This window comes from Tachypleus tridentatus, chromosome 7 (genome assembly GCF_004210375.1).
Source record: "Tachypleus tridentatus isolate NWPU-2018 chromosome 7, ASM421037v1, whole genome shotgun sequence".
Lineage (NCBI taxonomy): Eukaryota > Metazoa > Arthropoda > Merostomata > Xiphosura > Limulidae > Tachypleus > Tachypleus tridentatus.
Window position 1 is genome coordinate 177,219,045 of NC_134831.1, and position 144,179 is coordinate 177,363,223.

At 35.8% G+C, this 144,179-nt stretch overlaps 1 protein-coding gene across 1 annotated transcript; it reads right to left on the reverse strand.

Moving 5' to 3' along the window:
- Positions 1–38,439: 38,439 nt before the first annotated feature.
- On the reverse strand, positions 38,440–113,780 carry LOC143257353 (prolactin-releasing peptide receptor-like). Its single transcript, XM_076515896.1, has 2 exons — positions 113,605–113,780; positions 38,440–41,891 (listed from the first exon to the last, which is right to left on the reverse strand). Exon 2 carries the CDS (start codon positions 41,786–41,788, stop codon positions 40,541–40,543), a length of 1,248 nt encoding a protein of 415 aa, XP_076372011.1. The 5' UTR covers positions 41,789–41,891; positions 113,605–113,780; the 3' UTR covers positions 38,440–40,540.
- Between the last annotated feature and the right edge of the window lie 30,399 nt (positions 113,781–144,179).

The following is a 144,179-nucleotide window of genomic DNA, read 5'->3' on the forward strand; positions in this document are numbered from 1 at the left end:
TTAAACATTTTATTTAGGCGGGGGAGACAATTTTCACAAAATTAGAACGAATTGAAATCATTATTTTGTGCATAAGGTAGAAGAACCACAGATGAATGAACTCGGTTTAATTTATGAAACGATCACAACTTTATGTGGATGGGCATGTCCAGACCTGTCATAAGAATATTTCTTTATACCCAGATTCAGGCTTAAGATACAAAGAATTATTTTCTTCTTTTATTTTCGAACGCAAATAAGGCCAGACCTGACTTCAAGCAACTAAATATTTCTGATAAAATTGTGCCTGAAAACGTTTAAGCCAGTCTCTAATAAGAAGTTAATTTTTCAGTAGCAATAATGTTAATACAATATTAGGCTTAATCTAGCTCCACATAAGTGAAGAAAAAAAGTGAAATACACGCTTGTGTGCCTTCAGTTATTTTTCTGGTTGTTTATTATGATTTTTGCTCATAGCTACTAACGGTTATCTTGTGAAGTGATAGGCTCAAATGAGGGGGTAGACAGAGAACAGCCTTCTCAGGCTACAGATAACCACTAAACTCTGCCTCGTGCACGTGTGCTCAGATTTTCATAGTTTCGAGGAATAGTTATCACTTAACTCTACAAGTTGTAGATAAAGTGGTAAAAGCAACATTAATTTATTTAACGTTTATATACTAGTTTTAATTTATTTTAGAGCTGAATTAACGTGAATAAAAGTAAACAACTAATTTGTTTGTAATTAAATACAAAACTGCACAATGAGTCATCTGTGCTGTGTCCAACACGTGGATCGAAACTCAAATTGTTAGGGTTATAAGATTGCAACTTACGGCTAAGCCGCTAGAGAGCGTAAACAGTTAAAGGTTTGTTTTGTTTCAGAACAAAAGCCAGATTAGTCTATTTGCTGTATCCACCATGGGGGAACAAACCCAGGATTTTAGTATCGTAAATAACTGAACTTACCACTGTCCCTGATCTAAAAAGTTATAAGAATTTAAATTTTTGAGGTATTTGTAAAATAATCAATGGCAAATAAAACAACAACAACAGATATATAAGTAAAAAAACTCAGTTTTTGATGGAGGAAATAAAAAATTGTTTAATAAAAATTATTAACGATTATATACGTAAGTTTTATTTTATTCTAGTGGCTGTATTTTTAAATTAATATTATAATGTCTGTTACGATTAATTATTTTTGTTGTGTTATTAATATTCTGTAAAATAAAAGTATTTTCTTATTTGATGTTCGTTTTTGTTACTTATTGTTTGATTCAATACGATAAGCTAACTGCTTTCGAAGTCCAGACATTATAGGCTCGCAACATTAAGATTATTTACTTTTGCTTTCGTAGCGCCATCTCTGAACTGAGTGTGAAGTCAACATAGTGTTTTTGTATTTAAATAAATAGAATTATCAGTTTTAAAACACTGGTTTTGTGTAATTTGTGTTTAGATTTAATTAACATGGATGACTGCAGTTCATTAAATGTTTTTAAATCGACTTAACTTTATTTTTAGTGTTCATTTAGCAAAGGGATTATCTTAGAAATTAAATATTTTGTTTTTCTAATGACGATTCTTCTTGGTCTAGAAAGTTTTTTTAATAAACAAAATTCATGTCTCTGGTTGAAAGTCGTGATGGCAGAATTAGAACAATTAATTTTTGTAAGTTATTGCTTTTCCTTTTTAGTTTGACTGATTTAAAGTCTAGAATAATATTTTATTGTTATTTAAGAGGATTGTGGATTGTATGAATTTGCTCCTAAAGGTAGCGTGACAGTATATTATTTATTAATTTTTAAAAAATAAACATAGAAGAATATTTATGAATATAATACAATAACCAATAGTCAACATGAACATAATGTTTATAATTAAAATTATTAATTATGTGAGCTAAGTGTTAATTATCTGATATTAGTTTCTCAAATTTAATTCATTCTTCGCTGTGGTTTGGTTTGAATTTCGCGCGAAGCTACACTAGGACTATCTGCGATAACCGTTCCTAATTTAGCAGTGTAACACCAGAGGGAAGACAGCTAGTCATCACCACCCACCACCAACTCTTGGGCTACTCTTTTAACAACGAATAATAGGATTGACCGTCACATTATGACGCCCCCACGGCTGAAAGGGCGATCATGTTTGGTGTGACGGGGATTCGAACCTGCGACTGTCGGATTACGAGTCAAGTACCTTAAGTAATTGAAATATATCAAAAACCAAAACGTATAGCAACATTGTTCTATATTATCCTTTAGTATATCAAACAAGGTACACTTATTTTTCAAAACTGGCGAATAAAAACCTCAAACATTTATTAAAAATAGACAGTTTTAAATGAAATATAGTTTAGTGATACAAAATTACAACTACACTACTCGAATAATAATTATTAATGTTCAGAAAAACAACAAAACAAGTGTAATATCAGAGTCCCTAACTTTATGTTTTTATAGAAACAACAAAACTACAAATAGGGCCAACCGCTTGGAATAATGCAACTCCTACCTAATTAAAACAATTTAAACCAATAAAAGACAAAATTAAAGAAATACTCTTATCAACAATAATTTAATTCTTTTTTTTTCTTCTGATATGAGTATCGACAAACCGTTAATCAAACTGTCTCGCCAGTAGACACAAAACTTTCCAAGCAACAGGGAACAAGATCGTAACTAAGTTAAATGTTTGTACATCTGGTAACACTGATCCATGATTGATTTCTAGGGTGTCAGATTTCCATTAAAAACTGATTATGTTAATTGTGTGAAATAATTCCGTAGTCACGAGATCGTGTTAAATTGTGTTCAGAAAAAAATATATTTAAGATACAAGCATGTATCAAATGAGTAGATCCTAAAAACATGCCTGTAACTATAATGTTGGCCAAAAGAGGGAGTTAGTTTCTCATCTCTAAAACGGTATTCAGTCACAATGGATTGTTTGGAAGTATTTTGAGAAATTATTTCAATCCCTCACTTCAAGTCTATTTGTCAACATGTCGAGTTCTGTTTGTTTTTTTTGTTTTTTTTTTGGGGGGGAGATTCTATGTTTGTTTCTAAAGCTCACTTCAAGCCTATTTGTCAGCATGTCGAGTTCTGTTTGTTTGTTTGTTTGTTTTTTTGGGGAGATTCTATGTTTGTTTCTAAAGCTCACTTAAGACTTGTTGGAGTAAAGATTGAAGTAGAAATGGATCAGTAACGTGAATTATCAAGTTAGTACTTAGTATCCATATTTTATTTCCCTAAACTTAATAATAAACGACAAGGCACAAGAAAAGGCTAATTTTATCGTGTTTCGTTAACCGTTTCCATTAGCTATCTCGTCTGTCAAAAACACGTTTGGGTTTCGTTAGCTATATCATGTCTGTCACACAAATTTTTGAGATTTAAACGGCTGTCATGATTATTGCAGAAAACGTTACTAGGAATATTTTAGTTTACAGAAGAGATCACTTTGGAGTTAAAATGTCGTCAACCTGATGTCATTTAGTCAAACCAATTGGAAAAAGTCTCAGTTCATGAGATGCTGGCCCGGCATGGTCAAGCGTGTTAAGACTCGTAATTTGAGGGTCGCGGGTTCGCATCCCCGTTGCGCCAAACATGCTCGCCCTTTCAGCCGTGGGGGCGTTATAATTTGACGGTCAATCCCACTATTCGTTGGTAAAAGAATAGCCCCAGCGTTGGCGGTGGGTGGTGATGACTAGCTGCCTTCCCTGTAGTCTTACACTGCTAAATTAGGGACGACTAGCACAGATAGCTTTCGAGTAGCTTTGTGCGAAATTCAAAAAACAAAACAATTATGAGATGCTAAATAACCGAATTTTTTTGTAAAGGATTGTTGGTATTTTTCTACAGTTGAAAAACAAGAATAACAAAACGTCATTTTATTCTAATTTTTTAATTAGTTTCGTAATTATTAATATTTAATAATCATTCAGAAACTGCTTTACTTTCTTATTCCTTTTATTCCGGTTAACAATATTGAGATACAGATTTAAAAACCAACAAATCTTACAATTAGCGCCTCCTATAGAAAATATATAGTTTTATTACGAACACTAACTTAACTATGAAAGTTCAAGTTAATTAATTCAAACTTTTTTTGTATTCACACCTCTTTATTACTGAGCTCAAATATCGATTGTAATTTGTTCACATATAACTTGAAGCGATCTATTAAGCCTAATTAGGGAAACATAGAGATGGTTTGCGACGACGTAAGCCCAGCAATTACAACTTATTTTCAGTAGATACGAAAAAATGAATATCGAACTTACTGTGTGATTAGTAATAGTTGCCGGTAGCACAAAGGTCAATTAATCAACAAGGAATTCTCTCTAAATACCAAGAAACATCACAAGATTAGCTTTGTATGAGACATTAATTACAGAAAGTAAAGGACAGTACAATATATAATCTCAACAATACTGTGCACGCATAATAACAATAGAATCCTAACAATACTGTGTATATGTCAGAACAATACAACTTCAAGAATACTGTGTACACGTTACAACAATACAACCTCAACAATATTGTGTACCTGTTATAACAATACAACCTCAACAATACAGTGTACATGTTATAACAATACAACCTCAACAATACAGTGTACATGTTATAACAATACAACTTCAAGAATGCAGTGTGCATGCTATAACAATACGACCTCAACAATATACTGTGTATATGTCAGAACAATACAACCTCAACAATATTGTGTACACGTTATAACAATATAACCTCAACAATACAGTGTACATGTTATAACAATACAACCTCAACAATACAGTGTACATGTTATAACAATACAACTTCAAGAATGCAGTGTACATGCTATAACAATACGACCTCAACAATACTGTGTACGTGTTATAACAATACAACCTCAACAATACTGTGTATATGTCAGAACAATACAATTTTAAAAATACAGTGTACATGTTATAACAATACGACCTCAACAATACTGTGTACGTGTTATAACAATACAACCTCAACAATACTGTGTATATATCAGAACAATACAACCTCAACAATACCGTGTACATGTTATAACAATACAACTTCAAGAATACAGTGTACATACTATAACAATACGACCTCAACAATACTGTGTACGTGTTATAACAATACAACCTCAACAATACTGTGTATATGTCAGCACAATACAACTTCAAGAATACAGTGTACATGTTATAACAATACAACTTCAACAACACTGTGTATATGTCAGAACAATGTAGCCTGAATAATGTTTTATACTTGTCAGAACAATACAATCATAAAACAGCTCGTATTTGTCAGAACAGTACAACCTTAGCAACATGTTATACATATCATGTTAATACAGACTGTAGATGTAGACAACAAAAACTCAACGTGATTTCGAGGAATCCACTTGAAACTGGTAATTTGTAATGAACATAATAAATACTATACTATCCGTATCTCTGCAATGTATTAAACAGTGAACTTGTGGTTTTACGTAACCGACATCCTGTGAAACGTTACTGGTTTGTCATAAACTATCGACCATGGAATATCGTCACCTACACTTGCATCTACAGCCCTCCCCCCTTTACAATAATGACGCATATATACAGCGTTGAATAAATTATATTGAAATACGTAAATCTGCAAATCACGTAACAACAACAGTTGTGAAAAGCAGAGTGTACCATAATTACATTTTCACATTATTTGCAGTTTTGTAGGCAATTGTGGCAGTGATAGTTGATCGCTTTGTATTTAAAAAAGAAATGTGAATCAACTTCAGACACCAGGACCATCTATAGTAAGATCTGCAACGAGTCATATCCCAGAAAATAAAACAAAATATTTTGTTTGAAGTTAAGCATAAAGCTACACAATGGGCTATGTGTGCTTTGCCAACTGTGAGTACCGAAACCCAAATTTCTAGCGGTGTAAGTCTGCAGACATACCTTTGTGCCAATAGAGGGAGCAAAATAAAATATGTTTACAAAACCGACAGGGTTTATTTTTTAATTAACAGTACTGATCTAGATTCTTAATTGTAGCTTTAGCCCCCCACACACATAATTTTCGTATGACGAAAAAAAAGCGAGACATACTGACTGAAAAGATAGAGTATTGAAAGGATGGTGACATATGTAGAATACGAGTAGTTTTAGCTACTTAGATGCTCTGAAACGACGTAAACTAATTTGGAAATTTTAACTGTTATTTTGACGATAAACCAGGTTCGACATCTAATGAGACGACTCTCCAACTGCTGCTATAAACAGCTGACGAGCTTGAATTACTTTATGTTTTATCACCGTCATTGAAATTGTAAATTTTCCACACATATATCGTAACTACGTACTGATAGATGCTATTTATGTGTCTGTCTAAAACGAACTTCCTCTTCACACGATCGCTTATAACAAGGAAGTGTCTTGTTTAGTTAAGCCTAAAGCTGTACAACTGGCCATTTATGCTCTGCCAACTGTGTGTATCTAAACTCGGATCTTAGTTTTTGAGCTGTGAGGCTTACTACTGAGGAGATATCTCGTATTTATTTTTTAACGGTCAGTTTCCATTAGTTCATTTCCACAACGTATTATATTTCTTCCTGCCAAAACAAAAATATTGTAAAGGAAAGGTTAACAGGCAGATTAAAATGAACGAGGGCTCATAAAGGAACATCTCCCTCTGACTTTGGTACGAACTTGGCTACGGTAAAAATTACGCCTATTGTGTGATCGGTATCTACACATAGCTTTCACTAATTTTGAAATGATAGACTAGATGGGGAACACTAAGTCTACAGCACCCGCCGCCAATTCTTGGACTACTATTGTCTAATGAAATACAGGTATTTGATCGTTAACTTTTATAACGCAGCTATGACCCCGCTCTACAGCTAGAACGAGACACGAATCTTTAATTATCGGATCACAACTCTAGAAACCCAAGTACTAGACTACGTCTGGACCAACAGTATGTACCTAAACTTTAATAATGATCACGGCATGGCCAAGCGTGTTAAGGCGTGCGACTCGTAATCTGAGGGTCGCGGGTTCGCATCCCCGTCGCGCCAAACATGCTTGCCATTTCGGCCGTGGGGGCGTTATAATGTGACGGTCAATCCCACTAATCGTTGGTAAAAGAGTATCCCAAGAGTTGGCGGTGGGTGGTGATGACTAGCTGCCTTCCCTGTAGTCTTACACTGCTAAATTAGGGACGGCTAGCACAGATAGCCCTCGTGTAGCTTTGTACTAAATTCAAAAACAAACAAACAATAATAATGATCAAATAAGATGTAGCTTAATGTTCAGAGAGGGCGTTTTATTCACAGCAACGTCACAACAACAACAAAAATTACACTTCACAAAAAATAATTCAAAATATTTCTATTTTATTATTATATAAATATCCTCCAAGATGTTTTGAAAAAACAAACAACAAATTTATTTAATGGAATTATAACATCGATACGAAACGTGTATATGAAAAATGTCAGTCGTTTCTAAAATCATTTTGAGAGCCAATAAAAGCAAGATAGAAAAAGTCAATATTGTTTTTAATTAAACTAAGGCATTCGTTCTTTAGGCCTACCATCTGTTTGAAAAGCATTAAATTTCCTGTTATCTTTAAGCCTTAATTAAAAGCAAAATCAAAATAAAAAACGCAGCTGGTACCCAATAACTGAGATTGTATTCCGACCATCCCAACCAATAAACACATTCATACAGTTTCATTCAACATTACATGTCTTCCGATTGGTAGCTTTGAAACGTGATTTGACGTAGCTTAGTGGTTGTAGTAACTGGATGATGATATCCATGGTTATTGGTTCGTGTTCCTCTTAATCCCATACCTTTATTCAAGTTTGCAAACTGAAACGATAATTCATATGTAGCTGGTAACATTTCTCATCCAGCACAGTATTCTTTGCCTGTCCATTACAGGACAATTGATACTTATGTTTTTATCAATCTCAGCATTAGTTGACACCATGGAGATTGAAAATAAACTAGCAAAAAAGATTCTTAGTGACAAAATGACAAGACAAGTACCATTTCTATACATTACAGAAGCAAGAAATGTTTAACTAAATATGGAATGTATATGAAAGCCAACCGTTAATAGTATGAAATGTACAACTATACATGTAAAACAACCGTTAATAGTATGAAATGTACAACTATACATGTAAAACAACCGTTAATAGTATGAAATGTACAACTATACATGTAAAACAACTCTTAATAGTATGAAATGTACAACTATACATGTAAAACAACTGTTAATAGTATGAAATGTACAACTATACATGTAAAACAACTGTTAATAGTATGAAATGTACAACTATACATGTAAAACAACCGTTAATAGTATGTAATGTACAACTATATATCTAAACCAACCGTTAATAGTATGAAATGTACAACTCTATATCTAAACCAACCGTTAATAGTATGAAATGTACAACTCTATATCTAAACCAACCGTTAATAGTATGAAATGTACAACTCTATATCTAAACCAACCGTTAATAGTATGAAATGTAGAACTATACATGTAAACTAACCGTTAAAACTATGAAATGTTTAACTGAATGTAAAACACCCTCTGTGTTCTCCTTATTTTCATTCAACACAAACAACGAGACGCCGAAATTGAAAGTGAGATTTGCTACGGGGAAAAACCATAGAAATATTTACTGAAAAAGAGATTGAAGTCAAAGAATTTTCTAGTTTATTACGCTTGACAAAAAACGAATGAAAGATGACCGTCAGTGTTCCATGTATTGAAGTTGAGGATTTGCTTGTGAGGAAATTCGATTGCTGAATAGCACGTTTTCGTGTGGCCTGCGCTAAATAACTCATGGTTGACGTAGAAAACACTACAAGGATATGACTAGGAAAGAGACAACCTGTTCAATATGGCACCAAGAAGAAATATTTTCGGCTGCTTTAAAAAATATATTAATATATTAAAAACTACTAGCATAAGAATGTTACTTTATCAAGTAATTTAAAAACTTCTGATATGTCTGATGAAACTGATGTTGAGAAATATACTCACAGTAACATTTACAATTTGTTTAGTCAAGTTTGTTAAGACACTCAGATACAAACATCTAGATTGTGGTTAGTCGAGTTTGTTGGCAAAAATTCTCAAATAGAAAAATTTTCAGTTCAGCTAGAGTGCTAGACAATATTGTTGTTGAAAACTCTTAGAAAAATTTAGAACTTTGCCAGAGTTGATTAGTGAAAACCCAGGAACAGAAACTTAGTTATTCAAGTTTGTTTAGTTGGTCAAGATGATTATATATTCAGGTCTTAACAGGAAATGACGATTATCTAACAGAATATACTCAGGTCTTAACAGGAAATGACGATTATCTGACAGAATATACTCAGGTCTTTACAGGAAATGACGATTATCTAACAGAATATACTCAGGTCTTCTACAGATGTAGAAGTAGACATCTTGCTCTTTCAGCTGAGGAGGCGTTATAAAGTTACGGTCAATCCCACTATTCGCTGGTAAAAGAGTAGCTCAAGAGTTGGCGGTGGGTGTTGATGACTAGCTGCCTTCCCTCTAGTCTTACACTGCTAAATTAGGAACGGACATGCGCAGTTAATTCCTTTGTGTAACTAGGCTGGAATGTTCTAAACAAAAACAAAGCATTATTTACATATCTGGAATGTTCTAAACAAAAGCAAAGCATCATTTACATATGTGGAATGTTCCAAACAAAAACAAAGCATCATTTACATATGTGGAATGTTCTAAACAAAAACAAAGCATCATTTACATATCTGCCTTTGTCGATGGAAAGATAAATTTATCGATAACACAAGTTGAAATAACGCTTAATTGGTTTTCTCATTAAACAAGTAACGCTAAACTATCTAACCGGCTTAAAAACCGGAAGAACATTGAGTTTAAGAAAGTTATGATAATTCATAGCTGATTTGGCTCACACTGAAGACCAAACAAATATCTTGCTTCCGAGGCCTTCTTATTATTCTGAGTTCGAGAGCTGAGCTTCCATCCGACGCTGCGTTTATGTTTTGTTTTTTCCACCATCAAAGTTATTTTGACTGGCGAGTCCGAACGTATGTTGTAATAACGAACGTCTTTTCGTTTTTTCTCCACCATTAGTTAAAGAAACGTGGCTTAAATTGTATTTACACTGAACACATAACGATATACAGTTATAACAACACCAGCAGGCCTAATCTTACTATAAAGATTACACTTGTTTGTGTTAGTACCTAATACCCAGACTTGGCTATCTCGATTGCCGTATTTGTTTCTATGGTAACTGAAACTGTCCGGCAGTGTAAATGAGCTACTTTGTGTTCTTTTGTTGTTGTTGTTGTTTTGCCCGTGAAGTAGAAAACAAAATGTCCACTTCATTTATAGACTTTTCGCTCTGAATTTAAAGACACGAGTACTTCATCAGATATATGAGTAAATTACTACCTTCCACTAAGCAGGATACAATTAGCAGCTAATGAGGTCATTAGAGATTTAATAACAAACGAACTAAATGAGGGAAAACATTAGTATTAGTAATAAAAATCAGACTCGATTATAAATGTTTCTTTTCACATCGCAATTTCTAATAACAGATATGTCGAAACGCAGTTTCATCTGGTGTCTCGCGCGATTCTAATCACTCATAACACGTCTGTCCACTCTTGACGTCTCAAAATGTAACCATCAAATGTTTGTTACTACGTATCAAATAGCGTTTGCTTTACTTATTGTATAAATGTTTATTTTTGTACCATAATGTTCAAATCACTCCCGAGTTCTTATACTGAACGAAACTTCTCTATATCACAGACCTGATTCAGACGAAAATTAGATTTAAACTGTTATATTTTTACCCGTTACTGATTCGATCGTAGTATAAAAGACAAGTGTAGGGAAGACATTTCAAAATAAAAGGAAGAAAAATTTCTCGTATTAACGTAATCGTTACGGTTAACTTTTTGTTGTTTTTTTAAGAACTTAAACACAATATGCAGTCTGTCTTTTAACAATTTGTGATCACTCTAGGACCAACTGTTTAATTAATCGTTTTAACCTCAGGATTTGAGAAACGCAGTTTAACATGTTATTGGTGATTCTTAAACATTTAATTATGTTCATTGTTTAACATTCACAGACTTGTAATGTGTTCATGGTTTAACATTCACAGAATTGTAATCTGTTCATGATTTAACATCCACAGACTTGTAATGTGTTCATGATTTAACATTCACAGACTTGTAATGTGTTCATGGTTTAACATTCACAGACTTGTAATGTTGTTTATGGTTTAACATTCACAGACTTGTAATGTGTTCATGGTTTAACATTCACAGACTTGTAATGTTGTTTATGGTTTAACATTCACAGAATTGTAATGTGTTCATGATTTAACATTCACAGACTTGTAATGTGTTCGTGATTTAACATTCACAGACTTGTAATGTGTTCATAATTTAACATTCACACACTTGTAATGTGTTCGTGATTTAACATTCACAGACTTGTAATGTGTTCGTGATTTAACATTCACAGACTTGTAATGTGTTCATAATTTAACATTCACACACTTGTAATGTGTTCGTGATTTAACATTCACACACTTGTAATGTGTTCGTGATTTAACATTCACAGACTTGTAATGTTGTTTATGGTTTAACATTCACAGACTTATAACATTCACACACTTGTAATGTGTTCGTGATTTAACATTCACACACTTGTAATGTGTTCATGATTTAATATTCACACACTTGTAACATGTTCATGGTTTAGGTACAGTTTTTCGTTACCTCATTTGACATTACTTCGTAGGTCAACTTTTTTCTTGAGGTGGCTCGCATGCTGTTTATAGCCCTCTATAGGTTTTATTCTAACTGTTAGTTATGAAAGATAAATATTTTTTCAGAGAGGTAGAAAGTACATCGAAGAATCTGCACATACGATCGAACTTTGACGTTATGTTGTGCCTGGACATTTTTCTTCTTCTTCAGGCCCGGCATGGCCTAGTCGTTAGGGGGCGCTCGACTAGTAATCGGAAGGTTGCATGTTTGAATCCCTGTCACACAAAACATGTTCGCCTTTTTAGCTGTAGGGGTATTATAATGTTAAGAACAATCCCACTATACATTGGTAACAGAGTAGCCCAAGAGTTGGCGGTGGGTGGTGATGACTATCTGCCTTCCCTCTAGTCTTACACTGCTAAATTAGGGAGAGCTAGCGCAGATAGCCCTCGAGTAGCTTTGCGCGAAATTAAAAGAAAAACAAAAACAATCTTCTTTCTCATAATGAAATGAAAACGACAAAGACGAATTTATTAAAATAATCTTTCTGTTATATAATATAAATGAAATACCTGTGTTTTGTCTAATAAATATTTTTACCAAACGCCAAGTGTGTGTTTGTTTTTCTTATGGGAAAGACACATCAGGCTACTTACTGTGTCTACCGAGGAGAACCGAACCGCTGATATTAGTATTGTAATAATCCATAGACTTATGGCTGTACCAGCGAGGGACCCAAACGCTAACTAAAAATACATTAATTTTTTTGGTTTTTTTGAAATTAATTACAAAGTTACACAGTGAGCTAACATTTCTCTGTCCATCCCTGGTATCGAAACCCGGTTTCTAGCAGTATAAGTCTGCAGACATACCGCTTGCCACTGGGAGGCGATATACGTTAAATAAGTTTCCGTCGAAAACCCATTTCTTTGATCATTTGTAGGAAGTTTATTTTAACTGAATTTCCCACACAGATATACACGATTCATTTGTTCACTACTGTTTTTAGTTTTGAACTGATAGGCTAATAAAACCGTAGTAGCTAGCACTCACTGCGAACTCTTGAACAACACTTGCGCAACCGAATAATAGATTTAACCTTGGCTCCTATGAAGTACTCTTGTCCCCAAAACCTGGAGGTCGTTTTTGTGACAAATTAATGTTAGGATTTACAGTCCGAACAAGCTATTCACTTGGCTACGACCGACCCATTACTGATAGGCATCCTAGTGTGAGACTGTTTTCCTCAAGTGCCAGAATAACAATAATGAATTAATTATATTAATGTAAATACTTTGCACGTGGAAGCGCTCTTACTGTGACGTGTAACAGAACAAATAATGAATTAGAGTGAGAGGAAATAATATTGTATTATCTTAGCCTTAGAGGGTTAAGATAGAATTGTTTAGATGAGAAACATAAATTATGCATGTGTGTGTGTTTTAGGACACAGAATTTTAATATTTATTATTTATATCACCGACTTGTTCTTTTTAATTATTCAGCCAATCATTCTCTTTAAATTAATAAAGCAGAATAAAAGAAGGACTTATTTAACCAAGCATGAATACAAGGTTAGAGCGCTCCACTCGTAATCTGAGGGTCGCTGGTTCGGATCTTCGTTACACTAATCATGCTTGCCCCTTGAGCGGTGGTATTATAAATTGTTGGTCAATCCACGATTCATCGGCAAAAGAGTAGTCCAAGAGTTGGCGGTGAGTGGTGGTGACTAGCTGCCTTTCTTCTAATTTTACTCTGCTAAGTTAGGGACGGCTAATGCAAATAACTCTCGCTTAGGTTTGCACGAAATTAGGAAACGAAAACAAATGACTGAGAGAAACTGAGTCCCTGATTTTAGGGCTGTAAATCCAAAGACGTTCCGCTGTCCCTGCAGATGACTTATAGTATTATTACACTATATGAATATTCTACGACGAAACAAATTTTGAAAACATAAAAGCTAAGTACATAAGGGATTATTTATCTCAGTTTCATGTCTATTGGGATTTCTCAAAGTTTATTCTAATAATCTTTTAACAGTCTGAAACTTAATGAAAAATTATATTATGAATAAAACAACAAATACTGGCTTCTAAAACTGAAAAAATATTGAATAAATATAATTAGTGAACAATTGTTTTGTTTAATTTCGCACAAAGCTACTCGAGGGCTATCTGTACTAGCCGTCCCTAATTTAGCAGTGTAAGACTAGAGGGAAGGCAGCTAGTCATCACCGACCATAGTCAAATCTTGGGCTACTCTTTTACCAACGAATAGTGGGATTGACCGTCACATTATAACGCCCCCACGGCTGGGAGGGCGAGCATGTTTGGCGCGATGGGGATGCGAACCCGCGACCCTCCGATTACGAGTTGCACGCCTTAACACGCTTGGCCATGCCGGCCCAATTAGTGAACAAAAAAGGATAACATGTTCCGCCTGCTGTATATAGTGTATAGTGTATATAGTGTATAGTGTATATAGTGTATATAGTGTCGACGCTCATCTAGGTAGCTAGAGTATACAACATCAATTTTCACCAAATTTTAAGGTATGAATTATTTTAAACAAACGGATAGTTTATATTTCGTGCTATACTAATCGAAGTATAGACAACAGTAACTAGCAATATATCTATCCACATTTTAGCAGCTTATATGCTTTCCATGTTCTGTTTTTACAATGATATATTGTAAACACGTCGTTTACATGTACACCTAAGACGATGAATAGATACAGAAAAATTGGATTAGAGTTAAGCAAAAAGATACACAATGGGCTATCTCTGATGTGATACCACGAGTACCGAAATCAGGTTTCAGCGTTATAAATTTACGGATTTCTTGCTGAGTCACCACGTGCTATAAAAATTCGTAAATTAAAGCCACGTTTTCAACATCACCACACACCATAGTCATGGTTCTTAAGTATTGTTACCTATCTATTGTTGGTAAATTAAAGCCACGTTTTCAACATCACCACACACCATAGTCGTGTTTCTTAAGTATTGTTACGTATCTATTGTTGGTAAATGAAAGCCACATTTTCAACATCACTACACATCATAGTCGTGTTTTTTAAGTATTGTAACGTATCTATTGTTGGTAAATTAAAGCCACATTTTCAACATCACTACACACATCATAGTCGTGTTTCTTAAGTATTGTTACGTATCTATTGTTGGTAAATTAAAGCCACATTTTCAACATCACTACACACATCATAGTCGTGTTTCTTAAGTATTGTTACGTATCTATTGTTGGTAAATTAAAGCCACATTTTCAACATCACTACACACATCATAGTCGTGTTTCTTAAGTATTGTTACGTATCTATTGTTGGTAAATTAAAGCCACATTTTCAACATCACTACACACATCATAGTCGTGTTTCTTAAGTATTGTTACGTATCTATTGTTGGTAAATTAAAGCCACATTTTCAACATCACTACACACATCATAGTCGTGTTTCTTAAGTATTGTTACGTATCTATTGTTGGTAAATTAAAGCCACATTTTCAACATCACTACACACATCATAGTCGTGTTTCTTAAGTATTGTTACGTATCTATTGTTGGTAAATTAAAGCCACATTTTCAACATCACTACACACATCATAGTCGTGTTTCTTAAGTATTGTTACGTATCTATTGTTGGTAAATTAAAGCCACATTTTCAACATCACTACACACATCATAGTCGTGTTTCTTAAGTATTGTTACGTATCTATTGTTGGTAAATTAAAGCCACATTTTCAACATCACTACACACATCATAGTCGTGTTTCTTAAGTATTGTTACGTATCTATTGTTGGTAAATTAAAGCCACGTTTTCAACATCACTACACACATCATAGTCGTGTTTCTTAAGTATTGTTACGTATCTATTGTTGGTAAATTAAAGCCACATTTTCAACATCACTACACACATCATAGTCGTGTTTCTTAAGTATTGTTACGTATCTATTGTTGGTAAATTAAAGCCACATTTTCAACATCACTACACACATCATAGTCGTGTTTCTTAAGTATTGTTACGTATCTATTGTTGGTAAATTAAAGCCACATTTTCAACATCACTACACACTTCATAGTCGTGTTTCTTAAGTATTGTTACGTATCTATTGTTGGTAAATTAAAGCCACATTTGCAACATCACTACACACATCATAGTCGTGTTTCTTAAGTATTGTTACGTATGTATCTATTGTTGGTAAATTAAAGCCACATTTTCAACATCCCTACACACATCATAGTCGTGTTTCTTAAGTATTGTTACGTATCTATTGTTGGTAAATTAAAGCCACATTTTCAACATCACTACACACATCATAGTCGTGTTTCTTAAGTATTGTTACGTATGTATCTATTGTTGGTAAATTAAAGCCACATTTTCAACATCCCTACACACATCATAGTCGTGTTTCTTAAGTATTGTTACGTATCTATTGTTGGTAAATTAAAGCCACATTTTCAACATCACTACACACATCATAGTCGTGTTTCTTAAGTATTGTTACGTATCTATTGTTGGTAAATTAAAGCCACATTTTCAACATCACTACACACCATAGACGTGTTTCTTAAGTATTGTTACGTATCTATTGTTGGTAAATTAAAGTCATATTTTCAACACCACCACACACATCATAGTCGTGTTTATTAAATATTATAACGTTTTTATCATTGGTAAATTGACGAGAAGTTTTTGACATCACTACACACCCTTGTCACGTTTATTACGTCGTGATACTAAACTTTTAATAAAAGAAATATTTTTCAAAAAAAATTTTCATTCCGTCCATAAATAAAACACAGTTTTCAATGGATCTAACTGGAAAAACATTTTTTTTGTGCTCTTTTCGAAAGACGTCGGCTTATGGAAGCTAAAAACAGTGGATAATCTAAATTTTTCTAGTTGAGATAACGTTTCTTGGTGAGGTGTAATTTAACTTTAAAATGCAATGTTTGAATTCCGTCTTCGTCTTCAGACGAGCATTATTGTCACACCAGCGGTTACATTCGAAAATACTTTCTCAAGTCATGAATTTACAGTTTATGACAATGGAGGCTTGGGGTGGTTCGACGTAAGTGTAGGATTACGTTATATCGTGGGGCGTTCTCTTTCTCTCCACCCTCAGAATTCCACGCATTTCAAAATGGACCCCAGAAGTCTTCAGCGTAACAGCCGAATATGACATGAGAACCTGTCTTCATATCTTGTTTTAAAGGGCCCTAAGCACTTGAAATTTGAAAAATTAAATTAGAAAACGAATGAAACGGATTATTTCACATACTTCCATTGCAATCTCCAACGAAAATAAATATTAAGTTTGCTCTTTGTTTCGCAGTTTTATATGCCTTAAGTTCTTTCGTAAGAGTTTGGGTCGGCTTTACGTCATGTTGTTTCTTTCATTTGAAAAATATTTTTTCATTCATCTATACTTTGGTATTCTAAACGAAACACTTGTCTGGAATTCACGTCATCAGCGCAAGAATGTAAAGTGTTCTGAAACGACACCGTTTTATTCCTCTTTGTTTGTTACAACAAAGTCGCCCTCCACTAGTACAGCGGTATGTCTCCGGATTTACAACGCTAAAATCAAGGGTTCGATTCCCCTCGGTGGGCTTATCAGATTGCCTGATGTGGCTTTGCTATAAGAAAACACACACAGACGCAACAAAGTTCTCAGACTCAAGTAAAAAATTCTAAAGCTCAGGTGTTTCGATTTGGAGAGGAGACAAATGTTAAAAACACTCGCTGTTTACTTTGTCACTCTATATTAAACAGAGAAAATGACTGTTACTTTTATGACGCGTAATAAGCTTTAGGCGCAGAGCGTATTTAACAGCATATTGGGGGCTTGAACTGGGCACTTTCGATTTGGGGACTTGACTACGAACTTTTCACTTGGAGTGACATGAGCTAGGGACCTTTAATTTGTGTGGACCTGAACTGGACCCGGCACGCTGGTCACTCGGCCACAACCTACTTAACGTGTTACATTCTTCTTTATCTCATTACGTGCCAGAAATCTTAGAAATTCATCACTAAGATCAAAACCTAGCGTACTTTTCCTTCGGGCCCGGCATGGACAAGCGTGTTAAGGCGTGCGACTCGTAATCTGAGAGTCGCGGGTTCGCATCCCCGTCGCGCCAAACACACTCGCCCTTTCAGCCGTGGGGGCGTTATAATGTGACGGTCAATCCCACTATTCGTTGGTAAAAGAGTAGCCCAAGAGTTGACTATGGTCGGTGATGACTAGCTGCCTTCCCTCTAGTCTTACATTGCTGAATTAGGGATGGCTAGCACAGATAGCCCTCGAGTAGCTTTGCGCGAAATTCAAAACAAACCACATCTCTTTTTGGATATATCGTTGCTTTGTCTTGAAATCCAGCATTTAAAAATTAAACTGTTTAAATTTTAAGCGTCTAGTAGACGGTATTAATATTATATACACCATGGCTTCAGAACAACCATTAGTTTTAGGACTATGTATCTCACATCACTCGTTTCATTTATAAAAAAGTGACAACTATGCAAAAATAATTATGCAGTGTTCTGTTTAGCTCCAATTTTAGCCAACTTTTCAATACGCCCTTTTGAATCCTAAAAGTGCTTCGTTTCTTTAGTTCTAATAATTACCTTACAATGGGCGTGCTCTGTCGTTACATCGCAATTGTAACACCGAAGAAAAATCAAACTTAAAACATAAAATTAGAAACGTTGCTTCAATATTCTATGACATTTCATTTAAAGTACTCGTACAAATAAGCAGCTTTACGTGTCTGGAATTCTTTAAATTTAAAGAAGTGTTTTACTCTACATAGTGGTATAAAAATACGTTCCATTTAAAATTATTAATAAACCAGTTTGGTCTGTTTTTTTTTAATTTCGCACCAATCTACACAAGAGCTATCTGTGCTAGCTGTACCTAATTTAGTATTTTAAGGCAGCTAGTCATCCTCACCCACCGCCAGCTCTTGGGCTACTCTTTTACCAACGAAAAGTGGGATTGACTCACATTATAATGTCCCCACGGCTGTTTGTTTGTTTTTGAATTTCGCGCAAACCTACATGAAGGCTATTTGTGCTAGCTAACCCTAATTTAGCAGTGTAAGATTAAAGGGAAGGCAGCTAGTCATCACCGACCATAGTCAACTCTTGGGCTACTCTTTTATCAACGAATAGTGGGATTGACCATTAAATTATAACACCCCCACGGTTGAAAAAACGAGCATGTTTGGTGCAACGGGGATTCGAACCCGCGACCCTCAGATTACGAGTCGAAAGCCTTAACCAACCTGGCCATGCCGGGCCCCCCACGGTTGAAAGGGCGAGCTTGTTTGGCATGACGGAGATTTGGGCCTTCAATCCTCAGATTGCGAGTCGACCACCCTAACCACCTGGCCATGCCGGAGCCTTACTATCTTTTCTTTTATTGGTTGTCATCCCCACCTCTAAAAAATTCCATAGGTTATTCGAGTATTCTCTGATGACTTTTTGAATAATGTTAACTTGAAAAGATATTTACTTTAAATGCGTTTCAATATTCTCAAATATATTTGATACGAGAAATTCCACACATTTTATATATTCTGTGTGTGTCAGTCTTAAGAGTACTTTACAGTTCCCATCGTCATCTGGCGTAAACTGAATGCAGAGGTTGAGAATGTTATACTGAAACTGTTTTGTAGTCTCACCTCGTCGTTACTGCACACATCGCCACGTCTGGTATCAAAGCTTAGTTTCCATTGTAAAAGCACACGGCTTCTCCCTGTAAGTTTACTATGATGACTCTTCTAATTTCCGAGAACGACATTTTCAAGGCACTCTTGTCAACAGTTACAGTCGCTGAGCTTCACCAGTACGTCTTCGTACGTTTCGCTCCCCCGCTGCAAGAGGTGCGTGACAGTTAAACGCATAAGTCGAGGAAACAATTTTTGCTCGTGCGACTATCTTCGCCCCCTATCCATATCGAAATTCTTCTTGACTATATTACACGCCGTCATGTTCACCTGAGTCACGTGGACGACTTTTGCAACTGACTTTGGATTCACAGATTTTAATATGTTGAAAGACACTACACTTTGCTTTCTAAAGCTAGAATACTGCTTGTTCCAGGTCCCTTTATGGGTGGTGCTGGTGTCCCAAGTTGATCCTTATTCTTTTGTTTCCCAGTATCAATAAATACCACAAAAACAAAGAAACTAAACAACAAAGCTGGCACCTGTACGTATCCCAGGTATTATATCATACATTTATTTCTCCATTCGACTATGAAATGTGATTATTTAGTAGCTAAGAAGGGTAATTTCCTATAAGAGTTTTTACTTGGGGTATGTTAGTAAACAAATGTTGTATATAAAAAGTAGTCTAGTTTTAAACAAGAATAGCACAATGATCAAGAGTTTCTACGCGGGTTATGTTAGTAAACAAACATTGTATATAAAAGGTAGTCCAGTTTTAAACTGGACTGGCACAATGGTCAAAAGTTTTTAGTAAAGGTATGTTAGTAAACAAATATTGTATATAAAAAGTACCCCAGTTTTAAACTAGATTGGTACAGTGATCGAGGGTTTCTACTAAAGGTATGTTTGTAAACAAATATTGTATATAAAAAGTAGCCTAGTTTTAAACTAGACTGGTACAGTGGTCATGAGTTTCTACTAGGGTTATGTTAGTAAACAAATATTGTATGTAAAAAGTAGCCCAGTTTTAAACTAGACGTGTACAGTGGTCATGGGTTTCTGCTAGGGGAATGTTAGCAAATAAAATAATAAAAGTGTGATAACCGTAGAGTTTTCTAAATGTGTAACTTTTTTCTTCAGGGGCTAACTAGAGATGAAAATTATTAAAACCACATTTTAAACAGACTTGTAAGAAGCTCACTTGTTTCTTTTAGGGATTTGTTGGAAAGTAAAGATTTTACATCACAACTAATGTAGTGTAATTTATTTCCAAGATTTGAAGTTTATAGTTCAAAAATATCCAAGTTGAATTATTCATTACTACCTACCTGTCTGTTATAATTAACTGAAAATCATGATATTTCACTCATATATATCTATTATTTAGTACTATCTATCTTGATGAGCATGTATTCTGTAATACCGTATCAAATCTCCGCACGAGACGTTCAGCCTATTTCTTTTTTTTATTTAAATGATCTTTGCTTTGTTAATCACAGCAAATAAATAATTTTTGATATAGTTTCTCTTGTTTTCTTTGTGTAATTATTTAATATTTGACCTTTGTTTTATCACTAAGACTACTATTTACTTTATTTTTACAATCATTTCTATCCAGCAGAACTAAGCCACTTCCTTCCACCAGTTTAATTATTACAGTATAGTTTTCTTGGCCTCAGGTGAGTTCAGATCTTCCTCATTGGAATTTAATCGTTTCTTATTTCCGTTACATTAATTAAAAGAAGTTAATATCGCAACCTTCATTTGTTCTAACATTTTGAAACGTTTGTTTGTTTTGAATCTTGCGCAAAGCTACTCGAGGGCTATCTGTGCTAGCCGTCCCTAATTCAGCAGTGTAAGACTAGAGGGAAGGCAGCTAGTCATCACCACCCACCGCCAACTCTTGGGCTACTCTTTTACCAACGAATAGTGGGATTGACCGTCACATTATAACGCTCTCACGGCTGAAAGGGCACGCATGTTTGGTGCGACTGGAATTCGAACCCCCGACCCTGAGATTACGAGTCGAACGCCTTAACACATTTGGCCATGCCGGGCCTCATCTTGAAACGATTCACTATTTTTTCCTAAACATTACAAGTCATTTGTAGACAAACCTTATATATTTTTTCTTTTAATATTTTTACTATAGTTTCTTTATCGTTTATCCAAACAAATGCACTTTTTTAGTTGTCTTAACAACTTTAAGTTGATTAAATAGCCTACAAACTAAGTTTCATTTTATTGGTACAGATTTGTTTGGGTTGTGTTTGAATTTCGCCCAAAGCTACAGGAGAGCTATCTGTTATAGCCGTCTTTAACTCAGCAGTGAAATATTAGAGAAAGGGCAGCTAATCAGATCTTGGGTTAGTATAGAATAGTAGGACTGATCGTTAAATATAACACCTCCACGGCTGAAAGGGGTGGGGATGTTTGGTGGGACGGAGATTCCAGCCCCCAAACTTCCGATTTGGAGTCGAGCGCCCCCTAACAATATGACCATTTTATCAGTTATGTTCGTTTTTTTTTTTGTTTTTCATAAAGCTACAGAAAATGGGCTATCCTTGCTCTGCCCACCGCAGGTCTCGAAACCCAAGATTTTTAGCATTAAGCTCTAATAAATACCATTATTCCGATAATTTAAAATAACCCAATAAAGCCCAGCTGAACTTAAGTTTCATCAGTTCTTCAGGATATACAATTAAACCATATGTATTTACTGGATGCATTAACCATTCCCAGCACAGGTGTTTAGATCACTTGAAATAAGTATTTAACGGCACAAAGAAATTACTTTTAAAGAACATTCATTTAAAAACAATAAATTTTCACAACATTATATATTTATATATTTATTTATGTAATCTTTGATTTTGAACACAAATTATACATTTTCTTGACGTACCAGACTGTCTGTTGTTCCCTCTTCTGACAACGTTAACATGTTTTGAGATCCAATACTTGAACACTGTACATAGACGTGAAAAACAAGGGGGTTTTAGGAACAATCCAGTGACCTTTACTCTCTGACCTTCTGCCCTATTAATTTACACTATAACATAACTTGTAACTGGGAATTGGGGTCCAAATGGTGATCACTTGGTTTGCGAAGGAATTCTTAGAATAAAGGTATCTTCACCTTTGACATGACCATTTGTAATTTTTGCTTCAACAACAGTAAAGACTTAATAACTAAAAATGTGACACACGGGGATCAAGATTTATCAACAACAACATTACAGGATGTGTCCCAACATCCTGGTTGTTCAAGATACTTCTGGAATTCAATTCCGTAATTTGCATCATCATCTGCATCTGGAACACTTTCAGTTGAGCTGTAAGTTCCTGTCCGGGAACCTTTTATAATAATTTTGTCATGGACAATGTAGCTTCGAGATGCAAGAATTTATACAGGAATTAATAATAATTAATAATTTCGACAATTATTATTGAACATATTTCCATTTAGCTCTCCCACTTCCTTAACTAAGTTACCAAATTTGTCTCGAATGGTGATCTAATTGTTGGATTCGAATCTTTCCATCACCAATATTAAGAAGTTTTGGACTCACGTAATCACTTTCATGTTTGTATGTAAGACCAGTTTTTATCTAGTAATTATAAGTACACAACTGTTGGATGACGTTCACGTACTGGAAATTCAAGTCTTTTCCAAACTGTTGTGTTTGTAGTTATTTATCATCCCAACTGTTCTATTCACCTCTGACATCATCATCATGTTCAATACCAAAGACCGCCCTATCTGACCTGCTAATGACGTATTTACATACTTAACTGGATTGTACCTAATAACCCCTACCTCTCCAGAATTTTCAATGCTGAATCGTGAATTTTGTTTCAAAGTGTACTACGTCCATCACCTGATTTTTTTCCTTCTCTGATGAAATGGATAGCCGTCAATGTCCATTTCTGTCTCTTTGAGGATGGCCACTAATGTATATTTACAAAATGGGATCTCCATTCGGATTTGATAGCTCTGAAGAAATGATATTATTTTGATTGGGCCAGATTTTTTCTTTAAGTCCAACGAGTATGTGTGCATGTGAATTTTTTTGTTTTTACAATTCAACAATGTACATTTCACATTGTTCCTCAAAGATTACATGCTTTGTTAAACACATTTAATTTAACAGGACGTGCTGTTAGATCATGGCAATTTTGAGATTACTTATTAGTTCTCTTGTGAGTTCCGTCTAGTTTGAGTTTGAAGTAAACGTTAGACATATTATAGCATCCATAACTTCTATCGCGACATCTGGAGTATCCTCTAAAAATGAAAGTAAAAATCACCAGCCGCCAAACATTTCCGTCTTCCCTCACATCATCTGTAATTTTGTGCCCTCGGTTTCTGCTGGTTATTTCTTACAAATAATTTCTCTCCGATTCAATTTTTGCATGCTTATTACTAGCAAATTGATGAAGGATCTTTAGCATCGAGAATAGTGTTAAACTCGTTTTGCCTAACCCATTAACCTGCATAGGTAGAAATATTTTGAATTAAATTATTTTGTTCGTCGTATTTCACTATGCGAGGATTCCTTTACCAAACCATGAAATTATAGCTATCTCCTCATTTCAAAAGTCGATATTGTAAACAATAACATTCTCTATTAGGGACAGATACTTCAATCTGTTATTCCTTCTGCACAGTCCTCTACACATTGTTACTGTCCCTTATTTCAAAACTGGGACAATAAACCGAATCTCCAGAGGTTTAAAAGAAATAAATAAAATCGGCACGAATGACAGATTTAAATTTTTCTATGCCTTATTTAAAATTCTCGACCCAAGTGTTTTAACATTTCTTAAACTAACTTTATATCAACTCCTTCTTTCGTCTGTGTTTAGCCAATTCTGAGGAGCTTCTCCACGAAACAGTTTTAAAGGGTGACTAGAGAGACTTATTGGGAAGAGATTGTAGTCAGTCAACATGTTTAAAAACTGCCGCTACACTTTCAGATGTTTGATTTAAAAAACAAACAAACATTTGGTACACTTCCAAATGTTTGGTTTAAAAAACAAACATTTAGTACACTTCCAAATGTTTGGTTGAAAATCAAACAAACATTTGGTACACTTTCAGATGTTTGATTTAAAAAACAAACAAACATTTGGTACACTTCCAGATGTTTGGTTGAAAATCAAACAAACATTTGGTACACTTCCAGATGTTTGGTTTATAAACAAACACAATGTTTAGCCGTGGCTGTAGCCTCATCACTCAAAAGTTGCGTCTGACAGTAATAAGATGATCACGTACAGACAGCTAAGATAAATATGATGTAAAGATGATATGGAAATATAAGTATTATCCCTCGGATTTCTTTACTAACTCATATAAAACAACAACAACTTTCTGGCTTTATTATCATAACCAGTTCTTCTCTTCCCTTTGTTCAGTGAGCAACTGATTCCCATATGATATTTATTGGAAGCAAACCTCACATCCCATGATTTGTAGTTACAACCATATCTTACTGCTGTCTGGTAAAAGAAATGTAAAACGTAAACACCTTTTACTAATTCCAGTAATTACCGAAACAACAGGAACATGTTTTTTCCAGTTTTCGAACTCACGCAATTACCTATCTATAAACCTGTTATTTTGTCAGTTCTTTAAAATGTTCCAACAGTTTTTGTTTCTACACACTAAATTTACAGAAACTTTATTCTAAAAACTAACAAACAAAAGAAACCACCAATTTGTGCAAATAACTAACAATAGGAGTTTTAGTTATTTAAATTTTCAAAGTAAAACATACATTCGCGTGCTAGAGCAGGTTTTTTTTAAGCTACCATTTTCTACTTTAATTCTATAAAATGCTCCTACACCTAGAAATACTGCGAAATTACTAGCGTATTTTTCCATTTACTTTTACTCAAATGTGAACTTTTGTCTGAAAGCATCTTCTAGAAAGGAGAAGTTAAATAATGTTTACATTGATCGATTCTCAGTTCTCTTACTGCTTGTTTTTCATCGCAAAGAAAATAAATAATACAAGAAAAGGGTAAACGATTTTACAGAGTGGCGCAGAAGTTAAACTCTCAAAATTCCAGTAATATAAATTGTACCCTTGAGCGGCATTATTCTGTTGTTGCTACGAATTAAACTAGTGTTCCAAAAAGTACCCTTTAGACATTTTTATAAGACACCGCCAGATGGCATATTTAGAAGTATAAAAATATTTTTATAGAACTGACTCTAATTAAAAGGTTCAAGACTAGCTGTGTTATTATTCGAGAAATGATATTACAGACGATTGTATACGCGTGCAAATGTTTTGTTATCTTAGCCCTAAAGGAACACAATTCACGACACGTGTTTCATTTGTCGATACTTACAGCTGACGTGTGGGCTAAATGAGTACAGCATAAACCTTCTGGCTGAACGAGGTTTAATGGTTAGAGTGATAGAACAGTAAAATCAGAGGATTCTTGGTTTGCGTCCCGTCACTTAAAAAACAACAAGAACTTTAACACGTGTCCTATATATACTTTACATGTGCTATAGCAGAAACGGCAAACTACGCTATTCGGCCAGACAAAAGTAGTCCAAGAGCTGGTGTTTGGTTCTGTAAACTCGCTGTCTTGTCTCTCAGTTTACCATTAAGGGCATCTGTTTGAAGACAGCCCTTTCGACAAGTTTTGTGCCAATAATTCTAAAAATAAACAAACGAATTAAGCTGATTCAATTAGAGGCACTTCTAATGTGAGATTGACTGTCATTTTTATAGCATGGACACGCTAAAATTGGAGAGTACGATAAGTGGCGTTACGAACTCCACGTGACGCAGATCTTTATGATAATAAATACAAGCAACGCTTATCCCGTTGCATATGTAATTCATACCCAACGAATGTCAGCCTGTCCTGTTATCTCTTCTCTGTACGGTGGCTGGTAACGCTAAAACTCAGGATTCGGACCTTTAATTAGACCGCATTACGTAGCCCATAGACATTTGACGAAAATAACTGTTTTCTAATTCGCACAGCGGTCTTTAAGCTGTGTTTCGATCACGAAGGATAGAATAATAATAATCCTGTCGTTCAGGTGTTTTCCTTTCATTCACTTTTATCTCTCAGGACTAAAAACGAAACAACAGACAGAAGGATAAAAAAGTTTACAGAGTGAGGTAGTTCTAAAAATTATCTTATTTTATATTCATGTGTTATTCTAAAGAGTGTTCAACCGTTTCGCTATGATGTGTCGCAAAGTACGATATAGTATCTGTTTGTGTGTGCAAGGTACAATATACTAAATACAATATATTATCTCTTCGCTGATAAACACGTGAGTTTTCCACCGCTAAAGCTATATGATTTCTTTGTAAAAATACTTAAGTCTGATTTTAATCCGCTGAAGTAAAATGATTTGTAGTGTTCAAAATCTATAAATGTTTCTAGCCGATATATGAAGTTCCTTATTAATAAACGTTAATCACAGTCAGAACTTTGAGGTTTATGGTATACCAACTGTGACAAACCAATAATACTGTCTATTGACGTGATGATTTGGTTAGTTTCAAAAATTTTAGCCGAGATTTTAGAAATTTCAACTAAACCAACAACACTGGTATTAAAATGAATACAAACATTGTTAATTCTTACACTACAGAATGTTCTAGATTCTTAGAGAATAGTCGGAAATTTCGCAATATACACTACATGACCAAGAGTATGTGGACACCTCTTCTAATTAGTGGGTTCGGCTATTTCAGTCACATAAATTGCTAACAGGTGCATACAATCAAGCATACAGCCATGCAATCTCCATAGACAAACATTGGTAGTAGAATGGGTCGTACTGAAGAGATCAGTGACTTTCAACGTGGCACTGTCATAGGATACCACCTTTCCAACAAGTCAGTTCGTCAAATTTGTGCTCTGCTAGAGCTGCCCTGGTCAACTGTAAGTGCTGTTATTGTGAACTGGAAACGTCTAGGCGTAACAACAGCTCAGCCACGAAGCGGTAGGCCATACAAGCTCACAGAATGGGACTGCCGATTGCTAAAGCGCGTAGCGCATAAAAATCGTCTGCCCACAATTACAACACTCACTACCGAGTTCCACGTTGCCTCTTGTGCTGACGTTACTTTCCAGGCCTAAGATCACGATGCGAAATGTCAAGCGTCGGCTGGAGTGGTGTAAGGCACACCGCCATTGGACTCTAGAGCAGTGGAAACGCGTTCTCTGGAGTGATGAATCACGCTTCACTATCTGGCAGTCTGACGGACGAATCTGGGTTTGGCGGATGTTTATCATGGTTTGGGCTAGGCTCTTTAGTTCCAGTGAAGGGAAATTTCAATGCTACAGCATACAATCACACTCTATAGAATTGTGTGCTTCCAACTTTGTGGCAACAGTTTAAGGAAGGCTCCTCTTTGTTTCAGCATGACAATGCCCCCGTATACTAAGCGACGTCCATAAAGACATGGCTTGCCGAGGTTGGCGTGGAAGAACTTGACTAGTCATCACAGAGCTCTGAACTCAAATTCAACCCCACCGAACACCTTTGGGGTGAATTGGAACGACAACTGCGAGCCAGACCTTCTCGCCCGACATCAGTGCCCGACCTCACTATTGCTCTTGTAACTGAATAGAAGCGAATCTCCACAGCCATGTTCCAAAATCTAGTGAAAAGCTTTCCCAGAAGAGCGGAGGCTGTTATACCAGCAAAGGGGCACCAACTTCATATTAATGCCCATGGTTTTGGAATGAGATGCTCAACAAGCACACGTGGGTTTGACGGTCACATACTTTTGGCCGTGTAGTGTATACTCTTAACTAAACAAACATTGATTTTAAGATAAATATATAATAATATATCCGTCAAATGTCATTAAAAGTTTTCAATAAAATTATCACTTTTATCTTTCAAGATGTAAACTTTCTCTTTCAAAACAAGAGTATTACAAATAAGCTACAGCTTATTAAATGCAACAAAATTTGTCCAACATTAAAAGACGTCTTTGAACAGAACTAAGAACTGTCTCGCATTTCTCACAAACTACTTTTTTCATCTCGGATTCCAAACATAAATAATTCACTTTTGTAAAAAAAAATCATTAATACCCTTGCAACAGGTAAAGGAATTAGGAGTTCTACAGAGTACCATGACCCACACTTTAGTTATCATGGGAATTGTTTGCACTAATATTGAATCGTTTTATATTATTAAACGGTCAACTGTTGAACTATTCAGATCTTATTAGGCATAGTTGATAGTTGCTATACAACATCCGGGAGTTTAATACCGTATTAGTTTAATGGTCAAGATATACAAGGTTTGTTTTGTTTTTTTGGCTAACTACGTCCTCGGTCAAATTTAACATTTTTGAAATTTTTATTTACAAGTCTTACTATCACGATTACTCATTGTTTGTTTTGAATTTCGCACAAAGCTACACGAGGGTTATCTGAACTAGCCGTCCCTAATTTAGCAACGTAAGACTAGAGAGAAGGCAGCTAGTCATTACCACCCACCGCCAACTCTTGGGATACTCTTTTGCCAACGAATAGTGGATTGACCGTTACATTATAACGCCCCCACGGCTGAAAGGAAGAGCATGTTTGGCGCGACGGGGATGCGAACCCGCGACCCTCGGATTACGAGTCGCACGTCTCAACACGCTTGGCCATGTCGGGCCTAAGACTAGAGAGAAGGCAGCTAGTCATTACCACCCATTGCCAACTCTTAGGCTACTTTTTACCCACGTATAGTAGGATTAATTGCGACTTTATAACGCCCCCACGGGTTGAAAAGCGAGTATGTATGGTGCGAAGAGGATTCAAACTCGCAACCTTCGGATCAAGAGTCGAGTGCCCTAACTGCTATTACTGAACTCTGTCAGGTCATCGCGTTTATATTTGATGTTTTAAAGAAGATTGTACTTTATTTATTATCGGTTTGCGTATTGATTAAAAAAAATAACTAAATTAATATTTGAACTTTGGGGGAGAGAGTAATAAACGAGACAACGCCAACAACAAGTCAGAAACCATTAAACAAAAATCAGCTTTTTTCTCCTTGTGTTGGGTTAAGTCTTTCAGCCTCGGTTGATTTTATCCACGGTTTTTTTGTGTTATTAACCAAGGACAAAGTCTCCAGAGAGCGTAGCGATCGCACAACGCACGATAATTTGACCAACACAGAGTCGTGACTGTTTTTCTCTCTATCAAGTACAGATACTGTATAATCGGCCTAGCTGGATGTTACAGAAATGAATCCATGATAATAGTTTATATATATACATACATTCTCTTATTACTCAGTAATTACATTCATTAATATTAATAGTTGAAATGTTTGATATCCTTAGTTTTATTACTTTATAAATTTTATTTTTTATCATAACACTTTTATTATAAAGCCTGTCATGCAGTGTTAGCTTGGTATATGCGTTTCGAATTATCCTAAATCATTTAAAATGGTCGAACCTCGTGAGATATTATTGGGTTTACGGCCGAAAATCTTGTTAACAGCGAAAGTAACTAACTAAAAAAAAAAACAGTGCGTTCCAATCGTTACAAAGAAGAAATGTAAGAAAAGTATATTTAGCTACAGTCATTACAGGCAATAGGTTCAGTTTTAGTTTCGTTCTAAACAGATAACTTGCGAAAATCAGTATTTACAGAACACTAGTATAAGAACACGTGATCTTGATTTCTGTTTCACGACGTGACTTTTAACTTCTAATAAGCCACTGCTCTTATAAACTTATAACGTTAGAATTCATGGTTTAACCCTCTTGAGGATATAAATAAAAAAACGAGCAATTGTAATAATTTTAGCAACCATTTTCAGGTGGTTTCAGTCCATAAAGTAGCAACCCTTTTCAGGTGGTTTCAGTCCATAAAGTAGTTATCAACCCATGATTATTGTGTCCAACGACAAAGAGTTCCTTGTGATTTCGCTCTTTTAAGTAAGACTAAAGTACAAAAGATGTTCGAAATAGTTTCTTGACTTCATGATTATGTAGATTTAATACGTTATATAATTAATTATACAGCTTTACAAAGTCGTTATAGTCTATGTCACCATGTCTGGTCAAGCTCTGTTTGACGACCATGCATCATCATAACAATAGCCCTGAAGCGTAATTACTTTGTTTGTGTGTCTCAGGCCTCCCAGTGGCACAGCGATATAAACCGGGTTTCGATATTCGTGATGAGCAGAACACAGATAGCCCATTGTGCAGCTGTGTGTTTAACTATAAAAAAAATGGTTTGTTTTGCTCAATAAGACCGGATGAAGGTGGCATTTTATGAAAGTTTAAGAATGAAACAGATGATTTTATAAACAATAATAAGCGTAATTAATGTTTTATTTCACGAGTGGTTGTGGAGAAACGACCTTGAATGAGCAGATGTTCGCTCTATTTTCTTAGTATTCTTTCTAATGCCATCAAAGTTTTCTGAATTGGGGTTTCTGTGTTAAGAGCAAATCATTACAATAGGACATCTGTTTTCTCTCCACTACGGGGATTCGAGTTTCGAATATACATGTTGTAAGTCTGAACCCATGGTGGGAAGTTTTCTGGACATGACATTAATCATGGGTTATTAAAACAATTTCGGCCCGGTATGGTCAGGTGATAGGGACATTCGACTCGTAATCTGACGATGGAGGGTTCGAATCCCCGTCACACCAAACATCTGACGGCGAAACCTGTTATTCGTTAGTAAAAGAGTAACCCAAGAGTTGGTGGTGGGTGGTGATGACTAACTGCCTCTCCACTGCTGAATTAGGGAAGGCTAGAACAGATAGTCCTTTTATAGCTTTGCGTGACATTAAAAAAAAACACACGAAACAAACAAACCTTCGTCTGTTTGTCTCTAATTTTGAACTGAAGAAAGCAGATTGCCAGCTACACCCACTTCCAACTCTTCTCAAAATGAGTAGCGCACCCGCACTGCTATTTTGTTACAACAAGACAAGAACAATAAACTCTCCCCTAAGCTACTAACCCTACGTGCTCCGTTTCTCAGACAGTATGGAAGAATACATGTTGCAAGTCAACCATCTATCGATTTTTCGCTCACTCAGATGCGTCAGTCAAACTGAAGCATTTTTTAAAAAATCATTTGTTTACAAGAAAACTGTAAAAAAACATAGAGAATTAAGTTAACTAAGTCTTTGGTTTCCTGGATATCATTGGAGGAAAAGCATGAGCTCGAGCCTTAGGTGAAGCGGTCCTCTTAGAGAGCTGCAATCTCATAGGAGAAATCAGACTCTGGAAAGGTTTACTGGAACTCTGTATAAAAAAAAAACAAATTTGATGACTAATTTCCGATAGAAGACGAGCTGGGAGATAGAGAGGCTAAAAAGGCATCTGTTAGATAAGAAGGTTGACGTTGGAGCGGAAAAGGTGGATCTGGAAAAAAGAAAAAGCGAAGCAAATGGAATTTTTCTTTTCTTGCTTTCTTTCTGTTTTGACGAATGTTTTGCCTTTTCCAGTTCCATGAGAGGCTACTTTATTGTAGCCGAAACGTTTCTGTCGAATATGTTGTTGATGGTAAAAATAGCTTTTGTTATTCAATTCATAAACAGAAGTGAGAGACAAAGAAGTCTTCTATCATAAATTGGAAAAAAAACAACAACCGGTGATTTCAAATTACATCATTGCTTATTTCCACCACTCGAAGTGGTAAGGGCAAAACGAGGGGCTGGAGAGAAAGGGCGTGATGTTATTAAAGATGACGAGGACATAGATCCAAGTTCTGTCACCAAACGGCACGTCGTTAGAGACGCGTTGCTAGACGGCCATTGCGTCGTATTTCAATAGTGTCGCCAGATGGCGCGTCGTTAGGCGGCCGTGAAGGATGGTTATGTCACAAAATAGAAAACGTGATACCTGATGACTCGACCATACATAAACAGCTGACAATCAGTCTATAACCGCTTTGAATTCAACATTCATGCGAATACTACATCTCACAGTTCTACTAGCGGACAACTGAATTGATATAATTATGAATCTGAATATATTTCTAAACTAATAATGTTGCAGGTCTATTTCCTACATAATTTTAAACTACATAAGTACTGTCACAGATAACTTATACCTTTGTACAAAATGGTCTCGCTATCGATTAGAGATGAAGGTCTCAATGAATAAGAGATAAACAGATACCAACAATTAAGAGGAATTTATTTCCTTCCGTACCCTCTATCTTCGGAAAAGACGGAAGTTCTGATTAACGGACGTTAATTTCATACAATTTATGTCGATTAACGCGAACTTATATACATAAATTATGTCATCATGTATATCTTAATGTTACAAACACACACTGGTTAAGATAAGCTTCCCGAGATCTCAAGAGATCCTCTAGCGTGAAGAAGACATAAGTTTTAAAACCTATTTACAATTCACGTATCTGAAATTACTTTCCTTCACAAATTCCATTTAGTAATATTATCTGTTATTTAGAAGTTATATTTGTTTTCGAATTTTGCGCAAAGCTGCACGAGGGCTGTCTGTGCTAGCCGTCCCTAATTTAGCAGTGTAAGGCTAGAGAGAAGGCAACTAGTCATCACCACCCACCGCCAACTCTTGGGCTACTCTTTTACCAATAAATAGTGGGACTGACCGTCACATTATAGCGCCCCCACGGCTGAAAGAGCGAGCATCTTCAGTGTGACGGGGATTAGATTACGAGTCAAGTGCCTTAACCACCTGGCCATGTGGTTATGTGGTCATATGGTTTTCACAAGGAAGACAGAGAATTTATCGTTAGAAGGTATGTGAGTAGAAGTGATAAAAATTATATCAAAGCCTACACTACTTACAGTTTCTATAAATTAATTAAACATTAGTTTTAGGAAAGATTTAATCAACTGATAATTAATTATGTTGTCATAGCGACCTAGAAATACGTTCTCTACTTTGTGACGTAATCATCCATCATGGCGGCAATGTATCGCGTCTCTAACGATACTTTATCTGGTGACAGAACATAGAACTACGATATTATCATCTTTGATGCCATCACCCCATGTAGCGGTATTCTTTAGACCGGATCGTGCTGTTCCTACTATTATCCGAATTGAAAAGCATTTCAAAACCTTTTACACCTGTGGACATGCTAACATTTATCAGCAAATGTAGTATGCTCCACCCTCCCTCCTTTCATTCACCTTTATCGAAAATACCTTCGGAGGAGAGAATGGAATGAGTTGAAGAATGTACTTCTAAGGATGTGTAGACATTTAATACAGACAGTACCATCATCATCATACTTTGTTATGATAAACAGGACAGCTATTCTGTGTGAACAGTTATAACAAGCTATAAAACTTTACACGTAAGACCCACTCTTAAAATATGGAATCATACTTAGTTATGATAAACAGGACAGCTATTCTGTGTGAACAGTTATAAAAAGTTATAAAACTTTACCCACTCTTCAATAGAGTATAATTAATTTCTTACTTTCAGCGAATGAAATCACTGTTAATAACAAACACCTGTAACCTTTTAAGGTCCACACAACAGGTTCTAGGTTTCCGAGTTTTATATTACATACAACTGCACCTCTGTCTTAAATGTTTACCCCTATAAAATCCAAAGAAAGGTCAAAGTTCGTCTGTGAGTGTCTTATATAAGAAAAATTCAGACCAGAATATGTGTTTGTAATGTCTGACTTAAACCCCTTAAAAAGAAGTGATGCCATAAATCTTTGGATTGTAAGTCCGTAGACTTACTGTTGTCCTATCGGGGAAGATACAACAACGATTTCAAAAATTTGCCAGTGATTCTGTAGTTCATCGTTTTATAAGTCTTTTGCTGTTGTTGTTTTTTATCTTAATAACTTATGGCAGCCACCACCGTCTTTCAATCCCTTAAATGACAAACACATTTAATTAGATGATTTCATGTAACTCTGATAGACGCAGAGAACAAAAAATTGAGTTAAACGACCATCGGGAGCTCTTGGCGCATTTCAGTATATAAGAAAACAGATAGCGATGATTTACAAAATTTTGATGCAATGTTTTCAACTCCCTCTTGTGGGAGAACTTCAATAATGGATAAATAAAACATTTTATGGCACATTTCAGTATTTAAGAAAACAGATAGCGATTACATACAACTGCACCTCTGCCTTAAATGTTTACCCCTATAAAATCCAAAGAAAGATCAACGTTCGTCTGTGGGTGTCTTATATAAAAGAAATTCAGACCAGAATATGTGTTTGTAATGTCTGACTTAAACCCCTTAAAAAGAAGTGATGCCCTAAATCAATACAATTCAAAAAGTTCTAACTATATTAGAGTGAAGGTATCATCCGTGTATTAGAGTAAACGTCCTTCAAGTTTCAAGATGCTAATTTTTGACATAAGGAGTAATGTGCGATTATAATAATTGAAAAAAAGGAAATAAAATGGAACATGTAGAAAGTCTAGCATCCCTATATGATAAACGTAGCAAACAATAAGCCCTAAAGGTAGTGGTAGCCACACACATTCAATACACGTTTTCCACCAATATACAACATTATCTAGCATCAGTAAAACACACATGTAGGTGAACACAGAACATCACAAAGCTGAGAACAGTTGCAATTTTTATAATTCAAGTTTCATAATTTTATCCAGTGTTTCGTGAATCTTGTAGCAAGGTGTTTCTTTTATAACCTCCACTGCTGCTAAGTCGTTGACGGTTATCTTACTTTTTAAGTTATTCTGTGTTTAGAAAACAAATCTTATGTTATTCAACAAAGTTACTATTTTTAATAACGTACTTCGAGCCGTTAGAATCAACTGAGATTTTCGAATGTCGTGACGTTGGGAAGTGCCTTATTTTACTGTTTTTAATCATTGTTTATACAAATATTCTATTTTTCACTTAAAAACTTCAGCACGTGTTTTTACATCGTTATTTGATAGTCAGGTTTCCATCGTTTGTTTTAACTAATCTAAACTAATACATTCGTCTTGTTTTCACCTTATTTACTGATAAATTATATTTTATTGTAACAAAATGTATTCGTCATTTAATAAAGTACTCGTCACGTATCAAAGTTCCAGTTGAGTATCAAACTATTTGTCACGTAACGTACCTTTCACCGTTTATAAAACTGCTCCTACGTTACTACACTTCTCATCACGTTCTTATCTACATGGGTGAAACTTCTGCACAAAGTAGAAGCTTGTAGAGTTGCATGAAATACAGTATTGGCAGAAAAAATCCTAATTTCTAAGAAAGCCTTTTTATCTTTTAAAACAGACCTTGGGTGTAACAATTCACGCTTCAGGAAACGAGCTTAATTATCTCCGTAATGAGTTTAATTCTCATAATGGATCTCCGAGAATCAGCTATCCTTCTTTTATCTTCCGCTCAGTTATTTGTCAACAAGTACTTAACAATTCCTTTGAAAATTCTTTCGTTGTATAAAACATTTCAACTCTCACACCACGTTAGTCTGGCTTTTCCGAACGTATTAATTTGTTGTTATTTGCGTTGAGTGATACGTGACTTATTGTTTAAAGTTTTCCCTCTTTGATTTATGGTTTACGTTTTGTCTTCTCTGTCAGGATTTATCCAACTAAAAAGTGTTCAATGGAGTTTGATAGTTTTAATTGTGGATGGAAATTGAAAATTACCTCACATGAATGTTCTAACCAAGGGTTTTTTTGAACCACTGGTTCATCATTACGTGGTCAGCTGTACTATAACCAACAGTTTCTGAGCCACTGGTTCATCACCACGTGGTCAGTTGTACAGTTTATGAACCACTTATCTTACCACTACGTCTCATAAAACAGCATATGTCTTTTGTTTTGTGACAGAAGTCGAAATGTACATAGTAAGAAAACTGGTAATGCGCCGTTTCAACGTCATGAAAACCTTTTTTTTTTTTTACAATTTTCTCAAAATCCACGGATTATTTGCGTTTAATTGTCCTTTTAAAAAAAATGACAGACTAAAGGTAAGGCTGATAGTCAATAACGCTAACTACCAAGTCTTGTCTGACAACCAATTACTATGACCTGAACATCACTAGCGCGTACATAGCACCAAACTATTGAGCTCGTTCGTGTATTTTTGCTACGACGGGAAGCAAACATCAGATCTGTGACTCACAGTACATGATCGCTAACCACAGTACACGCCTGGCTCAATGAAACATGCAACTTCAAACCTAGCTAAGTTTTGGGAAAATGAAAAATTTCAACCTGAATTCTGTCGCTAGACCAGAAATGACCAACGGAGAGCATAAGGCTATAAAAGAGTCCTCTGCCCTAAAGACTTTAACGGTTATTTGTAACGGCATTAAAATATCCACAGATGAAAATGCAACATAATGTTTATGCTGATACTCTTAGATCCACAGCACAGAACGCTAACCACTAGGTCACGCACGGCGAACTGTACATATTTATGTTTCATTTGAATGTGTTATTCATGACGTCATACTTCTACGAAATGCGCATGCCCCTTAACATAAGTTTTTCTTGCACTGCCTTGTGATGGGGCCATTAAACAAGCAATATAATTATTCACTTGGTCTCAATCAACTTCGAATCGTTAGGAGGCGCTCTATAATTACTGAATGACGTTACATGAACTACACGGTTAAAAATGTTATCTGATACACTGATTATAGAACGTATTGTTTTTAGAGAACAAAAAAAACAACTTTAAAGATATTAGGTTTAAAATAACCTTGATCAACTCAGTTTCTCGTTCCGAGTCGTCTCTCTGGGGCCTTTCATCTGGAAACCATTCGATTTAAATGTAAACGGAGTTAATTTTCATCTTGTGTAATTCCCAAGAATAACAGTAACCATTTCGCTTAGCAACAGGAGCAACGTTGCTATAGGCAACCACCGAATTTGCTAATAACAAGGCAACCACTGTAAGTGACATCTGGGAGATTTTCTTTGAAGTTCACGAATGTGTTTGCATGTAAGAAGATTATATTAGACTGTCCAATCTCGTATTTCATAGCTATTCAGAGGAAAATAAAGATATTTTCTACTTTTTGTGTGGATGCAAATTGTTATGAACCTCAGACGACAGACAGAAATCAGTGACACATTTCACCATTCTGCTAATTCTTCAGTCACATATCAACGAATATCGAAGTTTGTTTTATTAAAATGTGTTTTAGTATAGTAGTAAAAAATTGCTAACCCTTATCTAGATTTGTTTTTCACTCTTCCAACTGTAATATCTATCTTGGAGGGGAAGTGGGAATATTAAACTTTCTAACTAGGAGACAAAACATTGTTAACATTTCAAACAAATCCGTGATATTATTTCATGTTTATTTCAGCTCCAATATTTCAACAAGAGTGAACGTTTTATTGATTTTTTTAAAATTTTATTTTTCGTTTTGCAAACACCAAAGCTTGGGTTTACGGCTCTCCTTAACGTTTTCCTTCATTTATTATTATTATTATTTGTAATAATAAAACAGCAGAGCTAATATTTGATTTAATAATTCCATATCAGAGTTGGGCCCATCAGTGGCACAGCGGTATGTCTGCGGACTTATAACACTAGAAAACGGGTTTCGATAACAGCGGTTTGTGTTTGTTTGGAATTTCACGCAAAGCTACACACGAGAGCTATCTACGCTAGCCGTCCCTAATTTAGCGGTGCAAGACTAAAGGGAAGCAGGTAGTCATCACCACCCGCCGCCAACTCTTGAGCTATTCTTTGACCAACAAATAGCGAGCTTGACTGTCACATTATAACGCTCCCACGGTTGAGAGGGCGAGAATGTTTGGTGCGACTGGAATTCGAACCCGCGACCCTTACATTACGAGTCGAGCGCCTTAACCACGTGGCCATGCCGGACCAATACCCGAGTTGAGCAGAGCACAGATAACCCAATGTGTAGCTTTGTGTTTAACTACAAACAAACACATCCAGAGTTGCTGTTTCGTATAAAAATCAAACAAGAACGAAAACAATTGTTTGTTTTTTATATTTTATTGAAACCACACTACAGAAAATAAGGAGCGCAAGAACTGAAATAAAAAAGTTAAATAACCAGACTTTGGTTGAATATTTGTCAAGTGTTAAAAAAACGTATTGGCCTGGTTCAGAAAATACTTTGCTTAACATAAATAAATAAATAGAAATAAAAGAGTTTCTTAAGTTGTTATGACACACATTTATGTAAATATACGTATAGTCCCATCTAAAGGGTATTTCCACACATATTCTGTATATATATATATATAAGTTAAGCAAATTATAAGTTTTTACCAACTGTTATTACGAGTGAAAGCTATAAATACAACTGCTTTATCAGGGTAATATATTTTTACCACAATCACTAGCTACAATTACAAATAGCCACAGATTACACAGGAACATATTCATATCTGCTTCTAGCTACGAGGCGAAACAAAAACTTAAGGAATATTTAAGGACATTCTTCATTAAACATTGTGTCACCAGGCGTGCATTTATTTATCTTACCAATTTCACCGTTACCCGACTCTCCACTCTTTTAGAAAGATTGTGTAGCCCCCGTGTTTTAACCTCGTCTGACAGACAGTCAGAGAAGCAACACATCCACAGTCTTCCTGGCAATGGAGAGTGGGCGGTTATCATCATGATTACTAGATTATGGCCTTTCAAAGATTCAATTTCGTCTCAATATCCTAGTTAAGAGTGAAACTAAATCTTTCATCAAGTTACATTCGACGACGTTACGGTCTTAAAACTAAGATTTACTAGTTATTTAAGGTGGTCATACCCTCCTCATTGTCTCCAAACTAATACGTCGACTTCGAAATGGAAGTTGTATCTTTATCTTCAGTGTGGTCTTGAAACTATAAATATTATTCATGGGGTAATAAATGTGCTATTCCTCTTTGACCTTTCGACGTCACACGGAAGAGTAAATCCAGAAGTGTGTGGTCACGTCAACATCACAACCATGTTTACAATAAGTATATTTGATCTAAGAGTTGTTGTTTTTAATCTTTGAATTTTCGACCATGCGCTGGAGAGTTAATCCAGAAATTTGGTGTAGTCCACACCACAACCATCATTGCAGTAACCATATACTGAACAAAGAGTTTTTAACATAAAACGTGATTACACTAATATAGTGCTGATCTGACATGAATTTAATCGGCATATCATCGGTTTTGTTAAAGTTTATCAAGAAAAACAACAGTTTGATCTTAAAAAACAACAACACTGAATCTAAAAGAATCCAGTTCACAGGTGCTCTCTCCAATATATATATATATATAAGCTTTTAGCAATAATTCATATCAAACGCAAATTAGCTGCCAGAACAGTAGTCTGATCCGAAGAAAGACAGAACCTAGAAGGATCCAGTTCACAGATGTTCTTTCCAACATATACCAGTTTCTGGTAGTAATTCCGAGCACACACACATAAAATATGTCAGTAATTCACAATATCTTGTTTTCGCCAAAATGTTTATAGACAAAACAAGTTGAAATACTTTGACATTTACACTAAGAAATATAGACTGCTACCATAATATATTTCTACATAGCTTGGTAATACAAACAGCACAATGGATACAACAACAACAACAGTATTTAGTCAGAGCAACAGCCCCGTTGGGTTATTTGTTGTGTCCATCGCGAAAAATCTGACATCGTATCTTTGGATTGTAAGTCCGTAGACTTACTGTTGTCCTATCGGGGAAGATACAACAACGATTTCAAAAACTTGCCATTGATTCTGTAGTTCATAGTTTTATAAGTCTTTTGCTGTTGTTGTTTTTTATCTTAAGAACTTATGGCGGCCACCACCGTCTTTCAGTCCCTTAAATGATAAACACATTTAATTAGATGATTTCATGTAACTCTGATAGACGCAGAGAATAAAAAATTGAGTTAAACGACCATCGGGAGCTCTTGGCACATTTCAATATTTAAGAAATCAGATAGCGATGATTTACGAAATTTTGATGCAATGTTTTCAACTCCCTCTTGTGGAAGAACTACAATAATGGATAAATAAAACATTTTAAAACAATCCACAGTAAACAATTCATAAAAAAATGAATGTGTGAAATGGTTAAACAGCTTCATCTTCATTGTTAACAATCTGAAGTTTCACTTTGTCTGTTTCTGTTACGTACTTCACAGACATCACTTTCTCTGGCTGGCAGACTTCTCTTCTTAAAGAATTGGTCCGCGGTAGCAAGGATTCTTGAACCGTGTCATGACCGTTGCACGTTCGCTCGTTCTTTGCACTGTTGCCCTTTCTGGGAGTTGGCTGAACCTTGAAGCACGGCAGAACCATCTTGAACTCTTTTCGGAAGTTCTCATTTAGCCAAGCATAGAGAAAGGGGTTGTAACAAGTAGAGCTCATCGCTATTGAATGTGAAAGGACAAAGAAGAGAGTCAGGTATTCCCACGACAGTGCTGGGATGTGGAAGTCTACCACCAGGTTGTACACGTTCAGCGGAAGCCAGGAAACTCCAAAGATGACCACCATGGCTATCAACATCCGGTTGGTTTTTCTGGTTCTTTCCCGCTCCAACTCCTCTTTTCTCAGGGATTTGTTCCCTGGTTTGGTCCTGGCTCGATCCCGTAGCTTTGTGCAGACCTTCAAGTAACAAACACTAATTATGATAAAAGGAACCACGAACTGCAACACGGACGTGCACAGACCAAACACTCTTCTGCTTGTTTCATGGGGCCACTCTTCCTCGCAGTATGGACGCCCTCTTACAACGATTAAGCTTATGAAGATACCGTATGGCATAGTCAGCAAAGCTGCTATGATCCAGATGCAAACAACAATCATGAGACACCAGCTCACCTTCAGGCGAGGCTGAAATGGATAAATTATGACGAAAAATCGATCAATAGCGATGGACATTAGAGTAATGGCCGATATGTAGACACTGACGCCTTGAACGTAGGTCAGCAAGTGACAGAAGACGCTTCCAAAGATCCACTGGCGTAAAAATATATACAGAGGTGTGAAAGTCACTGCAAATGTACAGAGGAGAATATCAGAGAGTGCCAGGTTCGTGATGAAAATATTAGTCACTGTCTGCATGGATTTATTTCGAAACACGACGTAACAGACCAAAACATTACCGCATATGCCAGTGATGAAGATGATAACATAGAGGCAGTAAAAGAAAACCTGTACAGACGGGATGGACGTGACGTAATCATGGAAGGGAGTGGTTTGGAAAAAATTACTGTAATTTCCAAAAAGACTATTGTTTCCAAAGAGAGTAATGTTTTGGGCTTGAATTTCGGCTATTAAGTTGTCCATAATGGTTTCCTTTGATATAGAAACCGGCATGATGTAATACGAAAATATATCATTAAATGTCCGGCAGGTAACGCTTCACTAAAATCCTACAAATATCTTCAGATGAGTTCTAATCTCTTTCTCAAGTTGAAACCTACAAACATAACAACAAATATGTATTACATTTCTTTTCCAGTAATTCTTGGGTATCATGTAACTATGACTTGTGAAATTCATTTTGATAACAAACGTGTTTTTTTACGTTTTCTTTATCATTATAATTACGTTCAAGAAATAACTTCTACACTAACAAGTAGTATAATGATCACTATTCTTAATTGCATCATTAAATAATGCTTCTAAAGAAATTTTTAATTATAAATTACGAAAGTAGTAATTACAAGAGAATTGATAAAAAATAGATACTTAAATAATAATTGTAAAAAAACAAATACGATAGAAGGCAGAACTAGGAGCTGATATATGTTAGATTTTATCAGTTTTTAATCACCAGGATACACAAGAAGTGACTTTTCTGTTTTTAATCCACCAGGATACGCAATAAGTGACTTGTCAGATTTTAATCCATCAGAATACACAATAAGTGACTTGTCAGTTTTTGATCCACCAGAATACACAGTAAGGTAGTTGTCAGTTTTTGATTCACCAGGATACACAGTAAGTTAGTTCTCACTTTTTAATCCACCAGGATACACAAAAAGTGACTTTCTGTTTTTAATCCACCAGGATACAGAATAAGTGACTTGTCAGATTTTAATCCATCACAATACACAATAAATGACTTGTCAGGTTTTGATCCACCAGGATACACAGTAAGTTAGTTGCCAGTTTTTAATCCACCAGGATACACAGTAAATTACTTGTCAGTTTTTGATCCACCAGGATACACAGTAAGTTAGTTGTCAGTTTTTAATCCACCAGGATACTCAGTAAATTAGTTGTCAGTTTTTGATCCACCAGGATACACAGTAAGTTAGTTGTCAGTTTTTGATCCACCAGGATACACAGTAGGTTAGTTGTAAGTTTCTGATCCACCAGGATACACAGTAAGTTAGTTGGCAGTTTTTGATCCACCAGGATGCACAGTAAGTTAGTTGTTAGTTTTTGATCCACCAGGATACACAGTAAGTTAGTTGTTAGTTTTTAATCCACCAGGATACACAGTAAGTTAGATGTCAGTTTTTGATCCACCAGGATACACAGTAAGTTAGATGTCAGTTTTTAATCCACCAGGATACACAGTAAGTTAGTTGTCAGTTTTTAATCCACCAGGATACACAGTAAGTTAGTTGTCAGTTTTTAATCCACCAGGATACACAGTAAGTTAGTTGTCAGTTTTTAATCCATCAAAATACACAATAAGTGACTTGTCAGTTTTTGATCCACCAGGATACACAGTAAGTTAGATGTCAGTTTTTAATCCACCAGGATACACAGTAAGTTAGATGTCAGTTTTTAATCCACCAGGATACACAGTAAGTTAGTTGTCAGTTTTTAATCCATCAGAATACACAATAAGTGACTTGTCAGTTTTTGATCCACCAGGATACACAGTAAATTAGTTGTCAGTTTTTAATCCACCAGGATACACAGTAAATTACTTGTCAGTTTTTGATCCACCAGGATACACAGTAAGTTAGTTGTCAGTTTTTGATCCACCAGGATACACAGTAAGTTAGTTGTTAGTTTTTAATCCACCAGGATACACAGTAAGTTAGATGTCAGTTTTTGATCCACCAGGATACACAGTAAGTTAGATGTCAGTTTTTAATCCACCAGGATACACAGTAAGTTAGTTGTCAGTTTTTAATCCACCAGGATACACAGTAAGTTAGTTGTCAGTTTTTAATCCACCAGGATACACAGTAAGTTAGTTGTCAGTTTTTAATCCATCAAAATACACAATAAGTGACTTGTCAGTTTTTGATCCACCAGGATACACAGTAAGTTAGATGTCAGTTTTTAATCCACCAGGATACACAGTAAGTTAGATGTCAGTTTTTAATCCACCAGGATACACAGTAAGTTAGTTGTCAGTTTTTAATCCATCAGAATACACAATAAGTGACTTGTCAGTTTTTGATCCACCAGGATACACAGTAAATTAGTTGTCAGTTTTTAATCCACCAGGATACACAGTAAATTACTTGTCAGTTTTTGATCCACCAGGATACACAGTAAGTTAGTTGTCAGTTTTGATCCACCAGGATACACAGTAAGTTAGTTGTTAGTTTTAATCCACCAGGATACACAGTAAGTTAGATGTCAGTTTTGATCCACCAGGATACACAGTAAGTTAGATGTCAGTTTTTAATCCACCAGGATACACAGTAAGTTAGTTGTCAGTTTTTAATCCACCAGGATACACAGTAAGTTAGTTGTCAGTTTTTAATCCACCAGGATACACAGTAAGTTAGTTGTCAGTTTTTAATCCATCAAAATACACAATAAGTGACTTGTCAGTTTTTGATCCACCAGGATACACAGTAAGTTAGATGTCAGTTTTTAATCCACCAGGATACACAGTAAGTTAGATGTCAGTTTTTAATCCACCAGGATACACAGTAAGTTAGTTGTCAGTTTTTAATCCATCAGAATACACAATAAGTGACTTGTCAGTTTTTGATCCACCAGGATACACAGTAAGTTAGATGTCAGTTTTTAATCCACCAGGATACACAGTAAGTTAGATGTCAGTTTTTAATCCACCAGGATACACAGTAAGTTAGTTGTCAGTCTTTGATCCACCAGGATACACAGTAAGTTAGTTGTCAGTTTTGATCCACCAGGATACACAGTAAGTTAGTTGTCAGTTTTTAATCCACCAGGATACACAGTAAGTGACGTTAGCTATCAATCATTGAGATATCGCTACTGTAGAAACATTGTTCACAAATAGTTTAAAATTAAACTAAAACATTAAATTAAGTTAAAACATTAACTGAAAAGCGGTAGTAAAGTTTCTTGGCACGGAATTAAAGAAGATAAAAACAAAATATGTGTCCAGTGGTACAGCGGACTTACACCGCTAGAAGACAGGTTTCGATACGCGTGGATTCACTAACATTCACAAAACTTTTGACGTGTACGTGTGATGGTCCACGACTGTTACTACGGGGACAGAGATCTTTGTTTCGTCACATCATGTTGTTCTTTTATTACCTTAATTTAAAACATCGAATAAAATGTTCAAACTGTTAGGCTTAAGGGTAGCTTCATTCAGTAAGATATCGGAATGAAGGGTTACAATCTTTTATAACTTTGCTTTCGGTCTTATTCCTTCTTCTTTCTATTAAAATAAGCCCATTACGTGTTGTGGTTGGTTCAACATTACGACTTACACACTTTTTCCAGTGTAATGGACAGAACTGCCACCTACAAATCTAACATCGTAATTCACCTCACCCTCAAAGAAAGTAATAACGTTACCCAAGACCGGTATAAATAACCAGCTCTTCTTTCCTACAGCTTTCTTACAGCGTGAATACAAATTACCAAATTTCCAAATAACATTCGTCATTTTTCCTTCCTCGAGGTACGAGTTACCACGTGCTCTGCGAGTTCATCGATTTCCCTAACCTACGATGATAACACGATAACGGAACGTGTTGATTTTTTTGTTGTTGTTAGTGTGTTCGTCGTTTAGATAACTTAGACCCATGCTTCTGTTCTAGGTATAATTATAAAACTTAGCCATAGATTTTCCGAACGATGAATTTAAAATCAGAGGGAAAAACGATGAAGTTTGTGGTCAAATCAGTTATGTAAAATTAACTATGAAATGTTTTATGACCAGAAAGTTTCTCTTTGTTCGATTTTCTCTCATTATGTGGACGTTCTGTCTCGAAATCAAAATCTGTAAAACAAATACTTGTGGCCTACAGCCTCTGTCTAGATAAGCGTAAGGATCTTAAGGTTCATTTAAACAGCAAACTAATATACAAGTTGGTAGAATAAATAGTGTCTTGAATTATTAATTGTGTGGATAAAATGACAAAAAACTATTATTGTATATATCTACAAGTTTGTTTTTTTGTAATTTAGCACATGGCTACACATTGGGCTATCTGTGTATCGAAAGACTGGGTACTAACGTTGTAAGTCCGCATACATACCGTTGTGCCATGGGTACGGTTACAGTAAAATACCCTCACCTCAACCCAGTGATACGTTTATAACACTAAAAACAGGTTTCAATACCATTACGTTTTGTTTAATAAAAAACATTTGTTGTAATGTGAGGAAATCCACTATCATTTGATGATGGCCACACGAGTGTTCAAAACGTTGTGTTGTTAAAGAAATAAAATAATCCACTCAAAAATATCTGGACCTTTATTTAGAAACAACAGAGATAAACATAAAGTATACTACATCACAGTATAATACAGTAAAGTACATTATAATACAGTATATACACATTTGTCTTCTCCAAATAAACGTGGGGGGAGGGCTGTTGTTTCGAACAACTGTTCTTTTTAAGATTTGATATTTAAACGGTTAAATGAATATCTTGCCTCCTAAATGGCACAGTGATACATCTGTTGGCTTATACCACTAGAAACGGGGTTTCCATACTCTTAGTGGGCAAAACGCAGATAGCCCTTTGTGATATTTAAAAGCCGTTATTGTTTAATGTTCAAATAGACATAGTTTCTAAGGTTTCCCAGTTGTACGTAAGGAGTATTATTTTAACTATCAAATTATCCAGAAGGTCTTCCTGGATGACTGATATATTTCTTCTTTTACTATATCTATTATTTATACGCTTACTGTAAAAAAAAACACGGTGATCGAAACGTAGCCTAAAACCTTGAAGTGCGTTATAAAATTGGCATCAGGTGGCTCCAAAGACTAAAAGATCGTACGAGCACGCGCCTCTCGAGAGAGTATATGTTAACATAACATCTGAAAGGATGGGACAGTTCGTGAAGAATGTGATATAATCAGTAAACAAACTAACGCACAAACTGATTTCTTCATTTAAAAAAAAACAAAAGACGTTTACTAGGGCAAATGGAACTAATTCAACTTGATGTTGGAAGATAGTTAAACTTGAGCGTATAAATATTTAATGAACCGATTTAGTTGAGTGTATGAGTTATTGAAGAAACAGAGTTAGTTGAGCGTATGAGTTATTTGATGAACCGAGTTTGTTCATTTAATAACTCATATTTATACACTTAACTGAGTTAGTTTAGTGTATATGTTAACAATCTGATTAGTTTTTTCAACACAAAGCTGTACAGTGATATTTGATGTGTCGGTTCTCGATCCCCGTTGTAAGTTTTCTATCTTACTGTTGCATCAGTCTTCGACCCCAGTTACAATTTGTATAGCTTAATGCAGTCTGTCCTAGAACCCCTATAAATATATATGGTTGCAAAAATAAAGATTTTTTTCTTCAACAACCATAATTTTTTTTAATTTCAGATGGAGTTCGTAACCCTATCAACTATATAAGTATACTTTTCAGTACCTAACTATCAGGTCATCCCTTAAGTAATGTCCGATTTTACGTTCAGAAAAACAGAAATGATTTCAAACGCTTTTAATGTTAATCAATAATGTATGTTCTATTATTATTAATTACCTCCTGCCAACGATTCACAAGCTTCTGAATGCCACTTCTATAAAATTCGTGGGGTTATGGAGGAAAATAATGTAGAGAGGGTAGTTTTGACATCTTCATGTGTTCAAAGCTCTTTTCCATCAAGATAGTTCTGCAAACTTCGAAATAAATGATAATCAGATGAAGCAAAGTCTGGAAAATAAGGAGGACGTGGAAGTTTCCCCAGTCTAGCCCTTCAACCTTTGCAGATGTGATTCTTGCTGTATGGGGCCGTGCATTATCCTGATGTAACACAACACCTTTAAGATTGATTAAAGCAGGCCTCTTTTCTTTCAGTGCAACATTCAAACGCTCTAACTGTTGACAATAGAAATCTGATGTAATTGTTGCATTGAGTGGCAGCAACTCAAAGTGGATCACACCAAACACTTAACAAGACTTTCCTAGGATGGAGGTCCACATTGGGCTGTGCTTTAACCAGATTACCTGCACTGAGCCATTGTCTGCGGCGCTTAATATTTTTAGAAATTATCCATTTTTCATCTTAAATCACTAACCTGTCCAAAAAAGGTGAGTTACGTTCAAGAGAGAGCAGGGAAGTGCAAAAGTCTACTCTTGCTCCAAGATTGGCTTCTATCGAATCATGGGGACCCATTTTCTATGTTTCGATACCTTTCCAAGTTGTTGCAGATGACGGTGAACTGTTTAATGGGTTGAATTAAGCACAATCTTAATCAAGTGCAGCCAGCAGCAAGTCATCATTACACTCAACAGGACGACCTAAACGTGGCACATCACTTAAGCTGTAGTCACCTGATCTGAACTTCTGAAACCACCTTCAACATTTTATTTCATTGAGAGACTCAGCACCATAAACACCTGGAATGTTTCGTGTAGTTTCTGCTACACTATTGCCTTTTTTAAACTCATAAAGCATTATGTGCCTAATGTGCTTCTCAGACACATCCACCTTCATAAGGGTTTATTTGATTAATGATCTGAAACAGCGGAGTTGGGTTAGTTTCTTCTATTTGTCTGAACATTTTTATACACGTCCTACTACATATTTTAGTTATTAAAGCCTTCTACACAGACAGAAATGATGACGCACTTTCTGTATTAAATTTTCGGACATTACTTATGGGATGACCTGATACATAGAGTCACACAACAACTTCCCACTAAAATACCATTAATATACCAATTTGTGCTGCTAATAACTATTGTGTGCCATAAATGAAATAAAGACGTCACCTATTTCATCACCCGCCATTCTTTATCCTAATTGTTCAAACCGGAAAAACAAAGTTATATGCAAATAACAACGAAATTAATTCGCCGATATAATGGTTAAGATACCATTACCAATACAGATGTCGCTCGTATAATTTAATATCAATAATAGATGTTGCTCTGCGTTTGGTTTATAACGATGGCGTTCATATGTCGTATCTACTATACAGATTTTGCTCGTGCCATCCATTATCTATACATATGTCGCCCCCTATTAGTCTTTAATTATACAGGTGTCGCTCCTTGTCATCCGTTATCTATACACAGAGAGCTCAGAAAACCCAGTAACTAATTCTCCAATAGCGAGTTCAGATAATAATATGTTTGTCCTTTTTATTAATGGATTATTTTAATATTTATACGACTGTTTAGCTGACGAACTATGACTTAGGCAATTTCTTATTTTTTACCATTGACGACGACTAGATTTTAAATACATGAAACCTGGTTCAGTATGGATTCTACGACACTGGTTACTGTTATGTTTGTTTATCGTAGAATATTACAATACCGTATTACTGAGAAACGTAACAACGTTGTTAGAGAAAAATTGGTTTTGGGACAATAATCGCATAAGTCAATTAGTTGAAATACGTGAAGAAATTGAAAAGATAAAGATATTTGACTATTGACCTTGCTTTATTTTATCCGTGTTTTATTTAATTTCTATAAAGACCCATATTATATTATATCATACAATTACGATAACCTGTATCACTATTAACAGTCTTGCCTAAGAGCAGTTAAACCTATTATTTTAGTTCTTGTAATTAAATTTTACGTCTATCTTATGCTGATGGAAAATCTACGAAACACCATTAACGAAGGCTATAAAATTCAGCTGAGCTCTTTCCTGATGCTCGACATAAATATTTTACCTACCATTCGCAGTAAACAGAGAAATAAAAAACCAACAAAGAATTTATTTTGTTTAGTATCTCTGTTTCCGTGAAAAGGAATAAACTTAAACTAACCTTCACCCAAACTGATAAAAATTTGCTTCCTCGTAATAAAGGTTAGCTGTCAGCCATTGCCATAACACTGAGTTTTATCGTTGTTGGTTTTTTTGTCCTCGAAGAAACAAGTCTTGTTCGACCTTTGAAGTTTTCTCACAGCTACTCAAGATATATCTCCGCCAGCCGTCTCTAATTCTGAAGTGATAGACCAGAAGACATTTCAACACCATATACCGCCCCCTTCTGGACTATTATTTACCAAGGGATTCTGGGAGTGACTGTCATATTATAAAGTTCCTATAGCTAAAGACCACGGTAGTTGTCAGGTAATCGAAAAGGAATAGAATTATTATTAGTTTCAATGGGCACAACACTTAGCTTTTATTGGCTCTATAAGACAACATTCTATGGCACTCGATGGCTGTCTATTGATGCTCGCCCGGCACTCGACTCGTGATCCGAAGGTCGCGAGTTCGAATCCCCGTCGCACCAAACATGCTCACCCTTTCAGTCGTGAGGGCGTTATAATGTTATGGTCAATCCCTCTATTCGTTGGTAAAAGAGTAGCCCAAGAGTTGGCGGTAGGCGGTGATGACTTCCCTCTAGTCTTCCAATGCTAAATTAGGAACCGCTAGCGCAGATAATCCTCGTGTAGCTTTGCGTGAAAATGCAAAACAAACCATTGCTGGTCCGAGATGAATTTCAAGTAGTAGTAAAAACAGTATCTTATTCGTCCACTCTCAAGTTAGGCTGGTTAGGGATAATACGTCAGTTTTATGACACGATGCATCAAATGGTGAAAATTAAGATTAATGAGAGGTTTCGTGTGTTTAGGCAATTTCCACTAGAAAAAAAAAAGTGTTACCCAATGGGAAATGAAAAGAAATGAGCTTCAGAAGTTGTATTTGGTAACAAAAACAGGACTAATTGTGCCTTTGAATAACAGGATAAAAACAAATGAGCGAATGACAGCGCCCTCTGCGAGATAATCGGCTGTTAATTGCGACACACTGTAGCATCTTTTTAACTATTCAATTTCACTTCGGTGTTAGACTATTTCGCAGACCCCCGTTCAATAGGTCAGGATTAAGTTTACGGAATTACAATGCTAAAATTTGGGTTCGATTCCCCGCGCTAGACAAAGCAGATGTTCCCGTTGTGTGACTTTGAGTTAAAACAAGTAAATAATAAATTTCTCCGAAGGTTCGAGCATATACAATAACAAAAAATATACAAATGTGATTAGACAAACGTAATGACAATAATTAATTAAAAATATAAAATTTTAATAATAAAAAACAGAAAAAAAGACTCACGAGAGAGGCTTTATGAACTAAATTTTGTTTTCTTGGAAACTATTTGAAATTTTTAACTACCTATCTTAACAGTGTAGTTATTTGAAGCCTTAACTGCGAACAAAAACCAAAGTTAATATTCCTAAACCAGTATAAACGCACCACTTACTTCAAGACCTAACAGAAGGCAGAGACCAAATAAGATATCTTCAAAGATGATTTAACTCCCTTAAATACACCTGTTTCATATATAGTGGAACCCCTCTAATCAGGCCTGTTTGTCTCAGTCCCGAAGGTGGCTGCTTTAGAGGGGTTCCACTGTAATTACGCAAAGCTACACAAATCATACCCACACTCTCGCTAATTTATAAACAAAATGGTTTGTTTGTTTGTAATTAAGCACAAAGCTACACAAAGAGCTATCTGTGCTCTGCCCACAACGAGTATCGAAACTCAGTTCCTAGCGGTGTGAGTAACAGACATTCCACTATGCCACTTGGGGTCTAAACAAAATGGAAGCCAGCTAGTCAATGCTACCCACCATTAATTGTTGGGAAACTAGTGGGATTTGACTGTAACTCTTATTACGTACCCACAGCTCCAGTGTTTCGCTATTGGAGGTTAATAATGTTACGTAACCGATTATCACTATTGTAGCGCACTATGGATAGGGTGGCAATGAAGACTGGTGGTTAATAATCACCTGGTTAATGCGGTAAGTTGATATGTTTCTTTAAAAACTTTATTGTTGGCAGCTGGTATATTAAGGTTACCTTCAGAGAAACGAAATTAGCTATTATTGAGATATAAAACACTGAGGTCGTAATGAGTTGTCCATTGCTGCTGGCCCAGTGGCCATCCTAGACCTCAAGGTTTTTGTTACGTGTTTCGTTACTACAATACATAAATAAACAAAATTATTTTTGTAACGTGTTTCGTTACCACAATACACAAATAAACAAAAAATATTTTTGTAACGTGTTTCGTTACCACAATATATAAAAAACTAAAATTATTTTTGTTTCGTGATTCGTTATCACAAAAAAAAAGGTAACAATTTAATGTGCTTCACACTTTAAGAGATACGAGCTCTGGCATGGCCATGACGCCCGACTCATTATCTGAAGGTCGACGTATCCACGTCGCACCAAACATGCTCGATTTTTAGCCGTAGGGGCGTTATAATGTGACGGTTACTCCCGCTATTCGTTGGTAAAAGAGTAACCCAAGACCTGGAGATGGGCGGTGATGACTAGCTATCTTCAGTCTAGTCTTACACGGCTAAATTAGGGACGGATAGAGCAGATAGCCCTCGTTTAGCTTCGCAGTAAATTCCAAACAAACTAATAAAAATATTGATACGGTGAAATAGCGACAGTTAGACAATGACAGTCAAAGAACTGGTTAACTAGATGTCTTTATCACTTCAAATTTCAGTATGGCTGGCACTCTTACGCTATTTTGAGTGAGATCCAATAAACACAAACAAATGCATTCTTTTATAAAAGATAAAACTTTAGTTAGCTTAGTATCTAAAGCACTCAAAGGTATCTGACAGTCACGTTGTATCATACATTAGGGGGTAACAAAACATCCCGACCAGAAAATGTTTTCTTAAGGGGTTTAAAAATCCTTATACATCACTAAAGGCTAGTCTATAACAAATCACTTTGTCGCATAACAAACTCAGATATCCTGAAAGTATACGTTACGTAAACACGATAACCAACCAGTCTTTGTAAAGATTTCGCGCGTGCAATGCGTCAAACACTGCATGGTGACGACACACGGGCCTCAGGGGTAAGCGCCTCGTGTAGGCTTTACTTTATAAAAATCTAATAATGCTTGCTAATATCTCTGGTCTAGGTTCACCTACAGTTCTTTGGACTTGCCTTAACGCTTTGTCGAACTCGGGTTAGAATGAAATATTCAAAAAAGTTGGATAGCAGTGTTCAATCAATGAAGATTGCAGTTGAAAAAATTGTTATGTTGTTGATTAGAGCACTCGTCGTATTATATATGTCGCTCATAATCGACCCGTCTTTCAGACATTAAAATCTAAAGTATATTATGGACTGTTGTTTGTAACGGTGCATGAAGTGTCACAAATGTGCAGAAGGACGACAGTGTATAGGCGACAGATTCAAAAACGATATACTATAAACTTATTTCAGTTAGTTGTGTAAAATAATATTCCTGGTAGTTAGTGCGGTGAACTGCACTTCACATAGTCCAAGGTTCGCACCGCTATGTTGCTATAAAGTTTCAGTTGTGGTTATAAGAGTAGCAGTCAGTGATTGTTGACTGGTTATCTTAACCCTGATCAGTAACACAAAATAATGAATGTGTATAAGCTCCACTATGGACTGTTATTTGTGCTGTGCGTACCACGGATATCGAAACGCAGAGTCAGTGTTATCAACCTCCAGCCATTTCTTTATTGAGTAAATCAGATAATGCTATAATAAAACTTTTACGACAATAATTCAAGGTGTATAGCTAGTTAGTGCTACGCCTTTCTATTCGAAATTCGATTACTGCTTCCGGCAATTAAACAGTCATGTTACCTTCATCCTATAATATTCATTATATAATTGTGTCTAATAGACTCCAGACAAGGAAAGTGTATCATAATCCAGCCAGGAACAGAACGGTAATTAACTGTTCTACCAACCGAACAGTCCGTTACTATATGTTTTAAAAGACGAGACCATGAAGTTGATGTCATTCGTTAGGCCTCACCGTGTTTAAAATGTGTTATTCATCTACACAGATGATGAAAAGTATACTCTTCAAAACAAGAAACGCAAAAGAGATATTTTTTTTTATTTTAAAGAGAAATATATGTAATAACGTTACAAGCTCAGAGTATGTGATGCTACACGTGTTAAGGCACTGATTGTCAGACCAAAATAACAATAAAAGTTGTGCACACGCATTCGTGTCCAATAAATTTGTTTGAGAGATCTGCATGTTCTGCAAGTGCAACAGGTGCAAAATCCCTATAAAAGTGATGGGTTCTCGGTTTCCATTGCTCAGTGTTAAGCCACCGACACGCAATACAGTTACGCCAAGACTGGCTGAAGCACAACGCAACAACGCTATTGGTCGCTTGGAAGCAGGCGAATCTCGATCACATGTTGCCAGAGTTGTGAATGTCCACCCAAGCACCATCACAAGGCTATGGAATCGTCACCAACAACATGGATCAACTCGTGACCGTCCACGATCTGGCAGACCTCGTGTGACCACGCCCGCACAAGATCGCTACATCCGGTTACGTCACCTTCGGGATAGGACCACCACTGCGACGTCTCCTGCCTCAACCATATCAGGGCTGCGTAGGATTTCCGATCAGACCGTACGCAACCGTCTACGAGATGCAGGAATCCGACCTCGACGTCCAGTCAGAGGCGTCATCCTCACCCAGCAACATCGTCAAGCACGGCTGCAGCGGACTCGGGCATATCGGGTATGGCCTCATCGACGATGGAGACATGTTTAGTTCAGCGATGAATCACGTTTTATGCTTCGTAGGCAGGATGGAGGGACCCGTGTTTACCGTCGCCGAGGTGAACGTTTGGCAGCAAACTGTGTGCAGGAAGTTGACAGATATGGTGGTGGCAGCGTCATGATGTGGGCTGCCATCGCCTACAATGCCAGAACAGACCTTTTGCACATTCGAGGGAATCTTACGGCTCAACGACACGTCGACGAGATTCTTAGGCCTCATGTGCAACCCATGATGGTGAACGTCAACGACGTTTTTCAACATGACAACGCCCGTCCTCACACAGCCCGACTCACCACTGTCTTCTTGATACACCACAACATCAACGTTCTTCCCTGGCCCTCCAGATCACCAGATTTAAACCCCATCGAACATCTATGGGACGAGTTGGACCGACGTCTGCGACGGCGACAACCTCAACCGCAGACTCTACCTCAGCTTGCAGCAGCTTTGCAGGCTGAGTGAACAGCCATTCCATAGGATGTGATTCGTCATCTCATCGCTTTCATGGGCAGGAGATGCCAAGCAGTTATTGATGCTCACGGGGGGCATACTCGTTATTAACGTTGAGTGACGTTAAACTTCAACTAGTGAGCGTGGACTTCGCCTTTGCAGACTTTGGAAGTTCAGCAGTGAATGTGCAAAGTTTCACACATGTCATACAGAACTACCCGGAATAAACTTGTTAACAATTTGTCTCATATTTTGCCTTTTGCGTTTCTTTTTTTGAAGAGTATATATTTAACATGAATTAGTTACTGTTTTTGTCAGTTATCTTCACTTAGATGAACTACTTGCAAAATTATCTCTAATCCTATTACAAATATCATGGAAATTATTTATTACGTTAATACGTCTTTTATTCGACCCTTCGCGCCAAACATGCTCGCTCCTTTTGGCCGTGGGGGCGTTATAATGTGACGATGAATCCCACCATTCGTTGGTAAAAGAGTAGCCCAAGAGTTAGCGGTGGGTGGTGATGACTAGCTGCCTTCCCTCTAGTCCTACACTGCTAAATTAGGGACGGTTAGCACATATAGCCCTTGAGTAGCTTTGTGAATAAAACAAACTTTTATTCGAAGGTTAGTCTTAGCATTGGGCAGATGAGCTTTAACACATTCGAGTTCGCCAGATGTCAGCACAATATGTTTTTCTTGAACTTTATAACTTATTATTATTATTAATTAATACAACTTTATAAACCTGATCTTTGAGTTTATTAAAAATAAATAAAAATTAGATTATAATATGATAACTTCTAATAATTTCATGTGTCATTTTAAGCCTAATATCAAGAAAGATTAGCAAATTTAATATAAACATGTTAACACAAGATATTGCCTCTGTATAAATTGTCTTCTCAATAATACTCAAACTCCGAATTAAAATCAAAAGATCACAGTAGACATACATGTTAGACCCTGATGATATATCAGATAAAGCTGAATATTATGTGATTCCAAAGGAAATAACAGAAGTCGAAGATATTTCAAGTAAATCAGCAAAAATTGAGAAGAATTAGGAGAAGACATGAACGTAACAAACTAAAGACATCAATAATAAAGCAAAGACATGAACATAACAAACCAAAGACTTCAATAATAAAACAAAGACATTAACATAACAAACCAAAGACTTCAATAATAAAACAAAGACATGAGCATAACAAACCAAAGACATCAATAATAAAACAAAGACATTAACGTAACAAACCAAAAACACCAGAAATAAACCAGACATGAACGTAACAAACCAAAGACATCAACAATAAAACAAAGACATTAACATAACAAACCAAAGGCATCAATAATAAAACAAAGACATTAACGTAACAAACCAAAAAAACACCAGCAATAAACCAGACATGAACGTAACAAACCAAAGACATCAACAATAAAACAAAGACATTAACATAACAAACCAAAGGCATCAATAATAAAACAGACATGAACGTAACAAACCAAAAACACCAGCAATAAACCAGACATGAACGTAACAAACCAAAGACATCAACAATAAAACAAAGACATTAACATAACAAACCAAAGGCATCAATAATAAAACAAAGACATTAACGTAACAAACCAAAAACACCAGCAATAAACCAGACATGAACGTAACAAACCAAAGACATCAACAATAAAACAAAGACATTAACATAACAAACCAAAGGCATCAATAATAAAACAGACATGAACGTAACAAACCAAAAACACCAGCAATAAACCAGACATGAACGTAACAAAACAAATACATCAACAATAAAACAAAGACATTAACATAACAAACCAAAGACATCGATAATAAAACAAAAACATGAACGTAACAAAACAAAGACATCAATAATAAAACAAAGACATGAACATAACAAACCAAAGACATCAACAATGAAACAAAGACATGAACCGTAATATATCAAAGACATGAGCTTAACAAACCACACGAAAGCTATCTGCGCTAGCCGTCCCTAAGTTGACAGTTTAAGATTAGAGAGAAGGCAGCTAATTATCACCACCTACCGCCAGCTCTTAGGCTACTCTTTTTACCAATGAATAATGGTGACTGTCCATAACTTTATAACGCTCTCACGACTAATAGGGCGAGCTTGTTTGGTGTAAGGGGGATTCGAACCTGCGACCACATGGCCATCCATGTTGGGCCGACATAAATGTAACAAGTCAGAAACATTAACAGGGTTTGTACGGCATACAACTTATGAATAAACTACAAACCTACTAAACGAAACATGGAGTTGTTGTATTTAATGTTTATTACATAGCATGACTATACATAAAATATATACATTTTTTGTATGACGAACTACTTTGTCTTTTTGTATGACCGCCATCTTTCATTAATATATTGAAATGCTTTCTTAATCGAACTACTGATGAAGTAGTTAGTCGTTAAAATGGATATAGAACAGTGAATTTATAACATTATTGTACCAATAACCAATATATGTAAAATTGTACCAATATTGTACCAATAACCAATATATGTAAAATTGTACCAATACCCAATATATAAAATTGTACCAATATTGTACCAACAACCAATATATTTAAAATTGTTCCAATATTGTACCAACAACCAATATATGTAAAATTGTACCAATATTGTACCAATAACCAATATGTGCAAAATTGTACCAATAACCAATATATGCAAAATTGTACCAATAACCAATATTTGTAAAATTGTACCAATAACCAACATATGTAAAATTGTACCAATAACCAATATTTGTAAAATTGTACCAATAACCAATATATGTAAAGTTGTCTGTTGTTCTTTGTCCCATTTCATCATTTTTTTCAATCCAAGCACCATTTTTTTTTACTCTGTCATTAAATACTAATAAAAATGGCGGGCAGTAGTCTTCCACCTGTAAAGGAAATTATGTAATATTCCGTTCCTCTAGCGACTAGCTCGTTCATCGAGGTTGTGACGTATTTTAACTTTAGGTCTAATTATCTTAAAAAATGGTACCTGTACTGAGATAGTTGGAAAATATAATTGTTTAGCCAGTAGTTCTTTTCTTTCGCGCAGATTTTTAGTACTAGAGTATCGAAGAATGAATGAAGTTGTGGTAGTGACTGTTACGGCTATTTACACAGCAGGTAATCTTCAGGGCTAATTGTCGATTTCTAGGTGTCTCTTGGAATTGGTATTGAGATGTAATGGTATTTCGTTATTTATAAGTCACGTACAAGTTGAGAATTAATTTAATGGACTTCGTTGCGTGTTTCTTTATATTACTGAAATAATTTGCTTTACTGTTAATGTTATAAATTTCTTTTACTTTTGCATTCGTAAAGTACGAATCTGCAATTAATTATCCAATAAGAATATGAGGTTTCCATGTGAGCTAGCATGCATAAACGCACGGACTGACTGACACACATTATTCTTTTAATTACACAGATTATACTTGATTTATCCGACATTCTTATAAAAAAAAAAGTACATGGGGAATGTGTCTTTGTTGTTGTTGTTGTTTTCGCGGCTGCGGGACATAAACCAAAAATATTCGGAATGACGGGTGGGAAAAGAAACTACTGCACTACAGGGGGTCTTAGAAATAGATCTTCAATAAAATTACATTAACACAAATATTTCATTTTATTTAATATCAGTGGTCTTGTTTTTACTTTCTATCGGATTAACAATCCAATTCTATTTACATATTCAATAATACTGTGTGTTCTGAAAATGTAAAATCATCAACTGCAGTAAATCTAAGGTACGAAAAGGACACATTGAAACACTTGTAAATCTCACTTGACAACACTGCACTCCTGAAATTATCTAAGTCACATCTTCCTTCTATCTCTGTTCTACAGAAGATGATTTTGAAGATTTATGTGTTTATTTATTGATCAGTTATTCATTTATTCCATAACCAATTATCCACCTATTCATTATGGCTCATAAAACACGTAGATAAAGGTAGTGAACTTATAATTTCGACAGAAATACTTTTGTTTAAAAAAATGGGCTTTGATGCATACAAAAATTCTACCTCCAGTTGGCTCATCAGTAGAGGATGTAAAACACTAAAACTCGGGGTTCGATTCCCTGGGGTGAACACGCTACCTGAAACACCATATCAACACAAACCTTAATGTGGACAGACGTAAACTGCACAGCACATATCACGTATAACAAGAAGACTGAAATTCGAAGATAATCGAGTATTCGATGGACGTTTTGAGGTTCCTCTGAAGAGCCAACAACAACACAAGTACAGGTCAGTAATGTTCCACTAAAGAGCCAACAACAACACAAGTACAGGTCAGTAATGTTCCTCTCAAGAGCCAACAACAACACAAGTACAGGTCAGTAATGTTCCTCTGAAGAGCCAACAACAACAAAAGTACAAGGCCAGTAATGTTCCTCTGAAGAGCCAACAACAACACAAGTACACGGTCAGTAATGTTCCTCTGAAGAGCCAACAACAACACAAGTACACGGTCAGTAATGTTCCTCTGAAGAGCCAACAACAACACAAGTACAGGTCAGTAATGTTCCTCTGAAAAGCCAACAACAACACAAGTACACGGTCAGTAATGTTCCTCTGAAGAGCCAACAACAACACAAGTACACGGCCAGTAATGGAACGTTTTCTTTTCCGGTGGTTTTTTATTTAGCTCAACGTTGACATACGACATGGTTCTTGTATCCTACAAGTATTCGATATCTTTACACGAGCTCGTTTCGTCACGTGACATGTTGTACATGGAATCATAAGTTATATCCCTGTGTGGTTAAAGGCCTGTCAGTCAAGCTTGACAAATTTCTATCCAATGACACATCACTAGCAAGGGTACTTCTCATAAAAGCTCGTGACTTTATTACTTTGGAAGAAAGCGACACTTTGCCTGTTCTTCCCCTTCAAGAGTGTGTGCTTGTAATATAAAAGAAATAGCAAGCCTCACAATAAACATGTTGAGAGTCACTAAAGTGGGTTGAATGCTTGGAGTTTGTCATCAGGCAACGAGTGGACACAAATCGCTCTAGTTTGAATAACGTATCACATTAGTCTTTATATAAACGTTTTTAACTGAACCACTCTAGAAGCACGTATGTACACTTCGTCTCGAAACTAAAACACTTGGTAAAAAGACCATCTACCAATATCCGTATATCAATATTTTCCTTTCAGCGTGTAGGTGTTGACTTGTTCTGAGTTACTTAACCACAGTGTTACAATTTTGGTTGTTACGCACACCGACACTGTTGTCTTTCATCCAGTTTTCAATAACATGAGGTTGTAAGTTCCAGCACTCTAACAACTGAAGTCCTAGCAATATAACTACCAACATCCCCACTAAAGGTCTAACATTCTAACCACTACCATCTCCATTAACATTTTAACACTCTAATCACCACGAACTATACTAACACATTCTAACCACTACCATCACCATTAACATTTTAACACTCTAATCACCACGAACTATACTAACACATTCTAACCACTACCATCACCATTAACATTTTAACATTCTAACCACTACCATCTTCATTAACATTTTAACATTCTAACCACTACCATCTCCACTAAAGTTCCAACACTCTAACCACTACCATCTATACTAATACACTCTAACCACAACCATCTCCACTAACGTTTCAACATTCTAACCACCACCATCTCCAATAAAGTTCCAACATTCTAACCACCATGCAATGTTGCGATCACAATGTAAATATTCTAACATTTCGCTTCAGAAATAAAAGGTTCGTCTGCTTGTTTCAATGTAGAAGAAATTGTTTATTGCTAGGTTGAACAAAAAGCCATAAACACATATTTGACATATATATCAGATGCAGATGTATGTATATGCACATTAAAAGTACAAATACATGTACGTACACGTTAAATATATTTTGAGATTAAATACCTTCTCTAATCTCTGAGAAGCATTCGTTTGTTTTAGTCAAGAACGTGTAATGTTCTGCTTTTCATAAAACAGCTTTCGTTTAAGATTTACATTTTGTGTTTTCCTCAGCGAATTACGACTTCTCTTCGTAACACAGACCAACATATAGACGTACACATCACATGTACATAACACATGCCTGGGAACCAACGTGTTCTTATATAAACAGCTGAAACTTGATCGAACTGATTTGTACTTCGGGTTTCTTGATCACCTAAAATCACCGTCTTTATGTGTATGTATGTTTACTATGGCTCAGTGCAAGTAATTTAGTAGAACTCAAAACTGAACAAAAAATGTTGTGTAAACGATTTCCTTAAACCAGATATTATAACCTTAGTTTCTGATTTGTGTTCTTTTTTTGTAAGTTATCTATATAATAAAACTCGAAAAAATTACACGCATAAACAGCATGTTCTGCATACTCCACATGTTCAGTTTAAACATAACGTGTTTTGTTTTGTTTATCTAAATTAATAAATATTTTAGAAGACAAATTTGATATCAAGCTAGATTCGAACCAGAAACTCCGATTATAACTGGCAACTTGTGCAGTGCACTGGTTCTCACTTTATGATTGGTTAACCCCCATCGTAAGACATTAAACAAATTTTTAGCTCAAAAAGACGACAGTACTTCTATTAGGTTGTCCAGAAATAAATGTCGGAATTCTCACGATGACACTTAAGAAGCTGAATATTGAGTAACTTACCGTTGGTTGATTGATTTAATCCAATTTTTGTCGCTTAAAGGTGTCTTAATTGTCTGCTATTTCAACTCCAGTCAGAGTAAGTTTTGCAACCCACAAAGAAGGACTTTCGTTTGATTTTACTCTACGACTTCAAACTTGGACGAAAAGTTACCGAAACAAAAGGAACATCAACCAGGCATTTGGCCATGGATCTATCACTGAACGTAGAGTTCAGCGTTGGTTCCAAAGATTTCGCGACATGGAGATGAAAATTTGTTTGTTTTTGAATTTCGCGCAAAGCTACTCGAGGGCTATCTGCGCTAGCCGTCCCTAATTTAGCAGTGTGAGACTAGAGAGAAGGCAGCTAGTCATCACTACCTACCGCCAACTCTTAGGCTACTCTTTTACCAATGAATAGTGGGATTGACCGTCCCTAATTTAGCAGTGTGAGACTAGAGAGAAGGCAGCTAGTCATCACTACCTACCGCCAACTCTTAGGCTACTCTTTTACCAATGAATAGTGGGATTGACCGTCACATTATAACGCCCCCACGGCTAAAAGGGCGAGAATGTTTGGTGTGACGGGGATATGAACCGGCGTCCCTCAGATTACGAGTCGAGTGCCTTAACCCACCTGGCCATGCCGGACCCATCGTGGAAGGAAGCCATCCTTAGATGAAACCACATTAAGGGAAGCAGTTGAGACAGACCTTCGCACAACAGCACGTGAGCTTACAGAAAAGCTAGGCACTAGCAAATCAAGTATTGTCAATCACCTGAGTGCGATTGTTAAGACGAAAAAGTTGGATAAGTGGGTTCTGCATGAGCTGACTGAAGAACAACAAAATCGACGTTATAAGACCTGTCAAGGGTGACGCTCCAAAAATTGAAAGAAACTGAGAATCGAGGTTCTGCCTCATCCATCTTTATTTCCCAGGCCTTCCCCGACATATTTTTTTTCAAGCGCTTTGACAACTTTTCGAACAATAAACAGTTTCAAAACCAGACAGCTGCAAAAGAAGCTTTCAGGGAGTTCATTGACCACAGAAACTCTGACTACTACAACAGGGTTTTAAACAGCATCGTTACACGTTGGTAAAAAAGTGTGTTGAAGCAAATTGTGCTTACTTTAATTAAAGCATGTTTTACAACACTGGTTTATACTTTTCCAAACTTCGCACTTCAAAAACATTTATTTCTGGACAACCTAATATTTTATTTTCTTAAACATATAAATGTAACCTACCAAAGCCCTGCGTTCAATTCTCACCCATCTTATTCAAGTTTAAAATCTTCATTATAAGTAGACACTTCATGACAGATGACCAATCCTTTGCCTGTATATTTATTGTAGGTATTTATTGTTCTAGTTCCTGGACGTGTCGAATAAAGTTTTTAAGAGGTTAAAATTCTGATACACCAGTCTCTGGAAACAAACTAAGAACAAATCCGTGACACTATATTGTGGATGCCATTAAGAAAACACCGTGGAAAATCAAAACATTCACATCTTATAGGATGGGCCGTGCGTGGCCCAGCGAAAAGGCATGCAACTCCAATTATCCATGGTTCGAATACCCGATAAGCCGCTCAACATGTCTGTTAGTTTCAGCTGTGGTGCGATATAAAAGTGACAGGTACTCCTGATATTAAGTTCAAATAGCGATATGTACCATCCCTTTGATCAGCGACTGTAGTTTAAAAATGACTACACCTGAATCTTTAGGTCTCTTGTCATCTCCCATTTTCAAGTAACAGACTAGAGAAAAAGCAGTTGGATGACACCACTACCGCCAACTCTTAGGCAACCCACGACATCAAAGAGTGGAGGACATTGTATCGTCTTTTTTGGGGGATAGTGTCACCGTTACAGCCACGGCAGCACCAAACTGTGGAGGACATTGTTTTTTTTTGTGTAAGTGTGTGTTTTGGGGTGGGGCACCGTCACACCCATAGCACCAAAGTATGGAGTGCATTTGTGTGTATGTGTCTTGGTTTTGGGGGGCGTTGCTGGGGCTTGACGAGAGACGAACAACAAAAGTTTGGTTCATAGACCACGCTCAGCCTTTGAGGTCTATTTCAGTTCATATGTTGCATGATTTTCAAGTAAAAAATACGAAATCTTACATCGCAGACACGTTTTATTAAGAGATTTTATCTCAATCCATCCCCAGTGAACAACTGATATCCCTCGATGACGATGATCAGATAAACTTGGTTAAAATATAAGAAAAAATATGGTTTATTTATATACAGTCCCACCCCAGTACTTGTTGTTATAAATCATAGAGTCATACTAATTAAGAAGAGATCAACGAATTATTTATATACAGTCCACCCCCAGTACTTATTGTTAGAAATCATACAGTCATACTAATTAAGAAGAGATCAACGAATTATTTATATACAGTCCACCCCCAGTACTTATTGTTATAAATCACAGAGTCATACTAATTAAGAAGAGATCAACGAATTATTTATATACAGTCCACCCCCAGTACTTATTGTTAGAAATCATACAGTCAAACTAATTAAGAAGAGAGCAACGAATTATTTATATACAGTCCACCCCCCAGTACTTGTTGTTATAAATCATAGAGTCATACTAATTAAGAAGAGATCAACGAATTATTTATATACAGTCCACCCTCCAGTACTTGTTGTTATAAATCACAGAGTCATACTAATTAAGAAGAGATCAACGAATTATTTATATACAGTCCACCCTCCAGTACTTGTTGTTATAAATCACAGTCATACTAATTAAGAAGAGATCAACGAATTATTTATATACAGTCCACCCCCCAGTACTTGTTGTTATAAATCATAGAGTCATACTAATTAAGAAGAGATCAACGAATTATTTATATACAGTCCACCCCTCAGTGCTTGTTGTTATAAATCCTAGAGTCATACTAATTAAGAAGACATCAACAAATTATATATATACAGTCCACCCCCCCCCGTACTTGTTATAAATCACAGAGTCAAACTAATTAAGAAGAGATCAACGAATTATTTATATACAGTCCACCCTCCAGTACTTGTTGTTATAAATCACAGAGTCATACTAATTAAGAAGAGATCAACAAAGCTTATATGTAGTAATCTTCACGGTTTTTTTTATACCTGATTCAGGCGAAAGAAGTTTGTAATAAGCTCAACTAAGGGTATCAAATATTAAAATCAACCTTACTGCTATTAGACGCCTGTTTTCGGTAGATAAGGCGCAATGTACTTCACATATTGTTTGATCATACAAGTCTTCCTCTGGATAATAAGCACAATCATATACCACTTATCGATTGGTTAGATCGCAAACTCGTAAGAGCATGAGTGATTAGTATACTGGACTGTGGAGTTAATGTTCCATGGTTTGAGTCTCGTTAAAAAAAATATCCTCTACATTTTGAAGCCGCGGGTAAGTTTATAACAGTGAAGGTCAATACCAATTAGTCAGTCAGACATGAGTAACTTTATTATGAAAGGAAATTGTTGCCCAACCTTCACTCTAGTCAATCGCATCAAAATTAGGGATACGTAGGGAAGTCAGTCCTCTCGGATCTAGGACAAAAAAACAATCAAAAGTTTCTGTTAATGCTATATTACTATTACAAAAAGATCGATACACATTACACATTACTCTTGGCCTCGTCCTTGTTCGACATAACCATCCCAGTTCGCAGCTTCTACAACTCTTTTAAATAGAACATAAATAAGATAAAGATAAACATGATTATTCATGTTTTTTATTTAAATACCACTTACATATATACACACACCAGGTGTCTCTACTTTACTTGTTCTGTTTTTTTGTTGTTCTTTTTAATAAGACGTCCTCCAAAACTTCATGAAACCACATTCCAAAGACATATGAGACCAGACCATTTAATCAAACCAATATATGGGACGTGATTTAACTATATTACTAATACAACGTTAACCAGTGTATGGGACGTGATTTAACTATATTACTAACACAACGTTAACCAATGTATAGGACGTGATTTAACTATATTACTAATACAACGTTAACCAGTGTATGGGACGTGATTTAACTATATTACTAATACAACGTTAACCAGTGTATGGGACGTGATTTAACTATATTACTAATACAACGTTAACCAGTGTATGGGACGTGATTTAATTATATTACGAATACAAAGTCAACGAAATTTTGGAAGCATCTTCACTATATCACTAATCCAACTAATCCAACTGGATTCAAATTTACTAGATCGTTACTATAAGGTTAATCAGTATTTTGACTGTTTTTTAACTAGATCACTACTACAACGTTAACCGAAGTTTTCAAAGACAGATCATTACACCACTAATCCAATGTAAACCAAGGTTTTGAACGATAGTTCACTTCACCACTAATGTGACGTTAACCAATGTCTTGGATGCAAGTTCACTTCACCACTATTACAACATTACCCAAAGTTTTGAACGATAGTTCACTACATCACTAATACAACGTTACTAATGTTATGAAAGAAATATCATTAGATCACTAATACAATGTTAAGTAAAGTTTTGGATGCCAGTTCACTACATCACTAATACAACGTTAATGAACGTTTCGGATGCCAGTTCACTACATCACTAATACAACGTTACCAATGTTATTAAAAAATATCACTACATCACTAATACAACGTTACCAATGTTATTAAAAAATATCACTACATCACTAATACAACGTGAACCAATGTTATGGACACGAGTTCCTTTATCACTAATAGAGCATTAACTAAAGTTTTAAAAGCGATTTCACTACATCACAAATACAACGTTAACCAAAGTTTTGGATCCTAGTTTACTAAATCACAAATACGACGACAGCCAATGTTTTGAAAGACAGTTCACTACACCACTAATACAATATTAATCAAAGTTTTGGATGCCAGATCATTAAATCCGTAATAGAACGTTAACCAATGTTTTGGATGCCAGATTACTACATCAGTAATACAACGTTACCAATGTTATCAAAGACATATCACTACATCACTAATACATTGTTAACCAAAAGTTTTGGATACCAGTTCAATACATCACTAATATAACGTTAACCAACGTTTTGGATGCCAGTTCACTACATCACTGTTACAACGATACAAATGTTTTGGAAGAGAGTTCACTGGATCTCTAATACAACGTTACCGGATGTTTTGGATGCGAGTTCACTACATCACTAATATAACAATAAGCAATATTTTGAAAGACAGTTCACTACATTCCTAAGAGACGTTAACCAATGTTTTGGATGCGAGTTCACTACATCAATAATATAACAATAAGCAATATTTTGAATGCCCGTTCACTACATCACTAATACAAGCATAACCAATGTTTTAAACGCTAGTTCACTACATTACTAGTACAACGATAACCAGCGTTTTGTATACCAGATCACTCCTTCTCTAATACAACAATAACCGATGTTTTGGATGCCAGTTCAGTACATTACTACTACAACGTTCACCAATGTTTTGGCTATCATTCAGTGCACGATCTCTGTTAATCTTGCCAAGTAATCAAACTCTTACATTGGAGTTTGAGGACGTAATGTTTTTTAATGCTTATATAACAAAAACGTAAAAACAAGAAGACGTGCTGTTTCTAGAAATGAGGAAAAACGTGGATTAAATAAGGATATCCAGAAAAGCTATTTATTTCGAAGAATGATTCCATGATTCGATGGTTGATTCGAAGCACAGTCACATACAGTCCAGAGACTGGGCGCCTATCGACAACTCTGATATTTATCAATATTAATTATCCTTTTTTTAAATTTTAGCAGCTATTACGGTATATACAATGAGTTCCTGTAGAGCTATTTTTCTTTTTTCGTTTAATTTTATGAACGGTGCCTTTGTTTTATAGTTGTTAACCATATCTCAAAATATCAATCAACTATTCAGCTACGTTGGGCCTTCATTCACTTATCATCTATTCAAAAATATTTATATATAGTAGATTTTATAACATAACATATATTGGTGCTGCTTTATATTGCAATATTATATAATACCAGAAGTATAAAAAAGGGATATTGGGTGGCTGATACGTGTTTTTAAAAATCGAGGGAGGTAGATGGTACTGGGTTTCTATTTTTGCGTTGTTAGGGGCCCACAAGTAGCATTATGGTATGTCTCTAAACACCCGCGATAGGCAGAGTACAAATAGCCCATTGTGTAGCTCTGGGCTTAACTTTCCAACAACGTCTTTGGGTGTAACCATGATGCACACAACAGGTCCTAGATGGTCGGTGTAGTGCGATCTGGGACGTTATGGGTGTAAGGACCCAGATTCTATTAAACCTGTAGTATGCTGTAATGTTGCATCTATTAATTTTATTTGGTTTAATCGACAGAATATCACAAGTGTTTCTGGATTCTCTTTTATGTAATATTGTAAGAAAGGTATATTTTCACATTCCCTCGTTCCAGTTTTGTTGGTGTCATCATGTGTTTATTGGCGCGTATGTTTCTTGCAAAATAAGGTTATATTTCTCTGCAGACACACACAAACACATCTATATGAAAGGTCTTTCTGCAGCATTATTCAAATCGTACGTTAGAAATTTCAAATATTCCAAATTTGGTTGTACACAACCTAACACATCCATCAGAAGCCAAGGAGTGTTTTTATCCTAAAATTTGTTGAGCATTAAAAGTAAGTTCAATCCGGAAACTCCTAAAGAGGGCAGTTTTGTACGTATCTTTTCGAGACAAGTTTTCGTTTGTTAATTGATAAATATAAAAGTGAAATTATGGTGGTGTTTCTTAATAAGCCCAAAGCTACACAAAGGGCTACTGTGCCACTAGGGTGCTTTATATGAAATACAGCATCCTCAAGCTGTTAGTAAATTCAATATATATTCTCGGCATAATTAATTAAACAATTCCCAACATTTCATGCTTCTCCTATAACCTTTCTTCTGTTTCGATTTCAATTGAGAAGATCGAATCATCACTATAATCAGCAGTAGGATAAGCTGACAGAAACACTTTGAAAGCAGCTACAGACATAATACTGTACTCGATTTGCTGCACATTATCTATCAAGAGGTTCTGAACGGCTCCTAAAAACCTAATTCTTGTCATTTAGAGAATTCCTGGGTTTGGTCGTTAAGCTTGCGATCTGCTTCATGATTTCAGTCACCTTGTCGCTTCAAATCACTTTTCAAAGTCCTAATGCTAAAGAAGTATAGGAAATGCACTCTTTTTTAGCCAATAAAAACTTCCAAAAATTATAGGTTTCAAATTGTGTCCATTTATCTATCTCAACACTCACCTGTTTGTTTGTCTAAATGTATCGGTGTATCCATTTATCCATCCCAACAGTCGTCTGTTTGTTCGTCTAAATGTATCGGTGTATCCATTTATCCATGCCAACAGTCGTCTGTTTGTTTGTCTAAATGTATCGGTGTATCCATTTATCCATCCCAACAGTCATCTGTTTGTTTGTCTAAATGTATCGGTGTATCCATCTCAACAATCATCTGTTTGTTTGTCTAAATGTATCGGTGTATCCATCTCAACAGTTATCTGTTTGTTTGTCTAAATGTATCGGTGTATCCATCTCAACAGTCATCTGTTTGTTTGTCTAAATGTATCGGTGTATCCATCTCAACAGTCATCTGTTTGTTTGTCTAAATGTATCGGTGTATCCATCTCAACAGTCATCTGTTTGTTTGTCTAAATGTATCGGTGTATCCATCTCAACAGTCATCTGTTTGTTTGTCTAAATGTATCGGTGTATCCATCTCAACAGTCATCTGTTTGTTTGTCTAAATGTATCGGTGTATCCATCTCAACAGTCATCTGTTTGTTTGTCTAAATGTATCGATGTATCCATCTCAACAGTCATCTGTTTGTTTGTCTAAATGTATCGGTGTATCCATCTCAACAGTCATCTGTTTGTTTGTCTAAATGTGTCGGTGTATCCATTTATCTATCTCAACAGTTATATGTTTGTTTCTCTAAATGTATCGGTGTATCCATTTATCCATGCCAACAGTCGTCTGTTTGTTTATCCAAAATATCGGTGTATCCATTTATCCATTCCAACAGTCATCTGTTTGTTTGTCTAAATGTATCGGTGTATCCATTTATCCATCCCAACAGTCGTCTGTTTGTTTGTCTAAATGTATTGGTGTATCCATTTATCCATGCCAACAGTCGTCTGTTTGTTTGTCTAAATGTATCGGTGTATCCATTTATCCATCCCAACAGTCATCTCTTTGTTTGTCTAAATGTATCGGTGTATCCATCTCAACAGTCATCTGTTTGTTTGTCTAAATGTATCGGTGTATCCATCTCAACAGTCATCTGTTTGTTTGTCTAAATGTATCGGTGTATCCATCTCAACAGTCATCTGTTTGTTTGTCTAAATGTATCGGTGTATCCATCTCAACAGTCATCTGTTTGTTTGTCTAAATGTATCGGTGCATCCATCTCAACAGTCATCTGTTTGTTTGTCTAAACGTATCGGTGTATCCATCTCAAGAGTCATCTGTTTGTTTGTCTAAATGTATCGGTGTATCCATCTCAACAGTCATCTCTTTGTTTGTCTAAATGTATCGGTGTATCCATTTCAACAGTCATCTGTTTGTTTGTCTAAATGTATCGGTGTATCCATCTCAACAGTCATCTGTTTGTTTGTCTAAATGTATCGGTATATCCATCTCAACAGTCATCTATTTGTTTGTCTAAATGTATCGGTGTATTTATCTCAACAGTCATCCGTTTGTTTGTCTAAATGTATCGGTGTATCCATTTATCTATCTCAACAGTCATCTGTTTGTTTGTCTAAATGTATCGGTGTATCCATCTCAACAGTCATCTGTTTGTTTGTCTAAATGTATCGGTGTATCCATCTCAACAGTCATCTGTTTGTTTGTCTAAATGTATCGGTGTATCCATCCCAACAGTCATCTGTTTCTTTGTCTAAATGTATCGGTGTATCCATCCCAACAGTCATCTGTTTGTTTGTCTAAATGTATCGGTGTATCCATCCCAACAGTCATCTGTTTGTTTGTCTAAATGTATCGGTGTATCCATCCCAACAGTCATCTGTTTGTTTGTCTAAATGTATCGGTGTATCCATCTCAACAGTCATCTGTTTGTTTCTCTAAATGTATCGGTGTATCCATCTCAACAGTCATCTGATTGTTTGTCTAAATGTATCGGTGTATCCATCTCAACAGTCATCTGTTTGTTTGTCTAAATGTATCGGTGTATCCATCTCAACAGTCATCTGTTTGTTTGTCTAAATGTATCGGTGTATCCATCTCAACAGTCATCTGTTTGTTTGTCTAAATGTATCGGTGTATCCATTTATCCATCTCAACTGTCATCTGTTTGTTTGTCTAAATGTATCGGTGTATCCATCTCAACAGTTATCTGTTTATTTGTCTAAATGTATTGGTGTATCCATCTCAACAGTTATCTGTTTGTTTCTCTAAATGTATCGGTGTATCCATCTCAACAGTCATCTGTTTGTTTCTCTAAATGTATCGGTGTATCCATCTCAACAGTCATCTGTTTGTTTGTCTAAATGTATCGGTGTATCCATCTCAACATTCATCTGTTTGTTTGTCTAAATGTATCGGTGTATCCATCTCAACAGTCATCTGTTTGTTTGTCTAAATGTATCGGTGTATCCATCCCAACAGTCATCTGTTTGTTTGTCTAAATGTATCGGTGTATCCATCTCAACAGTTATCTGTTTGTTTGTCTAAATGTATCGGTGTATCCATCTCAACAGTTATCTGTTTCTTTGTCTAAATGTATCGGTGTATCCATCTCAACAGTCATCTGTTTGTTTGTCTAAATGTATCGGTATATCCATCTCAACAATCATCTGTTTGTTTGTCTAAATGTATCGGTGTATCCATCTCAACAGTCATCTGTTTGTTTGTCTAAATGTATCGGTGTATCCATCTCAACAGTCATCTGTTTGTTTGTCTAAATGTATCGGTGTATCCATCTCAACAGTCATCTGTTTGTTTGTCTAAATGTATCGGTGTATCCATCTCAACAGTCATCTGTTTGTTTGTCTAAATGTATCGGTGTATCCATTTATCCATCCCAACAGTCATCTGTTTGTTTGTCTAAATGTATCGGTGTATCCATCTCAACAGTCATCTGTTTGTTTGTCTAAATGTATCGGTGTATCCATCTCAACAGTCATCTGTTTGTTTGTCTAAATGTATCGGTGTATCCATCTCAACAGTCATCCGTTTGTTTGTCTAAATGTATCGGTGTATCCATTTATCTATCTCAACAGTTATATGTTTGTTTGTCTAAATGTATCGGTGTATCCATCTCAACAGTCATCTGTTTGTTTGTCTAAATGTATCGGTGTATCCATCTCAACAGTCATCTGTTTGTTTGTCTAAATGTATCGGTGTATCCATCTCAACACATCTGTTTGTTTGTCTAAATGTATCGGTGTTTGTCATTGTCTAAATGTATCGGTGTATCAACAGTTATCTGTTTGTTTGTCTAAATGTATCGGTGTATCCATCTCAACAGTCATCTGTTTGTTTGTCTAAATGTATCGGTGTATCCATCAACAGTATCGGTGTAAATGTATCGGTGTATCCATCTCAACAGTCATCTGTTTGTTTGTCTAAATGTATCGGTGTATCCATCTCAACAGTCATCTGTTTGTTTGTCTAAATGTATCGGTGTATCCATCTCAACAGTCATCTGTTTGTTTGTCTAAATGTATCGGTGTATCCATCTCAACAGTCATCTGTTTGTTTGTCTAAATGTATCGGTGTATCCATCTCAACAACAGTCGGTGTATCTGTTTGTTTGTCTAAATGTATCGGTGTATCCATCCCAACAGTCATCTGTTTGTTTGTCTAAATGTATCGGTGTATCCATCTCAACAGTCATCTGTTTGTTTGTCTAAATGTATCGGTGTATCCATCTCAACAGTCATCTGTTTGTTTGTCTAAATGTATCGGTGTATCCATCTCAACAGTCATCTGTTTGTTTGTCTAAATGTATCGGGTGTATCCGGTGTATCCATCTCAACAGTCATCTGTTTGTTTGTCTAAATGTATCGGTGTATCCATCTCAACAGTCATCTGTTTGTTTGTCTAAATGTATCGGTGTATCCATCTCAACAGTCATCTGTTTGTTTGTCTAAATGTAGTCATCTGTTTGTTTGTCTAAATGTATCGGTGTATCCATCTCAACAGTCATCTGTTTGTTTGTCTAAATGTATCGGTGTATCCATCTCAACAGTCATCTGTTTGTTTGTCTAAATGTATCGGTGTATCCATCTCAACAGTCATCTGTTTGTTTGTCTAAATGTATCGGTGTATCCATCTCAACAGTCATCTGTTTGTTTGTCTAAATGTATCGGTGTATCCATCTCAACAGTCATCTGTTTGTTTGTCTAAATGTATCGGTGTATCCATCTCAACAGTCATCTGTTTGTTTGTCTAAATGTATCGGTGTATCCATCTCAACAGTCATCTGTTTGTTTGTCTAAATGTATCGGTGTATCCATCTCAACAGTCATCTGTTTGTTTGTCTAAATGTATCGGTGTATCCATCTCAACAGTCATCCGTTTGTTTGTCTAAATGTATCGGTGTATCCATTTATCCATGCCAACAGTATCTGTTTGTTTGTCTAAATGTATCGGGTGTATCCATCCCAACAGTCATCTGTTTGTTTGTCTAAATGTATCGGTGTATCCATCCATGCCAACAGTCATCTGTTTGTTTGTCTAAATGTATCGGTGTATCCATCTCAACAGTCATCTGTTTGTTTGTCTAAATGTATCGGTGTATCCATCTCAACAGTCATCTGTTTGTTTGTCTAAATGTATCGGTGTATCCATCTCAACAGTCATCTGTTTGTTTGTCTAAATGTATCGGTGTATCCATCCCAACAGTCATCTGTTTGTTTGTCTAAATGTATCGGTGTATCCATTTATCCATGCCAACAGTCGTCTGTTTGTTTGTCTAAATGTATCGGTGTATCCATCTCAACAGTCATCTGTTTGTTTGTCTAAATGTATCGGTGTATCCATCTCAACAGTCATCTGTTTGTTTGTCTAAATGTATCGGTGTATCCATCTCAACAGTCATCTGTTTGTTTGTCTAAATGTATCGGTGTATCCATCTCAACAGTCATCTGTTTGTTTGTCTAAATGTATCGGTGTATCCATCTCAACAGTCATCTGTTTGTTTGTCTAAATGTATCGGTGTATCCATCTCAACAGTCATCTGTTTGTTTGTCTAAATGTATCGGTGTATCCATCTCAACAGTCATCTGTTTGTTTGTCTAAATGTATCGGTGTATCCATCTCAACAGTCATCTGTTTGTTTGTCTAAATGTATCGGTGTATCCATCTCAACAGTCATCTGTTTGTTTGTCTAAATGTATCGGTGTATCCATCTCAACAGTCATCTGTTTGTTTGTCTAAATGTATCGGTGTATCCATCTCAACAGTCATCTGTTTGTTTGTCTAAATGTATCGGTGTATCCATCTCAACAGTCATCTGTTTGTTTGTCTAAATGTATCGGTGTATCCATCTCAACAGTCATCTGTTTGTTTGTCTAAATGTATCGGTGTATCCATCTCAACAGTCATCTGTTTGTTTGTCTAAATGTATCGGTGTATCCATCTCAACAGTCATCTGTTTGTTTGTCTAAATGTATCGGTGTATCCATCTCAACAGTCATCTGTTTGTTTGTCTAAATGTATCGGTGTATCCATCTCAACAGTCATCTGTTTGTTTGTCTAAATGTATCGGTGTATCCATCAACAGTCATCTGTTTGTTTGTCTAAATGTATCGGTGTATCCATCTCATCTGTTTGTTTGTCTAAATGTATCGGTGTATCCATCTCAACAGTCATCTAAATGTATCGGTGTATCCATCTCAACAGTCATCTGTTTGTTTGTCTAAATGTATCGGTGTATCCATCTCAACAGTCATCTGTTTGTTTGTCTAAATGTATCGGTGTATCCATCTCAACAGTCATCTGTTTGTTTGTCTAAATGTATCGGTGTATCCATCTCAACAGTCATCTGTTTGTTTGTCTAAATGTATCGGTGTATCCATCTCAACAGTCATCTGTTTGTTTGTCTAAATGTATCGGTGTATCCATCTCAACAGTCATCTGTTTGTTTGTCTAAATGTATCGGTGTATCCATCTCAACAGTCATCTGTTTGTTTGTCTAAATGTATCGGTGTATCCATCTCAACAGTCATCTGTTTGTTTGTCTAAATGTATCGGTGTATCCATCTCAACAGTCATCTGTTTGTTTGTCTAAATGTATCGGTGTATCCATCTCAACAGTCATCTGTTTGTTTGTCTAAATGTATCGGTGTATCCATCTCAACAGTCATCTGTTTGTTTGTCTAAATGTATCGGTGTATCCATCTCAACAGTCATCTGTTTGTTTGTCTAAATGTATCGGTATCCATTTATCCATCTCAACAGTCATCTGTTTGTTTGTCTAAATGTATCGGTGTATCCATCTCAACAGTCATCTGTTTGTTTGTCTAAATGTATCGGTGTATCCATCTCAACAGTCATCTGTTTGTTTGTCTAAATGTATCGGTGTATCCATCTCAACAGTCATCTGTTTGTTTGTTTGTCTAAATGTATCGGTGTATCCATCTCAATCTGTTTGTTTGTCTAAATGTAGTCATCTGTTTGTTTGTCTAAATGTATCGGTGTATCCATCTCAACAGTCATCTGTTTGTTTGTCTAAATGTATCGGTGTATCCATCTCAACAGTCATCTGTTTGTTTGTCTAAATGTATCGGTGTATCCATCTCAACAGTCATCTGTTTGTTTGTCTAAATGTATCGGTGTATCCATCTCAACAGTCATCTGTTTGTTTGTCTAAATGTATCGGTGTATCCATCTCAACAGTCATCTGTTTGTTTGTCTAAATGTATCGGTGTATCCATCTCAACAGTCATCTGTTTGTTTGTCTAAATGTATCGGTGTATCCATCTCAACAGTCATCTGTTTGTTTGTCTAAATGTATCGGTGTATCCATCTCAACAGTCATCTGTTTGTTTGTCTAAATGTATCGGTGTATCCATCTCAACAGTCATCTGTTTGTTTGTCTAAATGTATCGGTGTATCCATCTCAACAGTCATCTGTTTGTTTGTCTAAATGTATCGGTGTATCCATCTCAACAGTCATCTGTTTGTTTGTCTAAATGTATCGGTGTATCCATCTCAACAGTCATCTGTTTGTTTGTCTAAATGTATCGGTGTCAGTCTGTTTGTTTGTCTAAATGTATCGGTGTATCCATCCTCCAACAGTCATCTGTTTGTTTGTCTAAATGTATCGGTGTATCCATTTATCCATGCCAACAGTCATCTGTTTGTTTGTCTAAATGTATCGGTGTATCCATCTCAACAGTATCCATCGGTGTATCCAACAGTCATCTGTTTGTTTGTCTAAATGTATCGGTGTATCCATTTATCCATCTCAACAGTCATCTGTTTGTTTGTCTAAATGTATCGGTGTATCCATCTCAACAGTCATCTGTTTGTTTGTCAGTCCATCTCAACAGTTCTGTTTGTTTTGTCTAAATGTATCGGTGTATCCATCTCAACAGTCATCTGTTTGTTTGTCTAAATGTATCGGTGTATCCATCTCAACAGTCATCTGTTTGTTTGTCTAAATGTATCGGTGTATCCATCTCAACAGTCATCTGTTTGTTTGTCTAAATGTATCGGTGTATCCATCTCAACAGTCATCTGTTTGTTTGTCTAAATGTATCGGTGTATCCATCTCAACAGTCATCTGTTTGTTTGTCTAAATGTATCGGTGTATCCATCTCAACAGTCATCTGTTTGTTTGTCTAAATGTATCGGTGTATCCATCTCAACAGTCATCTGTTTGTTTGTCTAAATGTATCGGTGTATCCATCTCAACAGTCATCTAAATGTATCGGTGTATCCATCAACAGTCATCTGTTTGTTTGTCTAAATGTATCGGTGTATCCATCTCAACAGTCATCTGTTTGTTTGTCTAAATGTATCGGTGTATCCATCTCAACAGTCATCTGTTTGTTTGTCTAAATGTATCGGTGTATCCATCTCAACAGTCATCTGTTTGTTTGTCTAAATGTATCGGTGTATCCATCTCAACAGTCATCTGTTTGTTTGTCTAAATGTATCGGTGTATCCATCTCAACAGTCATCTGTTTGTTTGTCTTGTTTGTTTGTCTAAATGTATCGGTGTATCCATCTCAACAGTCATCTGTTTGTTTGTCTAAATGTATCGGTGTATCGGTGTATCCATCAACAGTCATCTGTTTGTTTGTCTAAATGTATCGGTGTATCCATCTCAACAGTCATCTGTTTGTTTGTCTAAATGTATCGGTGTATCCATCTCAACAGTCATCTGTTTGTTTGTCTAAATGTATCGGTGTATCCATCTCAACAGTCATCTGTTTGTTTGTCTAAATGTATCGGTGTATCCATCTCAACAGTCATCTGTTTGTTTGTCTAAATGTATCGGTGTATCCATCGGTGTATCCAACAGTCATCTGTTTGTTTGTCTAAATGTATCGGTGTATCCATCTCAACAGTCATCTGTTTGTTTGTCTAAATGTATCGGTGTATCCATCTCAACAGTCATCTGTTTGTTTGTCTAAATGTATCGGTGTATCCATCTCAACAGTCATCTGTTTGTTTGTCTAAATGTATCGGTGTGTATCCATCGGTGTATCCATCTCAACAGTCATCTGTTTGTTTGTCTAAATGTATCGGTGTATCCATCTCAACAGTCATCTGTTTGTTTGTCTAAATGTATCGGTGTATCCATCTGTATCTGTTTGTTTGTCTAAATGTATCGGTGTATCCATCTCAACAGTCATCTGTTTGTTTGTCTAAATGTATCGGTGTATCCATCTCAACAGTCATCTGTTTGTTTGTCTAAATGTATCGGTGTATCCATCTCAACAGTCATCTGTTTGTTTGTCTAAATGTATCGGTGTATCCATCTCAACAGTCATCTGTTTGTTTGTCTAAATGTATCGGTGTATCCATCTCAACAGTCATCTGTTTGTTTGTCTAAATGTATCGGTGTATCCATCTCAACAGTCATCTGTTTGTTTGTCTAAATGTATCGGTGTATCCATCTCAACAGTCATCTGTTTGTTTGTCTAAATGTATCGGTGTATCCATCTCAACAGTCATCTGTTTGTTTGTCTAAATGTATCGGTGTATCCATCTCAACAGTCATCTGTTTGTTTGTCTAAATGTATCGGTGTATCCATCTCAACAGTCATCTGTTTGTTTGTCTAAATGTATCGGTGTATCCATCTCAACAGTCATCTGTTTGTTTGTCTCAACAGTCATCTGTTTGTTTGTCTAAATGTATCGGTGTATCCATCTCAACAGTCATCTGTTTGTTTGTCTAAATGTATCGGTGTATCCATCTCAACAGTCATCTGTTTGTTTGTCTAAATGTATCGGTGTATCCATCTCAACAGTCATCTGTTTGTTTGTCTAAATGTATCGGTGTATCCATCTCAACAGTCATCTGTTTGTTTGTCTAAATGTATCGGTGTATCCATCTCAACAGTCATCTGTTTGTTTGTCTAAATGTATCGGTGTATCCATCTCAACAGTCATCTGTTTGTTTGTCTAAATGTATCGGTGTATCCATCTCAACAGTCATCTGTTTGTTTGTCTAAATGTATCGGTGTATCCATCTCAACAGTCATCTGTTTGTTTGTCTAAATGTATCGGTGTATCCATCTCAACAGTCATCTGTTTGTTTGTCTAAATGTATCGGTGTATCCATCTCAACAGTCATCTGTTTGTTTGTCTAAATGTATCGGTGTATCCATCTCAACAGTCATCTGTTTGTTTGTCTAAATGTATCTATCCATCAACAGTATCTGTTTGTTTGTCTAAATGTATCGGTGTATCCATCTCAACAGTCATCTGTTTGTTTGTCTAAATGTATCGGTGTATCCATCTCAACAGTCATCTGTTTGTTTGTCTAAATGTATCGGTGTATCCATCTCAACAGTCATCTGTTTGTTTGTCTAAATGTATCGGTGTATCCATCTCAACAGTCATCTGTTTGTTTGTCTAAATGTATCGGTGTATCCATCTCAACAATCTGTTTGTTTGTCTAAATGTATCGGTGTATCCATCTCAACAGTTTGTTTGTCTAAATGTATCGGTGTATCCATCTCAACAGTCATCTGTTTGTTTGTCTAAATGTATCGGTGTATCCATCTCAACAGTCATCTGTTTGTTTGTCTAAATGTATCGGTGTATCCATCTCAACAGTCATCTGTTTGTTTGTCTAAATGTATCGGTGTATCCATCTCAACAGTCATCTGTTTGTTTGTCTAAATGTATCGGTGTATCCATCTCAAAGTCATCTGTTTGTTTGTCTAAATGTATCGGTGTATCCATCTGTTTGTTTGTCTAAATGTATCGGTGTATCCATCTCAACAGTCATCTGTTTGTTTGTCTAAATGTATCGGTGTATCCATCTCAACAGTCATCTGTTTGTTTGTCTAAATGTATCGGTGTATCCATCTCAACAGTCATCTGTTTGTTTGTCTAAATGTATCGGTGTATCCATCTCAACAGTCATCTGTTTGTTTGTCTAAATGTATCGGTGTATCCATCTCAACAGTCATCTGTTTGTTTGTCTAAATGTATCGGTGTATCCATCTCAACAGTCATCTGTTTGTTTGTCTAAATGTATCGGTGTATCCATCTCAACAGTCATCTGTTTGTTTGTCTAAATGTATCGGTGTATCCATCTCAACAGTCATCTGTTTGTTTGTCTAAATGTATCGGTGTATCCATCTCAACAGTCATCTGTTTGTTTGTCTAAATGTATCGGTGTATCCATCTCAACAGTCATCTGTTTGTTTGTCTAAATGTATCGGTGTATCCATCAACATCTGTTTGTTTGTCTAAATGTATCGGTGTAACAGTCATCTGTTTGTTTGTCTAAATGTATCGGTGTATCCATCTCAACAGTCATCTGTTTGTTTGTCTAAATGTATCGGTGTATCCATCTCAACAGTCATCTGTTTGTTTGTCTAAATGTATCGGTGTATCCATCTCAACAGTCATCTGTTTGTTTGTCTAAATGTATCGGTGTATCCATCTCAACAGTCATCTGTTTGTTTGTCTAAATGTATCGGTGTATCCATCTCAACAGTCATCTGTTTGTTTGTCTAAATGTATCGGTGTATCCATCTCAACAGTCATCTGTTTGTTTGTCTAAATGTATCGGTGTATCCATCTCAACAGTCATCTGTTTGTTTGTCTAAATGTATCGGTGTATCCATCTCAACAGTCATCTGTTTGTTTGTCTAAATGTATCGGTGTATCCATCTCAACAGTCATCTGTTTGTTTGTCTAAATGTATCGGTGTATCCATCTCAACAGTCATCTGTTTGTTTGTCTAAATGTATCGGTGTATCCATCTCAACAGTCATCTGTTTGTTTGTCTAAATGTATCGGTGTATCCATCTCAACAGTCATCTGTTTGTTTGTCTAAATGTATCGGTGTATCCATCTCAACAGTCATCTGTTTGTTTGTCTAAATGTATCGGTGTATCCATGTATCCATCATCCCAACAGTCATCTGTTTGTTTGTCTAAATGTATCGGTGTATCCATCTCAACAGTCATCTGTTTGTTTGTCTAAATGTATCGGTGTATCCATCTCAACAGTTATCTGTTTGTTTGTCTAAATGTATCGGTGTATCCATCTCAACAGTCATCTGTTTGTTTGTCTAAATGTATCGGTGTATCCATCTCAACAGTCATCTGTTTGTTTGTCTAAATGTATCGGTGTATCCATCTCAACAGTCATCTGTTTGTTTGTCTAAATGTATCGGTGTATCCATCTCAACAGTCATCTGTTTGTTTGTCTAAATGTATCGGTGTATCCATCTCAACAGTCATCTGTTTGTTTGTCTAAATGTATCGGTGTATCCATCTCAACAGTCATCTGTTTGTTTGTCTAAATGTATCGGTGTATCCATCTCAACAGTCATCTGTTTGTTTGTCTAAATGTATCGGTGTATCCATCTCAACAGTCATCATCTGTTTGTTTGTCTAAATGTATCGGTCTAAATGTGTATCCATCTCAACAGTCATCTGTTTGTTTGTCTAAATGTATCGGTGTATCCATCTCAACAGTCATCTGTTTGTTTGTCTAAATGTATCAGGTGTATATCGGTTTATCCATCTCAACAGTCATCTGTTTGTTTGTCTAAATGTATCGGTGTATCCATCTCAACAGTCATCTGTTTGTTTGTCTAAATGTATCGGTGTATCCATCTCAACAGTCATCTGTTTGTTTGTCTAAATGTATCGGTGTATCCATCTCAACAGTCATCTGTTTGTTTGTCTAAATGTATCGGTGTATCCATCTCAACAGTCATCTGTTTGTTTGTCTAAATGTATCGGTGTATCCATCTCAACAGTCATCTGTTTGTTTGTCTAAATGTATCGGTGTATCCATCTCAACAGTCATCTGTTTGTTTGTCTAAATGTATCGGTGTATCCATCTCAACAGTCATCTGTTTGTTTGTCTAAATGTATCGGTGTATCCATCTCAACAGTCATCTGTTTGTTTGTCTAAATGTATCGGTGTATCCATCTCAACAGTCATCTGTTTGTTTGTCTAAATGTATCGGTGTATCCATCTCAACAGTCATCTGTTTGTTTGTCTAAATGTATCGGTGTATCCATCTCAACAGTCATCTGTTTGTTTGTCTAAATGTATCGGTGTATCCATCTCAACAGTCATCTGTTTGTTTGTCTAAATGTATCGGTGTATCCATCTCAACAGTCATCTGTTTGTTTGTCTAAATGTATCGGTGTATCCATCTCAACAGTCATCTGTTTGTTTGTCTAAATGTATCGGTGTATCCATCCCAACAGTCATCTGTTTGTTTGTCTAAATGTATCGGTGTATCCATCTCAACAGTCATCTGTTTGTTTGTCTAAATGTATCGGTGTATCCATCTCAACAGTCATCTGTTTGTTTGTCTAAATGTATCGGTGTATCCATCTCAACAGTTATCTGTTGTTTGTCTAAATGTATCGGTGTATCCATCTCAACATCTGTTTGTTTGTCTAAATGTATCGGTGGTCAACAGTCATCTGTTTGTTTTCATCGGTGTATCCACAGTCATCTGTTTGTTTGTCTAAATGTATCGGTGTATCCATCTCAACAGTCATCTGTTTGTTTGTCTAAATGTATCGGTGTATCCATCTCAACAGTCATCTGTTTGTTTGTCTAAATGTATCGGTGTATCCATCTCAACAGTCATCTGTTTGTTTGTCTAAATGTATCGGTGTATCCATTTATCCATCTCAACAGTCATCTGTTTGTTTGTCTAAATGTATCGGTGTATCCATCTCAACATGTATCGGTGTATCCATCTCAACAGTCATCTGTTTGTTTGTCTAAATGTATCGGTGTATCCATCTCAACAGTCATCTGTTTGTTTGTCTAAATGTATCGGTGTATCCATCTCAACAGTCATCTGTTTGTTTGTCTAAATGTATCGGTGTATCCATCTCAACAGTCATCTGTTTGTTTGTCTAAATGTATCGGTGTATCCATCTCAACAGTCATCTGTTTGTTTGTCTAAATGTATCGGTGTATCCATCTCAACAGTCATCTGTTTGTTTGTCTAAATGTATCGGTGTATCCATCTCAACAGTCATCTGTTTGTTTGTCTAAATGTATCGGTGTATCCATCTCAACAGTCATCTGTTTGTTTGTCTAAATGTATCGGTGTATCCATCTCAACAGTCATCTGTTTGTTTGTCTAAATGTATCGGTGTATCCATCTCAACAGTCATCTGTTTGTTTGTCTAAATGTATCGGTGTAATCTCAACAGTCATCTGTTTGTTTGTCTAAATGTATCGGTGTATCCATCTCAACAGTCATCTGTTTGTTTGTCTAAATGTATCGGTGTATCCATCAACAGTATCGGTGTATCCATCTCAACAGTCATCTGTTTGTTTGTCTAAATGTATCGGTGTATCCATCTCAACAGTCATCTGTTTGTTTGTCTAAATGTATCGGTGTATCCATCTCAACAGTCATCTGTTTGTTTGTCTAAATGTATCGGTGTATCCATCTCAACAGTCATCTGTTTGTTTGTCTAAATGTATCGGTGTATCCATCTCAACAGTCATCTGTTTGTTTGTCTAAATGTATCGGTGTATCCATCTCAACAGTCATCTGTTTGTTTGTCTAAATGTATCGGTGTATCCATCTCAACAGTCATCTGTTTGTTTGTCTAAATGTATCGGTGTATCCATCTCAACAGTCATCTGTTTGTTTGTCTAAATGTCTAAATGTATCGGTGTATCCATCTCAACAGTCATCTGTTTGTTTGTCTAAATGTATCGGTGTATCCATCTCAACAGTCATCTGTTTGTTTGTCTAAATGTATCGGTGTATCCATCTCAACAGTCATCTGTTTGTTTGTCTAAATGTATCGGTGTATCCATCTCAACAGTCATCTGTTTGTTTGTCTAAATGTATCGGTGTATCCATCTCAACAGTCATCTGTTTGTTTGTCTAAATGTATCGGTGTATCCATCTCAACAGTCATCTGTTTGTTTGTCTAAATGTATCGGTGTATCCATCTCAACAGTCATCTGTTTGTTTGTCTAAATGTATCGGTGTATCCATCTCAACAGTCATCTGTTTGTTTGTCTAAATGTATCGGTGTATCCATCTCAACAGTCATCTGTTTGTTTGTCTAAATGTATCGGTGTATCCATCTCAACAGTCATCTGTTTGTTTGTCTAAATGTATCGGTGTATCCATCTCAACAGTCATCCGTTTGTTTGTCTAAATGTATCGGTGTATCCATTTATCCATCTCAACAGTCATCTGTTTGTTTGTCTAAATGTATCGGTGTATCCATCTCAACAGTCATCTGTTTGTTTGTCTAAATGTATCGGTGTATCCATCTCAACAGTCATCTGTTTGTTTGTCTAAATGTATCGGTGTATCCATCTCAACAGTCATCTGTTTGTTTGTCTAAATGTATCGGTGTATCCATCTCAACAGTCATCTGTTTGTTTGTCTAAATGTATTGGTGTATCCATTTATCCATCCCAACAGTCATCTGTTTGTTTGTCTAAATGTATCGGTGTATCCATCTCAACAGTCATCTGTTTGTTTGTCTAAATGTATCGGTGTATCCATTTATCCATCTCAACAGTCATCTGTTTGTTTGTCTAAATGTATCGGTGTCAACAGTCATCTGTTTGTTTGTCTAAATGTATCGGTGTATCCATCTCAACAGTCATCTGTTTGTTTGTCTAAATGTATCGGTGTATCCATCCCAACAGTCATCTGTTTGTTTGTCTAAATGTATCGGTGTATCCATCGGTGTATCAACAGTCATCTGTTTGTTTGTCTAAATGTATCGGTGTATCCATTTATCCATCCCAACAGTCATCTGTTTGTTTGTCTAAATGTATCGGTGTATCCATTTATCCATCCCAACAGTCATCTGTTTGTTTGTCTAAATGTATCGGTGTATCCATTTATCCATCCCAACAGTCATCTGTTTGTTTGTCTAAATGTATCGGTGTATCCATTTATCCATCCCAACAGTCGTCTGTTTGTTTGTCTAAATGTATCGGTGTATCCATTTATCCATCAACAGTCATCTGTTTGTTTGTCTAAATGTATCGGTGTATCCATTTATCCATCAACAGTCATCTGTTTGTTTGTCTAAATGTATCGGTGTATCCATCTCAACAGTCATCTGTTTGTTTGTCTAAATGTATCGGTGTATCCATCTCAACAGTCATCTGTTTGTTTGTCTAAATGTATCGGTGTATCCATCTCAACAGTCATCTGTTTGTTTGTCTAAATGTATCGGTGTATCCATCTCAACAGTCATCTGTTTGTTTGTCTAAATGTATCGGTGTATCCATCTCAACAGTCATCTGTTTGTTTGTCTAAATGTATCGGTGTATCCATCTCAACAGTCATCTGTTTGTTTGTCTAAATGTATCGGTGTATCCATCTCAACAGTCATCTGTTTGTTTGTCTAAATGTATCGGTGTATCCATCCTCAACAGTCATCTGTTTGTTTGTCTAAATGTATCGGTGTATCCATTTCTCCATCCCAACAGTCATCTGTTTGTTTGTCTAAATGTCGGTGTATCCATTTATCCATCCCAACAGTCATCTGTTTGTTTGTCTAAATGTATCGGTGTATCCATCTCAACAGTATCTGTTTGTTTGTCTAAATGTATCGGTGTATCCATCTCAACAGTCATCTGTTTGTTTGTCTAAATGTATCGGTGTATCCATCTCAACAGTAACAGTCTGTTTGTTTGTCTAAATGTGTTTGTCGGTGTATCCATCTCAACAGTCATCTGTTTGTTTGTCTAAATGTATCGGTGTATCCATCTCAACAGTCATCTGTTTGTTTGTCTAAATGTATCGTGTGTATCCATCTCAACAGTCATCTGTTTGTTTGTCTAAATGTATCGGTGTATCCATCTCAACAGTCATCTGTTTGTTTGTCTCGGTGTATCCAAACAGTCATCTGTTTGTTTGTCTATCGGTGTATCCATCCTATCGTTTGTTTTTATCCAGTCAGTCGTCTGTTTGTTTGTCTAAATGTATCGGTGTATCCATCTCAACAGTCATCTGTTTGTTTGTCTAAATGTATCGGTTTATCCATTTCATCAGTCATCTGTTTGTTTGTCTAAATGTATCGGTGTATCCATCTCAACAGTCATCTGTTTGTTTGTCTAAATGTATCGGTGTATCCATTTCAACAGTCATCTGTTTGTTTGTCTAAATGTATGTGTCCATTTATCTCAACAGTCATCTGTTTGTTTGTATAAATGTATCTGTTTGTCATTTATTTCCCAAAACAGTCATCTGTTTGTTTGTCTAAATGTATGCTGGTGTATCTGTTTCAGTGGTATAAAATGGGCTAACAGTCATCTGTTTGTTTCAAAATCTATCCAGCAGTGTCAGTTGAGTATCGTTTGGTATATAACAGATCATCTGTTTGTTTCTGTCTAAAATGTGTATCTGGTGTATCCATTTCAACAAGTCATCTGTTTGTTTGTCTATCTTGGTATTGTATCCATTTCAACAGTCATCTGTTTGTTTGTCTAAATGTATCTGTTTCTTTATTTCATCAGTCATCTGTTTGTTTGTATAAATGTATCTGTTTCTTTATTTTTGCATCAGTCATCTGTGTGTTTATCTAAATGTATCGGTGTATCCATCTCAACAGTCATCTGTTTGTTTGTCTAAATGTATCGGTGTATCCATCTCAACAGTCATCTGTTTGTTTGTCTAAATGTATCGGTGTATCCATCTCAACAGTCATCTGTTTGTTTGTCTAAATGTATCGGTGTATCCATCTCAACAGTCATCTGTTTGTTTGTCTAAATGTATCGGTGTATCCATCTCAACAGTCATCTGTTTGTTTGTCTAAATGTATCGGTGTATCCATCTCAACAGTCATCTGTTTGTTTGTCTAAATGTATCGGTGTATCCATCTCAACAGTCATCTGTTTGTTTGTCTAAATGTATCGGTGTATCCATCTCAACAGTCATCTGTTTGTTTGTCTAAATGTATCGGTGTATCCATCTCAACAGTCATCTGTTTGTTTGTCTAAATGTATCGGTGTATCCATCTCAACAGTCATCTGTTTGTTTGTCTAAATGTATCGGTGTATCCATCTCAACAGTCATCTGTTTGTTTGTCTAAATGTATCGGTGTATCCATCTCAACAGTCATCTGTTTGTTTGTCTAAATGTATCGGTGTATCCATCTCAACAGTCATCTGTTTGTTTGTCTAAATGTATCGGTGTATCCATCTCAACAGTCATCTGTTTGTTTGTCTAAATGTATCGTGTGTATCCATCTCAACAGTCATCTGTTTGTTTGTCTAAATGTATCGGTGTATCAACAGTCATCTGTTTGTTTGTCTAAATGTATCGGTGTATCCATCTCAACAGTCATCTGTTTGTTTGTCTAAATGTATCGGTGTATCCATCTCAACAGTCATCTGTTTGTTTGTCAGTATCGGTGTATCCATCCCAACAGTTCTGTTTGTTTGTCTAAATGTATCGGTGTATCCATCTCAACAGTCATCTGTTTGTTTGTCTAAATGTATCGGTGTATCCATCTCAACAGTCATCTGTTTGTTTGTCTAAATGTATCGGTGTATCCATCTCAACAGTCATCTGTTTGTTTGTCTAAATGTATCGGTGTATCCATTTATCCATCTCAACTGTCATCTGTTTGTTTGTCTAAATGTATCGGTGTATCCATCTCAACAGTCATCTGTTTGTTTGTCTAAATGTATCGGTGTATCCATCTCAACAGTCATCTGTTTGTTTGTCTAAATGTATCGGTGTATCCATCTCAACAGTCATCTGTTTGTTTGTCTAAATGTATCGGTGTATCCATCTCAACAGTCATCTGTTTGTTTGTCTAAATGTATCGGTGTATCCATCTCAACAGTCATCTGTTTGTTTGTCTAAATGTATCGGTGTATCCATCCCAACAGTCATCTGTTTGTTTGTCTAAATGTATCGGTGTATCCATCCAACAGTCATCTGTTTGTTTGTCTAAATGTATCGGTGTATCCATTTATCCATCCCAACAGTCATCTGTTTGTTTGTCTAAATGTGGTGTATCCATTTATCCATCCCAACAGTCATCTGTTTGTTTGTCTAAATGTGTATCCATTTATCCATGTCCAACAGTCATCTGTTTGTTTGTCTAAATGTATCGGTGTATCCATCTCAACAGTCATCTGTTTGTTTGTCTAAATGTATCGGTGTATCCATTTATCCATCTCAACAGTCATCTGTTTGTTTGTCTAAATGTATCGGTGTATCCATCTCAACAGTCATCTGTTTGTTTGTCTAAATGTATCGGTGTATCCATCTCAACAGTCATCTGTTTGTTTGTCTAAATGTATCGGTGTATCCATTTATCCATCTCAACAGTCATCTGTTTGTTTGTCTAAATGTATCGGTGTATCCATCTCAACAGTCATCTGTTTGTTTGTCTAAATGTATCGGTGTATCCATTTATCCATCCCAACAGTCATCTGTTTGTTTGTCTAAATGTATCGGTGTATCCATCTCAAACAGTATCCATTTATCCATCTCCAACATCTGTTTGTTTGTCTAAATGTATCGGTGTATCCATCTCAACAGTCATCTGTTTGTTTGTCTAAATGTATCGGTGTATCCATCTCATAACAACAGTCTAAATAGTATATCTGTTTGTTTGTCTAAATGTATCGGTGTATCCATTTATCAACAGTCATCTGTTTGTTTGTCTAAATGTATGTATCGGTTTATCCATCTCAACAGTCATCTGTTTGTTTGTCTAAATGTATCGGTGTATCCATCTCAACAGTCATCTGTTTGTTTGTCTAAATGTATCGGTGTATCCATCTCAACAGTCATCTGTTTGTTTGTCTAAATGTATCGGTGTATCCATCTCAACAGTCATCTGTTTGTTTGTCTAAATGTATCGGTGTATCCATCTCAACAGTCATCTGTTTGTTTGTCTAAATGTATCGGTGTAGTCATCTGTTTGTTCGTCTAAATGTATCGGTGTATCCATCCCAACAGTCATCTGTTTGTTTGTCTAAATGTATCGGTGTATCGGTGTATCCATCTCAACAGTCATCTGTTTGTTTGTCTAAATGTATCGGTGTATCCATCTCAACAGTCATCTGTTTGTTTGTCTAAATGTATCGGTGTATCCATCTCAACAGTTATCTGTTTGTTTGTCTAAATGTATCGGTGTATCCATCTCAACAGTCATCTGTTTGTTTGTCTAAATGTATCGGTGTATCCATCTCAACAGTCATCTGTTTGTTTGTCTAAATGTATCGGTGTATCCATTTATCCATCCCAACAGTCATCTGTTTGTTTGTCTAAATGTATCGGTGTATCCATCTCAACAGTCATCTGTTTGTTTGTCTAAATGTATCGGTGGTGTATCTGTTTGTTTGTTGTATATTTCAACAGTCATCTGTTTGTTTGTCATCTGTTTGTCTGTCTAACAGTCATCTGTTTGTTTGTCTAAATGTATCGGTGTATCCATCTCAACAGTCATCTGTTTGTTTGTCTAAATGTATCGGTGTATCCATTTCAACAGTCATCTGTTTGTTTGTCTAAATGTATCGGTGTATCCATCTCAACAGTCATCTGTTTGTTTGTCTAAATGTATCGGTGTATCCATCTCAACAGTCATCTGTTTGTTTGTCTAAATGTATCTGTGTATCCATTTCAACAGTCATCTGTTTGTTTGTCTAAATGTATCTGTTTCTCCATTTCATCAGTCATCTGTTTGTTTGTCTAAATGTATCGGTGTATCCATCTCAACAGTCATCTGTTTGTTTGTCTAAATGTATCGGTGTATCCATTTCAACAGTCATCTGTTTGTTTGTCTAAATGTATCGGTGTATCCATCTCAACAGTCATCTGTTTGTTTGTCTAAATGTATCGGTGTATCCATCCATCAACAGTCATCTGTTTGTTTGTCTAAATGTATCGGTGTATCCATTTATCCATCAACAGTCATCTGTTTGTTTGTCTAAATGTATCGGTGTATCCACCTCAACAGTCATCTGTAAATGTATCGGTGTATCCATCTCAGTCATCTGTTTGTTTGTCTAAATGTATCGGTGTATCCATCTCAACAGTTATCTGTTTGCTTGTCTAAATGTATCGGTGTATCCATCTCAACAGTCATCTGTTTGTTTGTCTAAATATATGTATCCATTTATCCATCCCAAAGTCGTCTGTTTGTTTGTTAAATATCGGTGTATCCATTTATCCATCCCAACAGTCATCTGTTTGTTTGTCTAAATGTATCGGTGTATCCATCTCAACAGTCATCTGTTTGTTTGTCTAAATGTATTGGTGTATCCATTTCAACAGTGATCTGTTTGTTTGTCTAAATGTATCTGTTTCTTTATCTTTCATCAGTCATCTGTTTTTTTTTGTCTAAGTCTGTATGGTGTGTATCCATCTCAACAGTCATCTGTTTGTTTGTCTAAATGTATCGGTGTATCCATCTAACAGTCATCTGTTTGTTTGTCTAAATGTATGGTGTATCCATTTCAACAGTCATCTGTTTGTTTGTCTAAATGTATCGGTGTAATCCATCTCAACAGTCATCTGTTTGTTTGTCTAAATGTATTGGTGTATCCATTTCAAACAGTCATCTGTTTGTTTGTCTAAATGTATCGGTGTATCCATCTCAACAGTTATCTGTTTGTTTGTTAAATGTATCTGTTTCTTTATTTCATCAGTCATCTGTTTGTTTGTATAAATGTATCTGTTTCTTTATTTTATCAGTCATCTGTGTGTTTATCTACTTATTTAAGTGTATCTGTTTCTTTATCTCATCAGTCATCTGTGTGTTTGTTCTCAAATGTATCGGTGTATCCATCTCAACAGTCATCTGTTTGTTTGTCTAAATGTATCGGGTGTATCCATCTCAACAGTCATCTGTTTGTTTGTCTAAATGTATCGGTGTATCCATCTCAACAGTCATCTGTTTGTTTGTCTAAATGTATTATGTATCCATTTATCCATCCCAATGTTTGTCTGTTTGTTTGTCTAAATGATTTGTGTATCCATCTCCATGCCAACAGTCATCTGTTTGTTTGTCCAAATGTATTTGGTGTATCCATTTATCCATCCCAACAGTCATCTGTTTGTTTGTCTAAATGTATCGGTGTATCCATCTCAACAGTCATCTGTTTGTTTGTGTCTAAATGTATGGTGTATCCATCTCAACAGTCATCTGTTTGTTTGTCTAAATGTATCGGTGTATCCATCTCAACAGTCATCTGTTTGTTTTGTCTAAATGTATCGGTGTATCCATCTCAACAGTCATCTGTTTGTTTGTCTAAATGTATCGGTGTATCCATCTCAACAGTCATCTGTTTGTTTGTCAAATGTATCGGTGTATCCATCTCACAGTCATCTGTTTGTTTGTCTAAATGTATCGGTGTATCCATCTCAACAGTCATCTGTTTGTTTGTCTAAATGTATCGGTGTATCCATCTCAACAGTCATCTGTTTGTTTGTCTAAATGTATCGGTGTATCCATTTATCCATCTGCAATGTCTATAGTGTTTGTTTGTCAGTAAATATATCGGGTATCCATTTATCCATCCCAACAGTCATCTGTTTGTTTGTCTAAATGTATCCATGTATCCATCCCAACAGTCATCTGTTTGTTTGTTCAATGTGTTGGTATCATGTATCCATCTCAACAGTCATCTGTTTGTTTTGTCTAAATGTATCGGTGTATCCATCTCAACAGTCATCTGTTTGTTTTTGTCCAACAGTCATCTGTTTGTTTGTCTAAATGTATCGGTGTATCCATCTCAACAGTCATCTGTTTGTTTGTCTAAATGTATCGGTGTATCCATCTCAACAGTCATCTGTTTGTTTGTCTAAATGTATCGGTGTATCCATCTCAACAGTCATCTGTTTGTTTGTCTAAATGTATCGGTGTATCCATCTCAACAGTCATCTGTTTGTTTGTCTAAATGTATCGGTGTATCCATCGGTGTATCAACAGTCATCTGTTTGTTTGTCTAAATGTATCGGTGTATCCATCTCAACAGTCATCTGTTTGTTTGTCTAAATGTATCGGTGTATCCATCTCAACAGTCATCTGTTTGTTTGTCTAAATGTATCGGTGTATCCATTCAACAGTCATCTGTTTGTTTGTCTAAATGTATCGGTGTATCCATCTCAACAGTCATCTGTTTGTTTGTGTAAATGTATCGGTGTATCCATTTATCCATCTCAACAGTCATCTGTTTGTTTGTCTAAATGTATCGGTGTATCCATTTATCATCCCAACAGTCATCTGTTTGTTTGTCTAAATGTATCGGTGTATCCATGTATCCATCTCAACAGTCATCTGTTTGTTTGTCTAAATGTATCGGTGTATCCATCCTCAACAGTCATCTGTTTGTTTGTCTAAATGTATCGGTGTATCCATCCATCCCAACAGTCATCTGTTTGTTTGTCTAAATGTATCGGTGTATATCCATCTCAACAGTCATCTCAACAGTCATCTGTTTGTTTGTCTAAATGTATCGGTGTATCCATCTCAACAGTCATCTGTTTGTTTGTCTAAATGTATCGGTGTATCCATCTCAACAGTCATCTGTTTGTTTGTCTAAATGTATCGGTGTATCCATCTCAACAGTCATCTGTTTGTTTGTCTAAATGTATCGGTGTATCCATCTCAACAGTCATCTGTTTGTTTGTCTAAATGTATCGGTGTATCCATCTCAAACATCTGTTTGTTTGTCTAAATGTATCGGTGTATCCATCTCAACAGTCATCTGTTTGTTTGTCTAAATGTATCTGGTGTATCCATCTCTCAACAGCTATCGTGTTTGTTTGTCTGTCGGTAGGTGTATCCATCTCAACAGTCATCTCGTTTGTTTGTCTAAATGTATTGGTGTATCCATCTCAACAGTCATCTGTTTGTTTGTCTAAATATATCGGTGTATCCATTTATCCATCCCAAAAAGTCGTTCTGTTTGTTTGTCTAAATGTATCGGTGTATCCATTTATCCATCCCAACAGTCATCTGTTTGTTTGTCTAAACAATCGGTGTATCCATCTCCCAAGTCATCTGTTTGTTTCTCTAAATGTCGGTGTATCTATCTCAACGTCACTCACCTCTGTTTGTTTGTCTAAATGAATTGAGGTGTATCCATTTATCCATCCCAACAGTCGTCTGTTTGTTCGTCTAAATGTATCGGTGTATCCATTTATCCATGCCAACAGTCGTCTGTTTGTTTGTCTAAATGTATCGGTGTATCCATTTATCCATCCCAACAGTCATCTGTTTGTTTGTCTAAATGTATCGGTGTATCCATCTCAACAATCATCTGTTTGTTTGTCTAAATGTATCGGTGTATCCATCTCAACAGTTATCTGTTTGTTTTCTCTAAATGTATCGGTGTATCCATCTCAACAGTCATCTGTTTGTTTGTCTATATGTATCGGTGTATCCATCTCAACAGTCATCTGTTTGTTTGTCTAAATGTATCGGTGTATCCATCTCAACAGTCATCTGTTTGTTTGTCTAAATGTATCGGTGTATCCATCCTCCCAACAGTCATCTGTTTGTTTGTCTAAATGTATCGGTGTATCCATCATCAACAGTCATCTGTTTGTTTGTCTAAATGTATCGGTGTATCCATTTATCCATCCCAACAGTCATCTGTTTGTTTGTCTAAATGTATCGATGTATCCATCTCAACAGTCATCTGTTTGTTTGTCTAAATGCATCGGTGTATCCATCTCAACAGTCAAACGTTTGTTTGTCTAAATGTGTCGGTGTATCCATTTATCTATCTCAACAGTTATATGTTTGTTTCTCTAAATGTATCGGTGTATCCATTTATCCATGCCAACAGTCATCTGTTTGTTTGTCTAAATGTATCGGTGTATCCATTTATCCATCCCAACAGTCATCTGTTTGTTTGTCTAAATTAGGTGTATCCATTTATCCATCCCAACAGTCATCTGTTTGTTTGTCTAAATGTATTATGTATCCATTTATCCATCCCAACAGTCGTCTGTTTGTTTGTCTAAATGTATCGGTGTATCCATTTATCCATCCCAACAGTCATCTCTTTGTTTGTCTAAATGTATCGGTGTATCCATCTCAACAGTCATCTGTTTGTTTGTCTAAATGTATCGGTGTATCCATCTCAACTAGTCATCAAATGTTTGTTTGTCATCAAAATCATCAACAGTCATCTGTTTGTTTGTCTAAATGTATCGGTGTATCCATCTCAACAGTCATCTGTTTGTTTGTCTAAATGTATCGGTGTATCCATCTCAACAGTCATCTGTTTGTTTGTCTAAATGTATGGTGCATCCATCTCAACAGTCATCTGTTTGTTTGTCTAAATGTATCGGTGTATCCATCTCAACAGTCATCTGTTTGTTTGTCTAAATGTATCGGTGTATCCATCTCAACAGTCATCTGTTTGTTTGTCTAAATGTATCGGTGTATCCATCTCAACAGTCATCTGTTTGTTTGTCTAAATGTAATGGTGTATCCATCTCAACAGTCATCTGTTTGTTTGGTGTATCCATTTATCCATCAACAGTCATCTGTTTGTTTGTCTAAATGTATCGGTGTATCCATCTCAACAGTCATCTGTTTGTTTGTCTAAATGTATCGGTGTATCCATCTCAACAGTCATCTGTTTGTTTGTCTAAATGTATCGGTGTATCCATCTCAACAGTCATCTGTTTGTTTGTCTAAATGTATCGGTGTATCCATCTCAACAGTCATCTGTTTGTTTGTCTAAATGTATCGGTGTATCCATCTCAACAGTCATCTGTTTGTTTGTCTAAATGTATCGGTGTATCCATCTCAACAGTCATCTGTTTGTTTGTCTAAATGTATCGGTGTATCCATCTCAACAGTCATCTGTTTGTTTGTCTAAATGTATCGGTGTATCCATCTCAACAGTCATCTGTTTGTTTGTCTAAATGTATCGGTGTATCCATCTCAACAGTCATCTGTTTGTTTTGTCTAAATGTATCGGTGTATCCATCTCAACAGTCATCTGTTTGTTTGTCTAAATGTATCGGTGTATCCATCTCAACAGTCATCTGTTTGTTTGTCTAAATGTATCGGTGTATCCATCTCAACAGTCATCTGTTTGTTTGTCTAAATGTATCGGTGTATCCATCTCAACAGTCATCTGTTTGTTTGTCTAAATGTATCGGTGTATCCATCTCAACAGTCATCTGTTTGTTTGTCTAAATGTATCGGTGTATCCATCTCAACAGTCATCTGTTTGTTTGTCTAAATGTATCGGTGTATCCATCTGTATCTAAATGTATCGGTGTATCCATTGTCATCTGTTTGTTTGTCTAAATGTATCGGTGTATCCATTTAATCCATCTCAACAGTCATCTGTTTGTTCTATAAAATGTATCGGTGTATCCATTTATCCATCCCAACAGTCATCTGTTTGTTTGTCTAAATGTATCGGTGTATCCATTTATCCATCCCAACAGTCATCTGTTTGTTTGTCTAAATGTATCGGTGTATCCATCTCAACAGTCATCTGTTTGTTTGTCTAAATGTATCGGTGTATCCATCTCAACAGTCATCTGTTTGTTTGTCTAAATGTATCGGTGTATCTATCTCAACACTCACCTGTTTGTTTGTCTAAATGTATCGGTGTATCCATTTATCCATCCCAACAGTCGTCTGTTTGTTCGTCTAAATGTATCGGTGTATCCATTTATCCATGCCAACAGTCGTCTGTTTGTTTGTCTAAATGTATCGGTGTATCCATTTATCCATCCCAACAGTCATCTGTTTGTTTGTCTAAATGTATCGGTGTATCCATCTCAACAATCATCTGTTTGTTTGTCTAAATGTATCGGTGTATCCATCTCAACAGTTATCTGTTTGTTTCTCTAAATGTATCGGTGTATCCATCTCAACAGTCATCTGTTTGTTTGTCTATATGTATCGGTGTATCCATCTCAACAGTCATCTGTTTGTTTGTCTAAATGTATCGGTGTATCCATCTCAACAGTCATCTCTGTTTGTTTGTCTAAATGTATCGGTGTATCCATCATGCCAACAGTCATCTGTTTGTTTGTCTAAATGTATCGGTGTCTGTTTGTTTGTCTAAATGTATCGGTGTATCCATCTCAACAGTCATCTGTTTGTTTGTCTAAATGTATCGGTGTATCCATCTCAACAGTCATCTGTTTGTTTGTCTAAATGTATCGGTGTATCCATCTCAACAGTTATCTGTTTGTTTGTCTAAATGTATCGGTGTATCCATCTCAACAGTCATCTGTTTGTTTGTCTAAATGTATCGGTGGTATCCATCTCAACAGTCATCTGTTTGTTTGTCTAAATGTATCGGTGTATCCATCTCAACAGTCATCTGTTTGTTTGTCTAAATGTATCGGTGTATCCATCTCAACAGTCATCTGTTTGTTTGTCTAAATGTATCGGTGTATCCATCTCAACAGTCATCTGTTTGTTTGTCTAAATGTATCGGTGTATCCATCTCAACAGTCATCTGTTTGTTTGTCTAAATGTATCGGTGTATCCATCTCAACAGTCATCTGTTTGTTTGTCTAAATGTCTATCGGTGTATCCATTTATCCATCTCAACAGTCATCTGTTTGTTTGTCTAAATGTATCGGTGTATCCATCTCAACAGTCATCTGTTTGTTTGTCTAAATGTATCGGTGTATCCATCTCAACAGTCATCTGTTTGTTTGTCTAAATGTATCGGTGTATCCATCTCAACAGTCATCTGTTTGTTTGTCTAAATGTATCGGTGTATCCATCTCAACAGTCATCTGTTTGTTTGTCTAAATGTATCGGTGTATCCATCTCAACAGTCATCTGTTTGTTTGTCTAAATGTATCGGTGTATCCATCTGTTTGTTTGTCTAAATGTATCGGTCAACAGTCATCTGTTTGTTTGTCTAAATGTATCGGTGTATCCATCTCAACAGTTATCTCAACAGTCATCTGTTTGTTTGTCTAAATGTATCGGTGTATCCATCTCAACAGTCATCTGTTTGTTTGTCTAAATGTATCGGTGTATCCATCTCAACAGTCATCTGTTTGTTTGTCTAAATGTATCGGTGTATCCATCTCAACAGTCATCTGTTTGTTTGTCTAAATGTATCGGTGTATCCATCTCAACAGTCATCTGTTTGTTTGTCTAAATGTATCGGTGTATCCATCTCAACAGTCATCTGTTTGTTTGTCTAAATGTATCGGTGTATCCATCTCAACAGTCATCTGTTTGTTTGTCTAAATGTATCGGTGTATCCATCCCAACAGTCATCTGTTTGTTTGTCTAAATGTATCGGTGTATCCATCTCAACAGTCATCTGTTTGTTTGTCTAAAGGTATCGGTGTATCCATCTCAACAGTCATCTGTTTGTTTGTCTAAATGTATCGGTGTATCCATCTCAACAGTCATCTGTTTGTTTGTCTAAATGTATCGGTGTATCCATCTCAACAGTCATCTGTTTGTTTGTCTAAATGTATCATCTGTTTGTTTGTCTAAATGTATCGGTGTATCCATCTCAACAGTCATCTGTTTGTTTGTCTAAATGTATCGGTGTATCCATTTATCTATCTCAACAGTTATATGTTTGTTTGTCTAAATGTATCGGTGTATCCATTTATCCATGCCAACAGTCATCTGTTTGTTTGTCTAAATGTATCGGTGTATCCATTTATCATCCCAACAGTCATCTGTTTGTTTGTCTAAATGTATCGGTGTATCCATCCATCCCAACAGTCATCTGTTTGTTTGTCTAAATGTATCGGTGTATCCATCTCAACAGTCATCTGTTTGTTTGTCTAAATGTATCGGTGTATCCATCTCAACAGTCATCTGTTTGTTTGTCTAAATGTATCGGTGTATCCATCTCAACAGTCATCTGTTTGTTTGTCTAAATGTATCGGTGTATCCATCTCAACAGTCATCTGTTTGTTTGTCTAAATGTATCGGTGTATCCATCTCAACAGTCATCTGTTTGTTTGTCTAAATGTATCGGTGTATCCATCTCAACAGTCATCTGTTTGTTTGTCTAAATGTATCGGTGTATCCATTTCAACAGTCATCTGTTTGTTTGTCTAAATGTATCGGTGTATCCATCTCAACAGTCATCTGTTTGTTTGTCTAAATGTATCGGTGTATCCATCTCAACAGTCAACATCTGTTTGTTTGTCTAAATGTATCGGTGTATCCATTTTATCATCAACAGTCATCTGTTTGTTTGTCTAAATGTATCAGTATCCTAAATGTATCGGTATCCATCTCAACAGTCATCTGTTTGTTTGTCTAAATGTATCGGTGTATCCATCTCAACAGTCATCTGTTTGTTTGTCTAAATGTATCGGTGTATCCATCCCAACAGTCATCTGTTTGTTTGTCTAAATGTATCGGTGTATCCATCTCAACAGTCATCTGTTTGTTTGTCTAAATGTATCGGTGTATCCATCTCAACAGTCATCTGTTTGTTTGTCTAAATGTATCGGTGTATCCATCTCAACAGTCATCTGTTTGTTTGTCTAAATGTATCGGTGTATCCATCTCAACAGTCATCTGTTTGTTTGTCTAAATGTATCGGTGTATCCATCTCAACAGTCATCTGTTTGTTTGTCTAAATGTATCGGTGTATCCATCTCAACAGTCATCTGTTTGTTTGTCTAAATGTATCGGTGTATCCATCTCAACAGTCATCTGTTTGTTTGTCTAAATGTATCGGTGTATCCATCTCAACAGTCATCTGTTTGTTTGTCTAAATGTATCGGTGTATCCATCTCAACAGTCATCTGTTTGTTTGTCTAAATGTATCGGTGTATCCATCTCAACAGTCATCTGTTTGTTTGTCTAAATGTATCGGTGTATCCATCTCAACAGTCATCTGTTTGTTTGTCTAAATGTATCGGTGTATCCATCTCAACAGTCATCTGTTTGTTTGTCTAAATGTATCGGTGTATCCATCTCAACAGTCATCTGTTTGTTTGTCTAAATGTATCGGTGTATCCATCTCAACAGTCATCTGTTTGTTTGTCTAAATGTATCGGTGTATCCATCTCAACAGTCATCTGTTTGTTTGTCTAAAATGTATCGGTGTATCCATCTCAACAGTCATCTGTTTGTTTGTCTAAATGTATCGGTGTATCCATCTCAACAGTCATCTGTTTGTTTGTCTAAATGTATCGGTGTATCCATCTCAACAGTCATCTGTTTGTTTGTCTAAATGTATCGGTGTATCCATCTCAACAGTCATCTGTTTGTTTGTCTAAATGTATAAATGTATCGTCTAAATGTATCGGTGTATCCATCTCAACAGTCATCTGTTTGTTTGTCTAAATGTATCGGTGTATCCATCTCAACAGTCATCTGTTTGTTTGTCTAAATGTATCGGTGTATCCATCTCAACAGTCATCTGTTTGTTTGTCTAAATGTATCGGTGTATCCATCTCAACAGTCATCTGTTTGTTTGTCTAAATGTATCGGTGTATCCATCTCAATCTGTTTGTTTGTCTAAATGTATCGGTGTATCCATTTATCCATGCCATCTGTTTGTTTGTCTAAATGTATCGGTGTATCCATTTATCCATCCCAACAGTCATCTGTTTGTTTGTCTAAATGTATCGGTGTATCCATCTCAACAGTCATCTGTTTGTTTGTCTAAATGTATCGGTGTATCCATCTCAACAGTCATCTGTTTGTTTGTCTAAATGTATCGGTGTATCCATCTCAACAGTCATCTGTTTGTTTGTCTAAATGTATCGGTGTATCCATCTCAACAGTCATCTGTTTGTTTGTCTAAATGTATCGGTGTATCCATCTCAACAGTCATCTGTTTGTTTGTCTAAATGTATCGGTGTATCCATCTCAACAGTCATCTGTTTGTTTGTCTAAATGTATCGGTGTATCCATTTATCCATCTCAACAGTCATCTGTTTGTTTGTCTAAATGTATCGGTGTATCCATCTCAACAGTCATCTGTTTGTTTGTCTAAATGTATCGGTGTATCCATCTCAACAGTCATCTGTTTGTTTGTCTAAATGTATCGGTGTATCCATCTCAACAGTCATCTGTTTGTTTGTCTAAATGTATCGGTGTATCCATCTCAACAGTCATCTGTTTGTTTGTCTAAATGTATCGGTGTATCCATCTCAACAGTCATCTGTTTGTTTGTCTAAATGTATCGGTGTATCCATCTCAACAGTCATCTGTTTGTTTGTCTAAATGTATCGGTGTATCCATCTCAACAGTCATCTGTTTGTTTGTCTAAATGTATCGGTGTATCCATCTCAACAGTCATCTGTTTGTTTGTCTAAATGTATCGGTGTATCCATCTCAACAGTCATCTGTTTGTTTGTCTAAATGTATCGGTGTATCCATCCCAACAGTCATCTGTTTGTTTGTCTAAATGTATCGGTGTATCCATCCCAACAGTCATCTGTTTGTTTGTCTAAATGTATCGGTGTATCCATCCCAACAGTCATCTGTTTGTTTGTCTAAATGTATCGGTGTATCCATTTATCCATCCCAACAGTCATCTGTTTGTTTGTCTAAATGTATCGGTGTATCCATCATCCCAACAGTCATCTGTTTGTTTGTCTAAATGTATCGGTGTATCCATCTCAACAGTCATCTGTTTGTTTGTCTAAATGTATCGGTGTATCCATCTCAACAGTCATCTGTTTGTTTGTCTAAATGTATCGGTGTATCCATCTCAACAGTCATCTGTTTGTTTGTCTAAATGTATCGGTGTATCCATCTCAACAGTCATCTGTTTGTTTGTCTAAATGTATCGGTGTATCCATCTCAACAGTCATCTGTTTGTTTGTCTAAATGTATCGGTGTATCCATCTCAACAGTCATCTGTTTGTTTGTCTAAATGTATCGGTGTATCCATCTCAACAGTCATCTGTTTGTTTGTCTAAATGTATCGGTGTATCCATCAACAGTCATCTGTTTGTTTGTCAGTATCCATCTCAACAGTCATCTGTTTGTTTGTCTAAATGTATCGGTGTATCCATCTGCCAACAGTCATCTGTTTGTTTGTCTAAATGTATCGGTGTATCCATCTCAACAGTCATCTGTTTGTTTGTCTAAATGTATCGGTGTGTATCCATCTCAACAGTCATCTGTTTGTTTGTCTAAATGTATCGGTGTATCCATCTCAACAGTCATCTGTTTGTTTGTCTAAATGTATCGGTGTATCCATCTCAACAGTCATCTGTTATCCATTTATCCATTTGTCTAAATGTATCGGTGTATCCATCTCAACAGTCATCTGTTTGTTTGTCTAAATGTATCGGTGTATCCATCTCAACAGTCATCTGTTTGTTTGTCTAAATGTATCGGTGTATCCATCTCAACAGTCATCTGTTTGTTTGTCTAAATGTATCGGTGTCAACAGTCATCTGTTTGTTTGTCTAAATGTATCGGTGTATCCATCTCAACAGTCATCTGTTTGTTTGTCTAAATGTATCGGTGTATCCATCTCAACAGTCATCTGTTTGTTTGTCTAAATGTATCGGTGTATCCATCTCAACAGTCATCTGTTTGTTTGTCTAAATGTATCGGTGTATCCATCATCAACAGTCATCTGTTTGTTTGTCTAAATGTATCGGTGTATCCATTTATCCATCCCAACAGTCGTCTGTTTGTTTGTCAGTCATCTGTTTGTTTGTCTAAATGTATCGGTGTATCCATTTATCCATCCCAACAGTCATCTGTTTGTTTGTCTAAATGTATCGGTGTGTATCCATCTCAACAGTCATCTGTTTGTTTGTCTAAATGTATCGGTGTATCCATCTCAACAGTCATCTGTTTGTTTGTCTAAATGTATCGGTGTATCCATCTCAACAGTCATCTGTTTGTTTGTCTAAATGTATCGGTGTATCCATCTCAACAGTCATCTGTTTGTTTGTCTAAATGTATCGGTGTATCCATCTCAACAGTCATCTGTTTGTTTGTCTAAATGTATCGGTGTATCCATCTCAACAGTCATCTGTTTGTTTGTCTAAATGTATCGGTGTATCCATCTCAACAGTCATCTGTTTGTTTGTCTAAATGTATCGGTGTATCCATCTCAACAGTCATCTGTTTGTTTGTCTAAATGTATCGGTGTATCCATCTCAACAGTCATCTGTTTGTTTGTCTAAATGTATCGGTGTATCCATCTCAACAGTCATCTGTTTGTTTGTCTAAATGTATCGGTGTATCCATCTCAACAGTCATCTGTTTGTTTGTCTAAATGTATCGGTGTATCCATCTCAACAGTCATCTGTTTGTTTGTCTAAATGTATCGGTGTATCCATCTCAACAGTCATCTGTTTGTTTGTCTAAATGTATCGGTGTATCCATCTCAACAGTATCTGTTTGTTTGTCTAAATGTATCTCAACAGTCATCTGTTTGTTTTGTCTAAATGTATCGGTGTATCCATCTCAACAGTCATCTGTTTGTTTGTCTAAATGTATCGGTGTATCCATCTCAACAGTCATCTGTTTGTTTGTCTAAATGTATCGGTGTATCCATCATCCCAACAGTCATCTGTTTGTTTGTCTAAATGTATCGGTGTATCCATCTCAACAGTCATCTGTTTGTTTGTCTAAATGTATCGGTGTATCCATCTCAACAGTCATCTGTTTGTTTGTCTAAATGTATCGGTGTATCCATCTCAACAGTCATCTGTTTGTTTGTCTAAATGTATCGGTGTATCCATCTCAACAGTCATCTGTTTGTTTGTCTAAATGTATCGGTGTATCCATCTCAACAGTCATCTGTTTGTTTGTCTAAATGTATCGGTGTATCCATCTCACACAGTCATCTGTTTCGGTGTATGTCATCCCAAATGTATCGGTGTATCCATTTATCCATCTCAACAGTCATCTGTTTGTTTGTCTAAATGTATCGGTGTATCCATCTCAACAGTTATCTGTTTGTTTCTCTAAATGTATCGGTGTATCCATCTCAACAGTCATCTGTTTGTTTGTCTAAATGTATCGGTGTATCCATCTCAACAGTCATCTGTTTGTTTGTCTAAATGTATCGGTGTATCCATCTCAACAGTCATCTGTTTGTTTGTCTAAATGTATCGGTGTATCCATCTCAACAGTCATCTGTTTGTTTGTCTAAATGTATCGGTGTATCCATCTCAACAGTCATCTGTTTGTTTGTCTAAATGTATCGGTGTATCCTCAACAGTCATCTGTTTGTTTGTCTAAATGTATCGGTGTATCCATCTCAACAGTCATCTGTTTGTTTGTCTAAATGTATCGGTGTATCCATCTCAACAGTCATCTGTTTGTTTGTCTAAATGTATCGGTGTATCCATCTCAACAGTCATCTGTTTGTTTGTCTAAATGTATCGGTGTATCCATTTATCCATCCCAACAGTCATCTGTTTGTTTGTCTAAATGTATCGGTGTATCCATCTCAACAGTCATCTGTTTGTTTGTCTAAATGTATCGGTGTATCCATCTCAACAGTCATCTGTTTGTTTGTCTAAATGTATCGGTGTATCCATCTCAACAGTCATCTGTTTGTTTGTCTAAATGTATCTGTTTGTTTGTCTAAATGTATCGGTGTATCCATCTCAACAGTCATCTGTTTGTTTGTCTAAATGTATCGGTGTATCCATCTCAACAGTCATCTGTTTGTTTGTCTAAATGTATCGGTGTATCCATCTCAACAGTCATCTGTTTGTTTGTCTAAATGTATCGGTGTATCCATCTCAACAGTCATCTGTTTGTTTGTCTAAATGTATCGGTGTATCCATCTCAACAGTCATCTGTTTGTTTGTTAAATGTTTGTATCCATCTATCTGTTTGTTTGTCTAAATGTATCGGTGTATCCATCTCAACAGTCATCTGTTTGTTTGTCTAAATGTATCGGTGTAATCAACAGTCATCTGTTTGTTTGTCTAAATGGTGTATCCATCTCAACAGTCATCTGTTTGTTTGTCTAAATGTATCGGTGTCTCAACAGTCATCTGTTTGTTTGTCTAAATGTATCGGTGTATCCATCTCAACAGTCATCTGTTTGTTTGTCTAAATGTATCGGTGTATCCATCTCAACAGTCATCTGTTTGTTTGTCTAAATGTATCGGTGTATCCATCTCAACAGTCATCTGTTTGTTTGTCTAAATGTATCGGTGTATCCATCTCAACAATCTGTTTGTTTGTCATCCATCTCAACAGTCATCTGTTTGTTTGTCTAAATGTATCGGTGTATCCATCTCAACAGTCATCTGTTTGTTTGTCTAAATGTATGTATCCATCTCAACAGTCATCTGTTTGTTTGTCTAAATGTATCGGTGTATCCATCTCAACAGTCATCTGTTTGTTTGTCTAAATGTATCGGTGTATCCATCTCAACAGTCATCTGTTTGTTTGTCTAAATGTATCGGTGTATCCATCTCAACAGTCATCTGTTTGTTTGTCTAAATGTATCGGTGTATCCATCTCAACAGTCATCTGTTTGTCTTTGTCCATCTCAAAGTCATCTGTTTGTTTGTATCGGTGTATCCATCTCAACAGTCATCTGTTTGTTTGTCTAAATGTATCGGTGTATCCATCTCAACAGTCATCTGTTTGTTTGTCTAAATGTATCGGTGTATCCATCTCATCAGTCATCTGTTTGTTTGTCAAATGTGTATCTCTCAACAGTCATCTGTTTGTTTGTCTAAATGTATCGGTGTATCCATCTCAACAGTCATCTGTTTGTTTGTCTAAATGTATCGGTGTATCCATCTCAACAGTCATCTGTTTGTTTGTCTAAATGTATCGGTGTATCCATCTCAACAGTCATCTGTTTGTTTGTCTAAATGTATCGGTGTATCCATCTCAACAGTCATCTGTTTGTTTGTCTAAATGTATCGGTGTATCCATCTCAACAGTCATCTGTTTGTTTGTCTAAATGTATCGGTGTATCCATCATCAACAGTCATCTGTTTGTTTGTCTAAATGTATCGGTGTATCCATCTCAACAGTCATCTGTTTGTTTGTCTAAATGTATCGGTGTATCCATCTCAACAGTCATCTGTTTGTTTGTCTAAATGTATCGGTGTATCCATCTCAACAGTCATCTGTTTGTTTGTCTAAATGTATCGGTGTATCCATCTCAACAGTCATCTGTTTGTTTGTCTAAATGTATCGGTGTATCCATCTCAACAGTCATCTGTTTGTTTGTCTAAATGTATCGGTGTATCCATCTCAACAGTCATCTGTTTGTTTGTCTAAATGTATCGGTGTATCCATCTCAACAGTCATCTGTTTGTTTGTCTAAATGTATCGGTGTATCTAAATGTATCGGTGTATCCTCAACAGTCATCTGTTTGTTTGTCTAAATGTATCGGTGTATCCATCTCAACAGTCATCTGTTTGTTTGTCTAAATGTATCGGTGTATCCATCTCAACAGTCATCTGTTTGTTTGTCTAAATGTATCGGTGTATCCATCTCAACAGTCATCTGTTTGTTTGTCTAAATGTATCGGTGTATCCATCTCAACAATCTGTTTGTTTGTCAGTATCCATCTGTTTGTTTGTCTAAATGTATCGGTGTATCCATCTCAACAGTCATCTGTTTGTTTGTCTAAATGTATCGGTGTATCCATCTCAACAGTCATCTGTTTGTTTGTCTAAATGTATCGGTGTATCCATCTCAACAGTCATCTGTTTGTTTGTCTAAATGTATCGGTGTATCCATCTCAACAGTCATCTGTTTGTTTGTCTAAATGTATCGGTGTATCCATCTCAACAGTCATCTGTTTGTTTGTCTAAATGTATCGGTGTATCCATCTCAACAGTCATCTGTTTGTTTGTCTAAATGTATCGGTGTATCCATCTCAACAGTCATCTGTTTGTTTGTCTAAATGTATCGGTGTATCCATCTCAACAGTCATCTGTTTGTTTGTCTAAATGTATCGGTGTATCCATCTCAACAGTCATCTGTTTGTTTGTCTAAATGTATCGGTGTATCCATCTCAACAGTCATCTGTTTGTTTGTCTAAATGTATCGGTGTATCCATCTCAACAGTCTAAATGTATCTGTTTGTTTGTCTAAATGTATCGGTGTATCCATCTCAACAGTCATCTGTTTGTTTGTCTAAATGTATCGGTGTATCCAAATCAACAGTTATCTGTTTGTTTGTCTAAATGTATCGGTGTATCCATCTCAACAGTCATCTGTTTGTTTGTCTAAATGTATCGGTGTATCCATCTCAACAGTTATCTGTTTGTTTGTCGGTGTATCCATCTCAACAGTCATCTGTTTGTTTGTCTAAATGTATCGGTGTATCCTAAATGTATCGGTGTATCCATCAACAGTCATCTGTTTGTTTGTCTAAATGTATCGGTGTATCCATCTCAACAGTCATCTGTTTGTTTGTCATCGGTGTATCATCTCAACAGTCATCTGTTTGTCTAAATGTATCGGTGTATCCATCTCAACAGTCATCTGTTTGTTTGTCTAAATGTATCTATCCATCTCAACAGTCATCTAAATGTATCGGTGTATCCATCTCAACAGTCATCTGTTTGTTTGTCTAAATGTATCGGTGTATCCATCTCAACAGTCATCTGTTTGTTTGTCTAAATGTATCGGTGTATCCATCTCAACAGTCATCTGTTTGTTTGTCTAAATGTATCGGTGTATATCCAGTCTCATCCACAGTCATCTGTTTGTTTGTCTAAATGTATCGGTGTATCCATCTCAACAGTCATCTGTTTGTTTGTCTAAATGTATCGGTGTATCCATCTCAACAGTCATCTGTTTGTTTGTCTAAATGTATCGGTGTATCCATCTCAACAGTCATCTGTTTGTTTGTCTAAATGTATCGGTGTATCCATCTCAACAGTCATCTGTTTGTTTGTCTAAATGTATCGGTGTATCCATCTCAACAGTCATCTGTTTGTTTGTCTAAATGTATCGGTGTATCCATCTCAACAGTCATCTGTTTGTTTGTCTAAATGTATCGGTGTATCCATCTCAACAGTCATCTGTTTGTTTGTCTAAATGTATCGGTGTATCCATCTCAACAGTCATCTGTTTGTTTGTCTAAATGTATCGGTGTATCCATCTCAACAGTCATCTGTTTGTTTGTCTAAATGTATCGGTGTATCCATCTCAACCATCTGTTTGTTTGTCTAAAACGGTGTCCATCTCAACAGTCATCTGTTTGTTTGTCTAAATGTATCGGTGTATCCATCTCAACAGTCATCTGTTTGTTTGTCTAAATGTATCGGTGTATCCATCTCAACAGTCATCTGTTTGTTTGTCTAAATGTATCGGTGTATCCATCTCAACAGTCATCTGTTTGTTTGTCTAAATGTATCGGTGTATCCATCTCAACAGTCATCTGTTTGTTTGTCTAAATGTATCGGTGTATCCATCTCAACAGTCATCTGTTTGTTTGTCTAAATGTATCGGTGTATCCATCTCAACAGTCATCTGTTTGTTTGTCTAAATGTATCGGTGTATCCATCTCAACAGTCATCTGTTTGTTTGTCTAAATGTATCGGTGTATCCATCTCAACAGTCATCTGTTTGTTTGTCTAAATGTATCGGTGTATCCATCTCAACAGTCATCTGTTTGTTTGTCTAAATGTATCGGTGTATCCATCTCAACAGTCATCTGTTTGTTTGTCTAAATGTATCGGTGTATCCATCTCAACAGTCATCTGTTTGTTTGTCTAAATGTATCGGTGTATCCATCTCAACAGTCATCTGTTTGTTTGTCTAAATGTATCGGTGTATCCATCTCAACAGTCATCTGTTTGTTTGTCTAAATGTATCGGTGTATCCATCTCAACAGTCATCTGTTTGTTTGTCTAAATGTATCGGTGTATCCATCTCAACAGTCATCTGTTTGTTTGTCTAAATGTATCGGTGTATCCATCTCAACAGTCATCTGTTTGTTTGTCTAAATGTATCGGTGTATCCATCTCAACAGTCATCTGTTTGTTTGTCTAAATGTATCGGTGTATCCATCTCAACAGTCATCTGTTTGTTTGTCTAAATGTATCGGTGTATCCATCTGTTTGTTTGTCTAAATGTATCGATGTATCCAACAGTCATCTGTTTGTTTGTCTAAATGTATCGGTGTATCCATCTCAACAGTCATCTGTTTGTTTGTCTAAATGTATCGGTGTATCCATCTCAACAGTCATCTGTTTGTTTGTCTAAATGTATCGGTGTATCCATCTCAACAGTCATCTGTTTGTTTGTCTAAATGTATCGGTGTATCCATCTCCCAACAGTCATCTGTTTGTTTGTCTAAAATCGGTGTATCGGTTTATCCATCTCAACAGTCATCTGTTTGTTTGTCTAAATGTATCGGTGTATCCAAATCGGTGTATCCATCTCAACAGTATCTGTTTGTTTGTCTAAATGTATCGGTGTATCCATTTATCATCAAAGTCATCTGTTTGTTTGTCTAAATGTATCGGTGTATCCATCTCAACAGTCATCTGTTTGTTTGTCTAAATGTATCGGTGTATCCATCTCAACAGTCATCTGTTTGTTTGTCTAAATGTATCGGTGTATCCATCTCAACAGTCATCTGTTTGTTTGTCTAAATGTATCGGTGTATCCATCTCAACAGTCATCTGTTTGTTTGTCTAAATGTATCGGTGTATCCATCTCAACAGTCATCTGTTTGTTTGTCTAAATGTATCGGTGTATCCATCTCAACAGTCATCTGTTTGTTTGTCTAAATGTATCGGTGTCAGTCATCTGTTTGTTTGTCTAAATGTATCGGTGTATCCATCTCAACAGTCATCTGTTTGTTTGTCTAAATGTATCGGTGTATCCATCTCAAATCTGTTTGTTTGTCTAAATGTAGTCATCTGTTTGTTTGTCTAAATGTATCGGTGTATCCATCTCAACAGTCATCTGTTTGTTTGTCTAAATGTATCGGTGTATCCATCTCAACAGTCATCTGTTTGTTTGTCTAAATGTATCGGTGTATCCATCTCAACAGTCATCTGTTTGTTTGTCTAAATGTATCGGGTGTATCCATCTCAACAGTCATCTGTTTGTTTGTCTAAATGTATCGGTGTATCCATCTCAACAGTCATCTGTTTGTTTGTCATCCTCAACAGTCATCTGTTTGTTTGTCTAAATGTATCGGTGTATCCATCTCAACAGTCATCTGTTTGTTTGTCTAAATGTATTGGTGTATCCATCTCAACAGTCATCTGTTTGTTTGTCTAAATGTATCGGTGTATCCATCTCAACAGTCATCTGTTTGTTTGTCTAAATGTATCGGTGTATCCATCTCAACAGTCATCTGTTTGTTTGTCTAAATGTATCGGTGTATCCATCTGTTTGTTTGTCTAAATGTATCATCCATCTCAACAGTCATCTGTTTGTTTGTCTAAATGTATCGGTGTATCCATCTCAACAGTCATCTGTTTGTTTGTCTAAATGTATCGGTGTATCCATCTCAACAGTCATCTGTTTGTTTGTCTAAATGTATCGGTGTATCCATCTCAACAGTCATCTGTTTGTTTGTCTAAATGTATCGGTGTATCCATCTCAACAGTCATCTGTTTGTTTGTCTAAATGTATCGGTGTATCCATCTCAACAGTCATCTGTTTGTTTGTCTAAATGTATCCATGTATCCATCTCAACCATCTGTTCAACAGTCTAAATGTTTGTTTGTCTATCCATGCCAACAGTCATCTGTTTGTTTGTCTATCGGTGTATCCATCTCAACAGTCATCTGTTTGTTTGTCTAAATGTATCGGTGTATCCATCTCAACAGTCATCTGTTTGTTTGTCTAAATGTATCGGTGTATCCATCTCAACAGTCATCTGTTTGTTTGTCTAAATGTATCGGTGTATCCATCTCAACAGTCATCTGTTTGTTTGTCTAAATGTATCGGTGTATCCATCTCAACAGTCATCTGTTTGTTTGTCTAAATGTATCGGTGTATCCATCTCAACAGTCATCTGTTTGTTTGTCTAAATGTATCGGTGTATCCATCTCAACAGTCATCTGTTTGTTTGTCTAAATGTATCGGTGTATCCATCTCAACAGTCATCTGTTTGTTTGTCTAAATGTATCGGTGTATCCATCTCAACAGTCATCTGTTTGTTTGTCTAAATGTATCGGTGTATCCATCTCAACAGTTATCTGTTTGTTTGTCTAAATGTATCGGTGTATCCATCTCAACAGTCATCTGTTTGTTTGTCTAAATGTATCGGTGTATCCATCTCAACAGTCATCTGTTTGTTTGTCTAAATGTATCGGTGTATCCATCTCAACAGTCATCTGTTTGTTTGTCTAAATGTATCGGTGTATCCATCTCAACAGTCATCTGTTTGTTTGTCTAAATGTATCGGTGTATCCATCTCAACAGTCATCTGTTTGTTTGTCTAAATGTATCGGTGTATCCATCTCAACAGTCATCTGTTTGTTTGTCTAAATGTATCGGTGTATCCATCTCAACAGTCATCTGTTTGTTCTGTTTGTCATCTGTTTGTTTGTCTAAATGTATCGGTGTATCCATGTCAAAAGTCATCTGTTTGTTTGTCTAAATGTATCGGTGTATCCATCTCAACAGTCATCTGTTTGTTTGTCTAAATGTATCGGTGTATCCATCTCAACAGTCATCTGTTTGTTTGTCTAAATGTATCGGTGTATCCATCTCAACAGTCATCTGTTTGTTTGTCTAAATGTATCGGTGTATCCATCTCAACAGTCATCTGTTTGTTTGTCTAAATGTATCGGTGTATCCATCTCAACACAGTCATCTGTATCCATTGTTTGTCTAAATGTATCGGTGTATCCATCTCAACAGTCATCTGTTTGTTTGTCTAAATGTATCGGTGTATCCATCTCAACAATCTGTTTGTTTGTCTAAATGTATCGGTGTATCCATCTCAACAGTCATCTGTTTGTTTGTCTAAATGTATCGGTGTATCCATCTCAACAGTCATCTGTTTGTTTGTCTAAATGTATCGGTGTATATCCATCTGTTTGTTTGTCAACAGTCATCTGTTTGTTTGTCTAAATGTATCGGTGTATCCATCTCAACAGTCATCTGTTTGTTTGTCTAAATGTATCGGTGTATCCATCTCAACAGTCATCTGTTTGTTTGTCTAAATGTATCGGTGTCATCTGTTTGTTTGTCTAAATGTATCGGTGTATCCATCTCAACAGTCATCTGTTTGTTTGTCTAAATGTATCGGTGTATCCATCTCAACAGTCATCTGTTTGTTTGTCTAAATGTATCGGTGTATCCATCTCAACAGTCATCTGTTTGTTTGTCTAAATGTATCGGTGTATCCATCTCAACAGTCATCTGTTTGTTTGTCTAAATGTATCGGTGTATCCATCTCAACAGTCATCTGTTTGTTTGTAAATGTATCGGTGTATCCATCTAAATGTATCGGTGTATCCATCTCAACAGTCATCTGTTTGTTTGTCTAAATGTATCGGTGTATCCATCTCAACAGTCATCTGTTTGTTTGTCTAAATGTATCGGTGTATCCATCTCAACAGTCATCTGTTTGTTTGTCTAAATGTATCGGTGTATCCATCTCAACAGTCATCTGTTTGTTTGTCTAAATGTATCGGTGTATCCATCTCAACAGTCATCTGTTTGTTTGTCTAAATGTATCGGTGTATCCATCTCAACAGTCATCTGTTTGTTTGTCTAAATGTATCGGTGTATCCATCTCAACAGTCATCTGTTTGTTTGTCTAAAATGTATCGGTGTATCCATCATCCAACAGTCATCTGTTTGTTTGTCTAAATGTATCGGTGTATCCATCCCAACAGTCATCTGTTTGTTTGTCTAAATGTATCGGTGTATCCATTTATCCATCCCAACAGTCGTCTGTTTGTTTGTCTAAATGTATCGGTGTATCCATTTATCCATCCCAACAGTCATCTGTTTGTTTGTCTAAATGTATCGGTGTATCCATTTATCCATCCCAACAGTCATCTGTTTGTTTGTCTAAATGTATCGGTGTATCCATTTATCCATCCCAACAGTCATCTGTTTGTTTGTCTAAATGTATCGGTGTATCCATCTCAACCAACATCTGTTTGTTTGTCTAAATGTATCGGTGTATCCATCCCAACAGTCATCTGTTTGTTTGTCTAAATGTATCGGTGTATCCATCTCAACAGTCATCTGTTTGTTTGTCTAAATGTATCGGTGTATCCATTTATCCATCTCAACAGTCATCTGTTTGTTTGTCTAAATGTATCGGTGTATCCATCTCAACAGTCATCTGTTTGTTTGTCTAAATGTATCGGTGTATCCATCTCAACAGTCATCTGTTTGTTTGTCTAAATGTATCGGTGTATCCATCTCAACAGTCATCTGTTTGTTTGTCTAAATGTATCGGTGTATCCATCTCAACAGTCATCTGTTTGTTTGTCTAAATGTATCGGTGTATCCATCCCAACAGTCATCTGTTTGTTTGTCTAAATGTATCGGTGTATCCATCCCAACAGTCATCTGTTTGTTTGTCTAAATGTATCCATTTATCCATCCCAACAGTCATCTGTTTGTTTGTCTAAATGTATCGGTGTATCCATTTATCCATCCCAACAGTCGTCTGTTTGTTTGTCTAAATGTATCGGTGTATCCATTTATCCATGCCAACAGTCGTCTGTTTGTTTGTCTAAATGTATCGGTGTATCCATTTATCCATCCCAACAGTCATCTGTTTGTTTGTCTAAATGTATCGGTGTATCCATTTATCCATCCCAACAGTCATCTGTTTGTTTGTCTAAATGTATCGGTGTATCCATCTCAACAGTTATCTGTTTGTTTGTCTAAATGTATCGGTGTATCCATCTCAATAGTTATCTGTTTGTTTGTCCAAATGTATCGGTGTATCCATCTCAACAGTCATCTGTTTGTTTGTCTAAATGTATCGGTATATCCATCTCAACAGTCATCTGTTTGTTTGTCTAAATGTATCGGTGTATCCATCTCAACAGTCATCTGTTTGTTTGTCTAAATGTATCGGTGTATCCATCTCAACAGTCATCTGTTTGTTTGTCTAAATGTATCGGTGTATCCATCTCAACAGTCATCTGTTTGTTTGTCTAAATGTATCGGTGTATCCATCTCAACAGATATCTGTTTGTTTGTCTAAATATATCGGTGTATCCATTTATCCATCCCAAAAGTCGTCTGTTTGTTTGTCTAAATGTATCGGTGTATCCATTTATCCATCCCAACAGTCATCTGTTTGTTTGTCTAAATGTATCGGTGTATCCACCTCAACAGTCATCTGTTTGTTTCTGTAAATGTATCGGTGTATCCATCTCAACTGTCATCTGTTTGTTTGTCTAAATGTATCGGTGTATCCATCTCAACAGTTATCTGTTTGCTTGTCTAAATGTATCGGTGTATCCATCTCAACAGTCATCTGTTTGTTTGTCTAAATGTATCGGTGTATCCATCTCAACAGTCATCTGTTTGTTTGTCTAAATGTATCGGTGTATCCATCTCAACAGTCATCTGTTTGTTTGTCTAAATGTATTGGTGTATCCATTTCAACAGTCATCTGTTTGTTTGTCTAAATGTATCTGTTTCTTTATTTCATCAGTCATCTGTTTGTTTGTCTAAATGTATCGGTGTATCCATCTCAACAGTCATCTGTTTGTTTGTCTAAATGTATTGGTGTATCCATTTCAACAGTCATCTGTTTGTTTGTCTAAATGTATCGGTGTATCCATCTCAACAGTCATCTGTTTGTTTGTCTAAATGTATTGGTGTATCCATTTCAACAGTCATCTGTTTGTTTGTCTAAATGTATCTGTTTCTTTATTTCATCAGTCATCTGTTTGTTTGTATAAATGTATCTGTTTCTTTATTTTATCAGTCATCTGTGTGTTTATCTACTTATTTAAGTGTATCTGTTTCTTTATTTCATCAGTCATCTGTGTGTTTATCTACTTATTTACGTGTATCTGTTTGTCTGTTTATCCACATGTCCGTGTTTCTTTTATCCATTATTTCTGGTTTCCATCTTTTATATGCTTATTATGTTTTATTGACATATGTATTATCTGCCTGTTTACGTATTTTTTGTTTATCTTATAATGTTATTCCTACAAAAAATCTTACATATCTTCTTAATTAATAATATACGTAGTACGAAAACTTGAGTAGATTTACGACTAGTTAGAGCTAAAGTACGTTAACATAAGTCTTAACATAATACTTAAACAAATAATTTACACATCTATAAACGTATTTTACACGCTATCAGGTATAAATCACAAATTAACACTTTCTTATCTGACAAGTGCCCTCTGTCGGTGTCAGGATGAAGTTAAGCCGTACTTCTGAGTCGCTCAGAATATCGGTAATAATGAATCTAGTTGATACCTGCGTTTCGTAGAGTATTTCAAAACTGAATTCGTTTGATAAGAACTGAGCTCGTAGGTAAATAAATTACCTTGGTTTGAGCGACATAGGACGATTGTGAGAGACCAAGGACCCCCAGAAGTCCTCGAGATAACAGCTCGTCAGGAACGTTCTCGTCTGCTTTACAATCCCATAACTTGTGATTCATCCGATCGATGGTTGTATCTTATAAACGCGATGTTTTTCTTCAATAGACTCCTCAGTTGCACTGGACAGCCTGTTGCACTGCGTTCTTCTCAAATGCGAGTGCAAAGTGTCCTCTAGTGACAAGAAAATTAATAATTTTATTAATATAGGTATGATAATTACAACGAATCGATTGCTTCACCCCACATAACGTAACCCGACTGAAGCGCACTCTACCGTTAAAATTGCAAACTTGTTGTTGTTTTTTTTATGGCAAAGCTACATCGGGCTATCTGCTGTGTCCAGGGTAAATGAACCCGTGATTTTAGCGTTGTAAATCCGAAGACTTACCGCTGTCACGGCAGGAGACAATTACAAACGTACTTATATTTAACGTAGACAAAAATGGGAAGGTTTATATATAATGAAACAGAAATATTACCATTCTACAAGTAACAGCGTCGTGCTTGCTTTGATTACATTTTTGTTTCGGTAAGCTACAATGGAATTATCTACGAATACTTGGATGTAACCCATGAGCTCTCAGAGTCGTATTTCAGGCATGCTTAGCAGTGGGCTACGCTCGATCCATTATGGTATTTATAAAACTGTGTGATGTATCAATGTGAAAATGTTCAATTTCTTTATCACAAGAAACACCAGAATTTGCCAGTTACTATTCTTTTTATCTCCAATAAAGCAATTATAACTAAGAAAGTCAATCTGTTTCAATTATGAACAATCTCTCATTTTATATATTTCGTTTTATTAATCATTTCAATCTTAGGTTTTGATTGTTCAAATTCTAAACAATACATGGAAGGAAATGATTTGTTAGGTATTTAAGAACAAAGCTATACAATGGACTATCTGTCTTGTGCTTATCGTTGAAATCGAAACCCAATTTCTGTCACTGTAAGCCTTAAAACTAGCCGTTGTGCTACTGGAGGTGAAAATATATTTGATACAGCACTTCGAGAATACTCTATGTTTAAACTTTGGAGATAAGCTTTACATTTATAATTTGTCGATGTTATTACACAAACAATTCTTGTAGTAAAATAAGTTTTAAATTTAGAAGTTGTTATAATTTGTTGTTGTTATTATAAAAACAGTTCTTATAGAAAAATAAGCTTTACATTTATAATTTGTCGATGTTATTATATTGGGTTGAGGAATAATTCGTGAGCGTTTTTTCAAGTTAAAAAAATATATTCATAAATGAAACGCTTTCGCAAAATATTTCATGTCATTTGGTAGATAATTTTTTGCTCTAATAGATGGTGTGTTTGATTTTCATATGTCTTTAATTTTTGCTTTCATTTTCAGCTCATTAAATGGAATGTCAAGTGGACAAAATCGAGCATTTTCGACACCATCTGCTTTTCGCATTTAATTTCTTGCAATTTCGTTTACAACAATGCATACTATATACCTAGGTATTACATGAAATAAAGTGTCATAATAAATGTATTGGGTGTAATGTGTTCATGCATTGAAGTATTGTATAGTCTTGCATGTAATGCTTGAATGAAATTATTTAAAAGCGCTCACGAATTATTCCTCAACCTTATATTAATAATTATTACAAAAATAAAGGGAACTTTGTTTGTTTTGGAATTTCGCGCAAAGCAGAGCAAAACTAGAGGAAAGGCAGCTAGTCATCACCATCCACCGTCAACTGTTGGGCTACTCTTTTACCAACGAATAGTGGGATTGACCGTGACATTATAACGCCCTCACGGCTGAAAGGCCATGTTTGGTGTGACGGGGATTCGAACCCGCGACCTTCAGATTACTAGTCGAACGCTTTACTTAACCCACCTGGCTATGCTGGGCCTATAAGGGAAACTAACCATCAACTTATTTTTCGTCCAAGAATTCATTAACACATTTTTGGTTTAAATGTTTCCATACTGTTCTATATTGATGTTATTGTCTTCGTACATGGAGTAATTATTGAGTAAATGACCATAACAGGTGGAGTATGATTGAATATGTACAAGTTGTTAATCTGGTCTGTACAAGTTCGTTTGTCCAAACATACACACACCTGTTTTGTATAAAAGGATGTGCTGTTACTATAATCTTTTTACAAACAAATCAATGTTTCGTTCATCCAACTTCTCTCTACGTGGTGTAGAGTTATATCTTGGAACGAACCAAAAAAATATAGGGAGTCAAATTGTTCAATTACCCAGAAATGATATAAAGAAACGGACATTACCAGAACAGTTGAGCAGCGCCAGTGCACCGTATCTAGAACCATGAAAATATCACCGGAATACATGAAACATTGTTTCAGAGAAGTTTAATAGTAAACGTCGAAAACCTGCTGCAAGAGGTTACCGTGTTTTGATCAGATTAACAGGTCAAGGTCGTAATAAGACTTATAACACCTTACAACAGGAATGGCATGAACACATTTATTCCAGGATATCCAGAATAACAGTGAATAGCAGACTGACCAAATAAAGTTATTTTACAAACCGTTATTAGTCACATTTCATCATCGTCACCATGTTTCTTGGGCAAGGCAGCATGTCAATTACAGTTAGAACACTGGCGACATATCATCTTTTCGTATAAGTCTTGTTTCGGGCTTTATAAAGCTGAAGGTAACATTCTACTCGTCGTATGCTTGAAGAAAGGATGAGTGAAAACTGTCTCTCCCACAGGAGATGGCGCAGTAAATAACTGGGCAGCTGTTCATCATAGTTGAAAAACAGCTCTTCATGTCCTCTAATGAAACGTCAATGTTACCTTCTACAGGTATCACTTGGAGACGAGATTTTTGCAATATACTATAGTAATGTTTGATAACAACTGTGTTCTAGAGTACGGTGAGGGAGAGACCACTTACTGACGACATTTAAAATAATTTGATGTTACATTTTGTCGCTATATATGTTTTGCTGGGACCTGTGAAATGCTGACTTACATATCCTTCTACAGGTGTCTAATAGCATTATTTGTTGTTCTAATAAATCATTCACGATCTCCGTAGAACATATTTCATTATACAAATCACATATGTAGATATTTAACATGACATATATTTCTCAGTTTAACAGTGTTATTTGTATTTATATTTCACCTGAGTAATAATATTATTTTCAATAAGATATACAAACATTTTGGCCAAGACTGTATCCTACAGATATTGTTTACATGTATACATTTACTCGTAATATTTTCCAAAGTTTTTGAAAAATGCTAACTTTCCTCATTTCAGAGATTTAACAAAGTTTAAAGCGCTATAGACAATATACACTTAGAGTTAATAATACTTAGTAGTACAAAGTAGAAAACATCATTCCAAGTAACATAACAATGGAAATCATTACGTTGTAATTAAAGTAGCTTAAAGGACGACTCCAAAGGCTAGATCATTACACTGCAGTTAAAGCAGATAAGAAAACGAGTCCAAAGGCTAGATCATTATACTACAGTTAAAGCAGATAAGAAAACGAGTCCAAAGGCTAGATCATTATACTACAGTTAAAGCAGATAAGAAAACGAGTCCAAAGGCTAGATCATTATACTACAGTTAAAGCAGATAAGAAAACGAGTCCAAAGGCTAGATCATTATACTACAGTTAAAGCAGATAACAAAACGAGTCCAAAGGCTAGATTATTACACTGCAGTTAAAGCAGATAACAAAACGAGTCCAAAGGCTAGATCATTACACTGCAGTTAAAGCAGATAAGAAAACGAGTCCAAAGGCTAGATCATTATACTACAGTTAAAGCAGATAAGAAAACGAGTCCAAAGGCTAGATCATTATACTACAGTTAAAGCAGATAAGAAAACGAGTCCAAAGGCTAGATCATTATACTACAGTTAAAGCAGATAAGAAAACGAGTCCAAAGGCTAGATCATTATACTACAGTTAAAGCAGATAACAAAACGAGTCCAAAGGCTAGATTATTACACTGCAGTTAAAGCAGATAAGAAAACGAGTCCAAAGGCTAGATCATTATACTACAGTTAAAGCAAATAAGAAAACGAGTCCAAAGGCTAGATCATTACACTGCAGTTAAAGCAGATAAGAAAACGAGTCCAAAGTCATTACCCGCTTGAAATAAAAATGTAATCTCAAGACGGCTGGGCCAACTGTTTAATGATAATATTACGTATCTCTTTTCACTCTGTAACGCGGTTACAGTGTTACAAGTACTAAGACTACAGTATTGTTAAGAATGTAACAATCACATGGTTAAATATTTTATAACGGTTTTCAAATTCAACTTCTTCTCAGTGGTAGAGCGGCACGACCACGGACTTATAACACTAGAATCTGGGTGGACGGAACACAGATAGCCTGTTGTGTTGCTTTGAGCTTGACTTCATACAAAACAAACGCAATTTTCCATTGATTCTTTTTACATGCTATCTCGTGAAGTGAATAATTATGCATTTAATTACATTCGCTATTCTTAAAAACAAAGACACTAATGAAACCGAAATCTAAGTCAAGCTTGAAACTAAAACTTACCTTCACAGACAAAGAGTGTGTTGGTTAGTACTTGTTTTCATCAATATTGTTTCAATTAGCTGAGTTCGGGGATCAGAGATACAAAAGTTTGTATTTGTAATTAATCTGACGTACAATTCAATTGCCTTTCAAACAAAAACAATATACTTGGAATCTCTTTAAATGTTGTGTTCTCAACGTTTTAAATAGAAATTTAATCCAACAAGATAGCTCGAGTAACTTTACGATCTAGAAAAATACGAAAACGCTAGATTTACTTATTTCCAATTATAACTATCAACGAATAATTTTATTACTTCTTTCTCTGGGTGAAGATTACTTCACCTCTTCCAACATTTGTTTCTCCTGTTTAACATTAGCTTCTGAAAAAGTGTCGTCTTGTTATGAAACGATATACACACACACAGGTTGGTGACAGCAATCGTGAGACAACATTTAATGGATGTAATCACAGTGCGTTGGTCTAAAATGACCAGAAACAGTAAAACGACGAGATCTGGTTCTTTAACCCAGCTTATTTCTTAACAACAAAATTAGTTTCAAGAACTGATTTATTCTTTTGTTAAGTATTATTAATCACTTGGTTCTCAAAACCTAACCTTTAATCGATATGTATATCACTCTAGGTATTAATAAATAAAAATGATTAATAATTAACAGACAACTATCAGATAAATCTTCTACAGTCAAATAGTACACAGAAAAGAGACACCAAACTAACACACATGCAGTAAGACCTTGACTATCATTTGTTGTCATGGTTGTTACCCGAGAGTTGCAAACAAAGGATTACAAACCTACCTTCTAATAGAAAAAAAAAGGTGGTTTAAGATTCAACCATCACAAACTTTCCATCTCGGAACTTCTCCGGTGAAACAAACTAGTAGAAAAAACGAAGCAAAAAATGGATTACTTTGTACGCGAACGAAGGTCGCCCTACAAAGTAACTCAGTTAACCCTCTTGTATTAACAGATACAACAGTCTCATAATTTAGAACTATGTCTCCTAGTGAAGATTTAAAAATATTTCTGAGGTTTATAGCTACTTCAAAGGTTATTCTCGAGGTTATGTGATACTGAATATGAATGAGTGAATATCGCTAGGTATTGATAACAACACGAAGTTATTTGTAACTTAGTGTATCTTTATACATGTGAAGAAACATCAGATATGGTTACGTTTAACTGAAATGGTGCTGTTGGAAATCAAAATGGGATAAAACGGTACTTTTGAATGTCAAAATGGGATGAAATGGTACTGTTGAATGTCAAGGTGAGAAGAAATGGTATTGTTAAATGTAAAGGTCAAATGAAATGGTACTGTTGAATGTCAAGGTGAGAGGAAATGGTATTGTTGAATGTGAAGGTGAGATGAAATGGTACTGTTGAAAGTCGAGATGAGATGAAGTGGTGCTATCGAATGTGAAGGTCGGATGAAATAGTACTGTTGAATATCAAGATGAGAGGAAATGGTACTTTGGAATTTCAAGTTGAGATGGAATATCAAGATGGGATAAAATGGTACTGTTGAATGTAAAGGTGAGAGAAAATGGTACTTTTGAATGTCAAGTTCAGATGAAATGGTACTGTTGAATGTAAAGGTGAGAGAAAATGGTACTGTTGAATGTAAGGGGAGTTGAAACTGTACTTTTGAATGTCAAGATTGAATGAAATGGTACTGTTAAATGTCAAGATGGGATGTTTGTTTGTTTTGTGAATTTCGCACAAAGCTACTCGAGGGCTATCTGTGCTAGCAGTCCCTAATTTAGCAGTGTAAGACTAGAGGGAAGGCAGCTAGTCATCACCACCCACCGCCAACTCTTGGGCTACTTTTTTACCAACCAATAGTGGGATTGACTGTCACATTATAACGCCCCCACGGCTGAAAGGGCAAGCATGTTTGGCGCGACGGGGATGCGAACCCGCGACCCTCAGATTACGAGTCGCACGCCTTAACACACTTGACCATGCCGGGCCTCAAGATGGGATGAAATGGTACTGTTGAATGTGAAGGTGAGAGAAAATTGTATTGTTGAATATAAAGGTGAGATGAAATGGCACTTTTCAATGTCAAGATGAGATAAAATGGTGTTGTTGAATGTCAAGTTGATATAAAACTGGACTGTTGAATGTAAAGATGGGATGAAATGGTACTGTGCAATGTCAAGATGAGAGGTAATTGTATTGTTGAATGTAAAGATGAGAGGAAATGGTACTGTTGGATGTTAGAATGGGATAAAATGGTAGTGTTGAATACAATGTTGAAATTGTACTTTTGAATGTTAAGATGGAATGAAATGGTACTGTTAAATGTCAAGATAGCGAAAACGGTACTATTGAATGTCAAGATGGAAAGAAATGGTATTTTTGAATGTCAAGTTGAGATAAAACTGGACTGTTGAATGTAAAGATGGGATGAAATGGTACTGTTGAATGTCGAGATGGAATTAAATGGTGCTATTCAATGTCAAGATAAGAGGAAACGGTACTGTTTAATGTCAAGATGGGAGAAAATGGTACTGTTGGATATCAAAATGGGATGAAATGGTAGTGTTGAATGTCAAGATGAGAGGAAATAATATTGTTAAATGTCAATGTGGGAAGAAATGGTAGTGTTGAATATCAATGTGAGAGGAAATGGTACAGTTGAATGTAGAGGTGAGAGGAAATTGTATTGTTGAGTGTCAAGATGAGATGAAATTATACTGTTGAATGTCAAGATGGTATGAAATGGTAATGTTGAATGTCAAGATGGTATGAAAGTGCACTGTTGAAAGGGGGAGATGAAGTGGTATTGTTGAATGTCAAGAAGAGATTTTACTGGGCTGTTTATTAATAGGATTAGTGATGTTAGGGGATAAACCATAAACATACCACTTATACCTATGTGAGTAATACCAAGCTAAAATTAATAAGAGAAGTATTTGCGCTCATCTTTCAGAACCAAGAAATCGAGCAAATGTTGTTATTGTTACACCACTATGAAATACTATGTATTAGTCCATACGTAAAGCTTAAGAACATTGGAAATCGAAGTAATGTACAAAGTTAAGTGTGTTGGTCGATAACAGGCACTAAAGATATCTCTCTGTCATACATTTTTTCTAACACTTCCAAGACTTTCGACGTTCCTAGAAATATACTTTCACAAGTTTCTTGGTGTCTAGACTGAATACAAGTTAATCACTTTCTTCCATTTCGAAAGCCATTTGGACTTTCTTGTCTAACTCGTATGTAGCAGTAGAATTCTCCTGTTCTGTAATTGGCAATTTGGTGTATAATAAAACGGAAAGCTGTAGCGACCATCTTCAATTATTTTCAAACGTTGAGATGAACCTTTAGAATAAACATTTAAACAGTTACGATATTGTGTACAGACAGATAAAATGACAACGTCTGGCGTCAACAAGCAGGGAACAATTTCATAATTAATTTTCTGAAAAAACAAATGAAGTAAATTAATGGAGCAAATAATCTTTATGTGTGTGTGTGTGTTTTTATAGCAAAGCCACATTGGGCTATCTGCTGAGTTCACCGAGGGGAATCAAACCCCTGATTTTAGCGTTGTAAATCCGTATTCTTACCGCTGGACTAGCGAAAGACCGGAGCGAATAATTATTGAAATTGTGAAACCATTGCAATTTGGGTTATTAATCAAGATTAATTAATGTTTATGGTAAAATTAATATGGGCTTACAACGCTAAAATTTGGAATTCGATCCCAGTGGTAAATACAGCACAGATAGCTCATTAAGTAGCTTTATAATAATAATAAAAACACTACATATACAATATATGGGACTGGGATGGCCAAGCATGTTAAGGCGAGCAACTCGTAATCTAAGGGTCATGGATTCGCATCCCCGTCGCGCCAAACATGCTCGCCCTTTCAGCCGTGGGGGCGTTATAATGTTACGGTCAATCCCATTATTCGTTGGTAAAAGAGTATCCCAAGAGTTGGCGGTGGGTGGTGATGACTAGCTTCCTTCCCTATAGTCTTACACTGCTAAATTAGGGACGGCTAGCACAGATAGCCCTCGAGTAGTTTTGTGCAAAATTCAAAAACAAACATATACGATACGTAAGTCGCCAATATGTATTTGTGTGTACTGCAAAGAACGGCTCAACAAAGGTGTACATGTGATGGATTTCTTTCACTTAGTACTGGGAAAATTGTACTGTAGTTGTACATAGCTCAACTTCCCTCTAATCGTAACTGCCTGTTACTCTTAACAAATACCGGTTTGATGGTTGTAAGCTGATTATGTAGAAACGTAAAGATACCTAATTAGTGTGTCCAGCAAATTACAGCGGGTATATAGTTTCCTATATAACAGTATATATTTATTTTATCATACACTCTGAAATTACAACTTGAGCTGGTATTTGAGATCCAAGTAAATCAAAGAACTTACACAAACATATTAGTTTCGTAGCAACGAGATAAATAATATTAATACTCTAGAAACAATACGAATCGAATGAATTAGTTTTGGAATTAGTGCTCATTATTTTTGATTAACAACTGCTGTTAAGAACAAAGTATAATGTTAACCGTCTTTGTTCAGTGTACACTGATTAGGCCTACGTGTTTGTGACGAAAGCAAATACCCTAAATGTATTTACAATATTTTACAATAAGAGACTTAACATAAAACAATTATTATTTACTTACCCGGTTGTGGAGGTTTTCTCTTACAATACCAATTAATAGTCTCTTGACCACCAATTGAAACTTAATACGTCTCAGTCATACGAGACTGAGAGACGTTTGTACCGTGAAATAGAGAGAAGTGTAGTAGAAACTTCATGAGAAGAAGTGACTCGTTACGTTCCTCTAATCAATAAATAAAGTAGTTTGGTATCTCAGACCTCACAAACAATTTGTCTACTAACAATCCGCAATGTATTTTGTCACCATTTTTTGTTCTTATCGTTCTGGGTAAACAAAATCAGAAAACGATTCTCCTGCTATTAAGCCTAACACAACGAATTTGAGTGACCTCTTTAGTCTTAGTTTGAAAAATGGATTTGCAATTAAAAGATTAAAAAATAAATTAAGAAGTGTAAGAAAAAAGTTTGTTGTTTAATTTCTGTAGTGCAAATATGTGCATTAAAGATAATTTAATACGAGAAATAAACGAACTTATAACACTAAAGTTGTTTTTCTTTAACTGGACACTCAACGTTTCGCTTTACGTTTTTTTTTTTTTCAGGAGCTTTCTGCTAGAACACAAATTGTGACAGGCAGTATGAAGTTTCCTATTAATTCGTATGTATTATTCGTTCTTTTCCTTCTTAATCCTGCACGTTTTATACAACCTACTGAAGAAGTTATAATAAGATCCCCCAGTCGAGTCTAATATGTGTAATCCTTCACTTGTAATTGTCTTTTGTCCACGAGTTTTGTTTTGTTTTTTATTATTATTGTTTTTTTTTAATTTGCGTGAGTTGCTTACTATGTATTACCTAGTTTGTCTATTTAAATGTAACTCATTTATTCTTATTTCTGTCTTACGTTTCTCGTTTGCTTAAAACCTCTCTCTTTAGATTTGAGGTCCGCCCTGTTCTCATAATGTTGTCCTATTTTAGGACAGTGGTAAGTCTTCGGATTTACAACGCTAAAGTCAGAGGTTTGATCCCCTCCGTGAATACAGCCCGCTGTGGCTATGCAATAAGAAAAAAACTACAAACACCTTACAATATTAAATACAAATAAGAATATTAACTGTTTTTGTCAGATGACATTTATGATACGTTATTATTCTTTATATTGTTTAATGATTTTATTACGATGAATCTTATAATGAATCTTATAATAATAATTAAGGATCTATATAACGAGAATGTGTTTATATGTATGTGGTTATTTTATTTTCATTAATATTAGGAATGTTTTAGTTTCTAATATCACTTTTTTTATTCAGTCCTTGGAGGTTTTTCAAGAAAAAAAAACGTATAATAGAATTTCAACCACATTATATCCGTCATATGATACGTTTCGCTCAATACGGAATTCACCAAGTCAGTTGGAACACAACAGAACGATATAATAGGCTTAACAGTAAAGTCGTATGACAAGTATAATAGATGGTAATCATACTTCGGCAGCTTAGAAAAGCTTTCTCACCATAACAACAATAGCAGAAGACAGTTTCAAGAGACATTTGATTCCAAAGTAGTTTCGTAATGGCGGACGTAATGGCTGGTTTATTTTTTTTTAATATATTTATCGTTATTTTTCAATTCTAACACACAATGTGAGTTCGTGATTTCTTAAAGCCGTATTATAGAAGCCGCTGAAGTGTTTGTACCGACATTTTATTAGCTTTGAAGTCGATAATAAATGTTAATTTGAAATTAAGAAATAAATAAATATGATCTTTGACATATTCATATGAATAACAAAAAAAGAAAAGAATTAGAAACCTTGTTAGTGTTATGATTTCCTCATTAAATTAAATTAAACATAAGTTTAAAAATTTACGGGAAAGAACGTCTGACAAGAAGTCTTAACACTTTGTTACCGCTGGCATCTACAAGATTTCATTAACTTTTCAGCGTTTTCGTGCAGCCAATCACTAAAGCGCCCGGAACTCTTTGACTGTTCAATTTAGTGCCTCCATTGAAAATATTAGCAAACTTACAGACTTCCAACGCAGAAACTCGAGGTAACAGGATTATAAGATAACAAAAAATAATTTTGAATAGAAATTTATGTCTTCGTGCAATAGAAGTAAATCTCTGAAAGCCAACTTTGTAAATGGCGCCACTGTACAACATGCCATTTGTACGTGTATATTTGAATATATATTCAATTTGCCGTGTCTTTCTTGTCTCCTGATGTAAAGAATGTATTTAGGTTCCATTGCTTCTACATTATTGTACATTTTAAAACGCCGAAGTCGTCGTTTGATCCCACATGGAGTTTAATATTTGAAATGTTGTATTATTTTATGGTCATTTTTTAAGTATGATACTTCTTCAAAATTTCCAGGTCTCTGGTCCTCCTCACGAGTCATTAAAAAATAAGTGGGTCAAGATCCTATACAAACGTCAGTTTTCAAGAGATTGTATTATATGTTGTATGAATAAAAGTAGATGCACTCGCGTTCTGTAAGTGTTTGTTTTGGAATTTCGCACAAAGCTACTCGAGGGCTATCTGTGCTAGCCGTCCCTAATTTAGCAGTGTAAGACTAGAGGGAAGGCAGCTAGTCATCACCATCCACCGCCAACTCTTGGGCTACTCTTTTACCAACGAATAGTGGGATTGACCGTCACATTATACACCCCCACGGCTGGGAGGGCGAGCATGTTTAGCGCGACGCGGGCGCGAACCCGCGAATTACGAGTCGCACGCCTTACGCGCTTGGTCATGCCAGGCCTTCTGTAAGTGAAATTCTGTATTATTGTATAGAGTTTTGTTTGCTTATTTAATTTCACACAAAGCTACACGAGGGTTACCTGCGCTAGCCGTCCCTAATTTAGCAGTTTAAGACTAGAGGGAAGCCAACTAGTCATCCTACTTTTATACCGACGAATAGTGGGATTGACCGAACATTAAACGCTTCCAAAGTTGAAAGGGCGAGGATGTTTGGAGTGACGGGGATTCGAACTCGCGACCCTCAGATTACGAGTTGAGTGCCTCATTACCACCTGCTTGTGCTAGACTTCTTTGAAATTAAGCATAGAGCTACACGATAGATTACAATGCTCTGCCTATCACAGGTATTGAACGCCAATTTCTAGCATTATAAGTTTGTAGAAATATTGCACTGCCACTGGGAAGTGGAAGATTTAACAGTGAAGTTTGACTGATGACGTTTCTTGTTTAGCCGTTTGGTGTCGTGAAGTAAGTAGCCCTATGAATAGTAGGATTGACCGTACAGTTATAAAACTTCCACGGCTGATAGGGCGAGCATGTTTGGTGTGATAGGAATTGGAACCCGCTCCCCTCAGATTGCGAGTCAAGCCCCTAACCGCTTGACAATGCCGGATTAGTTCTGACAGTCGTTGTACACGTGTTTCTGTACCCCTTTGGGGTAGATGTAAAGGTAACTGGGGATAATGGAGGAAACTGATAGGTACATCGAGACCTTTGTCAATCACGAAAGGACTTTTGAACACTACAGCAGAGCTCCAGTATTTAATGTTAGTATCTATGATGATTGGTTGTCATGGTAATCTGTTAATAAACATTTTCTAACGGTTCTAAAAAAAAAAAAGAGTTGTGTTCAATATTTCTAACCCGTTAGAAACAAAAGCATTGAACCTATCTACATGGTTTAGAAACGATCATATCGAAGTTGTCATAGGAAAACATTAAAATTTAACCTAAGAAAATGAAATAAAGCAGATGCCTAGCTGACACCATAGCTCTTGCAATGTGAGCTTAGCTAAGAAAATCAATGTCGGAAAATATTTTTTCTTGAAAAAATTCTTCGATTCCTCAGAATCTAAGATTATAGACGCTTATTTTCACCCGAATGTTTGGTGTTGCGCATATCACATAATATTTGTCAACTGTCAGAACCTGATACCTGACTTTAAGACAAATCGTGTTCATAAGACTAATTCCCTCAGGCTTATACTATTGCGGATTCTGTAACCTCGTGAATGACACGTGTCTTGAAAGTGTGACACAAAGAACATTAAACAGCTGATGGGTATTTCATGATATCCTAATTTCCCACAGAATTAACTAATCACACAATATATTTATTTACGTGTTAAAAATACCCTATAATCTCTCAATTCTTAAACATGAACAAGTATCCGTGAATCAATGTCGCTTTAGACTTAAAAATATAATACAGAAGGTCGTTGTGCTTGTAAAGTACAAATGCTTGTCTTTTGAGTCGGAAAGGACTTCCATAGGCTTCCAAAGCAACTTGAAATTGGCAGACAGTTATTTTCATATTCGAAATATGCTAATGAATTTGTACTAACGTTATAAGTATTACCATTAGAAGATCTTTCATATGCTGTCCTTGTACAATAAAAACTAATTATAATACGTTTAAACTGGCAATCTGGGACTACAGCATACTTAGTTGAATAGAAAGTACTTTTGGCACTTCGTAAAATGTACTAGATGTAATAGCTAGATTAAATGTTATGTTATGCAAAGGAATACCAGACACATTTAAATGGTTCTCCTCTCGTGTAACTTGACCATTCGCTTTACAAGTTTCTTCTCTTAGCCAAAATGCACATGTTTGAGTATCTTATTGTTTATGAATGTAAGAGATGTCGCATCCTCTTACGTTGTTGTTCTGTCTCTCAGTTTCCAAGGTCACCTTCCAGCAAACTGGCAAGCTCTAAGTTACAGCCATGACTAACAATAAAAGTTAAATATCTTTTCAAAAGCAAGTGTCTCTAATCAGCAATAAGAATGACTGCGTAGGTAGCAATTTCATGGCTTGGTTATGGAAAGCTTTCTATGAAAGAAGTAGAATACTGTACGGTGTCCTGTAAGATTGTACGAAGTTCTATAAAATTGTATGATGTTTTGTAAGATTGTATGATATTCTATAAGATTGTACGATGTTCTGTAATATTGCACGATGTTCTATAAGACTGTACGATGTTCCTAAGATTGTATGATGTTCTATAAGACTGTACGATGTTCCTAAGATTGTATGATGTTCTATAAGACTGTACGATGTTCTATAAGACTGTACGATATTCTACAAAATTGTACGATGTTTTACAAGATTATATGATGTTCTATAAGATTGTATTATGTTCTATAAGTAATTTTTGTTTGTTTCAAGAACAGCTTCACGGCTGGTCAACAATATACTAATTTCTTTCTATTCAGAATAATTTACTAAGATAGGAAATAGGCAGTTAGATATGGACTTAGTAGACAGATGGTTTAGTTAATTTAGCAGTACATAGATAATATTTGGAGTATTATAAAGTGAATCTCGTGTCTTGTAAACGTAATTTCCGAGTTATTATTTAACCCTGTGAAACTGAGAAAAACGGCTAACAAACATTAAGTGCATTCTCAAATTTTATCTTAACATTGACATATATGAAGGTAGTTTTAAAACTAACTTAAATGTTTGTTTCATTGACATCTCCTTATCTGTTGATGGTTATTAAACAAATGAAACTACATAGTCTAGAATTTTTAAAATCACTTTAAATAAAGCTCATGCAACAAGCGAGTCGACTTAGATCTTTGGAATTTATTCATTAAGGTAACTTTATACATTCAATATCCTATGCTGTGGCTGTAAATTATGAAAGTGGATGTGTTTTTTTAAGTTTTCTTTTGAAGCTGACATGCATTCAGATAAAGAGTAGTGAACACAGTGGTAACAACAAGACGAACTAAAACCTTTGAAAAATCAAAATTACTTTAGCAAAGTCTTTTTTTCATTTAAGCCTGATTCGAAAGAATAGCTCTGTAAACTCGAAAAAGACGTCACCTAGAGAAGAAGTCTCTGATCGAGATACGTTTAAAAATCTTTATCAAAACATTCAACTGATCGTCTGATTTTATTGTTTGTTTGCTTTACTCTGTCATACTTATTTTAGTTCCAATAATTCAAACCGAGATGAATCTTTGTTCGTAATCAAAACAAGGGTGTATACGGTTTTACCACGCGTTGGTTGTGTGACTGATCCTAAAAATCTAATTTTGTTTGCATTATTTTAGGTTTGAAGAATGAATTTAAGAAATAAATGCTTGAAAATGCTAAAGGGGAAACATCCACCTATCATTCGTTTTCTTTTTGGTTGCTAAGCCTCATTTGTTTTGACTCATAAAACGAAGACAAAGGGAGTTGCTAAGCCTCATTAAGATAAACGTTAAAGTTCAAGTCAGAAATTAAAGCTAAGATACTGTTGCGTTGAAAGAAATTGTTTGCAGTAAAATCCTGTATTTTATTCGACCATGAACTTGCATGAAAAATATAATTATCTGATTAAAAAACTTTTTCTGTTAAGCACAAAAAGCTACGGGCGTCGTAAAGTTTTCAGACTTACCGCTGAGCTACTGTTTGGACTAGGACTATTTCTGACATCCGACTAGCAATAAAAGTAATCCTGACCTCATCGTTTCTTAAACAATAACTTTTAAATATGACTGCTCCTCTAAACAAAACAACGCATTATATATTCTAATATTATTTTATAAGTCTATATTCATATAGGATCATCGATTTATATATATTATTCATCAGTAGACACGAAGAAATGTTTGAAGTTTTAAAATTAGTTCCATCCTATCCACGTGTATACACGTATACATATATATCACTGTGTTAAAAACTTATCTTTACAATGTTAATTAACTTATATATAAATCAATGAACCGATGCTTTTCAAACTGTTTGTAGCACTTGTTATTTTAGTACAAATCCATTGTTGGCACCTTCCAATCATCTTGTGTAACGTTAACAACGGAAAGGAAGAATCGAATGGGTTTTAAGAAGACGACGTGTCTTCTGATTGAGTTTGTCAGTGTTTGTTGATTGTATTGGGTCAACATCTATGATATATAAACAGCTTGTTCATCTCATCCCAATCATACTCCGATTTGATCCAGAAACGACGTTTTTCTAATGAACAGTAATATCACCAATCACCTCTCTACCCCAGCCCTTAAAAATCCATTCTTCATAATTAATTGACCTGAAGGGTTGTCCTTGAGATAGAACTTTGCGCTTTGAACAATGCTTTCTAGCACTGTGTGTGTGTGTGTGGATGGAAGGAGGTTGTACCAGAATGTTGGAGAAAGGCCTAACATTGTGTGTGTGTGTGGGTGGGTGGAAGAGGTTTTGTACCAGAATGATGGAGGAAGGCCTAACATTGTGTGTGTGTGGGTGGGTGGAAGAGGGGTTGTACCAGAATGATGGAGGAAGGCCTAACATTGTGTATGTGTGTGAGTGGGTGGAAGAGGGGTTGTACCAGAATGATGGAGGAAGGCCTAACATTGTGTGTGCGGGTGGGTGGAAAAGGGGTTGTACCAGAATGATGGAGGAAGGCCTAGCTTTGTGTGTGGGTGGGTGGGTGGAAGAGGGGTTGTACCAGAATGATGGAGGAAGGCCTAGCTTTGTGTGTGTGTGGGTGGGTGGAAGAGGGGTTGTACCAGAATGATAGAGGAAGGCCTAGCTTTGTGTGTGGGTGGGTGGGTGGAAGAAGGGTTGTACCAGAATGATGGAGGAAGGCCTAGCTTTGTGTGTGTGTGGGGTGGGTGGAAGAGGGGTTGTACCAGAATGATGGAGGAAGGCCTAGCTTTGTGTGTGTGTTTTACTCCACAACATTTATGTCCACCTCAACAATAAGTTATTTGATGTTATATCTACTTATAAATTCCTTAAAAATCAATTGAGAAACAACGGAGTGATAATTGGATGGGATTCTCTGTTCAATTCTGTTGCTTCTAAGCAGTGGCAATACATGTGACGGAATTTATGTTCAAATTATAAACAAAGCATAATGGCTGATGTGGGTTATATGATACTATATAAATCACTAATGACTTATACCAAACTATGAATCTAAGTGATAATGACGTCTGTTGTCTTTGTGGTAAATTTAGTGAAACAACTGAACATATATATTTGGAATTATATTAAGCGTTTGTTTGAATTTCTCACAAAGAGTCCTGTTATTATTACAGAGTTGAAGTTAACCATCGTATCTGGATGTTTCAACATATAGAAATCACTACAACCGATTATGTTTGGTGCCATTTCATTGGTCAAATATGTAGTGTTCACATCCAGAAACTTAATAAGGAATGGTAACGTTAAGCCTAGCCTGCTTGCCTATTATACAGCTAAACTTAAAAATTAAAGTAGCTTAATTTAGTGTAGGTTATTCATAGTATTGTATTTTAATATTGCGGTAATATGAAAAGTTCTTTGTGAGTTTGGCATATACATGTATAATATACATTGTATATACATACATATGTATGTATTTGGTTTATCTCACATATTCGATGAGTGGGACCCGGCATGGCCAGGTGGTTAAGGCAATCGACTCATAACCCGAGTGTCGCGGGTTCGAATTCCCATCACACCAAACAAGCTTGTCCTTTCAGTCTTGGTGGTGTTATAATGCGAGAGTCAATACCACTATTCTTTGGTAAAAGAGCAGCCCAAGAGTTGGCGGTGGGTAGTAATAAATAACTGCCTTCCTTCTAATCTTACACTGCTAAATTGGTACAGCTAGCGCAGGTAGCCCTCGTGTAGCTTTACGCGAAATTTAAAACAAACCAAACCAAATCAATGAATGTAATAATAAAGAAATACTTTACATTTTGGAACTAGTGAGCAGGGTTCGGGTCTTTGTGAAACCACCAAATGTTTTCCTTACATGTGGGTTGATTACATGATCGACAGTCAAATGTTTAACAGGAATAGTTGAAGAGTGAGTACTGTTTAGTAGCTGTCCTCCCTCTCTCTGGTCAATAATTCGAACCTAGAGACAGCGAAAAGTAGATAATTTAAGTAACTTTGCTATGAATACCTGATTCAAAGAGAATGGGCCCCGGCATGGCCAGGTGGGTTAAGGTGTTCAACTCATAATCTGAAAATTGCGTATTCGAAAATATGCTCACCCTTTCAGCCGTTGGGACGTTATAATGTGACGGTCAATCCCACTATTCGTTGGTGAAAGAGTAGCCCAAGAGTTGGAGGTGGATCTCTAGTCTTACACTGCTAAATTAGGGACAGCTAGCGTGAAATTCAAAAACAAACTAACAAACAAAGAGATTGCTACCACAGATCAGTCTCTCATCATATAGTGGCTATATTAAAACAAAAAAGTTAAAATTATGTTGATTTTTTACCTACCTACACAGGGAGTCAAACTCCGGAATGCAACGTTGAACTGAGGCCAAAATCGATAGTGAAACATGTTACCAGAAACGTTTGTTAACAATCTGATAAAAAAAAAAGGTATTCTTTTTTAACTCATAAGTTGTTAGCAAAAAAAAACACGTGGAGAAATTCTTGTAATCCATAAAAAAACTGGTTTCTATAAACAAACTAAGCTGTGTGACAGATTGGTTTCTGTCTTATCTGTGATGAGTCCCAGCTGTGAATAAAGATTTAGACTAACGACTTGGGAAAAGTTCATTGTAAAAAAAAAAACTTTCGGTGAATCTTTGACGAAAATAATAATAATAAAAATTATGTGATATTTCTGCTCCATTAAGTAAGATGCTGTGCATTTTATATGGTGTTAAACTATACATCAAATAACATAGTAGTTTTTGAAGTATCGACTGACAGAGTTGCTACCGTAGGTTTGTTTGTTTTTTGAAGTTTAGCACACAATGAGCTATCTGTACTCTGCCTACAACGTGTATCAAAATCCGGATTCTACCGTTAATAAGTTCGTAGACATACCACTGTGCCACTGGGGGCGCTAGATTAGGTTTTACTTTAATTCAAAATTAAAGTAAACTATGGAAAATATAAAACAAATCCTGTGTTCAACTTGTAGATTGAAAGTAAATAATTTGGATATAAAAATGCATATCCATTTTGTTGATAAAATAATCAAAAGTTTTAAAACGGTTTATGATAAAAAATACGTCGTGAAAAAAAAAGGGGAGAACCTATACTGGATAATGACATGGAGTTCTCTTGTTGATATTGGAAAACCTGGTGCTCAGGAAATAATCAAAATTCCAATGCAAAAAGTGTAAAAAATATCAGGCCTTTTTTATTGCTAAAAATCACATGACAAAAACGTACAACTAACACTTGTAAAAATGTTGTTTAGGCTTTATATGAAAGTTAAGTTTTTCTATTAAGGAATTATTACTAACATGTATACACGTAGATATTACGTAGGGACAAGAGACCTTCATCCAAATCATGGGTAAATAAAGACATAATATAGGGACAAGAGACCTACAACAAAATCATAGGTAATTGGAGATATAGGGACAAGAGACCTACATTCAAATTATAAACGGAACATTCCAATTCAAATTACACAGTTGTGCATATAAAGTGACTTAGGAAAACTACACATCTTAGTTTCAGATAACAAGATTTATATGAAAATGTCATAACGTCTGATATCCGTTTTGTTTGTTTTTTATATTTGTTAAAGATTCAGATTAATTTCACTTAAAGTGACTGATAGGCAGATTGTCAAATAATAAAAATACAAAGCTAATAGGCATAACATTCGTCATGCAAGACACTGAGGTTTTATAATCTGTGATGAAACTATTCCCAGCAACATGCATGGAGATAGCACATTAGCCCTATCGATAAACTGAATCTTTCCAATGCATTTATGTTTTGGTTTCGTTTTTTGTTGTTGTTTCCCTGACGACCAGCATGAAAATGTACCTCACTCTTGGTTAATAAAGCAAAGTGACTTTATAAATGAGTTATGTTCTACATTACGACCAACAGATATACTTATGATTTCATCAAACAATGAGAACGATCTTAAGGAAGTAAAGTCTCTAAGATGTCTGAGAAAAGAACGTCTTTATTTACCCTCTAAAAGCTAGTCGCCATCTATATACGAAACGGTTATTTATTCTAAGAGAGATTTCTGATAACTCATCCCAGTAAAACAAATCATGGATCGTATTGAGACGATACGTTTCTGGTAAAAATAGAAAAAAAAAATCTCGTTTTCTTTGTGAACTCATTCTTACTTCCTAATCAGAACTAACATTTTTATGACTGCACTATACGTTACACCCACACCCACTTCTCCACCCCTTCCGGACAGTTGAGATGTAAATTTCCCAAAAAACCTCAGTGCGTTAGGAAAAAACATTGCATGAGCAAGTTCACAAGTCCTTGAACTGTTTTTTATATTTTTTTCTGTATCCTGAGTCTGGTAGCTGAAGGTATCAATTTGCTGCTAACAGACAGAAAACAGATAAATAGCGCTCAAACCCGGGTGTCAATAGCCATTGTAATCAAAACACTGATGGCCCATCGTGTAGCTTTGTGATGAAACATTATAGTGAGTCACGATTATAGGTTTCTCCAGTATTCACAGCCGTAACTTTTTTATCAGTTGACTTCTAAACATTTACTAAACCAGACGTCTTGGAAATTCAGACTTCGCTAAGATGGTCAGTCACGTTCTCAGAGTACCACGTGTGAACTATTGGTGTGACGTCAGTTTGTTTGTTTTTTGAATTTCGCACAAAGCTACTTGCGGGCTATCTGTACTAGCCGTCCCTAATTTAATAGTGTAAGACTAGAGGGAAGGCAGCTAGTCATCACCACCCACCGCCAACTCTTGGGTTACTCTTTTACCAACAAATAGTGGGATTGCCCGTCACTTTATAACGTCCCACGGCTGAAAGGGCGAGCATGTTTGGCGCGACGGGAATGCGAACCCGCGACCCTCAGATTACGAGTCGCACGCCTTAACACGCTTGGCTATGCCGGGCCGGTGTGACGTCAGTAAGATATGTTGCTAAATATATTCTCCATATCTAAACTATACAATTCACTTGTACAGCATGCTTACTAACCGCACATTCCCAAACCATACTCGTGTATTTGGTGATGTGAAGTAGAATCGTTTGTAAGGGAAATATTCCAGTTATTTCCTTAAATACGAAATAACAAAAATCGATATACAATGTGAGCACATCTCAGATAGCCCATCGTGTAGGTTTGCGCATATAATCAAACATCTTATATAGAACAAGGCCCGGCATTGGCAGGTGGTTAGGGGCGCTCGACTCCTAATCATAGGGGTGCGGGTTCGAATCCCCGTTACTCCAAACATGTTCGCATCTTCAGGTGTGGGAGCGTTATAATACTGTTATGGTCAATCCCACTATTCGTTGGTGAAAGAGTTGTCGGTGGGTGATGATGACTAGCTGCCTTCCTCCTAGTCTGACACTGCTAAATTAGGGACTGCTAGTGCAGTAACTTTCGTGTAACTTTTCGCGAAAGTCAAAACAAACAATAAAAAACACAGAAAGAGCAGAAATATGTTTTATTTAGGGGAGGCGCCATTTTGACTAAACTTTACTAGCGGTTAGGTAAACTTCAAATCATTGACAAGCAAAGTCAATTGGTTTTTAGTTTTACTTGAAATATAACAACATAACTGTGAAACGAAACAATTGGTTAGCTTACGTCGTGCTGACGTCATCATCCAATTTTGTTGTTGGATGGCGGACTGTTTTTTACAATATTGATCATCAGTTAGTTGAATCCGATGGTAAAATTTTCACGGAACAAACCGTATTCCAAAACCTCTGGTAAAAACAGTGTAAAAAATAGATTCTATGCAAAAAACTAACAATGAATTATTTACTTGTTTGTTTTTTGAATTTCGCGCAAAGCTACACGAAAGCTATCTGCTCTAGTCGTCCATAATTTAGCAGTGTAGGACTAGAGGGAAGGCAACTAGTCATCACCACCCACTGCCAACTCTTGGGCTACTAACGAATAGTGGGATTGACCGTCACAATATAACTCCCTAACGGCTGAATGGGCGAGCATGTTTGGTGCGACCGGGATTCGAACACGCAACCCTCGGATTACAATCCGATTTCTAGCGTCGTGAGTCCGCAGAAATTCTGTTGTATCACTGAGTGGCTAAACGAAGAAGGTCAAATAGTTATATATCTGTAAACAAAGAGAACTCAAGAAATTTGAAATCGTCTAAAATGTCGCTGTCTGAAGGTTCTCGTAGATGGCAAGGATCCAGCATTAGACATTATTGTTGTCTGAAAACACTTATAGATGGCAAGGATCAAGCTGTAAACATTATCGTTGTCTGAAGACTCTTATAGATGACATGGATCCACCAATAAACTGAAATAGGGTTAAGAGCTTGAAACAGTTATGGATTTAGGGACAAGGATGGGCTTGGATTTAGATAGATCAACCAGTTCTAAGCACTTGTCAGTGATGAGGGGAGCAGGTAAGGGGAACGAGTGGAACCACAAGGGATGTTAGTGTAAAAGATAATGAAGTTATAGCTATAGTGATTCTCTAGTTATGCATGTAGATAAAGTAGTATATAGAATAAACATAGAATAATATGTTTATGTTATCCAGAAACAAAGGTACAGGATGTAACTGAAAGAACCAGAAAGATGATGAAACAAAGATACAGGATGTAACTGACAGAACCAGAAAAATGATGAAACAAAAGTACAAGATGTAACTGACAGAACCAGAAAGATGATAAAACAAAGGTACAGGATGTAACTGATAAAACCAGGAAGATGATTGTGGATGCTTGTAACGATGTATATAGTTCTTATGGTACATGTTGTGGCTAACGGTGTAAGGAAAGATGGATCTGGGGAGCTTATTGATAACGGCCCATTTAAGGAAAGGAGGACATAGTTTGATTTTTTTAAGGCTACTGCTAAGAATACATTGTGGGGATGAGATACTAAGTAGGTCACTAGGATTTAATGCCAGGCCTGAATCAATATGTATGGGTGAACAAATAGGTTGGTTGGTTTTGTAGGATAGTTGTAATGAGAAAGTTAATATTTTTGGAATGGATAGCTTACACTTAAATAAGGTAGGACTGGCTTGTTAGCAAGGTCTATTATCTTAACTGTAATGGTCAATTTAAAGTAGTGCTAGACATAGGTAGAGGCTATGGTATTACTAAAATAAAAAAATATAATTAATAGTAAAACGTGGACATAAAACATAAACCTGTTTTTAAACGTATGATTAATTATTATTATTGCAGTGGTAGGGGTGTTAGAAATAGAACTGATTAGCTCAAAGCAGTTGATATTACGGGTATGACTCAGATTTGGCTGGATTTTAAGAACTTTGATGAGATAAATGTTTCTAAAATACCAGGTAACAGATTATTCATTATTTAGTAATTTAGATAGATTACTGAAAGAAGGGGTGGTAGCTTTATACGTGAGGAGTGAATTATATTCTGTTGAACTAAAGGATATTAAGGAACGTAACACTGAGACTGAGTTAACAGTGGATATAAAGTGAAAAGTCTTGTCACTGGGACTTGTTATAAACAACCAGGCTAGGATGTGGAAGTTAATGAGAAACTGTATAAAAAGATCCGAGTGGTAGCTGAGAAAGATGTTACTATAGGAGATTAACTTCAGAGATACTGAGTGAGAAAATTTAGAGTCTGGCTATGAGGAGGTAGGTTTTTAAGGAAATTGTTCAGGATACTTTTATACACCACCTGGTGACAGAACCTACAAGACAGGAAGATATATTAGATTTAATATTAGTGTGTGATACGAATGTGATAGACAGAGTTGTGACTGGTGAAGGTTTAAGTACAAATAACAATTGTACTAAATTTGAGAATTTATTACAAGAAGGATCAAAGGAGATTCGAACCCTGATTCCAAATAAGACATTACCACACTTCTGTAGGTTGTATGAAAGTGTTGAAAAGAGATTTTGAACAGATCTGGGAAGAATCTTTGTAAAAGGTGATATATGTATACAAAACAAACATGTCCTCTACAGACAAAAATATAACTGAGCAGAATAAGCCAATAAGGTTCAATAAAGAGTTAAAAGATCACATTATGGACACACATAATAAATTCAAGAAATTTAAATTTTCTAGAAATGGTAAAGAAATCAAGGAAATTAAAAGGGCGAAAGTGTATATCAAAGATGATTGGCTGAGAGAGGTGAATCGAACAATAAGGATTTCTTTAGATACGTGATGGACAAACAAAATGGGGCTTGGGCCTCTTGGGAAGCTATCTCGAAGATTATGAGATGATAAAATTATTCAGTTATATATTCTCTTCAGATTTTATGGAGCAGGATGCAAGTGTTATGCTTCAACCAAAGCACTTAATGTATGCAGAAAATATTGATGTACGATACATTATTCTATGTTTTGAAACTGAAGGGGAAAAGTTGAGAAACATAAAAATTGAATTTTGGACCAAACAACTTTTATTGTAAAGTTTTATTTCAGAACCACTAGCTATATTTTAATTCGTCATTTAATAATGGAAGAGTACTAGAAGATTGGCTAATGTTAGTCCAAAATTTAAAGAAGGTGATAAACAATGTCCAGGTAATTATAGTTCTGTTAGCCTACATCAGTAGTTGGAAAGGTTTTGTAAAGTGTAGTTAAAGATGCATTGAAGAGCAACTTAAAGCAGTTTGATGTAGTGTCGAAGAACCATCATGGTTTTACAGAAGAAAGTCTTGTTTAACAAACATTTTGACGTTCTTTCATAATGTTACTGCAAGAGTTGGTGAAGAAAATAAGGTGGGTTTTGTTTACCTTGATTTTCAGAAAGCATCTGATAAGTTTCGTGACAGAAGATTTGTTACAAAGGTTAAATCTGTGGGTGTGAGAGATATGTTATAAATTAGATACAAAATTGGTCGAAGAGTACAAGGTGGAGAGTTAGATCTGGGCGGAACACAGTTACAATGGTGTGACTCTATGCTGAGTCCTCTGCTGTTTGAAGTTTCAAGATGACATTAAGATGTTTTGAGTGATTAACTGTATCAAAGATGCTGCAGACGTACAGGGAGATTTAAATCAGTTGATGCTAATATGTGGCAGATGATGTTTAACTATCCACAAATTTTACGGTGATCCATTTTTTTAAAATTGAAATTAATGTTACATTTTAAATGCTTGAAGAAAACAGTCTTGGTATTATGATTTTAAAAAATCACTTAAATCACCTATAAAGCGTGTCGTAGTTAACAACAGTGATAACAGGATTATGGGTACCATATATAGAAATATTGAATACAAGACAAGGGATATTATTGTAGATCACTTGTAAGGCCTTATGTAGAATAAGATTCAGGGATGAGCAAATAGAATGACACCAGGAGTTGTCTTGTGAGGAGAGACTAAACTCTCTAGACTTGTTTTCTTTGGAGAGGAGAAGGGTCAGATTAAGTTTGATTGAGGTGTTTAAGATTATTAAAGGTATTAATAACATGGATCCATTAAACCTTTTATGTTTAGCAGTGAAATCAATAAGACAAGATAGCATAAATTCCAGTTCTGATGTTGTAGAGGTCGTCTGCAGTTTAGACAGTATCACTTTTCAAAGAGGGTGGCTGAGGACAAAATTATTAACTGAATTTAAGAAAAGGCTGGATGAATATATGACCAGTAGGTATAGTTATAGTTGGGAGCTGAAAGGGGCGTTCTTCATGGGCTAATAAGATCCTTTTTTGTCTCTTTAAAATTTTATGAATTTATGAATTGTCTTTAAGTTGCCTAAAGATTCTTATATGTGGTTTCAATCCACCAATAAACTTTATGCGTAATTTATCTGGAGGTTCTTGTATGTAATTTAAATTCAGTTATAGACAATTATATGATTGTCCATTCATCTGTCACAATCAGGAAAAGTCAGTTTCGTTCAGAAAATCTCATAATCGAATTGAAGTCCTAGTAACTGAAATATTGTAGTTTTCAACTAAGCCATGAACTTAAGAGATGTTAGTCTCCCTTGATGTTTTATCCTGGAGTTCTGTTGGAGGAAAGAATGTCTTTTTTCTTTTGAGCTTAAGCATTTTGTGTTTAAGAAGGCCTAAAATGTATTGCTCATAATACTAAGAAATAGAAAAGGAAACACAAAACAGTAGAAACAGAAAATATTTGAAAAGTTTTCCTTTTAAGACACGTTCAGAAAGTATGTTAACATATTAACCAGTTCTTCAAACTACACCCTGAGAGAGAGAGAGCACAAGTAAAAGCGGAGGAGGGTATTGTAAGTTTGAATAATTTTTCTATGGCAGCACGTTAAACGTTTTACGATAAATCTCCATTAAATTTCACAGCGCTAGAGTTGGTCTATTCATCTGTTATAATCAGGCAAAATAGTGAATCAATTTTATTCAGAACTTTAAAATACAAATGACTAAATAAACCGTTCGGGAAGTACTAAAAAGTTCGATAGTTTCGATAGTAAAAGGACAATCTGTTCATGCTAAGAGGAAGATTTGTGTAAGTCACAAAACATGATTTTATGACTGTCTACTACGTAACTAGTTATTACAAGTCATTTTATCATTTTCTCCTTCCTTTCTGACAGATTAGACAGTAAGTAAACTCAAAACAAAACTGAAGTTTTATATCTTATTATAGTTTACAGATTTGACAGTAAGTAAACTCAAAACAAAACTAAAGTTTTATATTTTATTATAGTTTACAGATTTGACAGTGAGTAAACTCAAAACAAAACTAAGGTTTTATATCTTATTATAGTTTACAGATTTAACAGTAAGTAAACTCAAAACAAAACTAAGGTTTTATATTTTACTATAGTTTACAGATTTGACAGTAAGTAAACTCAAAACAAAACTAAGGTTTTATATTTTATTATAGTTTACAGATTTGACAGTAAGTAAACTCAAAACAAAAATAAGGTTTTATATTTTATTATAGTTACAGATTTAACAGTAAGTAAACTCAAAACAAAACTAAGATTTTATATCTTATTATAGTTTACAGATTTAACAGTAAGTAAACTCAAAACAAAACTAAGGTTTTATATCTTATTACAGTTTACAGATTTGACAGTAAGTAAACTCAAAACAAAACTAAGGTTTTATATATTATTATAGTTTACAGATTTTACAGTAAGTAAACTCAAAACAAAACTAAGGTTTTATATTTTATTATAGTTTACAGATTTGACAGTAAGTAAACTTAAAACAAAACTAAGGTTTTATATTTTATTATAGTTTACAGATTTGACAGGAAGTAAACTTAAAACAAAACTAAGGTTTTATATTTTATTATGGTTTACAGTATTGACAGAAAGTAAATTTAAAACAAAACTAAGAAGTTTAATTTACTTATTTTTATTATTATCAAGGTCGTGGTAATGTTTAGAACAACCAACCACTTGCTTCTTAACGATACCAAGGATCAATAGAAGTAGTCTGATATCTTTCTATAAATCTGTCTACCTGTATCTTTCAGTATCCATCTACCTAGTCAGCTACCTTGCTCTGTTTATTTCTTTGTGTAGCTATCTTTCTATCCATTTACCCATTTGTCTCTACGCTTGTTTTCTATTTATTTAACTGTCTGCGTGCCCATTTATTTGTCTACCTGACTGTCTCTCTATTTACAAATTTTGCTATACCTTTTGGAAAATACTTGTCTTTCTTTTTCTCTATGTATCTGTTTGTCTATCTAACTGTGTATAAATCTGTCTGTCTTCAGATCATTCTATTTATATATTTACTTATCTATATTTCCGCCTGTATCTGTACCTAAAATTTTTCCACACTGTCACATAAATTATTTTTGTATGCATTTTCATTGGTTCGTGCGCGCCTGATTCAAAACAAGGCTTAAGTAACCAGATCACTGCTCGTGAAATATAATCGAAAGGATTTACTTTTGTATTGATTTGAGTTAACTCTGAAAAGTGGACGGTTCTAGTAATCTCTTGGTAGTAGCGATCGAGTCTTTTCTTTAACCCAAGTGGTAAACTTTTCTATTTGTTTCTTAAATATAAAATATATATGTATATATGTACACACGATTAAATTAACCGCATACATACAATATACATTATATATTTATACCAAGTGCTATAAAGTACATTATTTGTACATAGATTATTAATATTATAAAACAATAATGAACTTAATTAATACAAAACAAAAACAGTACAATGAAACTAAAATTACACTTATTCCTCAATTACATAACGATAAAGAAATAACAATAGAGGAGTAAGTGTGAATTTTTAGTTTCATTGTATTATTTTGTTTTTATATATATATATATATATATATTGTTTTAAATTTCACACAAAGCAACACAAGAACTGTCTGCGCTAGCCGTCCCTAATTTAACAGTGTAAGACTAGAGGGAAGGCAGCTAGTCATCACAACACACCACCATCTTTTGAGCTACTCTTTTACCAACAGATTGTGGGATTGACCGTGACCTTATAACGCCACCAAGGCTGAAAGAGCGAGCATGTTTGGTGTGAGGGGGATTCGTAATCGCGAGAAGCTGTGGGAAAGAGCGGTTGCGTAAACATACGCGTCAATGATTTTCGATCACAAATTCTAAAGAAAAGAATAAAAACATTTAGTTCACATGGCTTTCTTTGTAAATTCTAACGTACAGCCTTGTTTAATGAGGCCAAACAGATAATTTTCGATAAATAATATTAATTTCCTACGACCCTACTGTACACGAGTACATAACATATAACTGATGCAGTTTAGAATAATAATAATGTATTATTTATTAAGGTTGTCTATTTATTTTATTTACCAAATGATGAATTTTAATGAAGAAAGAATGACGTAGAAGGATAATTTTTTATTTGATTCGCTACTTTCACTGTAACTGACTAGTTTTGCCAAGTGTACGGTTCATCACCACTGCATGGATGAGGAAATCACATGATTAGGTTAGGCCTAATACAGTATTGGAAAGTAAACAATTTGTTTATTTGCGATAAGAGCTAAATAACCAGTTAGTCCGTTAAACTACGTTTACGGTATGTTTAATACTTCAAGAGTAAAACCACTTTGTACTCATGGCGCAGAACTGAACCCCGTATTATAGAGTAGTAAGTTCGTAGACTTACAGCTATCCTATCAGGATTAACACACGACACGTGACAGGTCATCCAAAATCTAAATTATTTTATATTGTTAGAGGTAATTAATGGAATATAAGTCAAATCTGTCTGACACGCGTCCATGTCACCAGTTATTAAAAATTAACAAAACATTTATGACCAGAATACAGACACGGAAAATAAAAATATTGATTTAAAAAGGAGAAAAAAAATAACAAAAAAATGGGTAAAGCAAACAATCTCACCTAAAAATACATATGTAGGTAAACTTTAAATCTATATATACACTATAGAATATATACGTAAAACAACCAGTTTTAGTGGGCACGTTCTATCTCTGTTGATATTGAGTCCTTCTCGGATCTAATGAGAAGAAATTTCAAGTACTTTTCTACATGTTATAACTTTATTCTGTCTTAACCATGTAAAGAAGGTAAGATTACTCTAGTATACGTCCCTCAATTTCAACCACACCCGTGTTAACCATCATTACAGATTCACGGATATGACCCACAACTCTTTCATGTGTCTCTCCGATTCACCAATGCGTTTCTCGTTAGCAAATAGAAAGGACAGAACATCAACATCTTTAAATGCTTCACGGTAATGCATTATTTCGCTTTTGCTATTTCTTTCCATCCTTAATAACTGTCATTTGTCTCGAGCTGTACCTTCATAGGAGAAAACATGTTCTAAAAACATTCAGGTACTTATTTCAGAGGCCGCAATGGCCAGGTGGTTAAGGCACTGGACTCGTAATCCGAGGGTCACGGGTTCAAATCCTCGTTACACCAAACATACTCGCTCTTTCAGCCGTGGGGGCGTTATAATGTGACGGTCAATCCCACTATTCGTTGGTAAAAGAGCAGCCCAAGAGTTGGCGGTGGGTGGTAATGACAAGTTGCCTTCCCTCTAGTCTTACAATCCTAATTTAGGAACGGCTAGCACAGATAACCCTCGTGTAGCTTCACGCGAAATTAAAAAAAAAAGACCAAACGAAACTTATTTTATTTCTATATTAACCCTGAATAAACGACGGTAAATAATTAAATCTATTTATATTTTCCAGTCGTATTTTTACAATAACTGTGTGTGATTACATTAATCTCCAAACGTAAATCGGTTTAAAATTCCCCTGAATATATTTATTGTTTTTACCTATTTATTGCTGAGAACTTGATGGCAGGTTAACAACGTCGGATTGGTTATCTGGTGCAGTAACTTGGAAAAGAATTTTCATGGCATTGGGTGCATTCCAGAAGATGAGCAATAGAGGAAATGAATGATAGTAAAATATGACTAGAAACCAAGCTGAGACTGGTTGGTATATTAAGTATGTCAGGTTCCCACGTTTTACAGTGGATGTTGGACAATTTCCAATTTTGGAAAGAAGACTACAACCAGTTGAGGTGTGGATTACAGGAGAAAGTTTTAGAC

What these genes read in the sequence shown, in the direction of transcription:
- LOC143257353 (XM_076515896.1), bottom strand. Translation starts at nt 41,788, where the DNA reads ATGCCGGTTTCTATATCAAAGGAAACCATTATGGACAACTTAATAGCC.